A 140,480-nucleotide genomic window follows, 5' to 3' on the forward strand; every position below is an offset into this window, starting at 1 on the left:
CGATCGTTCAGCTTCGCAAATAGCTTATTTATGGCTCCTTCGTGAATAAGTCAATCTCTTGATGAGATATGGCATAAAAAGGCGTAAAAGAATATAATGACAGAAACGAGATTCTAAAAAAATATCTCATGACAAGGTTAATGGGCCCATAAATAAGTGCAACCAGTAGAGTGGATTTAATTGAGTTGCCCACACTTGCACTCATTGAAATTCTTCAAATTGAGTGACCATACCAAGAGAGAACTAGTTAAGTTCATTAAAAACTGGCATATATAGTACTAAAGCCACTTAATTTGATTCAAATAACGAAAAATAATACCACTTTATAATTTATATGATCTGATGGGACACTTTTTGTAAAGAAATAAATTGGACGCTTTTAATTTATTTGTTATAAAAAAGATTGAGACATGAATATTCAGGTGATTTATTAAGATATATATTAATTTGTTTCAAAGGTGCGGGAAAGCATATGAAGTAATTTAAAATTTTGAGAAATCTCAACAACTCATGTCGTTGAGATTGAAGATCGAAGAGCATGCATCATGTGGCACACTTTGATTTGCTCTCAATAAAATACTATTTTTATATTTAATTAGTCGCAGTAAATCAAACTTTAAATGAGGAAACATGAGGTATGTACCAAGTACCGATAGCTGTGGATGCAGATCATTTCCACCAAATTAACAAACCTGCATGCATATGGTATGTTGCGTAGCCATGCATGGTTGGTTAACTAAAATTGGCCGACGAATATTAATTAATGCATGTTGTGCTATAACAACATTTATTTATATTTTGCTGTTAATTTCTTATATACCATTTTTGTCGTGACAATGAACATGCATGCACGATCGGTACTCAAAAAAGTAATACAATTACCGGCCGTAGCAATGTGGACTGAAAGTAGTCTCTTTTTTCTTTAACGAACTAAAACTAGCACGGTAATTAAAGTTTCTGAATATATATTCTCACTCTAATGTAAACGAGGGAAGAGTAAAACACAGCACATTCCTTGATGTCATTCATAAACAGGAAAGGAGAGTGAGAAGGTCAGAGAGAAAGATTACCGATCGAGAAGAAGCTTTTAGTGGAGTTAAAGTCAATAAATTAATTAAATCATACTCCGAAGCAAGTAGTACAATAATAATATTGGACCCAGGCATGGCTAGCTTTGGACCTTTGGTATTAAAAGGGGGAGAAGCTACTATTGTTTAGAGAAACAATAAACCTAAGGACACATACATTTTTACACATATTTTGCACATATATTTTTATGGGGTTCATTTTGAGTCTCATCAATATGATCCGAATCGCTCGTTATTTTTAAAATAATGTTTTAAGACTTTCTGTAAAAAATCAACTCGATAGGATATCGGTAAAGACTTTTTCAGAAATCATAGGGTGAAACAATCTGATTCGCCCTGCGAGCTCTAAAAAAATCCTTACCGATATCCTATCGAGTTGATTTTTTACAGAAACTCTTAAAAAATTATTTTAAAAATAATGAGCGGTTCGGATTATATTGGTGGGATCCAAGGTGAGCCCCATAAAAATATATGTACAAGATATGTGTAAAAATATATGTGCAAGTAGCATGACTGTTTTCGCGGAGGATGTTGATGAATTCGAGAAAGAGGCCTCTCTTTCTCTAGAATTTTAATTCTGTCATTTTGCGGTGTTGGATTTGTTGATTTTCGGATTTGTTATCTCCATTTGATTTTTTTTGGGAGGGGGGGGGGAGCGCGTTGGGATTTCTTTTGGTGTTAGTTGTTGTTTGGGTTGTTTTCGGCTTTCGTTTTCGTTTGTGGAGTTTTGATTGGCATCTTGTCTTCATATGGTTTTGGGTTTTTTGTGGCGTATGCCAATGTGTCAGTGATCCATTTAAATCTTTTTAATCATTTCTAAAAATTACAATAAAATAATTTTTGGCCGGTCAAAAAAAGTTTTTGAATCTCAGATACTTAAACAATCACACTACCGAGAAACCAAGCTTGTCAAGTTGGTCTTCTTACCCTCCTTCTTCAATGGAGGCAAGAATTCGAGCTCTGCGAAGGACAAAGGTGGGGTTCAGGACTATAAATAACTTTTGAATCACCTCTGAACTAACCTACTAACCCACTAAACCGGATTGACCACGGCAATAAGGCCCCGTTCCGAAACTCAATATAAGTACTTATTTTTTAAGAAAGTAATTTCAAGCTCAAAAATAATATGTTTACGCAAATAATTTTTCTATCAATATGGATTTAGTTTGATAGATCTCATCGAGATCTTTTATACGATGCAAAAAAAAATTTAAAATTATTTTTCATGTACATTATTTTTAAATTTAAAAATATAAAATAAGTACTTATTTTTTAATAAAGTATTTTGAAATGGAGCCTAATTTAGAGATGGGTATTAAAAGACGATACAGTCATAGCCGGCTTGGTCTATGTATAGGAAGCTGACCCTAAAACCGTGAGAGACCGGTTCTATGCTTAAAAATGCCGCGTTAATGTTCACTGAATCCACTAGTCTATACATTCTCATCAGTACTAGACTAGTAGGAGTCCTGTTATCAGCCCCCCTGACACGGGTCCCTTCATTTTCCTCTTTTACCCCCGCCTCCATGTGCGCTCTCTCTCTCTCTCCCACCGCAGTCTCATTCTTTGATTTTATTTTTTGTTATAAAACTATAAATGTTAATTTTTTTTTCACGTATTTTTTTAATAAATTTTATATTTTTAAAATCTACTCAATGAAACCTATCAAACGAGTCCAATATTGATGGTGAAATAATGTAAAACAGAAAAATTATATTTTTGTAGTAATTTAAATTGTCTAAAGAAGTTGAAAAATTAAAGTTTCAAGTTTCAATCATTTTGAACCAGTGAAAAAATTTTAATTTTCTGATCATTTTATCCTAAATGGTCATAATTAAATTTTGACTCTAGAGCTCTCGTTAATTAACCTTAAGAAAGTCATAGAATCAAATACCTCTTAGAGTTAATCAACGATAGCCCTAGAGTCAAAATTTAATTATGAGCATTTAAGATAAAATGATCAAAAAAATAAAATCTTTTCATCTGTTCAAATGGATTGAAATTTAGAATACTGAATTTTTTAACCATATTTTTTAATATATAAACTGTTTAAAGCGAAACCTATCAAACAAGTTTAATTTTGATATGAAATAAGGTGTTTAAATTAAATGATTTTTTTGGGCCCAATATATTACTACCTCCGTCCCAATTTAGTTGTCACTTTTTGGAGTTCGTGCCACTTTTCAATTGATTATATCTTGTAATTTATAATGTTTTAGGTGATTTTGAAAACATTGTATTATAGAACAAATCGAGATCTATCAAACAAGATCCATATTGGATATAAAATTCATTACCAATTTAAAGATATAACTAGTTTTTTTTATCCGGTTAGAATAGAACTGAGACAAGTAAATTGGGACGGAAGGAGTATCTCTTTGAGCCTATTTTTTTGTCCTTCGTTTTTTTTAAACTTCTATATTTGAGTTTTCAAGTAAATTATATATGTTGAATCCACTTAAATTTACTTTAGATTTCTCTGAACAGTTAATAATGCAAACTGAATTCAAATTTCATTTAATTATAATTGAGTATATAGAACCAATACATGAACATAAATAAATACACAAATTTAGTCAATATTTTCGTCAAATTGTAGTTGTCGTCCCGGCGGATCTATCTGCATTACTTTGTACCACAATTGGAGGCGTGCTTCATAAGGATGAGCCCATCTGCGTGCTTCATCTGAAGCATTTGGCCTCCACCATATGATGATGGGTGGTACAGGGTAATGAGGGTATAGGAAAACTTGCACAAAGTGATTGTCATTAACATAGTCAATAGCTATATGTTTGCGCGTTGCGAATGGACCTGGATGGGAGCTCAAAGGCAAATGAGTGAGACAACTCGAAGCAATCATATCGAATGTATGCAACACAACATTGTGCGTTGATGCGATGACAAGTCCCAATGGTATAGAATCCATCCAATGATCCTCTGGTGCCGATGGCTGGAAGCAACGAAGTCTTTGTAGCACCTGGTATACATAATCACGTTCTGGATAAAGCTGATCATACATGACCCAATTTTGTTCAATCTCTTGGATAAGATCTCGTCGTACTTGAGCTCATTCATTTTCAAAACCAAAGAGTTGCGCGGCTGTAGACACCCCAATTTGGCCTAACGATTATTTCAAGTCCCACCTTGGGGGGGACCATCCCAATGATGTATGGATACAATGATTGCTGATTGACTTCTCGTGAACCTTAGGACTTTTGGTGAGTACTTTTAGCCACTTAGAGGACCCAATTCAGAGCCAAATAGCCTTTCAGACAGAAATACATCCTAGGAAAATACATCTATCAGTCGTAAGATCGATTGATCGACCACCAGATCTATTCTTCGGCCACCAGATCCATTCCTCGGCCACCAGATCTATTCTTCGGCCACTTCGGCCACCAGATCCATTCCTCGAACACCAGATCCATTCCTCGGCCGCCAAATCCATTCCTCGACCGCCAGATCCATTCCTTGACCGCCAGATCTTCCTTTTCCAGAATTCTGGAATGTTTTGTCAGTCGTTTGATCAATGCACCAAAATCCTAGCAGCCTTTTTTCGATTCTTTACAGCTACGAAAGCAAATTCAATCAGAGATCTTGTTACCCTAAGCTATCTTATTGATTCACGCCATTTGATTGGCCGGAGTGAGTCACTAATTGCCTATATAAAGAGGCCTTAGGGTTTCGAAATTAACATTCAATTCCTCCATTTCATAGCTCCAAGCTCTGTAGAAATCATCTCTCATATCTCCTCTACAAAAGCCCTAAACCTTTGTGAGCAGCCTCATCCCGAGTGATCAAACCCCGAAGTACAAACCCTAATCTTAGGGTTTCGAGAAAAAGATCAGTCAATCACTCTCAATTCGAAGCAATCAAGCACTGAGGGATCAATGTGGTGAGGCCCAGAGGCCTATGGTTTGATCTTTTTCATGTTTTTTGTATAGTAGTCGTAGTATTTTGATTATCTGTTAAGTGTTTGTTCTAGTGTGAGGAAGAATATCGGCTGGGAAATCAATCCTTCGGCCGATACATCAACCCAGTGGGATTTTTCGGCCGTGACATCCATTCACCGGCCGAGGGATTTATTTCCTGCGACAGTTTATTTTTTCTGCTTATTTCTTATGCATGCTTCAATTATCATCTTAAGTTCACCATTAACTATTTAAAGGCTAATAAAATAAATTATTTGTTTAGAATTAAATAAAGCATATATTAATCATATGTTGAACAATTATGGGCCAGTCGTGAAGAAAGATACCTAACACCTTTCCCTTATTGTACTTTTGGCTCCCGTACCCGGAATCTCTATTTGTTTTTTCTAGTTTTTATAAGCTAGGTGGCGACTCTGTTTTGATGATAGCCGTTATCGTGTGGCGATGTTCCTAACCATTGAAATATCCACGATTTCGGTTCATGAAGTGGAAAGCAAACAAACAAACGATAATCAATCTGTATGGCGATACCCTGTTTGGAAGGTGTCTACAGCGGCTATCGCCATGAAGCCATAATGACCGTCGGATCGAACATCAACGTAGTGGGAAATATAACGCTAATACTGCTCAGAAAATTTCTGAACAAGGTGATCCCTCCCGTTGTTCCTTCACGATGTTGGAATATGTGAGGCCCGAGATTCTGAAGTGGATACTGTGAAACAAGGTATGCGACCTCTATTCTGCTCATTTCTGCCAATAGGTCGACCCCTGTGTTTTGTGTTATATGCTGAGGTCGAACTGTGCAACGAGATGGATCCGCCATATCGAGAAACCTGTCCATCATAGACTCTCGATCGTCGGAATCCATTTCATTTAATCTTTCAGTAAGCTGAATTGCCCTGTCGGATTGTGCTCCCTCATCAGTATACCTCTGGGCATGCATGGACAACGTACTCCAGTGATGGTGGATAGCGCTTAGTGAAATTGGTCTGTCCAGAGAACGGTAAAGTGCAATGTCGTGAAAGCATGGCAATTCGCGTGTCCTTTTAATCTTACAAAAGCAAAGGTCGGCTTCAATATCAGTGCGTTGTGCCTGCTTATGGATCTAAGTTCATTGTCTATAATGAAATGCAACCTCTAATTTCACTATAAATACCTTCACGTAGATGTATGTGTCGAGGAATGTTAAAAGATTTCTAAAACGACTCCTGAATATCCTCGAACTGACTGGTCAACATCTTTTCTATTTTCTGAAAAGATGTTTGAAGCGAGGGACATGGTATCTCCCAAGTATCGTTTGAGCCTCGCATGCGCAGACTCCGCCCTACAATTTCTCGTGGCGCGATGCTACTAGACATGTCACGAATTAATTGCTGCTGGATTGGGGTCAGCCTTGACGGATACTCATATCCCTCAAAACTTTGAGCTGGTTCATGGTTATGAAAACCTTTAACAACCTTCAAACTCCACATGACACCGTCTGGAGGTTGTGCTACACCTCGCAGCTTAAATGGGCAATCACATTTTTTAGTTCAAGTAATCATTTGCATTGAATGCCCTTCCGGTGGCGGTTTGTACAATCCTCCCCTTTCACAAATTTGAATGCACTTCGGCATCTTGTTGCCATTTATATTAGCAAATTTATTTATGACAATCACAAAACCATTTTCCTTACCAACTCTCCGCGCCCAATCTAACATGACAGCTCTAGTTTCAAATATTTATAACAAAAAATAAATAAATACGTATAAGCACAACATTATGTAGTCTATTTTCAAAATAAGTAACAAATATGTATAATAACAACAGTAATAACTAACCAAGTCAGTTGTAAATTCGGCTGTGTAATCACGCCCAACGTAGGAGTTGCGCTCCCCACAAGGAATATCATTCGCAACATCATTCCTAACTGACCAACTATCCGAAAAGGAAAAATTGTACCGATCCATAATATTTTTCTATGAATTACGAAAATGAAATGAAAGTTGAGAAAAATTGTGAGGATGTAATTACTCAAAAATTGCTCTCAATCTCAATATATACAATCCCCGAATTACACAAATCCAGGCAAGCCCACTAATTCAAGAGTACATCATCAGATTATATAGCCAAGGGAAATTAATGTTGAGAAACAGGCAATTGTTGATAAGGTGCTCAACCATAGGCATATTCAATGCTCTGCAAGGTGCTGCATCTTTAAATTTGCAGCTGCTGGCTCTTGGCTCTGGTTCTCAACAGCTTATAGAAGGCCACAAATTGGTCCAAATTGTGAGCCAATATGTCACTACCTATCCCAAAAGTTGTTAAAATGATAATCCCAAAAGTTATTAAAATGATAAGATTATCGTGACCGGCTAGTGGATCTAACCTCTACCCTAAGCCTCATTACTCAGTCCAAGAGATACAAACACTGTAAAAATTTATTAGTGTGGAAGCATAATTGACATAAAAATACTGTCAAAACCTAAAGATTTAAAAAGTTTTACAATATAAAATGATCTTACCCCAAACAGGGAGTAGTCAATTTTTTATTTTTTTTATTTTCTCTTACCAGCGTACATATGTATTAGATATTGTTAGAGGTGAAATACCTCTTAGTCATTCTTACCTCATGGGACATGTGGACACATGTGGCAACCAAAAACTTCCTACCTTTGATACGTGTAACACTAAGGAAATTGGAATACAAAATCTCAATTTTGCTTTGTAGATAATATATATTAAAAACTATAGTTACAAAATTAAGTGTTTCAAATTTCAATCCGTTTGAATCGGTGGAAAGATTTAAGTTTTTTGATTATTTTATTCGAAATGGTCATAATTAAATTTTAACTGTACGGCTCTCATTGATTAACCCTAAGAGATATTTAATTCTATGACTTTCTTAGGGTCAATCAACGAGAGCCCTAGAGTCAAAATTTAATTAAGACCATTTAGGATAAAATGATCAGAAAACTAAAATCTTTCCACCGATTTAAACGAATTGAAATTTGAAACACTTAATTTTTCAACCCCATTAGACAGTTTAGATTACAGAAAAAATATAATTTTTCTGTTTTACTTTATTTTACCATCAATATTAGGCTCGTTTGATAAATTTTGTTGAGTAGATTTCAAAAATATAAAATTTATTAAAAAAATACGTGAAAAAAAAGTTATTAACATTTAAAATTTTATAATAAAAAAAATAAAGAAAGAGAAACTGCGATGAGAGAGAGAGAGAGAGAGAGAGAGAGAGAGAGAGCTCACGTGGGGTGGGGGTAAAAGGGAGAAGGAGGGGCCGTGTCAGGAGGGCCTGACAGGAGAAAAGCCCCCTTAGACAAAGCACATTAATTTAATTGGTCAATTGTCTTGGTCAAAAACCGACCGACCCAAGAAGAAATTCAAAATCTATTTTTTTGAACAGGAAATTCAAAATCTTGAAAGCAATTCTACACGGCCTCATCCCATCCCCGTTGAGTTGATTGTTGCTAACAACCATGTAATAAATATAATAGGGAGTTAGAGCATCTCATTGTAATAAGCAAATGGATGTGGATAAGTAAATTTAATAATAATACTCAAAAAACACCCCTCATTGAAATAAGTAAAGTTACAAGTCTTCTAGCAATAATCAAATTTCATTCATTTCATAACCAAACTTAATAACTTTTTTCAATAACCAAAACTCAATAACCAAACGCAATAATCAAATTCAAAATTCAATAACTCAAAAATACCCCATATTGAAATTATCTTATCGATACGAATAATTTAGTGTGGTCGAATGCGTAATTGGAACTCGTTTACGATTGGACATATGTGTATTGTGGAGATTTTTTTGGTTAGAGATGCAAAAATAAACAATGTGAAAGTAGATATTGTTAACTTTAATTATGAACTAAATGGATAATCAAATGCTGATGTGGCACATTTTGATTATTGGTTTTGATTATTCCCACTGCGGATGTTCTTAGAAATTTGCTTCTTTGGGTACTATATAGTAGTATGAAACTTCTTAGGTGTTATACACTATCAGTTTTGTGAGGTTAGTCTATGTGGGTCTTTGCCCTGATCACTTTACGGTCTCTAATGAAGGATGTGAATTATCCTTCAAAATTAATAGGGATCAATGCATATAAGTTTGTTCTAACGTGTTGAGTTATAAAATACCAAACCAAGCCTTAAGTCCCAATCAATTGGGATCGGCTACATAAATCCGTAATTTTCATTTAGCTTTGTTAAAGGCTTCGTGTTCCGTAATATCAAGTGAACCTAGATCTTTGCACACTATCGCTTCTAATGTTAATTTCGGTCGACCTCTCCCCTTAGTGTTATCACCTACAGAAAGCATATCACTCATCTTAACTACTGCGTCAACGGGTCTACGGTAAACATAACCAAATCACCTTGTCTAAAACGCACTAGGTAAAGCCTGACTTATTAGTTTCCACCAAAATGTGAGATGAATATTATGTCTCAATAATCAGAATTTCATTTTATGCGCACAATAAAAGGAAATGAAACAACGTTAACAATCATTCCTCTCTCCAAAAAGTTCTGACACGAGCAAAAGCTTAATACAGTAGTACTCTCTCTCTCTCTCTCTCTCTCTCTCTCTCTCTCCTAGGCATGCAGGAGTGTCAAAGATTCTGTTCCCAGCTGCTTGTGTTACTACTTACTAGTGTACTCTTCATTATAAGCTTTTATGTGGTGCCAATATCCGGTAAAAATGATAGTGGCTTAATAGAAGTTGATGTCGGGGTGATTCTTGATGCCCATAATATGGTTGGAAAGGTTAGCCAGACTTGCATATCTATGGCCCTTGAAGATTTTTAGTTCCAGCTGTGGAGCCCGTGGCCGAAGATCGGGTACTCTCGACAGGAATAATGCTCGTCAGCCGAGGTCGTGAAGCCCCTTGGTCAAGGCGCTCAAAAACAGTTCGTCGCTCGGGAACAGCGAGTTCGGCCATTTGGGCTGGGCGAGACGATCTACCTCGTTTGCGGGATTTCTTCGGTCGGCTGGGCTCGGCTGGATATTCGTGCGCTGGGGTTGCAGTCACCCCTCCGTCTCGCTCCTCCAGCCGTTGTTGCAGCATGGCAATAACCGTCGCCTAACGTTTCTGTTCGGCTAAAGCTATGTCCAACTCGGTAGGTGGAAAAGAAAGTTGGCGGGCCACTGGTGGAACCGTCCTAGCCGCTTGACGGGGTTCGAGGCTATTAGATCCATAGCCCTCGAGCCCCAAAGTGAAATTCTCCGAACCCGGAGGTGAGAGGCGTTGCGCCATTTGTTCAACTCAAACACGTGGAGCAGACTGAATTTGAGATGAAGATCTTATCAGGACCTCAACTAGTTAAGAACACGAAGAACACAAAGAACACCCCAAGAGTGATTAAAGTTATCCCCAGCGGAGTCGCCAATTGTGGGGGTGGGTTTTCTTCGCGATCCCTTCTAGTGTAGTTGCCGTGAAAAATGACGCCGGTCTTGATATACCTGCAGAACCGGAGGGGGTTGTTCCTTATTGATTCGTCTTGATCCAAAACTAACAAATGTGTTTTTTTTTTTGAATAAAGACAAAAATTAAGTTATTAATTGACTTTTAAAGTCAAATCGAACCTTAATCTTGTTTATGAGTATAATATTGTATTTTGCCAAAATGAGCCTTAATCTTGTTTTGCCAATATTCGTACCAAAATGCACATTTTCAGCATTTCCGTCTGTTTTGGATGGAAAGTTAACGGCAAGTCGAAAATTGATGGGTTTTTAAATAGGTCAGGTGTTTTTTTGATAATTTTAAAAGGTCAGGCGCCTGTGTGTGATTTGTGTAAAAGATCAGGTGCTATTTTGAAATTTTTTCTCAGTAATATAACCAAATTTATTATGACAATACCATAAATTGACGTTTTCATACCCACAACGTGTCATATAAAAAAATTCAATCAGAATGTTTAGTTAATGATAGTTATAATCGGCAAAATACCATACCATAACTAAATGTCATTAGCGAGTATATTTTTAGAATGATAGATCATAACTGTTAGAATATCAAGTCATACGATATTCAGCACTGTCACCAAAATTAGATATCATCAGATATCGACAACTGCGTAATCGAAAAATATTTAATGTATCCAGATACATTAAAGTCTAACAATGCACCACCCAAGCCGCATCTAAGACTTTTTTTTTCTGATCAGAACCGTCTATCTTTTACATAATATGAATAGATCACATGTACCAAGAATGAAGTTGATTGTTTATCATTAGACCCTTAATCAGACAAAAAAAAAATTTACTATTGAATTCGGGTGCCGATGAAAGGGTTTTCTAAACCCTATCGAGCCAAAAAATTATGTGGATTATTTAATCAATAAATATAACGAAATCAATGATTTTGATCGTCATTATTGTGTCACGGTTACAAGTCAACCGTACATTTAGTTACAACAGAGAAATTGGTTTCATATCAAGTATATTGAATGTACAATTCTAAATGTTCTTTTGGTACGATACATTGTGGTAAAAAAAAATGCCAATTTTTTATGTTGTCATAACAATTTGGGTTATGTTATATAATTTGCAGTATTTTTTTATAAATGAGGGAGAGAGAGTCAAGGAGGAGAAAACAACCTATCTGCGAAAATCTTTTTTCATTTTATTAATTGATTTAATAAATGGGTGGTCTAGATTATTCACTTTTAAATTCAAGGGTTTAAAATCATAGTGCATACAGTACACCCCCTAATAAGAAGTGTGTACCATAGGACTACCCATTTCTTACCATTTTTGTCGTGACAATGAACATGCATGCACGATCGGTACTCAAAAAAGTAATATAATTACCGGCCGTAGCGATGTAGACTGAAAGTCTAATATAATTACCGGCCGTAGCGATGTAGACTGAAAGTCTTTCTTTTTTTTTTAGAGTATTGCTATTTGCACCGACGGTATCCTACCGACGGTCGCGCACGGTCGTCTCCGGCCACCGGACGGCCGATCCGAGCCATCTAAAAAAATTTTTTAAAAAAAACGAGGGGCCCAACTCGGGAATCAACGGCATCCGATGTGTGTAGGGTGCTTGATCTAAACACCCTATTTTTCGTGTATATATGAATCTCACTCTAATGTAAACGAGGGAAGAGTAAAACACAGCACATCCCTTGATGTCATTCATAAACCAGAAAGGAGAGTGAGAAGATTGAAGAGGAAGATCACCGAGAAGAAGCTTCAAGTGGAGATTGGGGTTAAAGCCGATAAATTAAATTATAGAAACAAGTATACCCCCGCTTCTTCCTTATCTTCCGATGACAGTCGTAAGATTTGGGATATAGGACCCAGGCTGGGCTTTTGTATTAAAGGGGGAGAAGCTATTGTTTAAAGAAATTTGTTGAAATGAAGAAGGAAGGATTTGCAGAAAGGATTAAGGCTCTTGATGACTTGGAAGAAGTTATTTTTGCGGAGGATGTTGATGAATTCGAGGATGAGGCCTCTCTTTCTCTAGAATTTTAATTCCGTCATTTTCCGGTCTTGGTTTTGTTCTCTTGATTTTCGGATTTGTTCTCTCCACTTGGTTTTTTTTGGGGTTTGGGGTTTCTTTTGGCATTAGTTTCTTTTGGTGTTGGCTAGTTGCAGTTTGGGTTGTTTTCGGCTTTCGTTTTCATTTGTGTTGTATTGGTTGGCATCTTGTCTTCATAAAGTTTTGGTTCTCTGGTAGCATATGCCGATGTGCCAGTGATCCTTTTAATCTTTGTAATCATTTCTAAAAATTAATCAAAAAAAGTTTCTGAATCTCAGGTACTTAAACAGTCACACTACCAAGAAATCAAGTTTGTCAAGTTGGTCTTCTCACTCTCCTCCCTCGGTGGAGGCAAGACTAGTTCGAGCCCTGCGAGGGGCGAGAGTGATGTTTAAGGTTATGAATAGCCTCTAAACCCCCTTTGAACTAATCTACTACTGTAACTCACTAAACCGGATTGACAAGGGCAATGGAGTAATAATTTAGATATGGGTATTGAAAGCCGGCTTGGTTATACTCCGTATATAGATATATAGCTGACCCTAAAACCGTGGGAGACCGGTCGTCCCATGCCCAAAAATGCCGCGTCATATTAATGTTCACTGAATCCACTATACATTCTCATCTACAATTAGTACTAGCAGCTAGCTATTGACTGCTACCCGGCCACGAGAAAAGTCGGTCTCTCTAGACAAAGCACATTAATTGGTCAAATTGGACTAATGCCAATATATTCAAGGCCACAACGTTGTCACCACTCCAGGATTTTGGAATCTTGGGGCCGGATCATTTAATTCAACGTACGTACTCAATCGAAGTTCAAAGTTCAAACAAACCTCGGTGGGGATCTTTCATCCTTGGGAATCAATTAAGCTAGCTAGAATTCATTAAGATTGTCGTTATATGTATATGTCGACAACATGATGCATGATATATACAGAGATATTCGTTGTCGATGTACAAACTGATATTTACACCCATGCCAACCCATCAATTGTCTTGGTCAAAAACCGACCCAAGAAGAAATTCAAATTCTTGAAAGTGATTCTACACGGCATCATCCCATCCCCGTTGAGTTGATTGCTGCCAAGGTCAATGATTTAATACTATTCCTTACTAACAAGTAACAACTATATAAATATTATCGGGACTTAGAGATTTGCTCTTTTTTAGTTACTATATGGTATGAAACTTCTTAAGTGCTATACATTATCAGCTTTGTGAGGTTAGTCTACGTGGGTCTTTGTCCTGATCACTTTACGGTCTCTAAAGAAGGATGTGAATTATCCTTCAAAATTAATAGGGATCAATGCAAATAAGTTTGTTCTAACATGTTGAGTTATAAAATACCAAACCAAGCCTTAAGTCCCAATCAATTAGAGTCGGCTACATGAATCCATATTTTTCATTTAGCTCTGTCGAGGGCTTTGTGTTCCGTAATATCAAGTGAACCTAAATCCTTGAGCACTACCACTTCTAATATCAATTTCGGTCGACCTCTCCCCATAGTGTTATCACCTATGAAAAGCATATCACTCCTAATTACTGCATCAACGGGTCAATGTTAGACATGGCCATACAACCTTGACTAAAATGCACTAGGTAAAGCCTGACGAAGTCCACCAAAATGTGAAATGAACATTATGTCTCTATAATCAAATTTTCATTTTATGCACACATTAAAAGGACATGAAACAACGTTAACAATCATTCCACTCTCCAAAAAGTTCTGACACGAGCAAAAACTTAATAGTATTGTAATCTCTCTCTCTCTTCTCTCTCTCTCTCTCTCTCTCTCTCTCTCTCTCTCGTAGGCATGCAGGAGCATCGAAAATATTGTTCCCAGCTGCTTGTGTTACTAGTACTCTTCATTATAAGCCTTTATGTTGTGCCAATAATGGGTAAAAATGGCAATGGCTTAATAGAAGTTGATGTCGGGGTGATTCTTCATGCGGATGATCATATGGTTGGAAAGGTTAGCCAGACTTGCATATCTATGGCCCTTGAAGATTTCTATGCATTAAATCAAAATCACAGTACAACGAGGATTGTACTTCACAAAAGGGATTCCAAGGGTGACGTTGTGGAGGCAGCATCTGCTGGTACGTTAATTAATTAGGAGTATTTACTTTGTCCCGATACTTCTGCCCTTAAACATCTTGTTTAGTAAACTGGAAATCAAAACTTAGACTAAGTGGATATCAGTTTGAAAAGTTTAAGGCCACGATAGGTTTTAATCAATGGATTAATGCAAAATAGAAATAAATTGAATAATAAGTTGGATTGCATCAGGCTTTCATTGACTGCACATATATATAGCTTCCTTCTTCTCATTGTTAAATGTTTAGCTTTTATGCAATTGTTGGCCATCGTCGATCATGCAAACAAAAATCCAATTTGCATTGGAGCTTGGGATTGTAAAATTAAAACCTTGCCTTGAGGATTCAAGAATAAATATTAAACCTGTAGATCATGAGGTAATAAGGAAGAATTACTCTCCACTGATCTGAAAGTTGTGAATATTGTGGTTGGCTTTATATCTTCTTGTTCTTTTTTATGCTCCTTTGCGTGTGACTATTTATCATAGATAGATGTTCTACATCCAAATATACTTATATGCAATTTCTCTGTCTTTTTTTGAGAATTTCGTAAACCTCGTGTTGAGATTAGCCATCTAACAGTCACTTTGGTTTAATCTTTTTTCGTACTTTTCCCCTGGTTGTGGTTGTGGTCAAAATTTAGCGTATTCATCATAGGCCACTTCTACTGTCTTACGCTTACCTGATCTGCCTAACAATAACACATGCGGCATATATAGTATTAATTCACATTCATCTACTTTAATATTTTTAAGCAGTTGAGAAAAAAAAAAATTAGACAAGAATAATGACTGGTTGAGTCAGGTTTCTCTTTCTCATCCAGGTGAACATGGTTCCTTTCCTCTTATCAGGGAAATCACAAGGTCAAAAACGATTTACCATTTTCTTTATGCTAGTCGTCGGCTACTTGCCTGATATGGTTTATAGGAGTTTAATTAACTATAGGGATCTCACCTCTATTGAACTTCCATTTGCAGCCATAGACTTGCTGAAAAATGTCCAAGTACAGGCAATACTAGGTCCACAAAGATCCTCTCAAGCAGAATTTGTGATTGACATTGGGAGCAAAACGCAAGTTCCTATCATTTCTCAAGCGACGAGTCCTTCTCTCTCACCTGCGGACAACCCGTACTTCATTCGAGGGGCACAAAATGGCTTTTCTCAGGTTGAATCCCTTACCGCTATAGTTCAGGCCTTCGGTTGGAGGGAGGTAGTGTTGATTTATGAAGACACCGACTATGGGAGGGGTGTAGTGCGCTTTTTAACTGATTCTTTCCAAGGGATCAATACACAAATCAAACATCGGAGTGTTTTGTCTCTTTCAGCCTCAGATGATCATATCCTTCAAGAACTCTACAAGCTCAAGACAATGCAAACCAGGGTTTTTGTGGTGCATATGTTACCATTTCTCGCTTCTCGCTTTTTCACAAAAGTGAAACAAGCTAAAATGATGAACAAGGGATATGTCTGGATTATTACAGATGGGCTTACATCTCTCTTGGATAATATGGATCCTACAATTATAAATTTTATGCAAGGGGTGATAGGTGTGAAACCTTATGTTCCAAAAACCAGTCAGCTTGAAAACTTCAAAGTGAGATGGAGAAAGAGATTTCGTCAGGAGAATCCAGACGTGGATATATTTGAAATGAATGTGTTCGGGCTATGGGCATATGATAGTGCCACAGCTTTAGCAATGGCAGTAGGGAGATCTGGTATTGGTGTATCAAAGTTCAAGAAACCAGTTGCTAAAGAGAACTTGACAGATTTAGCAGCAATTGGAATCTCAGAGATGGGACCAAGGCTCCTTCAATCACTCAAGAACATTGAATTCAATGGCTTGAGTGGTAAATTCCATCTACTTAATGGACAGTTACAACCCTCATCCTTTCAAATAGTCAATGTAATTGGGAAAGGGGACAGGAAAATTGGATTTTGGACTAAAAAATACGGCATATCAAAACATCTGAGCTTGCGCAGGAGTAAGAGTTACTCGACCAACAAAGATGATCTTGGAGCTATCATATGGCCTGGTGAATCAAATGTTGTGCCTAAAGGTTGGGAGATGCCGACAGGTGAAGCAAAGTTGAGGGTTGGGGTTCCTGTCGATGGTGTATTTAAGGAATTTGTCTCGGTGAGAAGGGATCCTCAGACTAATGCTGTGATTGCCTCTGGTCTCTGCATAGATGTATTCGAAGAAGTCATGGACCATTATTTGCCATATGCTGTCCCCTACGAGTTTATTCCCTTCGAAACTCCTGATGGCAAGAAAGCTGGAAGTTATGATGATCTGGTGTATCAGATCTTTCTTGGGGTAATCAAATTTGCAACTTGAATTTGAAATGTTCTAATTTTTGTTCTCTCTTTTTTAAGTAGCTAAAGTTTTGTGTCCATCTCCAGAAGTACGATGCTATTGCGGGTGATGTAACCATTATATCAAACAGAACTAGGTTTGTTGATTTTACAATGCCATACACAGAGTCTGGTGTGGCAATGATCGTTCCATTCGATGATGATGACAGGAAGAATGCATGGATTTTCATGAAACCCCTAAAAATGGATTTGTGGTGCACAACGGGGTTTTTCTTCGTCTTCACTGGATTTGTGGTTTGGGTTGTTGAGCATCGTGTAAACGAAGAATTCCGTGGCCCACCAGGCAAGCAAGTGGGAATGATTTTTTGGTTCTCCTTCTCTACGCTTGTTTTTGCCCACAGTAAGTCCATCATCACCATCTTGAGCCATATTAAAAGTACATAAACATCCAGAATATCAAATTTATGAGTCCCAAGATACCTATTGGCCCTACATATAAAACCCCGCTCAACCGGTCCGATTCACAATTCGTATCGATAAAGATTTATGTCCTGATACCACAATTTAAAACATGCTCCATTGCGAACAGATAATCAGAAGAATGTTTAGTTTCATATGTCTTCCCTCTTTTCAGTTCTCTTTCTAAAGTCTGAATCTTCTCAAAGTTTGATGAAAACAACATTCTTATTCTCATTTTACATGCTTAATGCATTATTGAATAGCACTGCAAACATCATCATAGTATTTGTTGACAAAATTTCCGCACATAACAAGGAACTTGGTTTTTTGTTTGATTCGCAGAGGAGAAGTTGATCAGCAACTTATCTAGATTTGTTGTAATCGTGTGGGTTTTCGTGGTTCTAGTACTCACATCGAGTTATACTGCGAGTTTAACATCAATATTGACAGTGCAAAAGCTAAAGCCTTCTATCACAGATATAAGAGACCTCATACAGCGTAAGGAGTATGTTGGCTACCCAAACGGTTCTTTTGTCGAGGGGCTACTGAAGAATGCATTTGATACCTCCAAGTTGAAGAATTATAGCACGTTGGAACAATATGATGAAGCCCTTTTCAAAGGAAGTAAGAATGGAGGAGTTGCTGCGATTTTCGAGGAGCTCCCTTATATAAAGCTCTTCCTTTCCAATCCCAAACACTGCGCTAAGTACACCATGGTAGGACCTATCTACAATTCTGCAGGCTTGGGATTTGTGAGTCTCTCTCTCTCTCTCTCTCTCTCTCTCTCTCTCTCTCTCTCTCTCTCTCTCTCTCTCTCTCTCTCTCTCTCTCTCTCTCTCCGTGCTAGTTGACTAGGCAGCATCAAATATACCCTGCAGAGTTTTCAAAACAATTCAAAACACAGAATAAAAGCCTTTTTCTAGATTGTTAACAATGGTGGATGTTATAGTTTGAAATGAAAGCAGCATGGAAGTCCCCCCCTCCCCCCCATTGGAATTTAAACATCAACGTTCTATTTAAATAGCGTTATGCATGCAATATCATATTGTCAGGCCGCCAGCTCTATATTACCACTAAAACATGTAATGTGTGGATCCACTTGCAGGCATTCACAAAGGGATCTCCCCTAGTACTTGACGTATCAAGAGCAGTCTTAAATGTAACAGGGCAAGATGTAATGACAAGAATCAGAAAAAAATGGTTGGGGGAAGGAGCTACTTGTGCAGAGCAAGATGGTGCCAAGGTCATCTCCGACAGTCTCACGCTCGATAGTTTCAAGGGTCTTTTCATAGTGGCCGCCGTAGCTTCATTTTCTGCTCTCATCTTATTCTTGTCAATCTTCATATACGAGAATTGGGACACCTTAGCCTCTCATGACTCGTCAATAAGGGAAAAGCTTATAGCAATAGCTAAAACTTTCAATGAAGAAAAAGACAATTCATCTTATGCATCCAAGAGAAACCCCGCCACAGGCGAAGGTATAGCAATGCCTGCAACAGCAACAGCAACAGCTAATTGTCCACAAAGTCCAGCAACAAGTGATTCTCAGCTTGCTGAATGGATTTTCTCACACGATGAAGGGCTTTCTACAACAGAAACCAATACCCAAATTCATGAAACTATAGAAATTGTAGAAAGTAGTGAAGAAAGATGATCATATGAATTGCTAGAAACGTGACCATCCTAATTTGTTTTCTTGTACAACTCGAGCAAGATGTATAGACTGTAGGTATCCAGTTAGTTGGGAGTATTTACACGTCTAATCTCATGATATGGTGCACCACCAAATCCTTTCTTTTATATATATACCTTCATGTCGAACAATTCCTTATAACTCTTTCGAGCGAGTTGACAAATGTAACGACCCTGATTTTTGGTAAGTAAAAATTTCGTTAAATATTTGAATTTTTAAAATTCTTGGCTAGGAATACCACCTTTCCTCGGATAATTTGATTCCAACCAATTAGTTAGCCAAACACGTTGGATTCTAAGCCTAGTTAAACCTCCCTAACCATTTTTGAACCTTCCAAACCTTTTTAAACTCTAGTGTTTCCTAGAAAGGCTACTTTGAAGCCTTATTCATTCTTTTGCATTGATAAGTCATTTTCAAAAGCCAAAGCCAACCCTTTAATCATTTCACTTTCCATTGACTTGTCATTTTCCCCACTCATGACACTCAAGCCCATCATTATGTTTTTTTAATCAAATCACTTTCCTAGAAAGTGCATTGTTCTTTCTCTCCATTAAAAGGTCACTTTCAAAGAGATATTCCTTCCAAACCATCCTTGAACCACATGAACCATTCCTAACCCTGGATGAACCTTTTCACCCACCCTTGATCCTTATGAACCTTTCTACACCCTAGTTGAACCTTTTCAACCTTAGACTAGAAAATCATTATACCTTCATAACTAGCCATTTCAAGACTTTACTACTCATCATTTCTACTTCCAAGAATATCTTTTCTCATCATTACCTCTTTACCCATTGGATAATAGTTCGTAGGATAATTTTTATCCTTTAAGTAATAGAAATAAGACTTGCCATAATTCAATGAGTACATAGATTTGACCAGACAAATCAATAGAACCCTTCATCATGACCTAGACTTGTCATGCATGCAAGCCTAGAAATATTAGACTTGAACCTAATTACTTTTCAAGGATAACTTTCCTAGACTTTTTTTTGTAGATGTTCATGCATGCAAGCCTAAGAACAATAGCCTTGAACCTAATTACCCTCCAAGATCACTTTCCTAGATTTTCCTAGATGTACAAATATATATAAGCCTACCATAATCATACCTATATACATATATATAGACTTTCTAGGAAAGTCTTAACCATTGACTTAGAATGTCTACTTAGACCCATATATACATAGTTATATATATACATGTATATACTTATAAGTACTAGAGAGAGAGAGAGAGAGATTGTGTGAGTGTGTGCATGTGTTTTGGCATACTCTACAAGCTACCTCACTTACACAATCTTGCACTCAAGCCTAGCATCACTTTACAACCCTTCATTAGGCCACTTTAAACATAAAATCTAGCCCTTAATCATCCTAGATTATACACACAATCTAGACCTAGGATTGACTAAACATGGAAGACTACTTATTTTAGCATCTTTAGACTTGTAAGACTTGCAACCTAGGTTATAATCACCTAGGATTTACTTAAAAGCCTTAGGAAATCTCCATGATCACATAGTCTTACACCTAGGATGGATTGATAAGGTTTTGGCATGCTTGACAGGCTTGATTGGACAATACAATGGAACAAAAAAATGAGAGAAGGGAGAGAGGGAGATGGACGGCCATGAGGAGAGAGAGGAAGCCAAGTTTTTGCTATAAATAGCAAACACAGACCTCAAACCCTTCAACTTCTCTCTCTAGAATTCTTGAGTTTGTTCTTTGTTCTTGGTGTTCTTGAGTTCTTCAAGAGACTCATCCAAGGCCGCCACTAAACCACCACTCGATCCAAAAAGTTTAGTAGATTAGTCAAGAATTAGTTACGAGAGAAGAAGAAAGTTCTATCATTTCTCTTTTGAAGCTACTGTAAGCTTTCCGCAGGAGGCCACTCCACTTGATAGCCGACGCACTTACTTTTTTCATAGCCGTACCCACCACCAAGAAGAACAGTAGAATACCTCTACTCACTATATCTAAGAAAATTATAATTATATTTTTTGTAATTGGAAATGCATGTTAAGCTAAAGTAGAAGTTTGATTGGTAGTATAATTACTTTGAGTTTTGGAATGGTTATGAACATGTATATATGATTGTTAAGATTGCTTGTCTTGATGTATGATAAAGCATAAGTGGTTTCTCACTCCAAAGGTGTCCGTCCATGTGACACTATGTTTTATGTTGTGTGATACGTGATTGCATATGATTCGTGAACTTAGAATAGTATATGCATGACAAGGTGATATAGAGTTGGATGATCTTGCGTGTTTAGTTTCAAGATTTTGATTAAATGATGCACGTTTACAAGACACCATATATAATGTATTTACGTGAAAGTCTTGCCGCAGGGTCTTTGCATGAAAATGAGACACAAAAATTGAGAAAGTAGAAACATGACACCTAGGGTGTGGTTAATGAAAATGTGTGTTTTGAAAAAGAAAATGCTTTGCGAAAACCGCAATGTGGCCGGACTTGGTAGCCCATTGTGTAGATTGTCAATGGGGCCGGACGTGGTAGTCTCATTGGTAATATGGCTTGGTTATCTGCGGAAAGTAGCCAATGCAAATTTTTGTGTGCCAATGGGAGCCCGGAACAGCGGAACCATTGTAAGGATATTTGGGAGCCCGGGACAGCGGAACCGAGGTTGGGTGTGTAAAAATGATTTTGCAAATATTTTTGAAAACCGCAATGTGGCCGAACTTGCTAGCCCATTGTGTGTATGGATTTTTAAAATTGCAATGTAGCCGGACTTGGTAGCCCATTGTATGTAAAGATTTTGAAAACCGCAATGTAGCAGGATTTGGTAGCCCATTGTCTGCATGGATTTTGAAAACCGCCAGACTTGGTAGCCCATTGTGTGTAAAAATTTTGAAAATTGTAATGTGGCCGGACTTGGTAGCCCATTATGTGTATGAATTTTGAAAATCGCAATGTGGCCGGACTTAATAGCCCATTGTGTATAAAGATTTTGAAAACCGCAAAATGGATGGACTTGGTAGCCCATTGTGTGTATGGATTTTGAAAACTGCAATGTGGCCGGACTTGATAGCCCATTGTGTGTATGAATTTTGAAAACCGCCAGACTTGGTAGCTCATTGGGTGTAAGGATTTTGAAAACCGCAATGTGGCCGGACTTGGTAGCTCATTGTGTGTATGGATTTTGAAAATCGTAATGTGACCGGACTTAGTAGCCCATTGTGTGTAAGGATTTTGAAAACTGCAATATGGATGGATTTGGTAGCCCATTGTGTGTATGGATTTTGAAAACCTGGATTTTGAAAACCGCAATGTGGCCAGACTTGGTAGCCCATTGTGTGTATAGATTTTGAAAATCGCAATGTGGCCGGACGTGGTAACCCATTGTGTGATGTGTGACTTGGTTATCCGTTGAGAGGAGCCAATACTAAATTTTGTGTGTCAATGAGAGCCCAAAATTGCGAAACCATTATGAGGATACTCGGGAGCCCGGGACAACGGAACCGAGGTTGGGTGTGTAAAAAAATACTTTTTGGTAAAAGTGAAAATAAGACACCGTCTACGATGAGTCACGTAGGAGAAACACAAATAACACAGACACCAACGTTAGTTAGGGAATGTGGATGTGTCATTGCTTGTCGATTATGCATGTGCTATTTGAAGATCATGAGCTAGTACTACTACTATGACCTGTTATTTGTAATTTATGGGTTAGCGGGTATTGGATTACTCTGCTAAGCTCTCGTAGCTCATGGTGTTACCTTTGGTGACCCTGACATATTATACTGGTGGCGACGCTGGTATAATGTGTCAGACTTTGTAGATGACCAGGGTGAGCTGTACAACTTGGAGGCTTTCGGAGCCGAGGAGCTGGCTAGGATGGAGAAGTAGACGGAGCTGTAGATAGGAACCCTAGTTTTCCCTCCCTTGTCTTATAAATGTACTCTTGAGGGAGTTATGCAGCAATAATGAGCCAGAATCTATCTAGATTTCCAATAAGATTGTCTATTTAACGTTCTCAAAATTCAGGATGTTACAACAAACCATCCATTGACATTCAATGTAACGAAATGCAAGACTTTCTCATACGCAATACATCCATTTTAAGCGTAGGAAAAGACTTTCCCATACGCGATGCTTTTTACTTGTGTTTCCTTCATGGTGACTTAAATGCAATATGTGATGTTGGATGAAGAGAACAAACTTGGAATTGGGAGCAACGGATTAAATGAATGTATTCAACACTGCACACGGTCAAACGCTCTTGCAACAGGAGTCGTCAAAGAATATAACCAATTTTGATTCAAGGCCTAGAGATGATCAATCAACATTACACAAAGTAAAATGTTCTCACAACAGGAATATCAAAAAGAATTCCTAATCTTATGACAGCACATCACTTTTAAGAGTTAGTTTCCTCCTACTGCGTTTGACAAAAGTAGGGACTTCCTTGAGATTTCTGAAATGAATCAAACTGATAGCAAAACAATCACAGCAATATTCAGGCAACATTTGCACCACAAACAACAACATAGAACACAAGAATCAGCTGAAATTGCATGAAAACTGAAAGCCCAACAATATCATGAAGCCCTTCTAGTTTTCACAAAACAATGAACCACCCAGATCATTGTCACATAAAATTCAGCAACGAGAAAATCAAAACTTGAGTAATGTGAAGCAAACCAACTCCCACTAAACCCACAGCCCAATATTTCAGATCACGCTACAACCTCCAGAACCCAATACATGCACTAATGAGAGAGGTCAAATTCTGGAGACAATTCAAGCTAATAGCACAGCAATCAGGCAACATTTCCACCACAAACACCACCAGAGCTCACAAAAATCAGTTGAGATTGCTGGAAAAATGAAACCCTGCCAAAAGTACACTAATAGATGAGACTAGGCTGTCAACACCTCACATTTCAAACTCAAGATGTTACGATCGACAACTACAGGAAATTAATCCAGCGACAAGAATGACTGACAAGAATTGAATAGAGAAACTTCCGACCATTTGGCTCTCAACTGCGAGCATTTACCTAGCAATTTCTCTTCTTTCTAAAGACAAGCTAGCACTTTATACTTTTCTATTATAGATGAGAAGTACTCTCTTGTATATTTCTGTATTGAATTTCCTCGTTATGCATGGGGGTACTTCTTAATTTGTAGCTTCCAACGTTCCTCTCCAATTTTCCTAGCTAAGTTGGACAAAATACACAATTAGTAATCCTTTTACAAATTGAGATTCTCACATCTTCTCTGATATTCCTTTTCTCATGTTTTTATATGTTGACCACCTTTGAAACTTGACAATAATATCTTATCTTACCAACCAAAAAAAAGAAGATTAGTTGTAGACTAAAATGCACTAGGTACAGTAATCAGAATTTCATTTTATGCACACATTAAAAGGAGATGAAACAACGTTAACAATCATTCCTCTCTCCAAAAAGTTCTGACAAGAGCAAAAACTTAATAATAGGGAACTGATTTTCGCGCTCTAAGATTTGCTGCAGGCGCTCCACATTTTTGTTTTTATACTGTGATGTTGCTGGCAACATCAGTGTATATTTTGTTTTTACACTGTGATGTTGCTGGCAACATCACAGTGTAAAAACAAAAAGGTGGAGCGCCTGCAGTAAATCTTGGAGCGCGAATATCAATTCCCTAATAATATTGTACTCTCTCTCTCTCTCTCTCTCCCTCCTAGGCATGCAGGAGTGTCGAAGACACTGTTCCCAGCTGCTTGTGTTACTAGTACTCTTCATTATAAGCTTTTATGTTGTGCCAATATCTGGTAAAAATGACTGTGGCTTAATAGAAGTTGATGTCGGGGTGATTCTTGATGCCCATAATATGGTTGGAAAGGTTAGCCAAACTTGCATATCTATGGCCAATGAAGATTACTATGCATTAAATCAAAATCACAGTACAACGAGGATTGTACTTCACAAAAGGGATTCCAAGGATGATGTTCGGGAGGAAACATATGCTAGTATGTTAATTAATTATTTACTTTGTCCCGATATTCTGCACTTAAACATATTTTTGGTCATAATTCTGCACTTACAATTGATTTCACATTTTTGTCGAAATTTGTTTCCCAATTATTTGATAATGGCACAAAATGGCATCACATATCAAGGATTAATGACATTTATTTACTAGCTACTAGCTTGAGTTGTAGAATATATATGATGGAATAGGCAGGCATCCTGTGTATCCTGATGCACCAAAGTTTATGGAGATTTTAAGTTCGTACGAGATATTAAACCCCTTGAAGAAAGAGTTTAATTAGGCCGCGTTTGGTATGAGAGAATAACATGAGTTGGAATGGAATGAAAATGTCAAAACCCTCAAGGGCCTTAAAAATGTTCATACTTTATTACTTTTAGTTTTAGTGCGGATCACTAGAACATGTTGCCAAAATAAAATGATTTAACCGAGATATTCAATCTCGACTCGTTGGTTGGAAATCAAGTTTGAATACACGTAATATGAGATCAGCGCGATAAGCTACGTTAGGAGTTCGACTGGAGTTGAACTCGAGTGAAATTGAAGGAAAATATTTCGAGACCAACTCAGATAGATACCCAAATTGAAGTAGATAAGCTCCTTAAGTTTTTAAACCAAGTATATTTCAGATTAAAAAAGGCTTGAAAGGGGGGAAAACTAACAAGTTATATTTTGGTATGGATGTGAATTTCAGAAGATTTCACAAGATAGTAAATGATCCAGGTTAAATTCATTCTAATCCCCTCAACTTTTATCTAATTTGTTCTCAGTCTTATCAATTAAACTATTGAGTCCTTAAACTTCCAAATTGATAATTTGATATATCCACTCAGTCTAATTTCGCATTTTCCCTCTATCTACTACTAGTAGATAAAAGCCACTGTTCTTTTTAAAATATACTCCATAAAAGAAATTGTTGTGCCCAATAATAAACAAATATTGTCTATTGATTAGAAATTCATAATTTTTATTAATATGGAGGCAATATTCTTTGGGTAGGTTGTTTTTTTCTTTAAGTTAAGGAACACTGGAACAATATTCTTGCCTGACAAATATTTTTGAAGTCCCATTATTACCACCACCAGATCAAATGACGAAGGTGAGCCGCAATTTTAACTCCAGTAACCGAACAGTCGCAGTCGTTTAGTAAAGTGGAAATACTAGTAAAAAATTAGAATAAGTGGATATTGATGGGTATAGAGAGAATTAAATTTATTCCAGACACAACTCAAACACTACTCATTTTAATAGCCAAAACTCAAGGGTAAAATATGTAGTTGTCCCTTAAACTATTCCGAAAATTTTTACTTTCCCTTTCAACTATCAATTGAACACTCTTGCCCCTTTAATTACCAAACTATTACATGCGAAGAACAATCCGACCCTCCTATCCAAACCATGTACGGAAAAATTAACACCTCTCTCTAGTTGGGTTAGTTGAAGGCTATTAATGTCTTTAACCTTCTATCATCATCTTCTTCTATCTCACAATTCATCAGCAGCTGGAATCAGCCTACGCAGGCATGGTCAAGGCCAGTGCAAACTAAGACAACTTCTTGTCCAACCAATTCATCAGCAGCTCATGTTCCACATTTCGTTAGTCTTGGCCATTACCCAGATGGAAAACCCAAATGGGTTTGTGCACAATGCCATGATCAGAGGTTTTGTTCATTGCTCTTCGTACCCATTTCGAGGTCTATTACTGTACTGATTAGAGAGCAAATATGTCCCACGAGTTATACATTTGGGTCGATATATAGTCAAAGGTTGTACTTTGATTTATGATTTAAAACTCGGCGAGGCTGTTCATGGGCATGTTTGGAAATTTGGGTTTCCGTCGAATTTATTTGTTCAGACTGCTTTGTGACTGAGTCAGAGAGAGAGAGAGATCGACGAACATAGTAGACCAGATTGTGAGATAAAAGAAGAAGATGATACATAGTATACGTATATGGCAAGTTAAAAGACATTAATAGCCTACGACTAACTTAGTTAGAGAGAGATGTTAACTTTTCCACCATGATTTGGATGGGAGGGACGGATTGTCCTTAGTATGAAACGGTATGATAGTTGAATGGGCAAGGATGTTGTAAAAAAATTTGGAATAATTTAAGGGCAAGTACATATTTTACCTAAAACTCAACACAAAATTCTAAGGGGAGTGATTTTGTTATTCTCCAAATTGTTAATTGGGAAGTGTCAAAATCAGTTGATTTTGCCACTCTCCAAATTGTTAACTTTTGGGGATTGACAAAATCAATATAAATTGATTTTGGCTTTAACAATTTGGTGAGTGAGAGGCAAACTCACTCTCCAATTTCAAAATACAACTCATGTCTCACACTTCAAACTCTCACACGCATAAACTGGTGGGAGAAAACCAACCCCCCCGGGAGGGTTCCCGTACCTGCAATGCAGATCATTAGGTGATAAGGAAGAATTACTTCACACTGATCCGAAAGTAGTTGTGAATACTGTGGTTGGCTATATCTCTTCTTGTTCTTTTTTTTATGCTCCCTTGCGTGTGAGTACTATTTATCATAGATAGATGTCATACATCCTTATTCGAACTGGTGATGATCACATACATATATGTATACTTATATAGGGTTTCTATTTTGAAAATTTCGTAAATCTCATCTTGAGATTAGCCATCTGACAATCACTTTGGTTAAATCTATTTTCCTACTTATTCCCCTGCTTGTGGTTGCGGTCATAATTTAGCGTATTCATAGCCCACTTCTACTGTCTTAGATACTCTTACCTGATGATCGATCTTCCTAACAATAAAACATTCGGCATAGTATGAATATTGAATTCACATTCATCTACTTCAATATTTTTAAGCTGTTGAGAAAAACAATTTAGACAAGAATAATGAATGGTTGAGTGAGGTTTCTCTTTCTCATCCAGGTGCCCATGGTTCCTTAATTTCCTCTTATCATGGAAATCTCATGTTCAAAAACAATTAACTCCCATTCTCTTTCTCCTAGTCGTCGGTTACTTATGCTGTGAAATGCTGCCTGCCTGATATGGTTTATAGGAGTTCAATCAACTATAGGGATCTCACCTCTATTGAACTTCTATTTGCAGCCATAGACTTGCTGGAAAATGTCCAAGTACATACAATAATAGGTCCACAAAGATCCTCGAAAGCAGAATTTGTGATTGACATTGGGAACAAAACGCAAGTTCCATTCATTTCTCAAGCGATGAGTCCTTCTCTCTCACCCACAGACAACCCATACTTCATTTGAGGGGCACAGAATGGCTCTTCTCAAGTTGAATCCCTACCACTATAGTTCAGGCCTTCGGTTGGAGGGAAGTAGTGTTGATTTATGAAGACACCAACTATGAGAGGGGCATAGTGCCTTTTTTAACTAATTCTTTCCTAGGGATCAGTACTCAAGTTAGGTATCAGAGTGTTTTGTCTCTTTTGTCTCTTTCAGCCTCAGATGATCATATCCTTCAAGAACTCTACAAGCTCATGACAATGCAAACTAGGGTTTTCGTGGTGCATATGTCACCATTTCTCGCTTTTTCACAAAAATGAAACAAGCTGAAATGATGAACGAGGGATATGCCTGGATTATTACGGTTGGGCTTACATCTCTCTTGGATTATATGGATCCTATAGTTATAAATTCTATGCAATGGGTGATAGGTGTGAAACCTTATGTTCCAAAAACAAATCAGCTTGAAAACTTCAAAGTGAGATGGAGAAAGAGATATCGTCAAGAGAATCCAGACGTGGATATATTTGAAATGAATGTGTTTGGGCTATGGGCATATGATAGCGCCACAGCGTTAGCAATGGCAGTAGGAAGATCTCGTATTGGTGCATCAAAGTTCAAAAAACCAGTTGCTAAAGAGAACTTGACATATTTAGCAGCTATTGGAATCTCAGAAATGGGACCAAGGCTCCTTCAATCACTCCAGAACATTGAATTCAATGGCTTGAGTGGTAAATTCCATCTACTTAATGGACAGTTACAACCATCATCAAATAGTCAATGTAATTGGAAAAGGGGACAGGGAAATTGGATTTTGGACACGAAAATATGGCATATCAAAAAATCTGAGCTTGCCCAGTAGTAAGAATTACTCGACCAACAAAGATGATCTTAGAGCTATCATATGGCCTGGTGAAAGAAGTCATGGACCATTATTTGCCATATGTTGTCCCCTACGAGTTTCTTCCCTTCGAAACTCATGATGGCAAGAGCGCTGGAAGTAACAATGATCTTGTGTATGAGATCTTTCTTGGGGTAATCAAATTTGCAACTTGAATTTGAAATGTTTTAAATTTTGTTATCTCTTTTTTAAGTAGCTAAATTTTCGTGTCCATCCCCAAAATTACGATGCTGTTGTGGGTGATGTAACCATTCTATCAAACAGATCTAGGTTTGTTGATTTTACATTGCCATACACGGAGTCCGGTGTGGCAATGATCATTCCATTCGAAGATGATGACAGGAAGAATGCATGGATTTTCATGAAACCCCTAAAAATGGATTTATGGTTAACAACGGGGTTTTTCTTCGTCTTCACTAGATTCGTGGTTTGGGTTGCTGAGCATCGTGTAAACGAAGAATTCCATGGCCCTCCAGGCAAGCAAGTTGGAATGATATTTTGGTTCTCCTTCTCCACACTTGTTTTTGCCCACAGTAAGTCCATCATCACCATCTCCCGCCATATTAAAAGTACATCAACAGCCAGAATATCAAATTTGTGAGTCCCAAGATGCCTTTATGGCCCTGCATATAAAACCCCTTTCGACCGGCCCGTTTCACTATTCGTATCGATAAAGATTTGTGTCTTGATACCGCTATTTAAAACATGCTCCATTGCAAACAGATAATCAGGAGGATGTTTAGTTTCATATGTCTTCTCTCTTTTGAGTTCTCTTTCTGAAGTCTGAATCTTCTCAAAGTTTGATGAAAACAACATGCTTATTCTCATTTAATGCATTAATTAGTAACACTGCAAACATCATCATCGTATTTGTTGACAAAATTTCCTCACTCAAAAAGGAACTTGGTTTTTTGTTTGATTCGTAGAGGAGAAGTTGATCAGCAACTTATCTAGATTTGTTGTAATCGTGTGGGTTTTCGTGGTGTTGGTACACACATCGAGTTATACTGCGAGCTTAACATCAATGTTGACAGTGCAAAAGCTAAAGCCTTCTGTTACAGATATAAGAGACCTTATACAGAGTAAAGAGTATGTTGGCTACCAGCAGGGTTCTTTTGTCGAGGGGCTACTGAAGAATAAGGCATTTGATACCTCCAAGTTGAAGAATTATAGCACGTTGGAACAGTATGATGAAGCCCTTTCCAAAGGAAGTAAGAATGGAGGAGTTGCTGCGATTTTCGAGGAGCTCTCTTATATAAAGCTCTTCCTTTCCAATCCAAAATACTGTGCTAAGTACACCATGGTAGGACCTATCTACAATACTGCAGGCTTGGGATTTGTGACTCTCTCTCTCTCTCTCTCTCTGCCAGTCAACTAGGGCAGCATCAAATATACCCTGCGGAGTTTTGAAAACGATTTTTTTTTTTTGAGATCTTTTTTTGAAAATGATTCAAAACACAAAATTAAAGCCGTTTCTATATTGTTAACAATGGTGGATGTTATATTTTGGCATGAAAGCAGCTCAGAAGTCCATACCATTCGGATTTGTACATCAAAGTTCTAGTATTTAAAAAGCGTTATGCATGCAATATCATATTGCCAGGCCGCCAGCTCTATATTATCCTCTAAAACATGTTATGTGTGAATCTACTTGCAGGCATTCCCAAAGGGATTTCCCCTAGTACCTGAAGTATCAAAAGCAATCTTAAATGTAACAGGGCAAGATGTAATGACAAGAATCGAAGAAAAATGGTTGGGGGAAGGAGCTACTTGTGCGGAGCAAGATGGTGCCATAGTCACCTCCGACAGCCTCACGCTCACTAAATTTAAGGGTCTTTTCATAGTGGCCAGCGCAGCTTCCCTTTCTGCTCTCATCTTCTTCGTGTTACTCTTCCTATACGAGAACTGGAACACCTTAGCCTCTAATGACTCGTCAATCAGGCAAAAGCTAAAATCAATGGCTAAAACTTTCGATGAAGAAAAAGACAATTCACCTGATGCATCCAAGAGAAAACCCCCCCACAAACGAAGGTATGGCAGTGCCTGCAGTAGCAACAACTGATTGTCCACAAAGTCCAGCAACAAGTGATTCTCAGCTTGTTGAAAGGATTTTCTCGCATGATGAAAGGCTTTCTTCAACAGAAACCAGTACCCTAATCCTTGAAACTACAAAAATTGTAGAAGGTAATGAAGAAAGATGATCATATGAATTGCTAGAAACGTTACCATCCTAATTTTTCGTCTTGTACAACTTGGGCAAGATGTGGACTGTAGGTATCCAGTTAGTTGGGAGGTATTTACTCGTCTAATTTCATGATATGGTGCACCACCAAATCCTTTCTTTTATATATACACCTTCATGTCGAACAATTCCTTATAATTCTTTCGAGCGAGTTGACAAACCATCCATTTTAAGCTTCAAATCGGTAGAAGCATAGGAAAAGACATTCAATGTAACGAAATGCAAGACTTTCCCACACGCAATACATCCATTTTAAGCGTAGAAAAAGACTTTCCCATACGCGATGCTTTTTACATGTGTTTCCTTCGTGGTGACCTAAATGCAATATGTGATGCTGGATGAAGAGAACAAAGTTGGAGTCGGGAGCAAAGGATTAAATGAATGTATTCAACACTGCACACGCTCAACACTCTTGCAACAGGAGTCGTCAAAGAATATAACCAATTTGGATTCAAGGCCAAGAGATGCTCAATCTACATTACACAGTAAAATGCTCTCACAACAGGAATATCAAAAAGAATTCCTAATCTTATGACAATACAAACACCAAGAGATAGAATGGTAGAATCATGTATTAAATGAAATCACGGAAAATTAAAAGGAATAAGGGAAAAAAAAGAAGCAAAAAAGGAAGCCTATGAATACAAGGACTGCTGGTGAATCCATGAGGGACAGTTGATGTTGTCTATTTTACACGGGGAAACACTTGTGCATTACGAACTCCCATGAGATCTGTTGGAAGAAATTGATTGTGCTGAGACAGAAGCCGTTGGACTGCTAAGGTCCCGATCCCCATTGGCAACTTTAGATTTTCCACTCAATCTCTCCATTGCATCTTGGCAAACATCAGTAAACCAGTCATCTTCCGGAAGTACACTGCAAAGTACAATATCATTAGCTATTAGCCTCAGGAGCGCTCATGTCATGCATAATGGGCACCTACAAGAAGAGGTACCTATACAAACACGTAAGAAACAATGGTTCTGTACCTGTTTGGATCCATCCCTGTTGCAGAAAATGCTGCCATTGCTTTAGATATGATATCATTGACAACTCGGTGCAAATTCCGAGATAAGTAACGCCCTTGGGAAGCAAAGCAGACAACAAACTTCATATCCAAATAGAACTGCACAAGAATCAATGGGTAAACAAAAACTGAGATCCACAATTCATGTAACATAGAGCACCTGTGAATATTTAGGTTATCAATTTTCCAAACCTGTTGAAGACCAAGAGGACCTAAAGGCCTTGGTCCTTCCTCAATATCTTCCCAAAAAGTTTGATCTTCAGAAAGCCATAAGATGACAGTTTCTGTAAGTCTCATCAATAACAATGTTGCGAATCTTTCCCTACCGACAAACATTTCTGATGCTATGCTAGCAACTCTGTTAAGTTTAGTATAAAGGTCCTGAATAAAGATACACATTGGCAAGGAAAAAAAAAGGGTAAGAACTTTAAACCAAAAAGACTACCAAGTAAAAAAAGAAGTGACCAGGAAGTTATTTTAAATCACCAAAAAATTAAAGAAAATGGTTCACGATAAATGTCACATCAATCATTATTCATAAAGAAACTTAATCAATTTGAATTCACAAGCCTTCGTCCCAGCTACTTAAGATTGTCACAGAGGGTTCTGTATCGAGTCTTCTAACGCAAGACTCTAGGAATTGAACAAATAAAAGGTCACAGGGACAAGCATGAGATGATGTATCAGCTACTATATATGGTAGCCAACTACCAACCCGCAAAAAGTGAACCAACCTTTACCATAGGGAGATGCTGAGATCTCAAGCTACTATCACGCCTAACAGCGACCTATAGAAATAGAAGGTAAGAGTATTGACACATGCAAGCAAGAGAGACATGCAAATGCAAAAAGTGCATAAAACATTCTATAATGAGATCCAGTGCGCAAATAACTGAAAACTTGTGCAAGTAAGACATGGTACATGAATCAAAAGATAAAAAAATTCCAGTGAAAGCCATTATAACAAAACATACAAACTTGTAAATACCTGGAATATTGGAGAAGGCAACCATTCCATTTCATCAGCATTTCCATCCATATTTATGTACATGTCTGCACTAAGATAACTATCACCATCCTCGGTGAAAATAAGATCGAGAGCATGTTGTCTGCAAAAGCTATCCTTCAATCTATCAACCGAGCTCACAAGACGTCTCTTCCATTCCCTTTGCTCAGGATAACGGTTTTGCCTATCTGCAGGCCTTCTGCGAAGGTCATCGTTGTAATTAGACTGATTAACTGGGGCGAGCTTCATGGCTGCACGTGGTAAAAGATCATCTGCCAATAAGGAGGCATTTGCAAGCAATGCAATTTGTTGGGACTCGGTCTCAGCCATTCGAACAATTTTGTTTCCAGAACCTTCATAGTTTGCTTCTTCTTCCATGGAGCCAGGTAATGCTTTTATGAGCATGTTAACGTATGAACTAAATATCTGGAACAAACCTTCCAAAGATTTACCTCCCAATTGCATACTAAGAAGTGGTCCCACATCCTCAAAGAAATCCTAAGAACGCAGTTGAAGTATCAGCAAACTGAATAAGGGGTGTAGATCAGAACGTCACAAGAGCTAACATCATACAAGCAGACTCCATCAAAATTCAAGTACTTTGCTTTTCTTAAAACAAAAGCCATCAGTAAAACATTATCAGATAGTCCAAAAACTCAAATAGGACACCATATCGACGACCCGTCAACCACAAACACTCAAAGCACAAAAATAGATAACCACTTCCCAGGGGAACAAGTGCCAGTGAAGACCAACTAAACAGCATACTGAAGTAACAAGAACAGGTGGGGAATCCAAATTCCATCTAAAAGATCATCTAGAGGAAATAGAACATCAAAACTTAAACGAAGAAACCAAAAGAAACTATTATCATGTATCCGGGTAGAACCCACAGTAGAAGTGAAGGGAACAACAAAGTTTGTGGTGTTAATCAACACACTGTTTAGCACAACAAAGTTTAGCACAACATTTTGGAAATGTGGGCTGTGACCACACTGTTTGTGGTGTTCATCAACACCTTTTCAAGAGCGTTGGTGGCTTGACACTCTAAATCAAATTCGTTTAAGTTTTCGATACTACTAAGGAAAATCTAACGCTCAAAACTAAAATTAAAAAAAAACAAAAGAATCTACTTTCACGTGTCTAGGTAGAACCAATAGAAGAAGTGCTGATAAAACCAATTAATAATGTATTTCGGAAACTACATGACCTGTCCCACACTGTTTGTGGTCTTAATTGCACCTTGTCAAGTGTGTTGGAGGCTTGACCGATCTGAATAAAAAACTGGCTCCATACTGCAAGTGGCTATGCTACTTGGAGATCCTCCTAAGTTTTCACCAAACAATGCACTAGGAGTATTTGGTTCACATGGATATGGTATGATAGGCTGCCAGCACCCGTTTGCGTAAGGAAAACCTTAGTTACATAAAAGGAAGGAATTGCTAATTATAGCACAACCTAATTATTCACCTGAACCATCAGGTTGAACCGATGAGCACTACTAGAAAGTTTGTGCTGATATGTAGTGGTAGAAGCAAGAGATGTAGTTGAAGATCTGCCAGATTGACGCGTAACAGCTGGAGAATATGCAAGTTCCCAATCATCAGCGGCAGCCAGGGCAGCAGTACTCTCTTCAATGCGCTTTAAATTGGCATCTAATGCTTGTTCAACACTAGGTCTAAAGAGCTTCAGCAGCACAGGACAAAGTGCCAAGCCACGAGCTTCCAGCAAGGAACAATGACCTAAAGCTATTTGCACACACTCTGCTGCAGCCCTTAAACCTCCAGCGGCTGCAGAAGAAGCTAATGCATGTCTTTTCACAAGGAGTGCAAAAGCCTCGGTTTGCTTTGTAGCCCACATTACAAGCTCAGAAGTGTAAGCTCGCTCCTTACCAAAGATAGCCAAAGAATCACTAGCAGCTTGAGAAATGGCAGAGAACACTAGCTGTGAGAGAGCTGCGGTATACGCCCCTCCATATGAGGTGCTTGATGGACGAAGACTCTGCATGTTATATTGATATCTTTGGTAATGTGCATTGAGAAGCAGACTATGCGCACGGGGGCCATCCCCAAGCTTTTTAAGAGCTGAAATAGCTGCACGAAGCTCATTGCCACGGGTAGAAGGTTGACAAGCAGCTTCAGCAAGCTGATCAGCTAATTTTTGCCTACGTTCAGTAATAGCAGTCTGTAGTGACAAAAGTACAGTTGGAATTAATGTCTTCTTTTCTTTTGCTTCAGAAACTACACATTCTCCTTCATCGAAAGTTTCCAAAGCTTCCTCCACCCTCCTCTCAGCTAACAAAACGTCAAGGAGATCAGGGAACTCTGTTAACCGTTTCTCAAGGTCTGAAGGTTCTTTGTCTTCATAAGTAGATAATCCATTTCCAGTAGACCCATCAGGAATGGTAAGGGATAATGAATCAATTTGAACTCCCTCAGCTAGACCATGAATTAAAGTGGCCTGAGTAGATAGCAGATTTCTGATTGACGAAAGCTCCCCCTCTAAATCTGATATCTCTTTTGATGTGCTGTTGAAAAAAGAAAAGGTTTAAAATCCAAGCTTGCATTGGATACCCAGTCAATATCAATGTAAGATCATAAAAACACTGGTATAGCAGTAAAAACATACCGCAAGAAAACTGGTCAAAATACAGAGAAAACCTATGGCATAAGGAGTCTCGTAAAAAATTTACTTTTCACACCAAAAGAAGTTGAAAAGGCGGATTTTTAACGACAGAAACCCACTTTCACAAGGAAAGGAGGACAAATTTTGTCTTTTAGATCCCTCTCAGCTTTATAAAGATGTGGATGATTGTAATGATAAATGTGGAGACAATTACAATAATTGCACCCTCCAGCTATGTTACAGGAATCCGAACACAAAAGTTGGATGCAAGAACGTATCTTGAGGTTAGACCCTTCAAACCTTTAATCAAAGGCTAATCCGACACGGCATAAACAGATACACTTGTACATTTCTAACTTTAAGTGTAAAATGTTGTTTTTTCAAGGGCAACAATGCAAATGAGGAATGACAATAATACATGTTTTAAGTGTATGACACGGGTACTTCAGTACTTGTTTTATTTTGACAAGTCCACCAAGCAAAACCTAGATGACATTTCCCATGCATTCCTTTACCCTTATAAATATATAGACACACAAATATGGCATATCTAACTCTGTTGCGTTTTGTCAGTTGTAAGTTCGAATTTTATGAGACTGAGTTGAGTTGTTGTTGTTTTGGAGGTTCTTCGCCTGTTATGGTGGATAAACCAAGGAGTTCTTTCTCTTCATGGACGGCTTATCAGAAGCAAAACCGAGTTTTGAAATTACAGCTCCTTGGTGTACGCTTTTTTGCTGTTGTCATAATCGGTTTTGTATGCAGGTTATAAAAATGCAATCTTTTTAGTTGTTGTCTGTGTGCATAAACTGGCTGTTTATCCAACTGCAGAATTCAAACGTTTCACTTTGCATAACAAACTTCACAGTTGGAGCAAGCAGACTCACGAATGTTGTACTGAAAGACCAAACCAATAGTGCAATTTTATGTGTGATCACTGATCAAGAACACGCTGGTACTTCTTGTTGTCAAGATTTGTTGGTGGACATATTGCTTAAGTATATATTGATGCCGAGCTTTGCTGATTCAATTTTGGTTGGCACTGAACAAGAACGCAAAAGTGTATTGTGTTTTTTGTTCTACTTTTTAAGGTTTTTGGTTGAAGCATAATGATAGGCTTTTCAAGGATAAGACAAACGATGTTGGCTCTTTATGGAACAGAATCTGTTATTTGTCTTCTTTTTGGGTCGTGGTTACGTTATTCTAAGCATACGCATTCATGGTTCTAAGGATTGGAGGGTGGTGTGTGACATGCAATTGGAGGTACTATTTGCCTTTGTATTTCCATTTCGAGGACTTGTTGCCCACCAACCATCTTGTACTATTCTTCTTTCACGGTAATATTTATTTTCCTGATCACAAAAGTGAAAATAAAAAATTACAACAGCTTCTTTCAATTTTGATACTAACCTATAAACACTATACAAAGCTGAATAACCATGGAAGGGCGGGCATAAATTACCCATACATGAATAAGTAATATACATGGTTCAATTAATAATTTTGGGAGATAAGGAGTACCGAGTAGCATAACCTTTGGACAAGGGTCATAAATTATAGTTTTAGGAATTATTGCCATACTCTTCCTCGTTTGGGCATAACTATTTGTTGTTCGCTGGTAACGTGAAAAAGCCAAGTTGGAAAAGTAAGGAAACCAGCTACACAAGTGAAAAGCAGCCTTTATCAAATCGAACTACCACATTCTCCAATCCCATGAAATGGTAGGGCATCGAGATTGCGAGAGACATAGCACCAGATACTGACACGTAGAGTTGGTAGGTGCCTTCTTTGGAATTTTCATCATATACCTTTGTGTCCTCTTTCTTAACTTTTCTTTTTCTTTTTTCTCTTGTTTTGAGGGAAGAAGTGTATGATGTGACCACCTAAAAGACCCTGACACACCGTGCGGTGCGGATGGTCACCTTGGAGATTATCTTCAGTCAGTATAAAGCTCCAGACCAAAGAAATCATTATAAAATGGGAGATTTATCTTTTTATTATATAAAGTGGATGTGAAGAATGTAAATACTTAATGTTACCAATAACGTTCCATCCACCGCTTTTGCTTTGTTAAAGACAGTTACGTGCTGACAAGAACGATTAGGTCTTGTGCGAACTCCAAAGTAAATTCTGGAAGCTATAGGTGATAAGCCTTTGCAATGAGTGGTTGAAAGTAAATCCACAAGCCAATAATAACATTAAAATGTGTCAGCATGATGTCATGAAAAAGCCTCAGAGCAGATGCTTTGGGTACACTGATGAGTTGTACATTACCCTTGCAGAAGACTCACCGTATGAAGGCTGTATAGTTAGCATAGACACTTCTACGCATTTCCTCAGCTGAAGCTTTCTTCAAATCCAGAAGATTTGAGCATAATTGCCTTATCTCCTGTAAGTCAATGACAGTAATAATACTGCAATCAAACAACACTTCCTCCCAATACGTTAAGATGGTAGAGATAATTTATGCATTGTCTATATTCCCAAGTATCTTTGTTTCTCCCATTAGCCAACACAAAGTTGTGATTCAAATAGTAGATATTGCATTTGCTTCATTTGCATGGTGAAGTTTGCACTTCATTTTGGAGGATATGTACTCATACAACATAGGGTGGGTTGACAAAGGTGAATAACCTTTAACAGCCACTTTTGTTGTCAGGTGGAACCACCATTTTTTTGGAATTCATATCACTAACATCATGTGCATTATCAACAAGGGCACTATGCTCTTGTGCAATGGTACATGCAACGATTTTTTTTTTTTTTTTGTCAAACCAGTGGCTTCAACTCTTGACCAAAAGATAAGACTACCACATTTTATTAACTGCTAAAAATAATTTTGTGAAAAATAGCACTTCTAAATGGAAACAGCAACAATTATTACGAATATGTTATTTATAGTCTGAAAAATGGAATGCACATGGGATAACAATCTTTTCCAGCCCTATGTGTCACGAATATATGGTGCCTCACACGACTCCAACTTTCACATCAGAGTAACGCTATGTTGACTATATTTAAGGTACCATCTCATGTGGTGTCCTACATGGAACCAATCATATTACCCAATGTCCCCCTCAAATGTGGTGTATAATTATGGTCACCGTGCCATCATTCTTCAAATTATCTGCCTCTTAGGCCATGAATTACATTATACAATCAAGTAAGGTCTGCTTATAAATATTTTAATTTCAATAACACGATTCAAAGGTTATAGCGTTCACTAATTAATTAAACTAGTGAAAAATAATCAGTCGAGCTTAGAACAATTGCTATCATAATCAGGGGGGAAATAACATGACAAATCCACGAATTCTTTTAGCAAAAGATAAAACTCAACAAATTCGCACGGCGAAAAAAAAGGGGAAAAGGTAAAGAGAAATCACGACCTTCTCGTTCAAGGAGTTGCACTTGGACTGGACATAGCCATCGGCGTCGAAATTATCGGACTTGAAAACGTTGAGATTGTCCTCGAGCTTGGCGCCGGAGTCCTTGGGATTGACCTTAGCTGGCGTGCCAGTCAGTCCCCTTGACCGAGTCGACTTCGCCGTAGCCATCCAACTGTGTGCACGGTTAGTTTTCCTCAGCTCAGATCAGATCACAAAAAATCGACCGAAATTTAGGGCTTGATTTGGCAAAACCGAATCGCAAGGAGAGGAATCGGTTTAGAAGCGCGTGAAGAGAGAGAGAGAGAGAGAGAGAGAGAGAGAGAGAAACAGATCGAATCTAAGGGTGAGTAAAGGAGCGCGATAATTTGGTGATCGATGATTGGCGCTCCGCCATGGCTGGCGGAAGTAACACCTGCGATCCCTACGCTACCGTAGTTTTGTTGGCGACAAAGAAAGAGGTCACAGTTTGGTGGCTCGCCAACTCGACACCACCTCGTCTCGTCTCTATCTGCTTTTCTCAGAGTTGACACAAATGTTTTTGACACTAACCTTTAGGAAAGTAGTACTCCTTCCGTCCATTTTTTTTCAGTATTTTATTTTGGACTGTTTCTTAATAAGTGTCCATTTTGTAAAGTTAGGAAGATAAAAGTTGGTATATTATATATTTTGTCCTTAAAAGTATATTTTATTTTGAAAAGTTAGTGAGTAAAAGTGTAATGATGATGGATAAATAGGGAAAGTGGAGGAAAAAGTTGATGTGAAATGTATAATAATGATGTCTTTTTAATAAGTTGGAGTTACGAAGCAGGACATTTAAAAAGGAACGAAGGGAGTAGTATTTTATTTAGACACGAATAACGCACGCAATAGTAATTATATTAAGTTAATGCTCTCAATCTCCTCAAATATCAAAGTAGGCCTAAAAATCATTTGACAATCCACAGTTATTTTGAATAATTAATTTAATTTAATATGCACACATTCTTGCCAAATATTAGCACAGACTTAAAATTCTTGCAATGAGAATACCTTTGTTTTAAGATGTACTATTGTTAATGAATGTTATCTCCCTTCATTTTATTTTATTTTTTTACTTCGCTAGACTTGGATTTAAATCGGGTTAAATACCCTCGTGATGTAAACTCTTAGATTTCAATTTTTGCACTTTGTTTTACCCAGAGAGAGAGATTGCCACTCTTTAAATTTGGAAACTAATAAAAATCTTCACAATGCCTTGTACTGTAGTTTGCAGCGAAGATGTAATATTGAGATAAGTATTGAGGGGGTGAAGGGATCAAGAAAGCATTGAGGTGAGCTGTCATTGGCCAATTGCTACCCCCAACACCACAGTATATATATATATATAGACACACACACACAAACACTCCTACTATATAAGTTTAGTGATTATGCATCTTCATTGTGCATTTCTGAATCATCATCATCATCATCATCATCTTCCCTTTTGGAAGATCCAAGCGACATATCCACTCACAACCCCATAAGTTTGGTGGTTATGATTTTTTTTTTTGGTACATAGCGGTTATGGTTTATTCTCTCTCTCTCTCTCTCTCTCTCTCTCTCTCTCAAACACCACAAAGCGTTGGCCAAGTGAGGGTTGGTTTATGTTTATCTTCCTATTTCTTTCCTTCTTTTCTCATTCGTAGCATACAATCAAATGAAAGGGACCAGAATAATAGTTAGGGACACACCTCATTCTTGCCTAACAATATTTGATCAGCCGTATCTCTTCTGAAGTTTAAATATGGACATAGCCTCAAGTGCAGAAAACATTCTGCAACAACAGATTCGCAAACCACAACGATGGCAATTCAATCAACCACTCTCTCGCCAGATTAGAAAACCCCCAAGCATAGGAGACCACTTCAACAACAGCAATTAAACGGAAATAGCAAAAAATCCCTCTGAGGGCTGGCATTGATAATTCTGAACAAGATGGAAACCCCATTACCACCAAACATGCTAACAGTATCAGATATACAGCATCAGGAGCCGCTTTATTACATGTTTAATAGTTTCATGCAAAACCTGGTATATTAGCATTGTCTTAAGTGCGTAGGCACTATAGAACCAAACAAATCATAACCCCACTGAACTTGATGAAACAGAACAACCCTCACATGCAAAAAAAATTTCCCAACCAGAGAACTGGCAACCACCAACTTCCAGCCTTAATCATTCAGGAGTGTCCGAACGAAGCGCTGACAAACAAAACAAGTGCAAGAGTTCATCAGAAAACATAAAGTTGTACCAAGGCAATCAAATTCAAGGAACATCAATGCTGAAATGTGAATGCTATACTTCTACAAAGACGACAGAAAATGGTATAATACATTCTATTATAAATGCACTGCAGCCTAAAATAACTTGAAATCCCACATTTCGTTGCCTTATTGCCAATGCATCTTCTCTCTGAAGTTTCATTTCTTAAAGCCATGTATAAGAGATTTTCTCTCCCACAAACCTCAGGTCAGCTAACAAGCCTTGCTGAAGCAATAAGTGCAAATGAAATAACGATGTTGAGATGGACAATGGCTATTAAGAGACAGGAGAAAGTAGGCGAAACACAATTGGAGATAAAACGAGGAAAATCTCATGCGATGACACGGGCTGTATGGCTATGTGCACTGAAGACCAATTAATGCACTTGTAAGAAGCAGTGATTTTTCCAGCGGACCACACATGTGTAATAGAATTAAAAGAGGATCGAGGAGTACAGAGGTTAAAGTGATAAACGAGAACATGATGACCTTACACATAATTAAGGATATGCTTCGAAACATTCATAGAAAATGAATCCATGTAGCTGACATTGAAAAATTGGAACATTAAATTGAGTTGCGTACAGACTCTCCTTCTTTAACACAATAGAAGAGCTGCATCTCCTAAAAATATCCTACACACGTCCTCAACTATAGAATCCCAAACTGCTGGTTCAAAGATCCAGCAAATTACAACCTCACAATCCCAGACAACAGTCAACTAATGTGGCCCAATTGTCCACCCAAACCAAATAAACTACTTAATGTAAAATGGTACATACAGTGATGCCAAACAGCCTACAAGGATCAACGTCTGCACCATCTTATTTGTATAGTAACAATGTCTCCAAAGGAATAAATAATTGAGGTGCTCTAACATTACCCTCAAAAATCTAACAAACTGAAATTATGGCAGCAATGAAAGGTAACTATCACCTGCAGAAAACTCCCAAGGAAAGTTTTCGAACTATGGAGAGAAGGAAAAGTGCTCAATGGGCCAATGTCCAATGGGCTATGCATCATTCTAATCAACTTTCAAGCAAGAAAATACGTATAAACGACAAATAGAGACCCTATAAGGCCACAAAAGGTACCAGAAAAAGCCTCTTCCCTAAGCTGCCTCATTTGCTTAGCTTCCAACCTCGCAAAGGGAAAACCTTTTAGGCACCCTAGTTCTTGCTGCCTAAAAAACTCATTTCCTCCATATTCGGTCATTCCCAGTTCTATCGGAGCACTAAGATTAATGAGGAACAAGGTTTAAGTAGGTAGCAATAATTTACTGTTACAACATAGTAAAAGTAACCCACTTATCAAGTGGATGGCAACCAATCATCGTTATTGCACACTCAAGGTAACCCACCTACACAATTCAGTCCTGGGAGTAACACAAATCATTTCTACTGTAGCTAGACAAGAACCTTGCTTAAGCATAATATATGTTCTTGGTAATCTTGATCTCCCGTTCGTACTTGAGGAGAACTAAGAAGCACGTGTACGGGTACGGGTATGTCCATATGAAAAAACCTAAAAATGGCAGGGTACGGGTACGGGTACGGTTGAGGTACCTCTATAACAAATATATTTTTAAAACTTAGAGCAATTTACTACACGTAATACTTACTTTTCAACTAAAGCAAATAGCCTAAATGACATGGTCACATGGGCAATTCGGAATGTAACATCAAATACTAGTTTAACACCAAAGTTAAGGCACTAATCAAAGTTTAATGCCATTATACCAAAGAACCTTTTGACCAAAAATCGTTATTGTACAATCATGCTAAGCATAGAAAAAGTACGTGTTATCAACTTAGTTTCATCTTTGTGTAGGGTATGGGCTGTACGGCTTGATATATATTGCGGTACTTCTGGGGTACTGCAAAAGTCGAGGAGAAAAGTTTTGGTGCGTGTTTCATGTACCCTGTACGTTACGGGTACGAGTACGCCGGGTTTTTAGAGGTACCTGTGCTTCATAGGAGGGGAGAGCACATAGGAGGAGAATAAAGAGGAAAGGGGAAATGCCATGGTGCTAACATATTCAGTTCTTTTATTTGTTCTTTTCAGGCCTTTTGACTCTTTTTCCATAACAGAATGTTAGGCAAATTGAGGCGCTTCATATGTTCAAGGGCCTCTATTATAAAAGTTGGTCTAGGCAGCCGACTAGTAGGTGCTAGGCGGGTTCCAATGCCTAGATAAAAACTGGCCTAGGTGCTAACTAGTCGGCCGCCTAGGGTTCTAAAAGTCGCTAGCACCTAGCGACTTTTGGAACACTGTCAAGGGCCCAGAAAACCTCAAAACTGCCATAGAACTTTTCTAATATTTCGAGGCCACTGAGAACCATAACAAATACTTAGTCAGTCGACCCAGTCTATAACACCCTTTACTTATGAGGTGCTTTAATGTTATACTTAAGTAACTTAAAGGGCCAAAGTGCATTTCTTTTAAGTGTTGTGCATGTGTGCCGTGTGAGTGTATCTCATTAAAAAGAGAGAGAGAGAGAGAGAGAGAGAGACCAGCGGTGGAAGAGAAGAAGAAGAGGAAGGGGAATTAAGGTTAGCTTGAGTTGAAGACTTTTTTGTGGTAATACATGCTTTTCTATACTTGAATCTATGATTTTATTGTTCAATTCCATACTTGGCATATAGCTAGCACTGAATTGGGTACGTGAGAGAGGGTTTTAGAGGTTGGAGTTGGGTTTTATTCCAGAAAATTCGTATATCTTATGAATATGCTAAACTGTGTTTTGAGCAAGTTGAATCTGTCCTGTGTTTGATGAATTTTTCTCATCGACACGCCGACCATGTTATTTTCTGATATTTTTACTGAAGATGCCTCTATGTGTTTAGCATATACTGTAAAAATTTCAGAATTCTATATGAAATGTGGAAAAAGATAAAAATCACGCACCAAACTTCTGTCAGATTCGTGTATGTCCAGACAGCACTGACACGTCTTGAGAAAACGGTTATATCTCCTAGCTCGGGTATCAGTTTTACGCACCGCTTCTTGATTCTGAAACTAGACTCATATATCTTTCTGATTTTGTAAGGATTGTGCCTTAATTCTTTCTAGGCAAAATCAGTTTTTGTTCCGAAGTTAATGGTTTGGTAATTCTGGAAATCCTGGGCAGCTTTTAAAGTTGTGTTCTTCATCAATTTTATCATAGGTGAGTGTGCTTACTGACTATGGGTTCTCATGGGTCTTAAACATTGATTAGTTGGTGATGTTGTGGCTTAGGAATCATTGAAAATTATTGAGTAAGTGATTTTTAATGAGCTTTCGAACACAGACTGTTCTGCTGAAAATTATAAGTTCTGCTTTAGATGTGTAACTTCAGTTGAGCGTATCTTGGTCATTCGGACTCCGATTAGGACAAATTTTATATCGAGATTGATGTTCTAAGAGTCTACTTTCTAACGGTTGTAGTCTCAGAATCTAACTCTGAACCTATAGAATGCTACAGTCAGAATTCGCCGGTGGTTCTGCTAGATGGTGTGCGCTTTTGTGAGATTCTTGGTTTTGGGGTGTGAATTGGTGAATTTACTTATGTTCGGCATTTGTTATGCAGCTGAGTTGAGGCAAGATATTGCTAATGCTCTTGTTAAGCCTTTCAAATATTTATATACTAAAATGTTTGGCTTGTGGATAGGTGACGAGTCGGTGAATCAAGGAGTACCGAAACTATAGTTGTACTTTCTTTTGGAGTACGAGGTGAGTGTTGATTCATAGATGTTGTTCTATACTGAATTGAACTTAAATGTTGGCTTATTGCCTGGTGATTGGCTTTATACCAAAAGGCTATTATGCCTTAAATTATTGGTTGTGTGCTCTGTGTTGCTTTTAATTTTCTCGATAACTGTTTAGCAAGTTGAGATCATCTTTAGCTGTACATTTAATGTGGAATTGTATCCATGTCTCATAAACACTTTCGGATTCCATTTTGGAATCCAGCTTTGCAGGCGTTGTAGATATCTACTGCTGATCGTCGTGAGGTTGTACCCTCGCTTAGGGTAGCGTGTCGGGGAGGCTTGACGAGTTTTGGAGAGATATTGTAGATAGGGATGTAGTTGCAGCTTATGTAAATATTTAGTCCTTTATATAGTTTAACCGCTTTCTTGAGATTTCCGTTGTGTTTGTAAGAACGATATGTTTTTGCGTTATCAATAAAGTAACTGTTGAATAACTTAATTGTTAGAACTTTAATTATAGGAGTGGGTTGGTGGTTGATGTTGCACCCTCGCGTCGGATTTGGCTCATTAGAGTGCTAGCCCGGTGTGGGGTGTGACACGGTCCCTTTTCCCAAAGACTAGATCAAAATCGCAAATACAAAACGTTTCATTAACGACCAAATATCAACAATGCATTATGCATAATTGACTAGCTCAACAAGGTACAGAGCTAGTCGAAATTACCATCAGAATCATCAGAGCAGAGAAGAAAATCACTCCAAAAATGTCACTCCAAACCTTTAGAACCGAAATCTCGTCACTCAACATCAATGGGAGGCTCACTAAGACCAGAAAACTCATCCACACTTTACAATACCATCACACAAATTAAAGAAGGCAAGAAAGAAAAGAAAAAAAAAAGTGAAAAACTGGGACAGATATTATAGTATCAAAATTGAAAGAAGCCTTAGATCTGAGGCAGCAACTGAAATCAGACAACAGATGAAGAATTCCAAGTAAAATAACAAGAGAAAAAGATATAAGGGAATTACTGGGTTTCTGGGGCTTTCCGTCGGCCCATTTGGCGACGGAGAAATGGACCTTCTCTCGGTTGAGGGCTTCGGATTTGTAAGGATCTTTGAGGCAATTCCTCACCAGGTTCGCACATATGTTCGAGTACGTTATGTATGTCATCCCCGCAGCTCTCCAAAACGGCACCGCCGCGTTCGACGCCATCTCTCTCTCTCTCTCTCTCTCTCTCTCTCTCTCTCTCTCTCTCTTCGATCACTATCGTTCCCGTTGAAACCTGCTCTGTGCAACCTGGGTTGTGTGTATCTCTCTTCGATCACTATCGTTCCCGTTGAAACCTGCTCTGTGCAACCTGGGTTGTGTGTATCCAATCTCGATGTGTATCAGTGTATATACAAACAAAACTGATTTCCAGAATCGGGCCGGGCTTTGATGAATAAAGAAAAATGGGCTTGGACTCTAGCACCATAAGTGTCTAATCCAGCCCAAAACTTTTGAGAAGGCCATTGTTGTGGGATAGAAATCCAAATCAAATTGGGAAGAAAGACAAAACAAATGGTGACCCATTGGACGACGGTAGACCGGGACACTTAGCCAACCGGGACGCTTGGCTAAACGATTGTGTGAGTACTCTTTGGTAGAATAAGATTACACTTTAAAGTGTTCAATTCCTATGGAGAAAGTTGATACCCTTTTTGATAGATTGAGAAAGGGTTTTTCGGATACTAGAACATTATTTCAAGCGTGAGAGTTGAGACCGAAAAAAGTTGAACCAGGTAAAATCCCATTGTTAGAAAGTGACTCTCATTCAATTAGTTAAACATAACTCGTTTGAGATCAATTTAGGAGAATTTTTAGGCCAGCCCCAAAAAGTAGGTTCGGAGTTTATTTCGTCCTGACAAAAATATTCCTTCTTTATTTCAGTCTTTTTTCTTGACTTTTCATGTATTTTTACTATTTTGCCCATTCTTAACTTTTTGTGTATATATCTATTTTTAGTAAAATTTATATTTTTAGAATTAACTTATGACCTATATTATTTCGGATAAAAATACTCTTGACTATGTGAACTGTCAATTCTCATAGCCAGTTAATATAATATTTTGGACAAAAATATCCCCGCTAGTTCACATAGCCCGAGTTAACATATTATTTTGGACAAAAATACCCCTGAACTATGACTATGAGAATTGAGGTTATGAGAGCTATAGTTTTAGAATCAATTCCTGAATCATATTATTTCAGACAAAAATACCCTTGGCTATGTGAACTGGCTATGAGAACTGCCAAGTCTCATAGTCAGTTTTATGAGAACTGCTAATTCTCATAAAGAACTGAGTTATGAGAATTGGCTATATAAACTGCCAATTCTCATAGTCAATACTATGAGAATTGGCTATGAGAAGTAACTGTTCTCATAGAGAACTAGCTTTGTGAATTGGTTATGAGAACTCGACTATGTGAGCTGATTATGTGAACTAAAAAATATACAGTTCACATAGTCTTACCACACACTAAAATACACAGTTCTCATAAAAAAACATATATTTCACATAGAAAAACACACAATTTTCATAGAAAAAACAAAGTGAAATAGTCCAATACACAGTTCTTATAAAAAAATACACAGTTCTCATAGACAATTCTCATAGAAAAATTTTCAGTTCTATGAGAACTACGCAGTTCTCATAAAGAACTGATTATGTGAACTGTCAATTCTCATACTCAGTTCTATGAGAACTGTCAGTTTTCATAATCAGTTATATGAGAATTGCTATGAGAAATGACTGTTCTCATAGAGAACTAATTTTGTGAACTGGTTATGAGAACTGGATTATGTGAACCGGCTAACTATATGAACTGAAAAATACACGATTCACATAGTCTTACCATAAACTAAAATACACAGTTCTCATAAAAAATATATAGTTCACATAAAAAAACACACAATTCTCATAGAAAAAATAAAGTGAAATAGTCCAATACACAATTCTCATAAAAAAATATAAGAGGTTGAAATACATAAATCTGACATTTAACAAAAACAAATCCACAAAAGATTGACTGCCACTGGTGGATGGTCTGGCATTCAAAAAAAATTGACTGACATTCAACAAAATATCTAATCAAATACTAAAATACATAGTTCTCATAAAAAAATACATAGTTCTTATAGAAAATACACGGTTCTAATAGACAGTTCTCATGGACACTACACAGTTCTCATAGAAAAATACACAATTATCATAGAAAAAATACTATTTTTATAGACAGTTCTCATGGACAATACACAGTTCTCATAGAAAATATGCAGTTCTTATATAAAGTACGCAGTTCTCATAAACAGCTCTCACAGAAAATACACTGTTCTCATAAAAAATACACAATTCTCATAGAAAAATATACGGTTCTCACAACTCTCAAATATAACAGATTCATTGACTTGTAGTCAAACACCACCTTAGAATTCAAAAATCAACAAATTAACTTAGAAAACTTAAAGATACCAGAAGAAAACAACATCATCTGAATTATCCCACGTGTCTTGCATACAATCACTGAATCACTTAATCACAGCACCTCAATCGGCAATCAATACGACTTCCAAAACTTCTGCTACATCACCAACAACTCCAAGGATCCCTCCGACGATTTCAACGATGATCTTGAGTAGACAATCAAAACTTACCAACTCAACTTCAACCTAGAAACCACCGGAACCCTCGATGATCCGACGCTTAAGTAGTTGGAGTGGCCTCGATGCGGTGTTGCGCACTTAATCAACGGCTCAACTTCCATGAACGCCAGAAAAGGAAGAACTTCGCCGCCACCGTAGAAGCACTGATCTCACCTACGTGTTTTTTTCAACTAGAATCTTAGATTTCCCCAACTCGGCTGACGGCGATGGTCCATTAGGGGAGAGAGAGAGAGAGAGAGAGAGAGAGAGAGAGAGAGAGAATTTCTTAAGATGGGTTTAGGTCGGTCGTCTTAAGAGACAGAGAGGAGGAATGGCGGGATGGAATTGACGATGTGGAATAAAAAGGGCAAACAAGTCAAGAGATAATATATCCGAGCCTATACAGGTTTGGAAATAATATTCAGGGTTGGGATCAAACCGAGCCTAAAAATCAGGACCGGCCTCTAATTTTCTAATCAATTTAATACCTGGCTGCGCGGGTTTGAACGCATTTTTAAAACTTGTTATAACCTTAGCAGTGACTCCCATGTCGTAACCATTTCATACTGGTATTCATTAATTGTCTGTAATACTTGCTGTCAATGTGGACTTCAATCTCCAATGTCTAATGGAAACCGTATCCACAAGTACAATATCCACACTGTTTTTGGACTTTCCTGCTGTTGTGCAAATAAGGTCATATATGATCAATGAGAATAAGGACAATCAAACGTTGGCACCAAAATTTTTGTCATTCGCCCAAAATTTCACATCATGTTACAACCATTACTTAACTCGAACCAAGGACATAAGAAAATTGCTACAGAGAGAGAGAGAGAGAGAGAGAGAGAGAGAGAGACAGAGTCATTCTTGAAGAAAAAAAACATAATCAACAGGGAGAGCAACTCGATAGAAGAAAAGAGGGACTGAAAGCAATGGGTGGGGTGACCCATATTCTGTTTTCACCTCTTAGACAAGGAGAACTGCATTTATACAACCATCATTCTCAGGATTATTCGTCACTTGGGCATACTTCCCTGCACCCAGAATTTACAAATGAATGAGAAACTCAAATAAGCACAGAGGCAGGGAAAACCCATCCATAGTTGAATGGAAATGAAGAGGAAATCTTACCCCATACAACTTTTCCTGCTGGTGTGACCAGACCTAGTTCACTGACATTCACCTGAAAATAATGCAATATCACCAATTATTGACTTCATTGAATTCCTACCGCAACCCAACCAATGTGCTAAAAGCAACATTTGACAACCACAGTACTGAGGTACAACACGAGACTGCTACCATAAGCAACATAAATAGAGAAAGAATTTACCTCAATAATGGTTCCTTTAGTTACAACACCAAGGGACGTGTACATTGGACCATTAGGATTCTTCTTTATTCCAATCATCTCAAGATTGAAAGTGCATTTGAGTTCAGGGTGTGTTACATGGGCTTTATTGAATCGCAAACCCGTAGGACGGATAAACCGCTCATACTTGGGAGGTTTTCTCGTAAAACCTGGTCCCACAAATGTAACTTTGGTGACCATCCTCTTCCACTGCTTGGCTGCAAAAAGAGAATCAGACATGGATCAGGACATTAACTTTCTGTTTTTGAGAAATTGGATCACCATAACTTTGTTACAGATGTCATCCTCCTACTAGTATAAGAAGACAATAACTAGACCTTGATAAAGATATCATATTTTCATTGGTAAGCTTTTATTCACTGGTTGAGATACAATCGCGAACAAGTGATTGGTAGTTGGTACACATCTTAAAACCGTTTGTAAGTCATTCTAAAATCATTCTGGTAAGATACGATCCGCATGCTTAGCAAAAAAAGATACGATCCGAACTCCAACAAAATACACATTCTGATTTCATAAGCAAAAATGGGGTAACCCAAAAATATTTCAATCATAAATAAACATGACCAACTTGCAGTTAGCGACATACTGTATAACAGTGATCAAATATCTGGCAACAGCAGAACTCATAAGCAAAGAGGAGAAACTTTAGCAGCAGAGTCCAAAAATATATATATATAGAAAGCAAAGTCAATAGACAGGATACATACTTTTCCTTTTACCGGATCTGATCACTTTAAACATCTCATCTTCAGCCACAGGCCTGACCTGAAGAATTAAAAATATTGCCTTTGTGATATTGAGAATAAACTGCAAACTTAATCAAGTAACCCATACATTTAAACACCCAACATCCACTATGGTAGCAAAAGAAAGCCAATAATAACGAAGATGTGCAGTAAAATCCAGATAAAAATGCAAGGATGATATTATGTTCCATAGTAAAGTTTGAATCTACCTTGGGTAGAGACTTATCAAAAAAAAAAAAGAATCTACCTTGGGTAGAGGAACCTCCCATTTACCAGCTTTCTCTTTCCTCTTTTGCTTTATAGTGTTGCTAAGAACCTACAGACAACATAAAGCGATGATGTGATCCATGGCCAACCTAGTAGTATTACAATATTCAATTTGCATAAAATGGGTAACTTAGTATGAAGTGGTACAACTAAATAGCATACCTTTGCCCGTGCTGTCGTTTCACGATCAAGTAGATAAGCAGGAATAGCTCCTTCATGAACATTATCATCCACCTTTCGCCTAGTTGATGATTCTTCATGCATAGCCAACCTGTAGAAAATTAGAAATGGTACCAAATGAGCTAGGACAGTCTTGCAAAGCCACAATGCAATAAGTAGGGCAAAGGTGATTCATAGATGATAAGACACAGAGGGGGGAAAAAATTGAAGCAAAGGAAGGATTTAAAGAAAATCACAACATTATTGACTTTTGGCAAGGGGTAATAGGGAGAAAATGGGATTTTCTCAATTCCTGTTGAAAAATGGAATCAAAGCCCTCCATTTCTCATGATCTATCTTCACATCCTAAATGACCATATTACTAGGGGAGGAACAGGCATATGTGCTTTTGGTTTTTGTTTATTAGAATCAATGTTCTAAAAGTCGCTTGGCGCTAGTCAGGCAGTCGGCCACCTTGAGCGATTAATCAGTGCATATTAATTAGTAATCAGCAATTAATCGTTAGTCGGACCTAATGGGATAGGCCCCGCCAACGATTAATTCCTTTGTTTTAAAACACTGATTAGAATTCCATAGTACGAACAAGTCTTCGCGAAAAAATGCATATCACAGTAAGTCGATGACGACTCAACCCACGAGTAGATCACATAAGGTGAACAATAATGCACCAAAGTATAAGTCAAAGACCAAAACTTGCCAATTTCTTTCTGTAATACAATCAGGGGGTACAATTTCCAAAATGTTGAAGGATAAATATGAAACTTTTGGTCGTCTCCCTTATCAATTGTTTAAAAAAAGCTCAAAACTAGAGATGCCATCAACATTACATAAAAAAAAGTTAGTCTTATGACCAAGCAATGAGCTCAGCTGACATTGATTGAACACATGTATCCTTTGCTAGCCACAACCCCACTAACAAATAGTAAGCAACTAAATAGGAATGGTCTTGCCCGCCCAACTTCCCCTATGCAGCAGATGATTAAGAACATCATTTCACAACAATCCCGGCTCAGTTACAACTTTAATAACAGCGAGACAAGATTTCCTCGCTCTATATCCCTCCATTGGGAAAATATGCAACCTGCTCTTCGAGCTCCAAACAGAAGCCGCTGCATAAAATACCATCCCACTGATGGAATAGACGCCCTAACCAAAAAGTATACTTCTTACTTGTAAATTATTAGCTTGGGCATAAGCCTTGCTCATATAGACCAAATGTTTATAAGGTGGTTATCCATCTCTGAATCAAAACAAATGCTCACCCTTACCCTTACACAAACGTGTGTGGACTCGGTGCCTCATTAATCAATTTGAGGATTCGGAAACTCAAACAAAATATCATGACAGCATCTTCCTCTAATTTAAACGAAAGCCATGTAAGAGTAAGAAAGGACACTCACGTTTTCTTCATTTGGGCCTTCTCAGCATAACGCTTCTTAGCGAACATCTTACCCTTGATACCCAGAGCCTGATCAATTCAAAAGTGAATCGGTAAGATGAGAAATTAACAAAATCTAATAACGTAAAAGGAAAAAGGGTAGGAAAAAGATTGAACCTTCTGAGCAATTTGAGACCGCTTGTGAACTTCCCGAGCATCTTTCTTGCGTTTGCGCTCGAAGTGATCATGGCGATAGCCATGTCTCTTCCTGTGAAGATCTATGTAATCACCTTGAGGCTACACAAATATAAATCAGAAACAGAGAGACAGTCGTCAATCAATAAGTGTTGGAAGTTCGAACGAGATCGATAACAGGACGCAGGTAAGTTGAGGAAAACCAGTTGAGTTGAGAAACGTACCATGGCGGAAGAGGATTATCTTACGCTTCCAGATTGAGAAGATGGACAGCAGGAGCCCCGACTTTAGACGGTGCTAGGGTTTAAGAGAGAGAAGTAGAGAAAGAAGAGAAAGACGGGTTATCAGTGTGGTAAACCGATAATCTACCAGACCCGACATATCGTGGGCCATTTGGTTTGGTTTTCACTTGGTTTTTGGCCCAACTGAGAGATCACGTTTGTACGAATAGGGGGGGGGGGGGGGGGGGGAGATCTGCTGTAGTCCAACTCTTCGTAAGTTTTTTTTGATGTAATGAGTGGAAAGAGATAGAGAAATGAGAGTAAAAATTTATTGAAAACATTTGGATCTAGAGACTTATGTTTTGGAACTCTCTTCCTTACAAAAAGAGTCATTATAGAACTGTGTACTCCTTCTAATTAGTACTCCATCGTTGAGATGGCAATTTCTTGATGAGGTAGATGTGATGGGGATGGATTTGTGGGGTTTATGAAACCTGCTTGATCAGTTCAATTCACACTTGGATTATTATTTGGGGTTTGACATGTTCGATTGGTCGAGTCATAAGGGACCAGGGATCGACAGTATTCACGGCGAAAGAGCCCTCCCGAAACTTCTCTTTCAATCTTGCCACAGAAAGAGAAGGAAACAATAAAAATGTTGCCAACTTGTGGTGGTCTTTTACGGTACTTACCCAGTGGAATAGCGAATGGGATTGCTTAACACTTGTGTGTAGTTGTTTGCATTGATATCACAATGCTGTTGCTGGTCACATTGGACAAAAGTAATATATGCTTCTACGTTTTGGTTTGAATACGATTTCTTCTTTGAAAGAATCGTTAATTAAAAGGCTGTTGTTTGTACTCCATCCATTCTAAAGCTCCGGCACAAAAGTGATTGCTACTATTACTCCTTGAATTCACGTGCATAACAATTAACTGTATCAAACTACGCAAAGACCAGTTGCCATCAAGGCTGCCATCGTCGTCGTCTTTTCTATTAATTCCATGGCACAAGCACTACTTTACTATATATATGTCTACCCTTCCACTACCAATTTTCGTTTGTCAGAAGATTAAACTATTAGTACTACTTTATTGATTATTATTATTCCTCTTCCTTCTTAATTAATTACTCCAATGGCGTAGTTTACCTATACAGACACGGGACAAAATCCCAGCGTGGCACGCCTCATCTACAAGTTGCTGCACATTTTCCTTTAGCAAGGTATGTCAATGAGTTACCTATACGGGCACGGGACAAAATTCCAATGTGGCACGCCTCATCTACAAGTTGTACATTTTATTTTAGCAAGGTATTCCAATGAGTCAAATCACGCAATTTCTTTCCAATTGGTGAATTTTGTTCTTTCCCTGGATTTTCCCAAGGAAAACAAAAAAAAAAAACCCTTGTGATTTAGAACTCATCAAGAATTCCTTAATGTCCCCACGACTTTTGTATGAAGAATAGCATTTTAGTTCTATCTACTAATTTTTTGACTTCCTCCTGCAAATTACCACAATTGATCGAGGAACATTAATTTATAATACGGAAGATGGACATGGTTTTCACCCTTTTCCTTCTTCCTTTGTTGAGGCAGGCCGTCACTTCTTGTAATTTCCTCTCCACTTATTATTGGCTTTTATTTTTGTAGGAGAAAATTAAATTGCTTACACTGCATGTTAGAAAATTTAGTTTAGTCAATTGCCTTCAAATTAGAGAGTTTTGTTATATCCCTTGATTTTTCCTAAGAAAAAAGCATTATAGTTAAGCAATCATGAATTAAAGCAACTAGAGGCCGGGTTCAAGTTGAATTTTGACAAATTGGATCAAATTATTCGACTTGCACACGCATCGCGTGTAGTACCCCAGCCTCTGGGCTAATTAATAATAATCAACCGAGGGAATGTTTATGTAGGGAAAATCTCTCAACTTGTGTATTGTTTGCATCTAGCTAATAATAACTATTGTCAATTGATTATCTAATACTAATAATCAAGTGACGGTAGTACTGAATTATTGACAAAGAAACATGTACATCGATCATGAGACGTGAAAAAATAGCTAAAGAAACAGAATCTTGAGCCTTGGGGTTCATGCATATCAAAAGGAAATTAACACTACTGCATGTAAGTTCCTCAACTATTTTGAAGCGTAAGAGGACCCCAACTTGACAAGGTTGATTGATTCTAGGGAGCTACATAGAGTCTTGAGAGATGTTATTTTGCACTCTCAGTAGCTATGAAAGATTAATGGAAGATTGTGCATAAAATGAGTGTTTCGTCAAGAAGTAGCTAGCCATCTGATCTGAAGCTAGCTACTTGGACAATCTATGGGACAGTATAAACTCCCAAATGTGTTGTCTTTTATCAGTATCTAGTAATCAGTTAGGAAACAATGAGCAAGTCGATGGAGAGAACAATCATCATCTCTTCCTTAATTTTGTCCGACCGAAAGGATCGATGTGAGACATCGATCGATCGATCTCCTAAACAATGAGAGCAAATTGGTGGAGAGAACATAATTTTGGTTATAAAAATAAACGCCTAGGAGAATGTACATAATGTATTATTATACGCATACACAAAATAGATGTAGACATCAACTATTAACAAATCAAATGCATGTACAGATTCTCAGACTCGATCTGAGGAGATATATGGACTTTAATTTACACATGCAGTTGTACAAGAAGAATATGTATTTATAGACCATCAATCCCATAGAAAATTTGTCCATAACTCCAAACAAGTTTCTTAAGAGAGAAGTTTTAGAACTCTAAAAGGAAGAAGAAAAGGAAAACCTCCAATGGATTCGGCTATTCCACCCCATGTTTTGATCTTTCCAATGATGGCCCATGGCCACACCATGCCATTACTAGACCTCTCCAAGGCTCTGTGCTGCCGCGGCCTCACAGTAACCATCATCACCACCCCACTCAACGTTCCTGACATCACTTCCAAAGTCTCAAAACACCCACAAATCTCCCTACGCGTCTTGCCCTTTCCTCGGGTCCCTGATTTACCTGAGGGATGCGAGAACACGGCTCACCTCCCTTCACCTGATCTTATCTTTCCCTTTTTCAGAGCCACCAAAATGTTACAACAGCCCTTCGAGGGTGTCCTGAGAGAGATGTTCGAAAATGGATGTCTCCCCATATGTGTTATTTCGGATTTCTTCCTCGAATGGACACTTGATTCCTGTCGTTTATTCGGCATCCCTCGTTTTGCTAGCCATGGTATGGGGGTGTTACCTATGGCTGTCCTCAAAGCCATGCATATGCAAGGCCTGTCATCCATTATGGCTATATCAAACTCTGATCACGTAAAGTTCCCTCAACTAAACCTTCCGTTCGCCTTTGTGAAAGGCGACGTTCCAGACACGATCCAAAAAGGCGATGATGAGGACCCGTGGAACCGGTTCATTACAGAGGTAGATAAAGCCGATGTTAGTAGCGCCGGCTTGATAGTCAATAGCTTTGAAGAGCTTGAAGGGGAGTACTTAGCCACTCTGGAATCTTTCTTGGAGAACAAGGCAAATGCATGGTGTGTGGGCCCACTCCTTCTTGTGAACAATCGGGTTGAAACCGGTGGTATTGATCTTAAGAACCAATCATGTCCGTACATCGATTGGCTTGACAAACAACCGGTCCAGAATGCTGTCATATACGTGTCGTTCGGTACACAATTTCACGTGTCAGATGCCCAAATGGATGAAATTGCAATGGGATTGGAGATGGCAGGCCAACCGTTCGTTTGGGTGGTCCGATCAACGAAATGGAGCCCACCGGAAGGATGGGAGGAGAGGGTGAATGAGAGGGGACTTGTAGCAAGAGACTGGGTGGATCAGAGGAGTATATTAGCACACCCCTCAACGGGTGGGTTTTTGACCCACTGTGGTTGGAATTCGGTGTTAGAGAGTTTGTCAAGCGGGGTCCCATTACTGGCTTGGCCCATGGGAGCTGAGCAAGGGTTGAATGCCAAGTACGTAGTGGAGGGAATGGGGGCGGGGATATTGATCCCACAAGAAAGGAAGAGAATGGAGACGAAGGAAATCAAGGTCATCGGACATGATGTGATCTGTGATGGGGTTAAGGAGTTGATGGCGGGCGAGCGAGGGAGGAGAGCTAGGGAGAGGGCACGAGAATTGGGGGTCATGGCGAGGCAAGCTGTTGAGAAAGGCGGGTCATCTGATAGGAAGTTGGACGAGTTGATTGAGAGCCTAACCGGCCGTGACAAAAAGGGTGTCTAGCTAACCTACACTTCTTTTTACCCCTTATCGCATCAACATATGTGTTTGGTGTTTGTACAAAACCAATCAGAGTTTACAAAAGAAAATAGTGTCTAAAAAGCTCAGAGAGCGCAAAGTTATTTTTCCCAGTTTCTTAATTTTTCAAGATGTCTTGCTTTTTTTAACTACTGTTAATGATTTTTATCATACGATTAATAGTGTAAGACAATTTTTTCTCCAACAAACTCTTGCCCGGCCATATTTCCTGCCTTGTTTTATGCTCTAGAAACCATATTACAAGCAAATTGCTCCACGCAAATAAATAAAATAAAATAACTATATTTTACTTTATTTTCCTCTCTTTAGCATCCTCCCCGAGAATTCTTTTCGCAAAGAGGTTCGTGGCAAGGAATCCGGCCACACTCACCTTCAAGTGCCGACCTGGTTTACCAATCAGAAAAAATGAGTGATGATATTTAATTTTGGAAAACAAAGAACAAAAAACAATGAAAATGATGGGAAAGAGAGAGAGTTTTGAACGACTTTTACAGTGGAGTAAGGTACTTCACCGTACTTGGTATTTATTGACTTGATGATATAGCTATGAAATCCCATTTCTTCTTGAATAACATGCAGTGTTCACGGCTACCTACCTGAAACAATGCTATGCCAATGGTAACAGCTTAATTACTTTAATTAGTTTTCTACATGGCATACGAAAAGATACTACTCCATGTATCAGGCTAGCTTCTTGAATCATGTTAATTACGTTTTTTCTTTTCTTTTCTTTTCTTTTCTTTTCTCAATCGCATACCTCAAGTTTTCGATCTATTCCCCGAAAGAGAAAAGAGGCAAAGCAACTGTCCTTGAATGTCAGGTTGTTGACACATTATGTACTGCTCAAAAATTACGTCCAAAATACAAACCCCACTAACGGGCCGGTGTTGGGGAAGATGTTTACCATAGTTCTTGGAAAATCCTATGATGTAAGTAGATTAACACATATGTAGTTGTCAAATTGGCCGACTGAAGTTGTCTTTTTTACCGATTAAAAAAAGAGAGAGAGAGAGTCGTATTTTTAGAAAATTTCTAATTTTCCAAAACATCAATGCCATGCCACCTATGTTCTTACTGGACTTTCTTAACAGCATTGTTAAATATAGTATAGAAGTAATGGATAAATTGACCGACTTAAGTTGTCTTTTTCACCGATAAAAAAAAAAAGAGTTGTATTTTTAGAAAATTTCCAATTTAATTTCCAAAACATAAATGCCATGCCACTTACGTTCTTACAAGACTTTCTTAACAGTGTTGTTATATATAGTATAGAAGTAATGGATATAAATATAGACATAAATATCAACTTGTTAATAAATCCAATATTGAAATTCGCAGAATCTGAAGAGATTAATGGACATTAATTTGCACATTTGTGCTTGAATCACTATTTAGGTACCAAAAATCCCATAGGAAATTTGTCTATAACTCCAACAAGCACTTTTCCCTGTGTAGAGAAGTTACAAAATTCTGAAGGAGGAAGAGAAAAAAAAGCCCTCCAATGGATTCTGCTCAGCCACACCATGTAGTGATCTTCCCAACTATGGCCCATGGCCACACTCTGCCATTACTAGACCTCTCAAAGGCTCTGTGCCGCCGCGGCCTCAAAGTAACCATCATAACCACCCCACTCAACGTTCCCAACATCATTTCCAAAGTCTCAAAACACCCACAAATCTCCCTCCGAGTCTTACCCTTCCCTCGGGTCCCTGATTTACCTGAGGGATGCGAGAACACGGCCCACCTTCCTTCGCCTAATCTTATCTTTCCCTTTTTCAGAGCCACCAAAATGTTAAAACAGCCCTTCGAGGATGTCTTGAGAGAGATGTTCGAAACCGGATGTCTCCCCATTTGTGTTATTTCGGATTTCCTCCTCGAATGGACACTTGATTCCTGTCGTTTATTTGGCATCCCTCGGTTTGCTAGCCATGGCATGGGGGTGTTACCTATGGCTGTCCTCAAAGCCATGCATATGCAAGGCCTGTCATCCATGGGGGCTATGTCAAACTCCGATCACGTAAAGTTCCCCCAACTAAACCTTCCGTTCGCCTTTCTGAAAGGCGACTTTCCAGACACGATCCCAAAAGGTGATGATGAGGACCTGTGGAATCGGTTCATTACAGAGGTATATAACGCCGATGTTAGTAGCGCCGGCTTCATAGTCAATAGCTTTGAAGAGCTTGAAGGGGAGTACTTAGCCACTCTGGAATCTTTCTTCGAGAACAAGGCAAATGCATGGTGTGTAGGCCCACTCCTTCTTGTGAACAATCAGGTCGAAACCAGTGGTATTGATCTTAAGAACCAATCATGTCCGTACATCGATTGGCTTGACAAACAATCGGTTCGGAATGCTGTGATATATGTGTCGTTCGGTACGCAATCGCACGTGTCAGATGTCCAAATGGATGAAATTGCAATGGGATTGGAGATGGCAGGCCAACCGTTTGTTTGGGTCGTTCGGTCAACGAAATGGAGCCCACCAGAAGAATGGGAGGAGAGGGTGAATGAGAGGGGACTGGTAGCAAGAGACTGGGTGGATCAGAGGAGTATATTAGCGCACCCCTCGACGGGTGGGTTTTTGAGTCACTGTGGTTGGAACTCAGTGTTGGAGAGTTTGTCCGGTGGGGTCCCATTACTGGCTTGGCCCATGGGGGCAGAGCAGGGGTTGAATGCCAGGTATGTAGCAGAGGGAATGGGGGCGGGGATATTGGTCCAACGACAAGAAAGAGGGAGAGTACTGGGGATGGAGGGAATTGAGGAGGCCGTTGGACGGGATGTGATTTGTGATGGAGTTAAGGAGTTGATGGGTGGAGGGAGAGGAAGAAGAGCGAGAGAGAGGGCTCAAGAATTGGGGGTTATGGCGAGGCAAGCAGTTGAGAAGGGTGGGTCGTCGGATAGGAAGTTGGACGAGTTGATTGCCAGCCTAACAATTAAGAAAAAGAATGCCCCTAAAATCCATATATAGGAATATATATGGATTCTTTTACTGCTTATGACTGAGAAATCTTTTTGAAGGCAGGGTAAACCTAGGATATACACATTTGTTTTGCCCCTTGTTAGGTCCACACTTGTTTCGGTAAAACAAGGAGAGAGTACTACTGCATGTGTCTAAAAAAGCTAGATATCACAAAGTTGGTTTTCCGTTAATGATCGATCTCTTGGTCGAGATCACTTTCTTTTGCAAACATACTATGGCGAACTATATATGGCATGTTTCTATCTGCTTAATTCATTTGTACTGAACCAATTTCGACATGTTCTAAAAATATTTTAGCGCGTACTGTTCAGAAATATACAAATCCACTTTGGGTAATTAGTGATTTAGCTTTGAAAAGAAAATGGTGCATGCATGCATCACAAGGTTACTAAGAAAGGAAGTGAGAGCAATCAAGTTTACTCCCATCCCTTGTGCGTGATTTTTTGATTTTTTTTTATTTTTTATTTTTAGATTTTAACATCCCGTAGTCAAAAGAGAGGGAAAGAATCTATGGATGAAAAAGACAATTAAGCATGAGCGAGCTAGGGAGAATCAAAGCTAAATACACATGACAAAGTGATTGACCCAATTAAGTGATCAGATATATCTTGAGGAAGTGGAAGAAGTAGGAAAAACTGATCGATAACCCAAGTTTGAGTACCATTTTGAGGGAGGTACGTTGTTGACAAGGATGTTCAACAAAAAGAATGAGGTGATCGAAATGATGAAACAGACCGGCCGCACGTTGTCACTTTTGAAAATTTGCCAGCCAAGAGTACTACTAGCACAAATCTGAAACGTTCCAATTTCTTAATAACGTACCGATCCAATAGGCCAATTTAGCGCCATTATGATGCATTCTAGTGATTGGAGAAAGCTCATATATAGTATATATGCATGACACAAACTTCCCATTCAATAATGCTAGCTTGATTGAGATTTTGGCATCACTTCGGAATATGTAGCAAAAGATTTACTCCCTCCGTTCCATTTTCATCGTCCAATCTCAAAATACTACTCCTACAAATTTAAGGAAACATCATGATTATCTTTTCAAAACTTCACATTTTCAATAATACCCTTGAGTGATTTTTTGGAGTTCATGGGAACCAATTTCTGGCGCCAATATGGGAGAAAAGTCTGCCCCAATTTGAATTTGCTGGTCATGCTATTAATTGGAGTCAGAAACTTGAGATTGATATCCCGAAAATTGTGGAGGTAAAAAAAGGCATACCAGATTTAAAATTCAAACTTCCCTCTTCCAAAGGCCAATTTGAGAGAAGGATAAAATGGGAAAAATAAAGAATTTTGTACCTTTGTCTTTTCATATGGACAATCTTTTTGGACACAAAAAAGGAGAATTTTGGACAAAGAAAATGGGACTTAGGGAGCAATATCTAAGATTTTCATATCTCAAATTACACTTAACACTTACTTATTAGTTAGACTTTTTACAAAATATTGATAAGATCGATGGTAGATATGGATTGCATTGCACCTGTGTATCTTCAACTTATACATCAATCTAAATATATAGAGTGATATCATGACGATTTTCTTTCACTAAAGAATAATAAGGAGTCTGATTTTGTTATGAACAATTCAAACTTTTTTTGAGTACGATATATAGTTCTTTAATTTAATTTGACCGAGAGGGCCGGGTGTGAGATACTATATCCTAACAATGCGCAAGTCCGTGGAGAGAACATATATAATTTCGGGAAAGAATTAATAAACCCTAACAGCTTTGTAGACACTGACATAGACATCAACTATTAACAAATCCATTGTTCAGATATCAGACTCTGAAGATCGAGATTATGGACAGTTGTGCAAGAATAAGTATTTATAGACCGGACCATCAATCCCATAGAAAATTTGTACATAAATCCAAACAAGTTTCCTAATACAAAAGCTTGAAAACTCCAAGAAGAACAAGAAAAAGAAGAAAAAAAAACCTCCAATGGATTCAGCTAGGCCACCCCATGTTGTGATCTTTCCAATGATGGCCCATGGCCACACCATGCCATTACTAGACCTCTCCATGGCTCTGTGCTGCCGCGGCCTCAGAGTAACCATCATCACCACCCCACTCAATGTTCCTGACATCACTTCCAAAGTCTCAAAACACCCTCAAATCTCCCTCCGCATCTTATCCTTTCCTCGGGTCCCTGATTTACCGGAGGGATGCGAGAACACGGCTCACCTCCCTTCACCTAGTCTTATACTGTCCTTTTTCAAAGCCACCAAAATCTTAAAAAAACCCTTTGAAGGTGTCCTAAGAGAGATGTTCGAAACAGGATGTCTCCCCATATGTGTTATTTCGGATTTCTTCCTCGAATGGACACTTGATTCCTGTCGTTTATTCGGCATCCCAAGGCTTGCTAACCATGGCATGGGGGCGTTACCTATGGCTGTCCTCAAAGTCGTGAATATGCAAGGCCGGTCATCCATTAGGGCTATGTCGAACTCCGATCACGTGAAGTTCCCCCAACTAGACTTCCATTTGCCTTTATGAAAGGCGACTTACCGTACTCGCTCCAAATAGGTGATGATGAGGACCCATGGATCCGGTTCATGATAGAGGTCCATAAAGCCGATATTAGTAGCGCGGGCTTCATAGTCAATAGCTTTGAAGAGCTTGAAGGGGAGTACCTAGCCACTCTGGAATCTTTCTTGGAGAACAAGGCAAATGCATGGTGTGTGGGCCCACTCCTTCTTGTGAACAATCAGGTTGAAACCGGTGGTGATGATCTTAAGAACCAATCATGTCCGCACATCGATTGGCTTGACAAACAACCGGTCCGGAATGTTGTGATATATGTGTCGTTCGGTACACAATCGCACGTGTCAGGTGCCCAAATGGATGAAATTGCAATGGGGTTGGAGATGGCAGACCAACCATTCATTTGGGTCGTCCGATCAATGAAATGGCGCCCACCGGAAGGATGGGAGGAGAGGGTGAATGAGAGGGGACTGGTAGCAAGAGACTGGGTGGATCAGAGGAGTATATTAGCACACCCGTCAACAGGTGGGTTTTTGACTCACTGTGGTTGGAACTCGGTGTTGGAGAGTTTGTCAGTTGGGGTCCCATTACTGGCTTGGCCCATGGGGGCTGAGCAAGGGTTGAATGCCAAGTACGTAGCGGAGGGAATGGGGGCGGGGATTTTGGTCCCACAAGAAAGGAAGAGAATGGAGACAAAGGAAATCAAGGTAATTGGACGTGATGTGATCTGTGATGGGGTTAAGGAGTTGATGGTTGGAAAGCAAGGGAGGAGAGCTAGGGAGAGAGCTCAAGAATTGGCGGTCATGGCAAGGCAAGCTGTTGAGAAAGGCGGGTCATCTGATAGGAAGTTGGATGAGTTGATTGAGAGCCTAACCCGTAACAAAAATGGTGTCTAACCTACAATTCTTTTGCCCGGCCCTTACTGTATCAACATATATGTGTTTTGTACTAAATCAATGAGATTGTGTAAAAGAAAAGAGTGCATGTGTCTAAAGAAGCTCAGAGAGCACAAAGTTGTTTTCCCCTTTACTTGGTGAAGATCACTTGTTTTCGCAAACTACTGCTTACTAACTTAACCTAGGGCATGTTTTTTAGGATTCTGTGGTACATATGGGCTTTACATCCCCATGGTTAATTTTTCAGCCCAATCTGCCTAGCTAGCTAGGAAGCTGTTAGATGCGTTCATTGGTAGAAGGTACGTAGTATGGTGTAAAATATTTTATGTTCCTAGCTAGATGGGCTATCATCCTGTGGCTTGCTGTCAAAGGGAGACTTTCAACTGAAGATATATAGGCTGTTAATTAGCAAGGATGGGATTTGATTACAGAAGATAGACGTGTGCTCGATCTGTAATGCTGCTACTGAGGTCTATTCTCTCATCTTTTCTTTTTATGTCCCTTCCATCTCCTCTTTCATCTTAGGTTAGGGGCTAAATTTGTTCAGGAAATGTGCATGGTTTCTCTAGAGGGGCTAGCTAGCTGAAAATCTGAACCAATTAAGAAGTCATTTGGGCAAGTCGACATGTAAATGGGCATGGGTTGCTGGCATGCTGCCGCATTCTCTGTATAAGCTAGCTGGTCTTGGCCGCTACTTTATATACTACTCCCTCCGTCCTTTTTTAAGTGTCCTGCTTCATAACTCCAACTTATTAAAAAGACATCATCATTACACCTTTCACATCAACTTTTTCCTCCACTTTCCCTACTTACCCATCATCATTACACTTTTACTCATTAACTTTTCAAAATAAAATCTACTTTTAGGGACAAAATAAACAATACACCAACTTTTACCTCCCAAACTTTACAAAATGGACACTTATTAAGGGACAGTCCAAAATAGAATACTGGACACAAAAAAAGGGATGGAGGGAGTACCATGTTTGGCTGGAAATTAAAGGAACTCAAGAGTTTTCAGGAGCATTAATTCAAAGGGATGTGCTAACAGTCCTCTCTGTAGTTGCAACTGATTTGAGAAGCTAGCAAGCTATGTGAGCCAACGGAGAAGAGTTAAGCCTACTGCTAATTAAGAACAAGTTCCAGCAGTGTCGGGTGCGGAGCATATCCCCCGCTATTTTTTCCCCTTCCAAGTAGGCCTTTTCCTGCTAGTTATATAGTTTGTGTTTTGATATATTCTTCTTAATTATTCTCTTTCTTTTAGAGGTTTCTTAGCCTGTTGTAGCTTTTCTCATTTATGTTTGTTGTATCGGTTGCTCCTTTGAGGACTTGATGTAAGGGTTGTGTGTGTTTTTGTGGCTATAAAATTTTCCTTAACCCCCCCCCCCAAAAAAAAAAAAACGGACGTGCATTTTAAGTTGAACAATCCTGACACACATTGAAAATTGAGATTTTGAAATCATGGTTTCCCTTCTTTTTTTCACAAAAGAACAAGAAAATCCATAGGAATATGGATTTCTATGGATTAGGGGTCATGGCGAGGCAAACAGTTGAGAGGGTGGGTCGTCGGATTGGAAGTTGGACGAGTTGATTGCCAGCCTAACAATTTAGAAAAAGAAAAGAATGCCTAAAATCCATAGGAATATGGATTCTTACTGCTTATGACTAGAAATCTTTTCAAGGCAGGGTAAACCTAGGATATATACACATTTGTTTTGCCCCTTATTAGATCCACGCGCCTTTGTTTTCTGTACTAAAACAAGGAAACAATGACGGCTCCAGAAATTTTTAACGGGGTGTTCAAGAATTACCCTAAGTTTTACCTCTACTATACACAAAAATTCATATGGTATTACGGTATTATCATTGTTAACGAGCCTCTATTAATGAGTGTAATATATATAGAATTTCATATAGCTAGTAATATGTATAATGTGATTAGAAAACACAAAAATACATTAGATTTTGCAAATTTTCATGACGATTTTTTCATTTTGAGTCAACCAAGATTAAAGCATGCGCATAAATCTACTAATATTCTTCTACGGAAAATTGTGGCGAATATGTTAGCATGGATCTTTTGGAGATGTAGAGTCAAGTGTAGTTAAAAAAAAAAGAAAAAGAAAGTCAGAGCACGATACCAATACGAATGTCATCTTTTTCTAACTCTCCCAATTTTCTAAAGTTTTGGCTCAGGACTATGTACCTTGTTTGGGCTACATGTATTAAGTGTTCAATTATGAATTTCTTGAATTAATAGGTGTTCATAATATAGATCCGAGTGTTCAAATAAAGCCTAAAATAAAATTACTATGCATAAAATTCACCAAAATAAAATTTGAGCTTGCGCAAATTCCTTTTTTTCTAAAGAATCAATCTTACGAAAGAGATCATTGTTCCGAAAATTCTTTATCAAATCATTCTGTAGCAAATGGAAAAGTCTAGGAACACTGATTTTTTATTTTTTTATTTTGATCGGCACTAGGAACACAGATTTAAAATACAGATCTGCACACAACTGTTTTTGGAACCATTTGATACACACATGCATTGGACAGTTCCAAACACAAATTTGTTTTTATCTGTATTATTTTCATGTGCCTATCTATGCTCTTAGAAAATACGTACCCAATCACAAATTTTATCGTCAAATCTTGCTGCCACTAGCCATATCAAATTATTTCTTACAAAAAATTTAATTTGTTTAAGCTTTTATTTGCTGAATTAAAATACTACGTACGATGATGAAGGTCTAAGACTCTAAATAAGATTTGATTAAGGTCTTGTATTGTCTAGGTTGTCAAATTGGCCGATCGATCGAACTTCAATAATCTATTCCAAAAGACCAATTGAAGGGCAAAATATTGCAATACGTCCATATTCCAATTGGAAATCTCAACAACATGGAGGCTCACAAGTACAAATTTGTCTAGATAACCTTATAGATATAATCTGGATTTCTTCCATTTCCAAGCCCACTTCCACTGTTTCCCAACTGGAAAGAAGATGTTACGGAAACCAAATAACAGAACCCAATAACATCAGCTTCAGCAACAGTAACTTAAATAAGGACGAGAAGGGAAGAAGAAATATTTCAATATATGAAGGGCAAAATATTGCAATTTGAACAACAAAAGTTAAAGTAGCATCCCATTCCCATTTGTCCAAAAGCAAAAATGTAAACAAAAGACAGTAACAATATGGTGTTCGCAAATGGTACACAAAACATACAAAAAATGTCAAAATGAGCTTCGCGAGAAGATAGAATTAACTCCCAAAATGTACGTATATAGCCAATTCAAGCAGCTCCTTTCTGTTTAAGAGTAATCTTGTCCCCAAGGCTAAGGGCAATACCTTGGGTCTTGCTCCTTATTCTGATGTACCCACTCAGTTTTCCATCCACTTGCTTCTCAATACTCACATTCACCAAAGCATCCTCTCCAAAAATACTTTTCGCATAGAGGTTAGCAGCTAGGAATCCACACTCACCTTCAAGTGCCGACCTGGTTTACCAATCAGCAAAAACAAATTGATGATTTTTGTTGAAAATGATTGGGGAAAGAAAGGGACAAGAGAGAGTTTTTGAAGGACTTACGGTGGAGTAAGGCACTTCATATTTGTTGACTTGATGATATGGCTAAGAAATCCCTTCTCGTCTTGAATAACAGTGTTCACAGCAACCTGAAAAAATGGTAACAGCTTACTCTTTTAGCATCAACAGATTCAAAACCACAGCATGTCAGAAGCAGAAAACTACTAAGATCTAGCTTAATCTTATCACTATGTATACCAATAGGGAAAAAGAGCAGCCGATCAAAAAATTAAAGGGAAGAAGAGCAGTTACTAGAAACATGGAAAGCAGACCCATCACTGACTTACAATCAATCACCACATTAAAATAGAAATGATATGGCATATAGAAGCCCTCCAACTTTTGAATATAACAGCATATATTACCCAGTGCCTTTAATGTATGCTCATTTAACTTGCAACTAAATAGAAACCAAGCAGAAAAGCTTAACAAGCTGCATTTTCTGCATGCATGTTCATGAATTTATTAAACATGAAGAGTAGAGTAGTGGAACTCCCTGCCAAGTATTCAAAGAGCACTAAAGCCCATGTATCACAGACGTCAACAACCATCCAAAAATAAGTCAGCAAAAAAAAAAAACACACCAACTTGAGAGAGAGAGAGAGTACATATATCGCGTCCACATAATCATTGCCAATATTAGCACCCCAGCCAATCATACTTCTCCAACACTACTTACAAGATATAAAAGAACTGGACTTCTTTCCGATCTTGTTTGACATTTAGAAGGATGCTGGATAAAAGAACTGTACTTCTTTCAATCTTGTTTGACATTTTCAGTATGTAGTAAGGGAGTGATTTATAGATATCATCTTAGACAAGAAGCAAATCTTCTGAAGTTGTAACATATAAAATCATGATCTATCCATTGTCTGGTAACTTCAATTCTTGAAACACAATAAACAACATACCTGTCGAATGCTCGAGTACTAAAACATGTATGAGACGCATTATTAACATGATTTTCAGGCAATAAATGTGTTTGTTGTAAAAATAATTTAGAAAAATCTGCAAAAGTATCAACTTTAGTAGATAAAATACAGAACTCTGATAGGCAAGAAAAGGAAGGTATACCTTGTTTTCCCATTCGAATTCAGCCCACATTGTTCTAAATGCCACATCAGCACAAGTTGCAGGGGAAATGTAATCCATGATATCAATGTGAATGTCGTTGAGGACTATGACATTTCGCTCAAAAACATTTGAAGTCTCATAGACAATATTCCCAAATATAACTCCTGTTTCAGTTGAAGAAACTTTGATATTGGCCCTTATCTGCTTGCTCGATTCTGGTGCTAGTGTGTAGTTTTGCGGGCGTTCCACAAGTTTGAGGTCGCCCATGGTTGCCAACTCCAAGCACAGATTTTGGAGGGTCTCCTTGGTGCGGTTGATGACAGTAACATCGAGGACAATGTCGTAATGATGAACTGTCACATATGCTTCAGCGTAAACAGGATCACTGAATCCTGTGAGTTGAAGAATGCGATTAAGTTTATTTGCATCATCACCGTCTTTCACAAACTCTCCAGTAGCACGCTTTAAGTCATCGTGCACCTCGTCTTCCAACTCAAGCTGGCTCATACCCTGACAATTATGTGGTTCAAAAAATAAATAGAAGTGAGATCGATGCAAGAACTAAATAGGGGTGGGATGAGAAAATATTATCCACTGATTAATGGACATTGTGGACAAGTATCACAAAACTGTACGCAGATGGATGAAATTTTCATGATAGCTTCTTATCATATTCAACATGATAAAAAGATCTAAGAAACAAGCACATGGTCGGGGGCAGTGGAAAAGCAGTCGACCCCTAGGGGTCAGCCAGCCCACCAACTCGGGTCAAGCCCTAGGAGCCCCTTCCCCATCTCCATCCCCCCTGCCCTGGACCAGGAAAAAATGTAAGACAAAGAACAAAAGATCTAAGCAACCATACATTCAAATTGTTTATAATAAATGACGGAGTGATTTTTGGGGGAAGGAGAAATTAATTGTAAAGAACAAGAATTGTGTTGAATGAGGGCCAGAAGTACAGAGATCTAGTAGGAAAAGAAACAGAATCGGGAGATGGGAGTCATGGGAGTCATGGGACAAGGAAACGAAAGTGAGAAAAGCTGGTGAAAACACATATGAGAAAGTATTTGTTGGCTCAATACGGACAAAAAAAAAAAAAAACAAGATGATATGACTGGAAATGGTGTCTCCATACAAGATAAATAAGTAACAGGATATTTGGTGACTCAATATGTCATCTCCAGATAATGACAGCACAGAATCGACAAAGCCTAAAAATTAAATCAGAATCAAATGCTCGTCCTTTATGGCATCAAATTGAAAACACATCAAACCTCGGGTTAATATGGTAAATTGTCGATAATATTTTCCACTCAAAAAAAAGAAAAGTGAATTGAATGATAAAAAGGCCAGGTTATTAAGTACGGTGAGAAAGAAAATAAAGGCAATCTTTTTATTACCTTCCTGCTCTTCAAGTGGTAGAAGTCAATAAGGTCATCAGGCTGGGCATGAGTTATCTGAGCCTTTGCTTTAATCTCCTCTGCTTCACGGAACTGCTTATCAGCAAGCATTTTTACAAAACTCTGTCGGCAAGATTGCAACCATATCTTCCTTGCATCATCACCAGTATTGCAAAGCAGCCTAATGCATAGGACAATCCTATCATAAGAATCATTGTCAATTGGGTGTGGAAGAAATGAAGATTGTCCCAGCTGTAGCATAGAGGTCATAATCAACAAGGCCTGGGAACTGGCTTTGTTCACTTCAACTTTAGAAGGCTGAACCTCTTCCAATCTCAGAACAAGTTTTGCCAGTGTACATGCCACAACTGCACCAAGGAAAAAATCACCAGCAACAATCAATGATCTCAAGTTTCCAACAGATGCCAATGATCCTTGTGCAAGCATTGGAGGTGACATGGCAGTTTCCGAGGCAGCACTCTGGGTAGCATAAGTCCCATCCGCAAGAATTGCAGGCCTTCTAGACGATACTGTCATGGAGTTTGCTTGCTGGGAAGTCTTTGAAGTATCTTGACTCTCCCCTTCCTCTGTAGGGGTGTAAAAGGGGAGCTCCCCGAGGCACTGCTTAATGGTTGCAATTCCACTCTCAACTTCAGCAAGAGAAAGACAGTACTCACCAATGATCCAAAGAGCACAAGAACACACACGTGCAGCCCGGATTTGATAGAAAGTGTCCAAAAGCCTAGTTACAATAGATATTCTCAACTTCGGATTTGTTTCAATTATCTCCCGCACAAAGACAACCACATCAATGGCCGAAGCAACATTGCTGTCTCCCAGGAAATCCATCAGAAGATGCACAACAGTGCTCGCCACCTCCGGAAATTTGATTGCACAGGAATGAATGGCTTGAACAAGCATTTGCCTATACTCCCCATTTTTCTCAAGCTCTCCACCCTGAGTCTTCATGACTTCCTTCTTGAGCAGAAGAACAACTTCATCGATGTTTCTTGGAGTTATCAACTCCAGAGCAATGTCAATAGTTTTCCTACGAATGTCAAGATTTGGGCTTGAAAGTGCCCTAAGAACATCCATTATCATCTCAACCATAATTTCCCTATGTGAAGATTTAAGCTCATTCAGCCGGTCAAGCACAATAAGTTTAACGTTGTTGTCGCTTTGTGAGAGCAGGAGCTGGCAGTAAGTATTCGCAGCAGCTCTGATTGCAGTAGGAGCCGAGGAGAGCGAAACAAGGGTCCCAGCACATTCATAAACTACAGCAGCTGATGGGGCAGTGAGTAATGATATGATGATCTTTATGTACTTCCCCTTCTCACCCTTGTTCGCTCTACAAACCTTGCGGATCAACTCCAACACCACCATCTGAAGTTGTTCACCCCAATCGTTGATTCTGTCAATGTGGGTGAATAGGTAATTGACTGCCCTTTCTTGGGCAGAAGTGAAGAGCATAAGGAACGCATTCCGTTTGGCTGATGGATCTTGTTCCGTTGAGATCAACTTCTCAATCAAATCGGGGGCATTATCCAGTAACTGTTCCCCTTGGGGAAGCTTATAAATTGACATCACTGCAAGAACTGCATTCCTCCGAACAAAGGGGTGCCTATGCTCTAAATTCAACAAAACCGCAGGGATCAAGGGCTCAATAACTTCGGTTTCTTTCAACCGACAAAGAAACCGGAGCGTGACGCCCCTGATGTACTCATTTGGGTGATTCAGATTGTTCAACAAGTTTTGGCAAATCAAGATCATTTCCCGTAGCACCGTCCCTTTCGAGTCGGTTTTTTCGATGATCTCGAAATACAGAAGCAAAAGCCTCTGAATCGTGTGATCTTCGGAGGGAACAACATACCGGACAATGGTGATGAACAATTGGGGGATGGTTTCGCCGTTGAGTAAAAGCATAATAGCTTTCTTCAGGGCGTCGATCTTAGCGGGGACGTCGTTGCCTTCTAAAGCCTCCTTGATCTCATTGGCGATTGCTGGTGTCCCCTTGTCAAAATGGACAAGCAGCGTGCAAGACTTCTCCATTTTCGACTCTTTCTTATCTTCCTAACTCCAGATCTGGCAATAGAAGAACACTAATTATAACCGACTCAGATACCAACAATAGTTTCTCTCTACAAAGAAAAACAGACATGATGCGTTTAACTTCTAACAAATCAGATCTGGAATGTTGAATAACAAATCAACACCTGAACGATCACCAAACGATTCGGAACTAAACTGTGGATTGTTAAGGGCAGAAGCCTGGAAAGCAATTGCTTCAGGCCCCCAAAAGAAATGCTAAAAAGAGCCCTAAATGATTTGCATCTGCTAAAAGTTGATTCACTCCTCGTGTGTAGATCGGACATCCCAATACTCCAGGAGTGTCGTTCATTTACTAGATCTCATACATAATTGTGTTTAAGCATCTAAATTACCCATAAAATACAGAAAACAGAGAGATTGACGAGAGAGAGAGAGGGAGAGGGGAGAGGGGGGGAGAGAGAGACGGAGGTTACCTGTTGGATCTTGTTGGATCTAGCAAGACTCAGGGGTGCTTCTTCTCATTCTCAGATGCGAGGACTGGTTGCTTCTGATTCAGATCGCATGGCAACTGGGTAGTACTTATATAGTGCGACGATTACAAAGAATCCCCTGGAGACTTGAAGAATCACAAATTACTCCCTTGAATCATTACATTTTTTAAGTTCAACTCCTAGGACTTGTAATTGCTTTTTGTTAATTATGTCTTTGTATAAGGAAAAAAAAATTTGCATTGTTTAGTTTTGTACCAACCTTTGTGAATTACTAGTGATATGGGAAAAGTAAAAAATTATTGTCAAAACCCATACTTTTTCAAAAAAAAATGTATTCAAGAAAAAACTTAGTAAGTCATTGCCAATAATCCAAATAAGTTTGACGCAAAATTAACAAATTCAGACTTTTTTAATAAAGACAGAGCAAAAGGTTGGCTTTTTATGAAAACTCAGGCTAAAATAGCAGTTAGGAATCATCTACATCCTCTGCCATAGTAGTAGGAGAGGAAAGAAATTATTCACGGCCCCTAAAGAAATATTCAAAAAATAAATGTTCTTGGTGACGGTTTTTTTTTTTTTTTTTTTTGAACGTCTTGGTGAGTATGTTTCATTTACTTTTTTTTTCATGAAATTTTATTGTAAATTGGCTCCAAATCTCTCCTGTTTTCTTTTTCACTTATATATTATATATATAATACACATGGACTTGAGAGATTGCAGTAGTCCGAGAGGGTTTGCCTTGAAATTGGGCTTGAAGGCCCGCTGTTTTTCCACCATTCCTCTTTTGGGCCGTTTGTTTGTTTTGGTTAACTTCACTTCTTCGCCCTTCCCAGTTCCCTACGCAAATGGACTGGAATTATATGGACAAGGACTTGAGATTGGGTTTGTTTGCCTTGTGGACTTGAGATTGGGCTTCAAGAGCCTTCCTTCCTTCCTTGATTGTACTACTACTAGAATATTATTGCAACTTCATTTTGCATGTGAAATTGTGAACTACTACTACTACTACTACATCCTGGAGTAATTCAAGCTTCTCTTTTCTCTTTTCTTTTTGGGCAAATTTCTGTTTGACGCCTCATGGTTTGGGCCGGGTGCGGATACACCCCTCCCCCTTTGAATATCATCACATAACACCCTGTGGTTTATGGACTGATGTGCACATCTAACTCTGTTAACAGAACTTGTAAAATGATTATAATGCCCTTGTCTTCTTCCTCATCCCACTAGTACCCCAGCTCTCTCTCTCTCTCTCTCTCTCCTCAACTCAGTCTGCTCCTCCGATCCACACCACTGTCTCAATTTCTTGAATTCAACAGATCACTCTCTTCATCACCATCATCATCTCCTGACCCAACCCTTCAACGGGCAGCCATGGATTCCACCATTTTTTTTGTATTTTTCTAACCCAAATTGTCAGTAGAAGGTACCAATCTTCAAACTTTAACCCAAACAAATACCATTCATTCAAAAGCCCTCTTCTCGGATCAAAAATTTAACAGTAGAAGCCATAATAACAACGAGACGCAGAATTCTTACACATCCTGTCCTGCCTTTCCACAACTTTCTTGAGCTTCATCTCTAGAGTGATTATATATTCCATTTAGTCAGAAAAGAAAGGACTAACCAAACCAAAAAAGGTGAAGAGGGTTCTCGAGTTGTTTTCTTTGAGCTTGAATCACTTCTCACGAAAGTGACAGTAAACAGAGACGGTGAAGAACAGGATAGCGGAGCGGAATGTTGGTTTGATTTGATGGTGGATTAAGGGGTTATGTGACTGTTTGATAGTAGATGAAGGGATTGTGAGTAAAGGCGCTGGCAAAGGGTTTCAATCGGTCAAATATAGGGGTTGGGGTTTAATAATTAGCAGGGTCAATGGTCGAGTGGGTCGGCTTCAAGTCGACGACGAGAGAAATTATCTTTTTACCCATAGAGAGGTTGCTGAGGGTTTCACAAATTAAGATTTGATTCCTGGTGGATGTTGGTCCATGGGGGCAAGGGTTTGGGTTTACACCGGTTTAGATGAAGAAGATGGAGGTGGGTAGGATGGCACTTGTGTAATTTTGGGGATAGGTTAGGGTGTTTTGTTTTAAAATTATTGTCATACTTACAATCACTCTCAAAATAGGCGAGTGAATCACACCTCCCGTTAAATTAGATGGGAACTCTAACTGTGCATATCAGTCCACAAACCACAGGGTGTTATGTGGTGATATTCAAAGGGGGAGGGGTGTATCTGCATCCGGCCCAAACCACGAGGGGTCAAACTGAAATTTACCCTTTCTTTTTTTACATATTAATCCACTCTTGACTTGTTTTATGATTTACTAATTGGGCGTTTTATTTATATTCAACATCATTAATTTATTTGTTCCCTGGATTTCCCTACCTAATATGATTTGATAAAGAAGATAAAATACTACTCCCTCCGTCCCTTTTTTTGTGTCCAGTATTCCATTTTGGGCTGTCCCTTAATAAGTGTCCATTTTGTAAAGTTAGAGGGGTAAAAGTTGATGTATTGTCTATTTTGTCCCTAAAAGTAGATTTTATTTTGAAAAGTTAGTGAGTAAAAGTGTAATGATGATGGGTAAGTAGGGAAAGTGGAGGAAAAAGTTGATGTAAAAGGTGTAATGATGATGTCTTTTTAATAAGTTGGAGTTACGAAGCAAGACACTTAAAAAGGGACGGAGGGAGTACTTTTAATATACTTATTTCCACATACCTTAGCTTCAAGTTAAAAATTCAAAGTACAGTAGATTTTATATTCTCACTCAAATTTTTAAATACTCCACAATCCAAATAATTTTAGGAATGATAAAAAGGGAAAGAAAAAAAATACAGTAAAAATGGTTTGATGTATGTACGTGGTGCATGTGAACTTAAAAAATTCAACTAAAAAAACTAGTATTAAAACTCGATAGATGACTTTCTGTTTGTGTGCGTGAAACGTCAATCATTCCGATGATGACGTTAAATGGTAAGTATTGTAAATGTAAAATCAGCTTTAAATGCATTTTTTTTTAAGAAAATGATAATGCCAAAACCGTTTTTGTTGGTGCCAAAAATTTAGTGATTAAAAGACTTGTACCATTTGCAATGTACAAGACTTTTATGCACTGAAATTTTAACACCAACAAAAACAATTTTAACATTATCATTTCTCTTCTTTCTCTAATAATAGTAATGAGGAGTGCTAGGGACAAAAAAAATAAGCAAAAAATTGACCCTTAAAGTGTACATGAACGGCTCAGATTCAGTATGCAGTGCATCTGAACCATTCATGTACGCTTTAAGGGTCAATTCTTTATCCATTTTTTTTTACTTAGCATTTCACAATAGTAATACAGTAGTCTGTATTTCCCGGGACAATCAGAATCCAAAAGTCAAAATTAAACCGACTTGGACTTGGAGTGGTGATACAGAAAGGAATCCTTAATTCACTCCGGCTTTTACGGTACCATAGCACAAGTAGGCGCCCGGTCGTTCTCTACCACACCACAGTGTCGGTCGGACTCCCTCCCCATGTGGAGGAATTATGCTCTCTCTCTCTCTCTCTCTCTCTCTCTCATAAAAACTACTCCTACGCATATAAAACACAAAAATGATATTCCCATAACAATCTAAACACAACACTAAACACAATTTCTTACATACATATGGACTCTACGCATACTATTATGCGTGGACCTTATTTGTATATAAAAAATTGTACAAATTATTGTGTTTGAATCGTTCTGGAAATAGCATTATTATATAAAACAAGAGAATCTCAACTACCTGTAATTTCTTGAACCTTTGTTTTACTTTCAACTGCAATTAACTCCATTTCTGCTCCGCCTAAGGTGTGCAAAAAGTAGTTTAATTGAAGCATAACTTTCCACACACAAAATTGTCCCCTCTTCCTCTCTTTCTGTGGCCATCATCTTTCTTTCTTTAGATAGATATATATATATATATATAGAGAGAGAGAGAGAGAGAGAGAGAATGAGTTCATAATTAGAGAGAGTGAGAGTGTGTGAGAGAGAGTGAGGATCTGTGGAAATGGCGGTGGATCCAAGGCAGGTGTTGGCTGGTTTCTTAACGGTGACAATGTTTGTAATGCTTGGGAACATGGTCAAGCGAGACCATTTTGATTCACTTGAAGTAACTCTCTCTCTCTCTCTCTCTCTCTCTCTCTCTCTCTCTCTCTCTCTCTCTCTCTCTCACATTATGTACTCCAGTACTTGAGTGTTTAGTGCTCATTTCCGATGGAGTATTGCTCTTTATCTTGTTTAGTTTTCACCAACTTAATTTCCTTATAGTTCTCCTAGATATGCTAGTTAGCCAACTTTAAACTCCCTTTAGATAGAAGATGTGAATTTCAAGGAATTCGACTTTATTATTCTCTGAAAATACTAGCTCTGTAATCTATGTATGGATTTTGATATTGTGACAAATGGATTTGAAATGACCATAATTTGAAATCGTAATCCCACTATGCAAGATCATTACTATTATAGTACTCCAGTAGATTTCCTTGATACTCTAATTCATCTTTCACTAGTAACATGTGGCTAGAATTCTTGAAATTCAACAACAAATCCCTTCTTTTTTTGAATTCCACATCTACCCAAATGGAGCCCTATCTTCTTTCTTCTTTGCCCCAATATGGTTTTTGGGCAACCAGTGGCCACTGGCCAGGAATACTTGTATATGCCACGTTTGTAATTTGATCTACCAAGGGGAGAAAGATATTCCTTTTTTTATTTGATAATAACTAGTTGTTCAGGTCAGCTTACGCCTTACGCGCACCTCGACTAATCCTAGGGGAGCATAAATCCATTGTCTGCGGGCACCCCACTTGGAGCCAAAGCAAATGCTAAGCGTGGATGTCCCCAAAGAAAGGAATTGATAGCACCTGAGAGGTTTCAAACCTGAGACCCTTAGAAGAAGCAAACCCCTAAGTCTCACACCTTAACCGCTAGGCCAACCCCTTGGGGTTGTATTCCTTTTACTATTGGTGGGCTTCATGTGCCTTTCATAGAGTTCACTTTTTTAAATTTGCAATTTGCAAGAAATTATCAGTACAAGTGTGTGTAGTGACAATTTTTACTTGATTACTAACTTCCTTTTTCAAAATTTGCTATTGGTTTTTCCCTTCCCAAAGGCAAACCATTCAGGAGCACCAAGTGGTTACGATTTTGATAATGTGAAGACTACGCAGCAAAACATTGAAACACTTCCTAGCATGAGCAATGGGCCTTGGAAAGTGAATGCTGGCCCTGATCTAAAACCTTGTTGGACAAAACCAGCTTCAGGTTAGTGGGGGTTCTCTCAAATCCCAGAGAGACTCAAGTTTTCTTGTACTTCTCCAGTTTTATATTGACTTTGGTTAGTTCCACCCCTCATACTTCCTCATTTATATGGCTAACAGAAGAGGCAAAAAAATCAGAGGGTTTCGTCACCTTCTCATTAACCAACGGCCCTGAATATCATGTCTCACAGGTATCCTAATTAAATATGAATCAATCTGTCTGTCACTTGGTATTGAACTACCAACAAGTTTTATCTGGAAAAGGCCAAATCATTGTAAAATACCCATGTATCTGCAGTTTATACTTAATTCGCCATTCATTTGTTATCATTTGTCTTATACTTCGTCATCAGATTGCTGATGCGGTCGTAGTGGCAAGATATCTAGGAGCGACTCTTGTACTACCGGACATAAGGGGAAGCAAACCAGGGGATAAGAGGTTAGTGCTCACCGTTGAACCACACTTTTTCTGTGATTATCGAAATTGGACCCTGAAGCTCAAACATCAACAGCATCCGACAATTCAATTCCAGAATCTTTCCAGCAGTTAGGAATTAAAACCTTAGACTGCTGCCTGAACACTCCTACAAAAGATTGCATGGACCTCCTTGTTAACGAATGGATTCCGCATCAGTTTAAATCCAATTAGATATATGGGTTAGAGGTGGCGTGCTTACAGAGATTTAGGGGATTCTGGGTAAAATCTGCTCCTCCACTAGGCCTAGTATATGTATGTACACTGTCTCATTAAGATGTAAGAAATGCTAAGAATGCGGTCAAAAAATCAGTGAAGAAGTCAATAATATGTACATATCCAGTATTCATCTTCAGAAAACCTGCACCAGCACCTTTATATGTCACCCAGTACCTCAATATGTTTTCTCTTTCATACAGGTAGTCTGTTATGCATATACGGAGTATAAAATTACGCATTTGTTACAACTTTGAATTTCAAAAGTCCATGGGCTAATTAATTTTCTTAATAGATATGACTAAGCCATGTAACACAACTATTAATTACTTGGTAAAATCTTACAGGAACTTTGGAGACATTTATGACGTTGATAAATTTGTCAAAAGCCTGTATGGGGTGGTGAGAGTCACTAAATATAAGCCTCCTGATGTATCAGCCCAGAATTTAGCAGTTGTGAGAGTCCCTAACCGAGTTTCTGAAAACCACATTGCTGAACAAATTAACCCGATTTTCAGAACAAAGGGTAACATAAGGCTGGCAACATACTTCCCGTCGGTGAATATGAGAAAGACTGAAGAAATCAGTAATCTTAATTCTTTGGCATGTTTGGCAATGTTTGGAACTATAGAGCTACAACCAGAGGTTCATGAAGTGGTTGACTCAATAATTGAGCGGCTAAGAACTTTAAGTCGGAAGTCGGATGGTCAGTTCATAGCAGTGGATTTGAGGGTTGAGATGTTGGAGAAAAAGGGTTGCCAAAGAAGTGGTGCTAAGAGCTGCTACAGTCCAGAGGAGATTGCACTTTTTTTGAGGAAGATTGGTTTTGCCAAGGACACCACTATTTACTTGACCCAATCAAGGTGGGATAGCAGCCTTGATGCTCTGAAGGATTTCTTTCCTAGAACTTACACAAAGGTAATGGATTTCTTCCTTTGTTTTCTTGCTTGCCGTGCTAATCATCTCTCTTGTAGGTTTAGTATTGTGAAGGTTTCTTTTCTAAATCAGTTCTTAGAACATTCAATCAGGATTTTTTACAGTGCCAAATTCCCCTTCAGCTATTTTTGGCTCTTTGATTTTAACTATACTGCTTCCATACTTCTGATGTTGTCTTAAAACTTTGCTTTTGATACAACATAGAATTGATTACATTCTGAGTACCTCTTTGTGTCGGACAATGCTATAGGAAGGTATTATGCCGGTGGATAAAAAGGAAAAATACCTAAACTCCGAACCTACGGAATTTGAGAAGGTTATTGACTACTACATTTGCAGCCAAAGTGACATTTTTGTACCAGCCATCTCAGGCCTGTTCTATGCCAATGTCGCCGGTAAGAGAATTGCTTCTGGCAGGACTCAGATCCTGGTTCCTGCAAATGTTCCCGGTTCTGCATCTGCACCAGATTTCATATCACCATATGTCTCAAAGAAGAACCACTTGGCCTATTCTTGTTTCTGCTAGATCTTCATCTGAAGGGACCTGAAGATAGCAATTTGAGCAATATTTTGATACTCATATTTCCTAGTTGCCTCCATTTTTTTTAGTAAAGCAAGAAGTAGTTGGTTATGGCGTTCATACTTCCAGGCAGAACTCATGTAAAGACTATTTTCTAGAGTCTCTTCAAGTGAGCAACTGTTGCCAGAGGCATTATGATCAAAAGTAGTTTAAGTATTTTCAAATCATTGTTTACATTTCGGAACTTGTAGATCGATTCCAACCAGAGTTCTATTCTGGGCAGTAAGGGGAACATGCCATCTGCCTGTTTTGTGAATTCTCAACAAATGCGCATAGAGACATGCTCATATAGTGTGCAACTTGTGGATTCAGAAAGGTAAACTATACTTGCTCATTTGTATATCAACAATCCAGTGAGAGCATAAACTAGTAGAAGCAATGTAACTATATAATACGTTTCATTTACTTCTAATAATAATAGTATAAGGTCTCAGTGCTAAATACAGCTGTATAAGTCACCCGACTAAATTTCAAAAGAAAAAAGAAATGAACCAACTATATGATGTACAAATCACGAATTGACATGAAGGGCCGCGATGTGAAGTCAGTGCAGAGACTTTGCCTGTTGGTGTATACAACAGCAAAAGCTCAAGACTAATGAAGCGCTCCTTAGTAACCGGATGAAACCGGTAGCGAAATTTAAGCACTCCGAGCAGCTATGCATCGCTGGTATGGCTTAATGAAGATCTTGGCAAATGGAGTCTTTGGAACTGGAATCAATTTTCCAACCATAGCGAGCGGCCAGCTGTAAGAAGAAAATGACAATAAATGCAAAGATGAGAATGCTAAGATTATAGAATGACACGGTTGAGTGTCTTTAAATTAAAGCATTGGCTCTCAAGCACTTGAACTTGACATGATATCAAGTGGTCTGACTATTTTTTTTTCTCCTGTTCTTTATGTGCTCATCTAAATTACCACCACATAAGTAATTTCATCATACCATTTTTAGTTTTCACACATCGCTCAAACTTCATGACAGAAACATGCGGGTGAAACAGTTTTCCCTCGCTTTGTCTGACTGCTAGGGAAAGCTGCATATTGAAGTCCTTCACCAGAACCTTCCTTTCCCTTTTATCTAGTTAACTAGACTAGCAGTTTCATTACCCATGTCATCACAGAGCTAGGAATTACTCTTCATACCCCTTACCCTTATGATAAAATAACAATCGAGGGATAATGCTAGTACCAGTTAAGGAACCTACCCGATAATTCCAATAACGAGGGAAATAAGCCAGAGACTCCAGTTGAGTCTAACCGTTGAGAAGAAGTGGCCAAGGAACTCAATGATAAGTATCTGTTGTACAAGGAGCAGTGTTGTTAATATCCAGAAAAAAGCATGATGAAAACAGTGTAAAGACACAAGGCCTCTCACCTGTAGTACAAATGTAGCTCCCACAATCCCCACAAAAAGACGGTTTTTTGTAATTCCACTGAAGACATTCATTTGGTCTGGCTTTCGAGCATTGAACTCATTGAATATCTGTAATTGAATTAGTAAGCAGAATTCAGAAGTCTTTAAAGATGGCAGCTGGACTTAAAAATTCAAGACTGCAAAGAATTGGTCGGCTGATGGCATCTATTTGTTTTGTGTCAACCCAACAACCGAGGAACTATTCCTCAAACAAAGAAATTCAATTCCTTTCTTTTTTTTTTGATCCGCAAATTCAATTCCTCAAACAAAGAAATTCAGTGCCATGTTCCCCCAGAGATGGCAGCTGGACTTACTTGACAGAAGACAAATGCATTGAAAACCAGGGTATTCTTTAACTTATTAGCATGCTCCTGACTGTCATGATCTAAGTTCAGAATACCCTTTCCAAAAAAGTTCAGAACAAGGAGGACAGTGACTTGATACAAAGCCTGCAAAAGTTCCAAAACTGTCAGTACCAACAATGTTTCTGATATATTCCGTGTTCTCAAGTCATCAAAGAGAGGCGTCCCAGAAAAAAAAGGCAATGAGAATATCAATAACCTGGACAATTAAGTTCCTCCACATGATATTTGTTATCAGAGGCTCCCTGAATTTTAGGCAAAAAAGAAAACAATTCTAATTAGCAGAAATATTCAACCCAGCAAACCCATTCATCAATGTGAAAGTCTACTATGTTTCTTCCACCAAACAGACAAACCAAGAAAAAACCTGTTTAGTAATCCTACAGATAGTAAAGCTAGCTGAAATGGGTGATGATATTTAAGGTTATGTTGTTAATTTGGCTGAGCAAGTTGTTTCACTCAGAAAGTGTGTAAGTATGGCCCTTGTTGGTGATTTTAAAGTAATGGTTGGCAAATTTTAAATTGACTAATTTTCTAAAAATTGCGCTTCAACTGAGTAAAAGGGATGGATCAGCAAAGCAAGTCATCACTGCAGTTACAAGCTCAAAATTCAGGTATTATCAAAATCAAGTTGAAGCTCTTTAAAAAAAAAAAAATCAAGTTGAAGCACTCAAATTTGCGTACACGAGGCTCGAACTATTTATTAAGATAATACGTCCACAAGCAAGAACCATCTGATCGTTAACTTTCCCATTTAAACAACAATATTTTCCCTGCCAAGATGATCATAACCTACCAAGCCAGGAGTTCAAGGAAATTAGTAAAAGAGCCCATTTAGAAGGAAGGTGTATAACAGAAATCACCTACACTGCATACCAGGCCAGGCAGCCTTCCGGTATCTGGCTTGGTATCAGACCTACTAATTATAAAAACATTCAAAATTGTGCATCAACTGTATTCCTTGAGAACCTTAGTGTGGAAATCAGTAACACTACCTCCTCCCACGTTCCTTGGAAGTCCAGAAAAGCCAGTCATGCACATAGCACATGGAACTTTTGATAAATATAGATAGAAAGCTTGAAGATCAACTCAAATCGACCATCAAGTTTATGGCCATTCACCATATCAAACAACATGAAATAAGGATGTTGTATATCTGACGCATCTCCTATGACAAGTGACAACCTAATCAACTTCACATCTGACTGTAAATGGATAAGACTTCTAAGATTTGTAGGTACTTAGTACTGCATAAAAAGTAAGCCCACAAATTCTAACCTCCGACCAACTGGAGATCTTTTCATAAGATGATCAGTGGGTGGTTCAGTTGCCAGTGCCAATGCTCCAAGAGTATCCATGATAAGATTCACCCATAGAAGCTGCAACAACAAGAATTATTTTATAGAGGAGAACTGAGAGATCAACCTATGGAATACTAAAATTCACGAGAATCACTTCAGATACCATATGTTTACTTCACTCTGGTTATGTGAACTAAAACAGCCAGATTGACAATTTCCTCTTCCAAACAATTGATTTCATATTTTCATGAAATCTATATTTTTTTACAGGCCCAGCCAGTTATTAAGAAGTTTAACCACTTTTATGCAGGATTCCATGAAATGTCATCCATGTCCAACATATGAAACATGTTAATATCTGAGGCAGCAAAATGAAAAAGATTTAGATCCATGAAGTTAGCAAGAGAGCTTCAACCTGCACTGCATTCAATGGCACATCACCAGCTGAAATAGCTGCCACAACATTGATTATAAGAGCTGCAACATTGACAGTAAGCTGGAACTGGATAAATTTCTGAATATTTGCATATACAGAACGGCCCCAGCGGACAACCTACAAGGAGACGTATCAAATCATTGCTGGCACCAGGTAATGAAGTTTCAAATACCTCAGGAATGATCAAATTAAATAGCTGAAATCTAATAGCAAAAAGGAGTGACTAATGAATGTATAAAGTACTGTAAGATCATAGAAATAAAATGGATTTAAATGTCAGCATATGATACTAGTACACGGAAATTCATCTCTTCAGAGATCAGATTTCAATTAATACTGTGATAAAAAAAAAAAAAATTACGCATCATGTCAGGCCATTAGTGCAGAAAACGTTACATTGTGCTGTAAACAAAGTAGAAGTGGCAGAATCAAAAAGTTCCGACATAAAGGTTCCTAGTCACCCGATTCCTCACGAATGATTACACACTATCACTAACCTTTACAACTGATGCAAAATTATCATCCAATATAATGATATCGGAGCTTTCTTTAGCAACTTCAGTTCCTGAGATCCCCATGGAAAGACCTATATCTGCCTGGAACACAGGAAGATAGGATTTTGATCAGGTACATAAAGAAACATTGTATTTCCAAATTCCCCTATAAACACCAGAAACATTGCTATGCAGGCATGCATGGTACAAGAGAGAGAGAGAGTCAACCTCATGGAGAGCAGGAGCATCATTAGTTCCATCTCCAGTTACAGCAACGACTTCCCCTCCTTTACGTAATGCTTGCACCAGTAAAAGCTTGTCATTAGGAGAAGACCTTCCCATCACCTATGCACCATGACGCAACAAATTAACACACCCATGTACTATATTCCCTTTCTCTTTAGGTAAACAAAATTTAGAGTACTCGAACTACCGAAATTTTTGGTGCAACTAGTTCCCTTTCTTTCTCCGATAATTCACGGAATGTCTTCCCTTCAATTACATCATGTTCACCAACATCCGCGTCTGAAGCAAGTATTCCACACTCCATAGCAATTGCTTTTGCTGTTTGAATATTATCTCCAGTTACCATGCGAACCTATAAGTTGACAGAATTTTATTCCCACCATCATTCTCCCAATTAAGGAAATTAATTTCATCAGCAACTTAAAACTTCACAATAAGAAAGTAAAAGAAAGAGAAAACACACTCATTTCCATCAACAAAACAGACACATGCTTTCCAATAAAAAGTTACCAATTACCTTGACACCAGCATTTGTGCATACTCTCACTGCATCCTTTACACCCGGGCGACAAGGATCCTAGATTGGGATATAATAGCTAACATCAGAACCTAGCAACACAACTTGGAGAAACTTTTTTTTTTTTTGAAAGGCAACTTGGAGAAACTTTAATCTACAAACAACAAAACAATACTCTAAACTTCGTGGTTAACGCAAGCTTCTTACAAGAAACTACAAAACCATTCCCTAGATAGCAGAAAAAGGAAGGGGTATAAAAATATAGAATCTAAATCCTTCTTTTCCTTTTCTTTTTTTTTTTGGTTCTGCCTTCGTAAAAAATGAGAAGCTTGAGCAATAAGGCAATTATGTTCACTTGTAATGGAATCCTATAAAATGTGTAATCATCAAAATGGGTGTTATTTATAAAATGTTCACCTTTATCCCAACAATAGCCAGCAAAACAAGGTCATCATCAGGCACATTCCATTGTGATAGTTGCTCTTCATCAGTAGGAACTTTGTCCATTTGATGTGATCTATACGCAATCGCAACACAGCGCAAGCTTCTTGCAGCCATATCATCAATAGCTTCCTTAAAAAACATCTGTGGAAAGAGTTGAGATATCATTACCCTGATTTGACAAATTTAGAGCACTTTGAAGGTTCTCCTCAGCACATCATTTATGTACTCTCAGTTTGTTTGTTTTTTTCCTTTTTTTATCTGCAAAAGTCAGTTTTGGTTAGTTGTAGTTAGTGAGGTTTGAACCCCACTCAAATGCATAGGATGATGGGAGTATATGGTGCCTAACACTGGGCTACCACTCCACTTGCTACTCTCAGTTCACATTCTCCTTAAGTTTATAAGTATTAAACTCAAACATGTAATCCTTCTGCTCTCTAAAGACGAAACAGTAATCATAAACAACTTTTTTTTTTCAGGCGAATAACGTAAGCTTATTATTGACCTTATCATTCTCAATGGATTGCCGTGAGCCATTAGAGTCAAGGTATCCTGCACATGAGGCTAGAACAAGCTCAGCTGCTCCCTTCCAATGAACAAGAACTTCAGAATTGGGCTGCCATTAAAACAGGAAAAGAATATTGCATTTAGATTAACCAATAGAACTGGGAGTTGACTTGCACATCAGTGCATAAAGAAGTGTTACTGACAATGAAGAAATCCGCACAAAAGTGAGCACACAACTACATCAATCACAAACAAGTATGTGATGAAAAAGGTGCCTATGGTTGACCTCTTGCTCATTCTTCCAAGATTTACTTAATAAGAATTGACTGCAGTTCAAGTTATTTATTTCAACAAGATCAATCTGACTTGTTCCAAAAATGTAAGCTAAAGAAAAGCAACATCGATTGTTACATTATTGGGACTGCTTCTACAGACAACCTATAAATGATACTTGTAATTGTGGTTCATCGATTTCCGCAATGGAGAATAACTCTCTTGTCGTACAGAAAATGATTGGCCGAACATCTGTGGTCGTCTGTATCATTTTGATAGGTTCAAGTTAAACCTGGAAATCATATTAAATTGTGGAGCACCAAGCATGCTGCCTCAAACATTAAAAGCTATTTTGAGCAAACAAAAATTTTGCTTTTTCCACATACTAAATATCAGGCGTTTAAGGTATATTCTATCACTGTAGGGACTAACTTTACAGTGATTAGCACATAAAATAGGATTACAAATGTACTTCCCATGTTGGATCCAAAATGAATGACCATTCTAGGTAGTCAGATCTCTTTTGGCTAAAAAATTTGAAGCTAAACCAGACTCATTGGTGTTCCCCTACTGAATCATGACACATGTAGTTCTCTTATCCTCACCATACTATGCAAAACTCACTGTCGGAGAGAGAGAGAGAGAGAGAGAGAGAGAGAGAGAGAGAGAGAGAGAACAACTTCTCGACAAACTGCAAGACAAAATCCCGCCAAGGAGAATACTTTGACCTAAAACTCAACAATGTTAACAATCTCAAAAAGGGTGATTGTATTGACTAGAAATCAGAAGCCTAATGGTTGTTTAGAAGGCCATCTAATATACTGAATAAGTTTGTAGAAGGCACAATAAAATCTTATAATGCAGGTTGGATACAAATTAAGTGAATCCAATAGTTTGTGCCAAGACCCAAAGAAAATAGGATCAGTCATGTGTACATTACCCTTTTTAGTGCAAGACCCCCTCGCTTTTTCTCCGAATTGAAAGGAGAAACTTTTAGAACTGTAGATTCTGATCTGATAACATTAAAATTCATCCCCAACTACAACAAAAAAAAGTACAAAAACAGCAATAAATCTCAAATGGAAGAATGAATCAGAAATAGTAAGTTTTTTTGTTTAAAAAGTGTATACCTTGATGCCCCAGTGAAGGATAGCCTTTTCTGTAGGAGATCCAGAAACCTCCATATCTCCACCACCCTATCAAACAATCAAAGATGGATTTTAACCTTTATTGTTAGTTAAATGGACTTTAAATGATTCACACCTCTTTGTCTGTCACTAACTCACTATACAAGAATCCATCAGCCAATAAGAACAGGAACAAAGGGTTAGCCCCCACGGAAGTATAGGAGGGCAATGAACCGTTTCTGGAGAAAACAGTGCTGGATGTCCACATCCAGTCATTTTTAAGCAACATCAGAAAAAGATAATCACATGTTCTTCTCAGGCTACACAATAAAAAATCAAAAAAGTTGACGTGCATGGTAATACAATCCAGTAAGATGCTGTTACATTGGCTCAAATTTAAATTAAACTGAAATTATGGCCCTTGATCATTTAGAATACTGAAAAAGGTTCCATGCAGCCAACCCAAGTAGTTAGGGAAAGGCTTACTGGAGTTTTGAGCTACAGACGGAGAAAAAGGAGAAGGAAGAAGCAGAGAGAAAAAGAGAGAGTACCTTGCTGGGGAAAACACTGCCCGAAGTATTCTGAGCAATGCCCTCATGTAGCAGAGACGAAACAACAACGCTGAACTGAGAACTGTCTTCAGGTGACGTAATCTTCTTTCTCCCAACATAAGCCTCAACTACAGTCATCTGTCATATTCAGTTGAAATGTTATAAATAAAAAGGCTTTGGTAATCAATCATTCTAACACCCCATCCCACATCGGAAGTCTACATAGATGATCTTGGGTACATAAAAAACCATGTTGGCTACTACTAGTACCTTGGGCTTAAGCTTCTTGGGCCATGTGGTGTGGCTTGTGGATTTGTAATCAAGGTACTGAGTCAGTGTCTGATTGGGGCGTTACAGGTGGTATCAGAGCAATTCGTGTACACAACCATGTGGGCCCTGGACTTTGGACTTGGTTTGGTGATTTTAGTGCTCAACCCCTTGCGAGGCTATAAAGGTGGGGACATTGTAACACCCCGTCCCACGTCAGAAGTCTACATGGATGATCTTGGGTATATATAAAAGCATGTTGGCTACTACTAGTACCTTGGGCTTAAGCATCTTGGGCCATGTGGTGTGGCTTGTAGATTTACAGGGTCAGTGGTCTCCTTGGGGCGTTCCAATCATAAACACAATTCAACCGCTCGTGGAAAGTCTTTAGACAATGGACACAATAAAACTACTACTTTTATGGAAGAAAAGAAATGTCCTAGGATTCCCACCCCAACCTCCTAAACAACGTGAAGGAAGGGCAGCCCAGAAGTAGAATCATATATGCAGCAAGAAATTTCCATGTATGTTTGCAAAACAAAATTGCAGAAAACACAGTGTTCTAAAACAAGGAATTAATCGGCAATTAATCACCGATTAATAGCTGGTGGGGCCTATCCGATTAGGTCCAAGTAACGATTAATCGCCAATTACTAATTAATATGCACCGATTAATTGCCCGATTAATGGCTCAAAGGTGGCCGACCGCCCGACTAGCGCCGAGCGACTTTTAATACATTGAGAAAACATAGCTCCACCCACCTGATTTAAGGTCAAAGTCCCAGTTTTGTCACTGCAAATAGTTGTTGCAGAACCCATAGTTTCACAAGCTGAAAGCCTACGCACCTGCACAATAGGGACAAATACCAAGTGGTCTTCAGAGCTACAATTTACTTACAAACACTACAGAGGGGAACCAATGATCAAGATACGTGCCAAGGCCTTGTCTGCCATCATTTTCCTCATTGAGTATGCCAGGCTGTCACATAAATCAAGTACTAATGAATCAAAGAGTAGCCAGTAACCTATAGAGGGGAAAAAAAGGAAAACAGAAAGAGATAGAAAGCTTCAGCGTAAAAGAATCAAACCACACTTACGTCAAGGTAACAGCCAGAGGAAGCCCTTCAGGGACAGCAACCACAACAATGGTGACCTAAAGAGTTCTGTAATTAGTGGAGAAGTCACAGTGTTACAGGTACAAAAAAAAATTAAAAGAAAACACACTTACTGCGATGGTAATAATTTTTATGGCTCCATCAACTGCATCACCAAGACTGGTCTTCCCCCGGACAAACTGAACTGTTCCGTCTGCATTTTTCGAGTGTCCAGAAAAATATCTAGAAGTTTTATCAAGTGATAAGATATTAGATGACTGTGGATACACAATAAGACATGACTGATTAAAGAGATTAAGTTTACCTGGCAAAAAGGACAGTGAGCACAAAGAGAGCTACTGAAAGCCCAACTATGCCGATAAACGTTGCAACCCCATTCAACCGTACCTATGATAGGTCATCCACATTTACACTTGTTATCTAATCCAATCTTTTCATTATTGAATAAGGATCATGGAAAGCAGAGCACTAGTTCAGTGATGGAAGAAAAACCTGCAGGGGTGTTTCTTCACCATTATCTTCTGAGATACTTGCCATCAACAATCCCCATTCAGTGTTGATTCCAACACCAGTTACCTTAAAATAGCAAAATATTGATTATACTCGTGATTAACTAAGGGCCAAAATTAAATATGTGTCTTCAAATAATTTATAAGAATTTAAGAATTTATTCCAATACATGAATCTGTCAGAATTTTTATTTACAGTCTCTTCCCATATCTATACACGTATGTATATAAACACACACACACACACACAGAAGGAGGAGGGGAAAGAGGGGAAAACTACGGAATTACGAAGGGGGTTTCAATGTAATAAGTAGGCAAAGGCCAACTGATAATTAATGACACCAACCGATAATCATAGACGTTCAATTTGCCAGCCCTACTAACCCAAAAGCAGGGAGGATTTTGGAATGAAAAGGAACTGTTAAAACCAATTTCGATTAGTTCGAAAGGCAGATACATGCATGGAAATTACAATGGGGCTTCGTTACATGTTTCCAAGGAATTGTTTGTTAGGAATAACAACTCAGAGTATCTAGGTAATAAGCTAATAACGGAACTATCAACAGGAACATAAATGATCCTACAAATGACAAATACCAAATATGGCATGTACTATCAAGTAGTAGAATAGTCAGTACTTTACCAGCATAGTTGCAGAGCCATCAGCAACCTTGCAACCAGACATCAAAAATGGTCCCTTTGGATCTTTCCGAACCTACAAAATGAACAGCTCTTGAGAAAAATAAGGTAAGTAATATTAACTATATCTCACAATAAGACCTAACCAGCTTACAATCTTGCTTTCCCCAGTCATACTGGATTCATCGATGGCAAGAGAATGTCCAGAAATTAAGATTCCATCTGCTGGGACCTGGGACCATGCAAAAGTAACAATGTAATATTTGTTGTTCCCATTCACAGGTGGTAATGTAATCAATTGCATAGCAAAAAAGCAAATTTCGTATGCCCGACTAATCAAACCAACTAATTAGACTGCACTCACCTGATCACCTATCTTAAGAGGTATAACATCACCAACAACAATATCATATATAGAAATCTTCTCTCTTCTACCACCTCGAACAACCTGCACGAAGATGCTTAACAATTTAGCAACCTAAGGGCAACAGCCAACAAGTAATAAATACTGAAATGCTCCAGGCTGTAACGGCACACACCTCTAAATGGATATTTCGCTTTTCTTCATTCAAATTTTGAAACTGGAGTGACTGCCTATAGTCGCTTGTCGCTGATACAATTTGAAAAACAAAAAAAGAAAGGTCATTAGAAGGGAAAACAGAATGTTGAGCTATAATCAGCAAGCCACTAAATGCCGAAAATCATAAAGCGTGGTCAAACAAGATGCATTCCTTGCTTGAGGACAAAGGTAAGCACAGATAACTGTATGTGCGATCGCACAATGAGGTCAGTGAAGTATCCAGAGCTATCAGAAACCACTCATAAAGAATGGAATACAATAGTAGATCAGAGCGTCCTCCTTGTGAGATCAATATCTGATAGTTTTACATAACAACTACCTCTTTAAATATTTCCTAGACAAATTGCAGTTGAATGAGAGATCAAACTAGTACTAGGAGAAGTAAAGGATAATGTTCTTAACACAAGTACATCATACAATAAATCCGACATCCTCATGATCAATTGCAACAATACGTTTGCAAGTCCTGAAGCTAATATCCTACCATAAACAACATAAAAAAAAAAAAGAGGACATGTAAACACACAAAATACAAAAATAGTCTAAAACTTTGAAATGATCCTTGCATTTTACATCAGGAAAAAACCCCGCACCAATCAAATGGACTTTGAAAAATGGAACGGAAACAAGGAACGATAGATACCTGTAACAACTATTACAAGAAGAACAGCAAAGGCAATGCTACCCCCATCATACCAACCTTCTTCAAGGCCCTATGGAATGCAAAAATGCAAAAGTGGAGTTTTCATGTAAAGCAGAAGACAACACTGAAAAATCCAAGTGCACGTGATCATTTTAGAACATTATCTAGGCATTTCTAATGAATCAGCACATAGTGGAGCCCACCTCTGTCTTTATTCCAAGTGACAATGATGCTATAGCAGCTATCATCAAGATAATTAGGGTTAAATCTTGCCAAGCTTCCCAAAGGAACCTCTGTAGGAAAAAGCAGACAAATGAATTACACCAAAGTAAAATAGTCCCAAGTCAAAGCAACTGCTACAAATAAAACAATGCCTGAAAGGCAAATGTTATACCAAGAAAGTCCGCCCTTTTTTGACAGGATAGGTATTTGATCCAAAAGCATTTCTTCGGTTAGCTAGTTCACTATCATCACCAGTGATTCCTGTATCCAGATTTGTTTTTAATAGATCCGCTACCCCTTTGGCCTGATGCATATGGTGATTACACTGTGAAAATTGTAAATGGGATCTGATAAAACAACATAAGGAGAAACTTTGAAATCGATTGACTAACCCCTCCATACTCTTGTAGGGCCGAGTTATTCTGATCCCTAGTCATTGAAGCAAGCTCTTCTAGTGCAATTTCATAATCACCGCATGGAGTTGGAGGCGCTACTGTGGAACCTAGCACTAAATAAATGAATCAAAGATAAATCAAGCACAATTCAGAAAACATAATGACTTCACATATAATGATGGAAATAACAATTAACGTAGCTATTATTTATGCAAGGTCCATTGTTATGCATTTGATTAGCACATTATGCAGTAACAAATACTATAACTCATCATGTGAAAGCACTATGATCATGAGGAGAAATACATGAAATTAATTCCGTAAAGCATCTTAGGTGATTAAGGCATCTAAGCAGTAATGCATGGAAAAATTTCGAAGGAGCCATTGCTAAATCTTGTAAGTATTTGTCTCTAATTGATTTATTCAGTTATTCTTTTGAATCCGTTAACACATGAACTGGCATTGTATTCTGAAACCCCCGAAAGACTACGACTGCATGTCGCCATCAGACAATTGACTTTGTTATGTGGCCTTTGGAATTAGTACGAACTACCAAATGACAACATCAGGCGGATTTAAGGACGATCATCTCTAAAGTCTACGATGCTAAAAAACGAAGGAAAGCCAATGATTACCGCATATAGTTTCGTAATAAAAACAACCCTCTCAAGTACTCAAATTGAAAGCATCAAGAAAATTTGAACATGGCCATCTGAATAAGATATGTACGTCAACGTCGCATATATCTTATTCCCACATTACCGACGCTTACTTGAAAGAATGGAAAGAGAAATCAACTACATGCTTTACTCATACCCCAGGAATCCCTAGACAGAGGGGTACGAGCTAATCTTTTACTCGAGGGAAAGCTGGATAAATACCTTAGTTTGCATTCATCACTGGCATTTTCTATTGGTTGGCAAATATACAATAAAGTATATACTTTTTTCTATTTCTTTCCCTTTTTGTTTTGATTGGCAGCATTCTACTCTTACCTCCAAGAGAGAATTACATGACAAATCGCTGTCAGAATGATTTACATACCTACCTACCTTCCATACAGACAGGCACGAGTGCTTCACGGTATAATGTGAAGTCAGGCACATGGCAAACAAAAAACAATAGTAATTTCATGATTCTCGTCTACTAATTGGATTTCAAATCTGGAAAATGCAGTAGCAAGTAGGAAAAGGAAGGATGCTCATGGAGCACAAATGAGAAAGTCAAAAATAGAAGTATACAGCAATGGCAGGAGAATCATCTACATATCATTTTTTACCAACTTCCATGCCCTATCTATCCTCCACTTGTATTGTTTTCCCCAAAAAAATCATATTTATAAACGACCATAGTAAATTATACCTTGGTCATGAATCATGATTCACCAAGTACTCTGCTGGTTTGTCTTAAATCAGAAGCATCAGTGAAGGTCATATGACATGAGAAATAACACTTCCCTATTTCTATTCAAGCAAGTGATAATATGCTGAACACTAACACAAATAAATTGCCGAAAGCTATTCTAGAGAGTAAATACCAATTGCTCGTTGCCCAGCCAATTTGAAAAGCAGCGCTGCCTAGTAAGCCAAGTAATAGAGAGAGTTAGAAACTGATAGAACAATCTAAACACATTCGGAAAAACATTCTTCAGCAATTAAACATTACCCTTATAACTTGTGCATGTGCTCTGATCATCCTTCTTCGTTGTTCGGTCTCTTCTTCCTTTCCCAGGTCTAAAGTGTACCGAAATCGGCGAGAAGCATTAAGCACAAGTGCCGCTTGCTGTAACGGACAAAAAGATCTTACGTTCAGGTGCTAACAGAAGACCTACCATTTATCACCCAAGCACAGTATGTACAATAACAGTAAATCCAATAATAGTTGCATAAAAGAATATAAATAAACCAAATCAAACTAAGCTTTGTGTCCCAAATAATGGGATCAGCTACGTACTCAAAATGCCCTTACTCAAAATGCTCTGCTAAGGATTATATTCATCCTTAAATTACAATTCATATCCTCTTTTATTCAAATAGCATCCCGTGTCAATTTAGGCCTTCCTGTCCCCTAACACTTCAAGTACTTATATCACTCTTTCTTGCCATTGCATCTAACAATCTTTGAGGTACATGACTGGGCCATCTTAATTTGTTCTCTCTCAACTTATTTTCAATGGGTATTAGTCCTACCATTATTTCACTATATTTATTTTAAAATCTGTATTTTGTGGTCTCAACTCTTACGACACACCTATCTTAGCATTCTCATCAAAGCTACGTTCATTTTATGAATGTGTTGTTCCTTGGTTGTCCGAGTCCCATAAACCATAGATGACCTTACAATTTTCTATCAAATTCTTCTTTTAAATTGGTTGGTATCCGACCCTTGCATGCCCACACAGTATTGTCTAGGTCGTTAAATAAGGATGGGACACAATGTCGAAACTTGGTATGCCTGTGGAGCTGGAGATTGACTTGTTTCTTTCTCCTATAGTACTGCTTAGGTTTCAGTGCCATCTGTGAGGGCTTTTGTCAATTATTTGTTTGGATCCTTTTCCCTCCAAAAAAATCACATCATAATTGTTGAATCAAAGTTGTATTGGACATTTCTAGATCAAGGCAACGAGTTGTTGGTGCATGCTTGTCGTACAATATGCTCAATGCTAACTGTGTACAACAATTTGCTTGATGAAAATTCAATAAGGTGACATTGTATGATCATTCCAACCAAGTATGATCATTCCAACCAAGTTAAATGAATGATCAAACATAATCCACAACAGGGAGAGACGTGCATTGGGTGATACACAACACAAGCAAATTATGCGCATCAATCCTTATACATACAAGAAACAACGAATGAGGGATAGACATTAGAGGCGGCATTGTACGGAAACCTTACCCTCCATCTCTTAAGGGACTCAATGGACGCATTCTTTGTGTTGGCAATGTCGAAAGGATCAACAAACTCCACCTCCTGTGGGGCCAAGCCGGCCACTCCCCCGGCCTCCACGTCATGCTCGTGGTCATTGCCGGCCGCAGCAGGAGCCGCGACGGGCGATGCATTCAGGAAGGCATTGCCACTAGTCATCTGTACGGATACAAATCAATGTTGCAGATAGAGAGGGAGAGATGGCACCGCCGCTTAAACGGAGCCACCGCCTCGTCGAAGAATAAAGAAAATGAAAGAAGGAAACAAGGTGCGTCTCGAATCAGGGCATTCGAAAGGGCACAATAAAAACCGCAAAAACAGAGGGAGGAAATGGTTCTTCTGCTTCTCCTATTGTTAGAAAACCGCAACGAACCAACAGATCTTGTCGCCATGGAAAATAACTACTGGATTAGCGGGGAAATCGGGCTGGGTTTTTTTTTTTTTTTTTTTTTTGAGAGAGAGCGAATGGCTTAAATTAGGAAAAAAAAAATTTTAAAAAGGCGTGAATTTATATCTACCTATGATTACGAGCTGCAGGAGACAGATTGACTATTCAAGGGTGAAAAAAGGGAAAGCCGTGGTTTTGGATGATGATGATGATGATCATGATGATGTGGGTATCGGCAGCTTCGGAGAGATACGGATGGATGGTTGAAACCTTCTCGCCTCCTTCGCCCGCTTTTTTCTTTCTCCCATTGGCAAGACGACCCGTGATTGATTGATGAGAGTCAACATTGGTCCAACCAAGAAGACAAGACGAGATTGAGACAGAGAACTGCGAAATTTCCGCGAAATTTCCCGCCTTGATAGGTTGGTTAGTTAGCTTCAAACCACTACTACCCATAATAAACTACTAGTACTCAATAACCCCCTTGCATTTACATGGCCCGTTTGGATGCGGGATAAAAATTAGGCTATTAGTTATAAAAGGGATAAGATTGTATGGAGTATTATGCAAGAAAATTGGGCTTATATTGATGTGATGGAAAATTAAATAGTACTAATATTTGATTTGGATAAGGGATAAAATGAGGGAATAAACTTGTTTTGTAGTTGAAATAGAAAAGAGAATAGATATTATGTAATAACACCCGAGAACCTCTCCATAAATAATTCCCTCACCGGAAGTATAAGAGAATTCAGTACTTAACTAATACCCGATAAAATGCGTTCTCAAACCATGACTTAACTATGGTCCAAGTAGGGTAATTACTAGTAATACCCGTTCGGGCCCATCCAAACAGGCGGGGTATATATACTACATACAGAAGTACTTTACTTTACGGAGTACCAGTTAACTTTTTAAAAGAAATGCTTCTCCTTTTCCGTCCATGGCTGCCTAGGAGGCTCCGCCTCCAATTCCACCCCACCCTAGCTCTGAAAAAATACCTTATTTCTTCACAATTGAATTTAAGAACCGAAACAAACCATGGAATTACCAAAGCCCCCCTCCTCCCCCCTCAGATTCTCTGCACCCATACACACACACAAGTCTAGATGTACATCAATACAAAGAACAAAGCATCAACATCAAATTCTGGCCAGTAACGTCATCATCAAAGATTTCTCTTCAGTTCGGCGGCCTCCCCGCTCCCGATTGATCAACACCCAATAAGCCGAACCGCCGCTGCCTCCCCTCTAACCGCCACGGATAGTGTGAATATTTCTATAGGAGAAACTAGAAAGAAATCGGGTCATATAAATTGTTTCCTATGCTCCCCCATATTTTTCTGACAAATTTTTAGTCCATCGAAGAAGGGCTGTTTGTTTTTGGATTTGAATATTTGCCAAAAGAGAGAAAAGTTTTTTTTTATTTGCTGCAATTTTGTCATGGCACTCTATTATATTATATATATATATGCGCATAGATTGTGGGTAAGGATGATTGGTCGGTAGGATTTTTTGGACTGATAAAAGGGAAATAGTGTTCACCTTACTGGGGGGAGGGGGGGTGGCCTTAGGTAAAATCGACCTACAAACAGTTTTGTTTTGTTGTGGCATTGTATAAAAATTGATCGTGGCATTAGCGCCACCCATATTGAAATTCTCAAAAGAGAAAAGGACGGATGGATTAAGATTGGGTTTTCTTGATTGTCCAAACGGACTAAAGCCTATCATGTCATAACACAAATTTTGAGAATGTTATTCTCTTAACATACGTCAATTGAAATTTTATTTAGCATAAATGACTTGTATAAGAGCATCTTTACCGGGCTTTTTAAAACTCACTTTTGGTTAAACTAGAAAGCAAAGCTTCAAAAACCCTCTCACATCAGTCTCGCTACATCAACCTAATATTTTGATTTTGCTATAGTCCTTCGTTACTTCAAGCAAGTGATTGTTCACCGGGTAAAACTTATTTTATTCTTTTCTTACCTTTTTCAGCGTCTTATTCACCGGGTAAAACCCACCATGCGACGTTTTTCTAATAAACTGTAATATTTTATTACTCATGCACATGAATTGTAATTTTTAAGTATGAATATTTAATTGATCTAGAAGAGAATGAGAGTAAAAAGCCTGATGCAGTAAACATTTAAAAAATGAATAGCTAAAGTAATAAAGTAATTTTTTTAATGTGTAAATTGATCCAAAATATAAAGAGTACTCTAATGTGAATGCTCTTAAGTCCTTATATTACAGAGACAAACTTTTTAAAGAAACCCCAACCCAAGTCACAAGGGTGACACACATACACTTAACTAAAATTAAACTAAACTCTCAATCAGTATTTTTTTGGTTGAAGAGTAATAAAGCAATGTCGTTTTGCATGTTTGTCATGGAATAACAACCAATAATTCCAAACAAGTGGGGGTTAGGTTAGTACTATTCTTTAGGGGAAGAGATTCTCTTCTTTAGCCGTTTTGGGGAAGACTACACACCCCGTGTAGTCTGGTCAGTCCCCCTTTCAATTTCACATTTATTTTAATAATCGGCTTTGTTCTTATTGCAACGCTTCTTGAGTTCATCGGTCATTAATAAGTCAAGTCAATTGAGAATCATATAATATCAACTCGGAACACATTTATTTATAAAAATAATAATATAGACTCTTCAAATTGTAATGTAATGCGCCCAACTCATTGTGTTCCATATAAACATGTTCAGATGAATTATCATTTGGTATCCAATTGACTTTAGTTTTTACGTCGCTAGAATTTTAATATATGGGCTTTGGTGAAACAACTCAATAAAATGAAAAGGGGAGATCGAGTATTTTCAATGCATTCTCTTCCCTGTATATCGATCTCAGATTTTCGAGTAATTATTATGCTACGATTGGCCTAAGCCCTATGCTTCGGGCAGAACAGCTAGCACTCGCATCATGCGGACCAACATCCGTTCACGGTCGAATATGGTTGGGTAAGCAGTTTATCTCTGCAATCATATTAATGTTGAATTGTTAGATACTGGAGTATATAGTATTGACTTGTGAGTAAGGGTTGGTTAATGGTTGGTAACTTGGGTTAGGTTTGCCTAACAATTAGAAGAAAGAAAAAAAAAAAAAGAAAAAAAAGGAAGAGAATAAGATAAAAGAAAAGGAAATTGGGGTGCTCCTCTTCTCTCCCGAATTGCTCTTTGAACTCCCCTCTCCCTATCTCTACTTAATAAGGGAAATGATTTCTACATTCTTTTTTTATTATTATTATGACGAAACTTTTTTTTTTTTTTTGTCTTTTAGTAAGAAAAATACACACAAAATTTTCACTAAAAATAAGAAATAGAGTGTCATAATAAAAAAAGAGAGTGTAGAAATCATTCTTATTTAATAATGTACTCCATAGGAAAAGAGTGGTTTGGTTTTGAGAGTGAAATGGAGTGTGGAGTTGGTTGAGTGCATGAGAGTAATAATGGTAGGGTGTGGGAGTGTATTGAGTGTATATTATCAGTGTATAGTAATTGCCCGTGCCTCAACACCTTCTAAGCACAACTAAATGGAATTACCCTCTTTTCTGACCAACCAAAAAAAAAATTCCAGATTTCGATCACGATCTTATTGTTATTTTAAATAAGCTTCAAACAATATCCATCTAATTAGATTCAATTAAGCAGATATATGAAGAAAAAAATCAATCTACAACAACGAATAAAAAGAAACCTGTCTAAATTTCAGGACAAAGTATAGTCACAACTTAGGCGAATTAAACCATTGCATAATGACATGCTCTTTCCAACCGCCCTAACTTCCGCCAAAACATATATGCAAAGGGTCAGGACAATGACTACCTACTATTTTTTTGTTTTTTTGCTTCAACATACAATGCCACAAAATCAGTTCATCACCGATTTGAAAACCAAGAAAAATTAAAAGAAAGATGAATATGGGAAATAGAGTCGAAACTAATATGATTACAATAGCTCGTATGTTTGGGCGCGGATATCAATTCTCTTCCTTGAGGGTCTTCTTAATGGTGATCATAGACATAGAGGCACGATTTCCAATTTGAAGGAGGCACCTCCCTCGAAGCCCCAAGCTATCTAAAGATGACATGGCATAACACAACCGAGCAATAAAAGCAAAATACGTTGAGCACATTATGAGAGTTCAAAAGGCTGAACACTTACAACTCCATCTCAATTTTCCTCTATCTATAAAACTTTCTAGACCAATTAAAATTTTCAGCATACATTCAAAGTACCTACCTGTGTTCGATCCAAATACTTCCGACTTCAAACTTTCTACTTACACTTTTTCAATGCACATACTTCCGACATCAAACTTCGTACTTAACGTATTTACTTAACAAATGATCTAATTGAAATCATCCAAAAAACAAATAGAATTTTACATGTAAAATATGAACCAACAGCTCTAAGCTACAACTTATGATCACTAAGGAATATTTCAACAACCTTGAAATGCTACCTTTGAACATTGCCTTCTATGCCTTCAATTTCAATCCTGGCTCATTTGCATTCCTTTTAATATTGCATATCTGACCATGAATAAAGAATTACCTCAAGTATTCTGTTTAAACTTTAAAATTTTGAGAGAGAAATATTTCTCTTCACCAAGGTTATAAACAAATCTAATTTGATTGAACTATACATAAGCAAGAGAAGGAGATACATTAATTATGCTTGAAAAATGAGATGTAAAATTGGTTGTTTTTTTCCTACAAAAATTTGTGTTTTAAAATAAGATTTAGATATCCAAATGGTCAATTCAATGCAAAGAATATGAGTAGCAATATATTGGAGATGAATCCAATGCTACCCATTTTGCTCTCTTTTTAATCACATGCAAAAGTCAATCAATGATTCAAATTTTCTTTCCATTAGTCGGATTTCTTCAACATTGATATCAAAACTTTAATAGACACATACAACAATTTTTTTTAATCCTAAAATAGACGTCAATTGAATTGATCAGAACTCAAGAACAAAAACTAATGAAGAACTCGTAAAATAGTTGTTCTTAACGTTAATGATGGATTAGTGAAGCTGATTGCTATTGTGTGAAGTTCTTGATTCAAGCTTCATTTTGCTAGTTAAATCCCAGGGCTACAATAAAAATGAAAGTCTGGGCCTTATCAAAGACATTGAATGTAATGAAAAAGTTAGATTGATTTTTTAAATAACTTAAAGTGTCATTCCCATCAGATTAAACGTCATCATGGGAACCTGCAAAGTAGGAAATAACATTCATTCAGTATTAAAGCAATTATCACATATTGTGTAAATGCACAAAGATTCTCATTACTAAATGGTGTTTCAATGTAGTATACTACGACTAAAGGAAAAATAATAATTGGACACGGAAAAAATGGCCATAATCGATTTGCAAAGAAAAAGAGAAATTATAAAGTCAACTTTGATAATGGACTTTAATGTTAATATACGAATATGTTAATTCTAATCGTGGTAAGATTTGGCCTGATTGGTAGTTTTTTTTTTTTGAAATGTATTTTCGTGGTGATATATTTTTCATTGAAAATGCATAAATAATGGTTGCGATACATTAATTTTCCAAAACATTTCCAAATTATAAGCATGATTTAAGAAAGGGGAGACGTATACCAAATGTGTGCCCTAACACCTTTGACCTGAAAATCCATTCAATGCATGCATAGGTATAATACACACAGATATTTTCTAACAAATTCCAGAACTGATTGTTCTACTTCCATAATAAATAAAATCACTCAAAAAATCATTCTTTTTGCAAAAAATGGAAGGGGAAACGTGTAAGACTTAAAAGGAATGTTGAATTAATGGTCTAGATTTATGCAGAAGAAAAGGATAAATCTTGAGCGTTGGTTATCTATTGGATTCAAAAGCAGTTCCATTTTATTATATAGACTAGCGAATGCCCGTGCCTGAAGGCACGGCGCAACATATTTGGAATACAACTAAAGATATTTGTGGAACAATGAGCAAAAGGAGGGCATGTTAAAAAAAAATGGGTAGGAACAAATTAAACTTTGGAATATGTACAGGACAATTCGAGATGCAAATAATATTCAAGTTTTACACAAATTTTCAAAATCAATAAATCACCCAACACACGTAATAAAAATTAACTACGTCAAACCAAATATATTCTTGTAAAACTTAACCTAACAAATAAAATGTCATTATCAAATTTTCAATGTCTTAAAAAAGCTCTTATCACGATGAATCCAATGTCTCTTTGCCAGTTCTCGATTTCCCTACATAAATAAGATTAAGAATTATTAAATTCATCGCAAATAAATATGAACTGGAAATTAAATGAAAATGACAACTTATCACACCTACAATAATTTAAATCGTTTTATTACCTTTGAAAATATGCCAACACTCTTCTGACCAATCATGGACAATTTTGACTATTGGGTTGTCTCCTCACCCCTTATTTAGAAATGTGGACAACTCCTCCAGATTCATGGACAATTTTGACACTGGAGTTCACACCCCAATAACACCAAATGGGTTTGAGACTCATCCGATGGTCACAGAGGCTTTGGATGCATTGAGGCGTTCGTTAGTGTTCTTTCGCGGTCGACCAGTTGGGACAATTGCAGCATTGGACAGCTCTGATGAAAACCTTAACTATGATCAGGTGAATCCCCAAGCACCCTGGCACAATATGTTGTGCAAAAGTCTTTTTTAAGGAATTGGTTATTCCAAGCTACTACATGCAGCATATTTGGATTTGTTGCATAATTTCAAGCATCTGGTTAAGTTTATCACAGGGGGAGAAACTTCACAGTTCTTTCTTCTGGGTTTTTTTTTATCGATTGTTTTTGTCCAAGAAGAACATAGACAGACAATTGATCATACATGCTTACATTTTGTACCGCATAGATCATTTTTTCTCCATGTATTTAACATAAAAATTATGGAATACATATTTGCTTACAGCAAGATGTACTCTGAACTACCTATAGGATTCATAGCAAAACAATGTTTATCTAGATGCCGAGGTCACAATTCTTTAACGTCTCGTGACCTAACTTTCCTCTACTCGCCTAATTCAACATCTGAAACTCAGGCGTCCAAAGTTTGGCCTACCAATAACTTCTTGTACCCTAAAAACGTAACCTATAGAGGCCTTTTCCAGGTCATAGTAGCAGTACAATCACTTGCTGCCTCAAACACTTCTACTTTGTCATGGTAGCATCTTCTTTTCCCAAGGAAAAAGGGATGTCGTTAAGAAACTCATCAGAATTTAAGACAAACTAAAAACAAATGCAAGAAATACATAAATTGCATTACGGGTACTAATTAGGTTTGCAAGAAACTCCACAATTATATGGAGACTTGCCTCGGGAACATGTACGGCATGGTGGTCTCGCCCATCGGCTCTAATATTCCGGTCTCGGAGAGGTTGAATCTTTACGTACAAAGTCAACAATTGAGAAAGAATTACATTAAAAAAAACATGGGTAGAAAATGTAGATAATCAAACACGATTTTGAATAATAAGAGTCTTACACTTGTATTTATCGGCGAGTGTTGTTCCGATCGCCTTTCAGTGGTTTGCTTAAAAATACGTTCTCGTTCTCGTCGGGCACATTGTGCTAGTATTCCTTTTGATATATCTTTACCGGATTGTTCCTGAAATACGTGTATAAACAAATTTGAGAAATTAGAATGTCGTTTAGCTAATTGACTATAAAGATAGAAGATAAAAGATACATCAAAGGGTGATACCCGTGAATCTTTTTCTCCATTGCTAACACGTGTTGGCTTTCCTTTGCTGTTCATTGCCTAATGCAAAAAAGAAAAAAAAAATCACAAACCAAGATTGGAAAGAAAATATTGAAATAGTGGCTCTTTATACTATTGATATGGGGCAGACCACCGCCTTGAAACGGAAAAAATAGAGTCGCTTATGGCTCTTTATACTCTGCTTGTGTGAACCAATGGAATAGAAAAGCTTCAATTGGCTTGGCATAGACGAATGACAACAACTTAATTGGTCTCGTAATGTACTGAAACATTATTTCTTTGAATATTGAGGAGCTCAAGGAACACTATGCCATTCAACTGACCCACGTTGCAGAAGGCATAGTAGTTAAAGCTAATGAATTATAACAGAGCAATTCTACAGTTGCAATTTGAGGTTTTGGGAACAAATGTAGGAAGCTTCGTGGAACTACCCCATAGTCCTACCCATCGCGGATTCCTCGATCGCATGGCAATGGCATTTAATTTTTTCACTTGTCTTTTCTCTGGTTATTTGTCTTTTTGTCCCTTTTCCCTTTCTTTCTTTTCGCTTTTGTATTTTGGGTGCCCGGCGGATATTGTAGTTTTCGTTGGCATGAGAATTGTTTCCCTGGTCTTTTATGAGGTATCATTCCTCTTTTGCATGTTTATTCCATCTTTTGCTGCAGACTTGCAGTTGCTCATTTATAATGCAAAGATGGGAAGTGTGTTCCATTAATATAATGCAAAGATGGGAAGTGTGTTCCATTAACATTTGCCTACTGTTAATAGGCGAGGACTGGAAATTGAGTGATACCACACATTGACTTCACTTAAGATTCTTCTAAAAGCCTCGCTGTTCATTTTGTTTTTATTGTCCAATTATTTAATAAAGGAAGTTCATTATTGTATGAGGCATTTTTACAAACACCTTGGATGCATTAAAATAAGGAACTTCCGGTTTGACCGAAGACGTACTACCGCCTGAACATACCGATTACAAATTGGATACACGCAATGCATGTGCAAGTTGGTTCTATTCCAAATTGGATACACGCAATGCATGTGCAAGTTGGTCCTATTCTATACTGCAACTAAACATGTGAATAGGGCATGAATCAAAGAACTGGAAAAATCTATATTATACAACGTACAGGGCACGAAAACAATACAATCAGATTATATAATGTACAGGGCATGAATCAACATTGCCCCAAAAAAGAAGAAGGTATAATCAACATTGCACAAAAGAAGAAGAAGGTATAATAACCCGTAACACTTCGTTTCCAAATAGCAGTCAGATTAAAGCATAATTGATGTTGGGTCGTTCAGAGAGAGGGTCTGGAAATCTGGAAATCAAATCGTTCCAGAGAGAGAGAGAGAGAGATAGCGTGAGAGGGAGAGGGGTCTTGGCTAACCTGCACGATGAGAGGAGGCGGAGGAAGACCGTATTCGGAGAGAGAGAGGGTCTGGAAATCTGGAAAACAAATCGTCCCAGAGAGAGAGAGAGAGCGAGATAGCGTGAGAGGAGAGGGGTCTAGAAATGGAAATCGGATTTCCAAAATAGAAGGGGAATGTGTGATTAGAAAATGGTCAAAAAAAGTTATCAATTTACGGACATGCCATTATGTAGAATGGATGGTAGAGATTTATGCAGGAGGAAGAGATAAATCTGGAGCGTTGGTTGTCTTTTGGATTCAAACACAGCTCTGTTTTATTATATAGATAAAATGACTAGAAATACTAACCCTAGTTAGTCACTTTAGTCACATTAGGTTAAGTTAAATCTAGCTAGGTTAATCACATTAAAAAAATATATGAAAATTTGAAGATTTGATTTTTGTAAAGTCAATTGAAAGTTTATCACATTGACAAATCTTTATTAGTCTAATACACTAATTAAAACAAGAATAGCAATTGAAAAAAAGTTTTATTTTGTTCGAAAAATCTAGGATAAAAATTTGGGTTCTTACATATACTGAATGCCTCTCACATTGAGATGTTTTAAATTCCATTTATTATATCCTTTTGAGCGATATAAGTAGGACTCACAGTTAAAATTAGGGAAGACATTTCTCGCCGAACCAATTTCTTTATCACGAGTATGGGTATGGTGGTGTTTGAGAGAGAACCGATTTCTTTGGAAGTAACTAAATATAAGATTTTCCCTAATTGTTCTAAGTTTTCGCTAAAAATCAAAAAGTGATTTTTTGTAATTCATCGCATTTTAGTATATCAATTGATGTGACACAATTTAATTCCAAAAATCACTTCCAAAAATGGTTCACGAGTTTTATTTTTTTAAAATTTAAATATTTCAATCTACAAAATGTGTTAGGGCATATAGAAAATCTTTTTACAGAGGGTTCCAAGAACTGAGAGTTACGGAGCTCAATCGCGCACGTTCAAAGTATTTTTGGATGGTCCAAATTGGAAACTAATTCTTACCTGTAGGAATTACTAAATATGAATCTCAACCATTAATTGTGCGAATAAACAGCTGTGATTACGCTGCTCCATAAACAACCTATTCACGTAACCATCTCTCTTCTCTCCTCCCGACTCTCTTTATTGTAGTAGAAGATACGGAGTAGTAAAAAATCGGACACCAGAAAGCAGGATACCTGTCGAATCTAATTAATTACTATCGATTCCCACAGCAACCAATCAGAAGAAGAAAGAAGGAGAAACTAAAGATGATGATGATACCTCTTTGGCTTTAGGTAGTGCACTGTACACTGATGATGAGGAGGACGACGACGACAACATTAGAAGTGGCTTACAACGTCCTCGCGTAGACGAGGACGAAAACATTAAGAGTGCCTTACGTCGTCGTGGAGGCTTTTGCAAAGAAATTGCGCGTGACCACCCAATGGCTCCTCCTATGGCGGCGGAAGGAGAAGGAGCCGATCCCCATAAAAGTTACTTTATTCCTAATTCCTTCCCCCTCTCTCTCTTCGTGTTTGACTAGTGATTGTTAGTTTTGATTGATTGATTGATTAGGGAGATGAATTGGTGTCTCCTCTTGGGCAACTCATTTCCTTTGTCAATTACTACTAAAACAATCTCCAATCAGAATGATCCCAAAGCCCATTCACTCAAACCGAATACTATAACAATTGAAACAGCTTTACCTGCAATGCAAACAAGTCAAATAGTTACTATACCCTTCTTCTTTTTCCCATTTAAACAGATTATTATTATTCATGCTCCGAGCTTTTATATATTTTTTCGTTTGCAAGGAGGAGGAGGAGGATCAATCGTTTGCAAGGAGGAGGAGTAGGACGAGAACGAGAACGAGGAGGAGGAGGAGGTTTCATTGCTGGAGTTTTCTTCCTGAAGAACTTTTGTTTGAAATCCTCTCGAGATTGCCTGTCAAATCTCTAATGCAATTAAAGTGTGTCTGTAAAACATGGCGTGCTATTCCCACAAACCCTAGTTTTATTGCCTCTCATCTCGAAAAGGATGCTCCTACTAGGCTGGTCATTTGGAACGCTAACCATAACGGTCTCTTGGTTGGGCATGATGGCTTTCACACCTTCGTAAAATGCTCCAGATATGACTTTCAACCTGTGAATCTTACTTTCGGGTTTCACAGGAAAGCAGATTTAATTTTAGGTTCGTGTGACGACGTCTGGAGTATCGGTAAGGATGGAATCTATGGAAGTACCAAAGAGGTACCAACTATTGCGCTATGGAACCTTGCAACAAGGGCATTTAGCATTCTCCCCATGTCCATTTGTGACTTACCACCATATGGCCAGTTACATAGATGTTTGGTAGGGTTTGGTCTTGATCTCAAAACCAAAAGTTACAAGGTGGTTAAGTTTTCATATTTTGGGGATGATGATTTTGGTGTTTACAATAATTCTGTTGAAGTTTACGATTTCAGTTCCGGTCCTTGGAGAGTTCTCCACGCTGATCATTTTTCCCCAAAGGTACTTATTCATGATGGTCCACAAATCAACACATACAACAAAAACGATGGTGTTTTTCATTGGTTCGCGCTTCACAATTACGATTTACGCAGTGTCAGTTGTTATGAGGGGCAGGTTCTTTCGTGACATGAGTAAGGAATTGTTCCACATGACACGTCTTCCAGAGAAATTCAACACCTTCACGCAGGAGCTAACCCTCTTCCCCAATGTAGACTACATCAAACGGAAGGAGTGTAGCCTTGGCTTGATAAGGGATTCTCTTGCGGTTATTTTTTCTTTCCTCGAGGAAGGCCGCACATCAATTGAAGTATGGGTGATGAAGAAGGACTTCGACTGCATGGTTGAGGTTGAGAAATCCTCATACATGTGGTTTGATGAATTAACTGTGGAAGTGCCAATTCCTGGTTCATGGGCCCCTCTGGGTTTCTGAAATAAGAATGAGCTTCTAATCCGAAAATGGAGATCTGAACTTGACACACTAATCTTGTATGACATTGTTACCAAACAGGCTAGGAATGTGAAGATTTCTGGCGAGTGGAATTTTATGTACAAAGAAAGCCTAATTTCAGTTAAGGGAGGATTTGGAAATTAGTTACTCTAGTTTGCATTATCGTTATTGATTAAATGAGACCATGTTTGGTTTTCATTCATTTGACAGAGCATGACTGTGGTTGTAATGATTGTTAGTAATGTTTTTATTCGCTTGTGGTTTGGATGATGATGTATGTATCAACAGCTTCAGAGAGATACGGATGGTTGAAACCTTCTCTCTTGCCTCCTTTGCCTGTTTCTTTTTTTTTTTTGTGGCTCCCATTGACGACCTGTGATTGACTGAGAGTCAGACATTGGTCCAACCAAAAAACGAGAGAGAGAGAACTAAAGCCTGCGAACTTTCCGCGAAATTTCCCGCCTTGATAGGTTAGTTAAGTTAGCTTCAAACCACCCGTGTGTAAACAATACAACCCATAAACTACTACTCAATAACCCCTTTCCACTAGTAACTTCGTGGAAGTTCTTGACTGGTTTTGTGTACAGGTGAAGAGTACCAGTTTGAAATCTATTTTTGTCTTAAAAGTTCTCTGGCAGCAACAGCGTATGGACTATGGAGAGAGAGAAATTGTCGAATTTTTCAGGGAAAAGTAATGGGGCATAATTAGGTTATGAAATTAATTGCAGCTGATATTAGAGATTTCCTTAGCTCTAGGAGAAATGCGAAGCCTTCTATGAAGAACCAACCTCTGTGCAGAAATTGGGGTTTATCTAGCAGAATTTTGTCTTCTATATAGTTTTCATTTGGTTCTTTTGTTGGTTGATGATAGGTTATCTTTTGGTGCTGGTGTAAAGGGTTGCCATCCCTAAACTTCGGTTTTTGTGGTGGAGCTTAATAAAGATCTCGCACTTTATTAAAAAAAGAAGACTACCAGTTACCATAGGGAATTAAATTCAATGCACTCTACAATTCAACTATTCTTTTCATTTCCATTTGTTGGTCTCTTTGGCAATGTCCCAAAAAGATTGCCTCAGTTTTAAAACCATAGGCAAAAAATTGATTAGTTTACTCTCTTACCTTTTTAAAAAACAAAATTATTTGCTAGTAACAAGAAAAAATAATGACGATGTTTCTAAAAAAGTTGAAGAATAAAAGAGAAATGAAATATGACAAAAATGAATAATGTTTTCTTATAATATTGAAATCCTCAAAAGAGACAAGGATGGAGCGACTATGGTTGAGTTGTCTCCATTGTCTAAACGGGCTAAAACCTACAATATAATGAATTTTGAGAATGCCATTCTCTTAACATGCATCAACTAAAATTTAATTTAGCATAAACGACTTGTATAAAGTCCTTGTATTCCAGGCAATCTTTTTAAGGAAATCCCAACCCAAGTCACAAGGGTGACACACACACATATATATAGTAGTAGTAGTAGTACATCCTAAAGGCCATGTGTTAGCATGCTGTTGGGAAATCGTGAACCGGATAAGACATGAGTAAAACAAGGTCTCTTTTTAGGTTGAAGAGTAATAAAGCAATATTGTCGTTTGGCGTGTTTGTCATGGAATAACCACCGATAATTTCAAACAAGTGGGTTAGTACTCTACTATTCTTCTGGGGAAGGGATTCTATTCTTTAGCCTTTGTGTTTTTTTTGGAAGACTGCACCCCGTGTAGTCTGGTCAGTTCCCTTTCAGTTTCACACTGTATTTTAATCATCGGCTTCCTTCTCATTGCAAAGTTTCTTGAGATAAAGTTGTCCATCTCTCTAACAGTTTAAAGTTTTAGATGAATTAATGATCAACAATCTTATAATATACTTTTAGACCGCATATCAAAGAAAAATGATTTCTGTGCTTCCTTTTTATTATTAATATGGCATTCAATCACTTGTCTTTTAATGAAATTTTTGTGTATATTTTTCTTACTAAAAGACAAAAAGTGTGTCGTAATCAAAAAAGAGAGTGTGAAAATCATTTTCCCATGTCAAATACTTTAATTACATTATCCTTCCACAAGTTTGTACTAATACATTGCTCCATTCTCCTTAACTTTTTTTTTGTCTATTTTGTTACGTGTTTTGTTCGTTTTTTCTGAATTTTTGTTTGATTCGTGTCATATTTTTGTTCTTTGGTCTAAAGCGTCGTCTCATATGAACCTTTTTCAACATCGGCCCACAATTTTATATTTTTCTAATTTCAACAGTTTAAAGTTTTATTAATCCTAAAAATTACAACAAAAAGCTAAAAAAAATTACTACCAAAAACGTTAAGGCAAAAAGTAAAACCTGTTAAAAAATCAAATCAATTGAGAATTATATTATAGACTATGTTCGTTTTGGATTTTGAGAATTGAAAAAGGTTTGGATCTAGAGTCTAAAAACGAACATGGCCTAGTATCTGTTTAAAACACATTTAAGTTGTAATGTTGACTCTTCAAGTTGTAATGTAGTGCGCACAACTATCTGGGCTTGGGTGAAACCAACTCAATGAAATGAAAAGAAAAGAAAAGGGGAGAGGCTGGGCTTGGGCTTGGGCTTGGGCTTGGGCTTAGAAGAGCACCTTAATTAAGTTGACTCGGCTCTTTCACGTAAAAGCCCAATGTCGCATTTGCCAAGGATCAAAGATTCAAACCCGCACCTAACACATATCCAAGCCCTTGGATTTACTGAAGCCCAAAAACCAAACGACCCATTCAAAACCCTAATTCACACTCTGAGAGAGAGGGAGAGGAAGAGGGCTGCAGAGAGAACACAAACACACTCCCCTGCAGCCGCGGTTGTTCTTCAGGATTGAGTGAGTAGATGCGGATTTTCATTTCATTTTTGCTTCAATCTATCCGCGATAGCAAAAATGAAATGAAATTTTTCTCTCTCACTACTTGGCGTGAAATATTGAATAGACTATACTGTTTTTTAGCAACACTTCAAAGTTCATGTACAACTGTTTCGATTGCAATGTAGTGGAAATGGGTTTGCCACGGGTCTCAACCTGTGTTAAGATATATGACATGAGGATTGGCTGTGGTGGCCGCATTTCGTAAAAGTTGTTACTTGGTTGTTGATCTGATTATGTTGATTGCAGAGAGATGTCTGAAGCACAAACCAAACCAGGGCCTGTGGTTCCAGAGTCAGTGTTGAAGAAAGAGAGGAGGAATGAGGAGTGGGCTTTGAAGAAGAAGGAAGAACTTGCAGTTTTGAAAAAGAAGAATGTTGAGAACCGGAAGCTGATTTTTATCAGAGCTAAGAAATATACCAAGGAGTATGAGGAGCAGGTAACTGCACTTGTACTTCTATTTCATAATTTCTTATAACTATTACCATCTGTTAATACTCTTAAGACAACAGTTTGCGTGACTGGTGAAATGGTAAATTATTTGTTTTTGATGCAGCAAAAGGAGCTCATTCAGTTGAAGCGCGAGGCAAGACTGAAAGGAGGGTTTTATGTGAAGCCTGAAGCAAAGCTTTTGTTCATTGTTCGCATTCGAGGGTAGGTTGCTTTTATTTGAAGTTAAATTTGGATAGTGTCCTTGGTGGAAGTACTGCTCATCTCATATGCATTGACGTCTGGAACTGTTCAGTATCAATGCTATGGATCCAAAGACAAGGAAGATATTGCAGCTCCTGCGTTTGAGACAGGTAACTTGACACTACCTTTAGCCTGAAACCTCAACGAGGGCTTGTCATGAAAAATGGAATCTACCCCTCTGGGATTTGCTTTGTACTGACTGCCCTGAATAAAAGGCTTCAAGTCTTAGATATCCTGGATACATATTAGTATCCGGTAACCATTCTGTTGAGACAAAAGGCATTCTTTACGAATTAATAGAATTGAGTTACAGTATTAGGTTTTGTTCTTTGGGCTGATATCTTTAGTCATGCTGGGTAATTGGAAAAATTACATAGAAGGACAAATCCCAGCGCGACTGTCAACTGCTTGGGTTTGTAGAATTTTTTATTTTTATTTTGTTAAGCCTGCATTGGGTCCAATATCCAGCTTTTACTGGCAAAGAATAAGCCCTCTGTGATGAAAAGCATGTTAGTGCTCCATCATATGGGTTTTAAAGCTGGAATGGTACAACTTTAACCTCTCTCCTTCTCTCCCCACCTAAAGTATGTAAATTCTTGCAACAGATTTTCAACGGTGTCTTCCTCAAAGTAAACAAAGCAACAGTGAATATGCTGCATAGGGTTGAGCCTTACGTGACTTATGGGTATGCATCTCCCTTGTTATACTTTTAGTTCGTGAGAATCTGTTTTATGAATTATTGGCCAAAGTATCATTTGGTGACCATGTGCTTGTTCCAGATATCCTAATTTGAAGAGCGTAAGGGAACTTATTTACAAGAGGGGCTATGGCAAGCTAAATAAGCACCGGATTGCTTTGACAGACAATTCAGTTATTGAGCAGGTTCGTGTGTCTGCATTTTGTTAGTCCTATGTGTCTGTAGCTTTACGTTTTATCTCATTCAAAATGCTATTGATATGATGGTAGGGTTTGGGAAAGTATGGTATCATTTGCATTGAAGATCTTATTCACGAGATCATGACTGTTGGGCCTCATTTCAAGGAGGCTAATAACTTTCTCTGGCCATTCAAACTCAAGGCACCCTTGGGTGGTCTGAAGAAGAAGAGGAACCACTATGTTGAAGGAGGAGACGCTGGAAATCGTGAAGACTATGTTAATGAGCTCATCAGGAGGATGAACTAGATTTTGGTAGAGGTTCTGTCTATGTGTTAGTGCAAGTTGAAAGCTTTTTAATTCTGTTTCTATTCTCATTGTCATTCTCATTTGAAGTTTGAGAGTGTTGGATTTTTAAATCACGAAGTTTTGTATTGGTGTTGGCACATTAATCTCTTCTTCTTTTTTGTAAGGGAAGCTATATCTATTAATTTATTTTGAGTTTTTGTTGGCTGTTATAGTGCTAAAAGTCAGACTTTATTGGCCATTCCAAATTTGCTTTCATGGGCAGCCCCTCATTTTGCATATTTTCCAGAGAACTCCCAACTGCCTTCCTAAGAACATTTTTGGTACTTGATGGAGTTGTTGGAATTTGGAAGTGTGATGTTTGAGTTAACCTTTTGTCGCTCACATTCACACATGGGTTCATCTTGAGCAACCGAGGAGGCACAAGGAGAGTTCCAAAAAGAACTACTCTCTTGCCGAAGAGTGGGCGATGATTGGATGATGCAGCATTGCGATATGGTGCTTAATGTGCGCTGAATTAATTCTCTCTTCTGCTTTCCATGCTAGTTCATGGTTGTTCTTAGCTTCTCAAGCTATACATATCCTTCAACTTGTACTGGTCTTTACATGAACAACATTAGGGTACACCCGCATAACAAGGCATTTTCAAAGTAGCGGAATGATTTAGATGCCGATGTTGGTCATCTTTATTATTTTTTTCGTAAAATGCGGTCATCTTCTTGGCGATCTCCTGTGTTCTATCTGCTTGGCAATCATTCAATACATGTCTCGTTCCCGATCCAGGTAGTTCATCCTGGACCAGATACCAACCAGATAGTCCATCTTGGACCAGATACCACCTCACCAACTTCCTTGTACTCTGAAGAGAATCAGATGTAGTCACAAAGTAGAATAGCAGCATTATAACTACTGAGTGTTACACAAACAGGTAAAAACTTGAATACAGATGATCAATTCTGTAAGATTAAGCACTGCCATAGGCTTTAGTGTTGACCTTTCTTTCGTTAGGGTACATACTATGTGGAATTCCCCAATAGATAACAATATGTAAAGTTCTCATACTCTATGCTACATACATAGCCATCACTTTCAAAATGTGGGCCAACAATATAAGTTACCATAAAATACAAAACAACACTGTCTAGCGCAAGTTGAATCAGTTGAGCTGCATAATATATTCAGCAAAACAGCCAACCTTGTGATTGTTGCACCGATTTCAAGCACTGGAAAGTGGATGCTTTCCGATACACTCAAATGCAAGACCTTCATCTCTCCAAGTAAAAAAGGCCGAATCTTCAAGCAACAGTGGTAATTAATGATCAGAGAATTGCCAATAAAAATCTTAATAATCAACAAATCGGCCCTCTTTTCTTCCACGTGACCTATCAACTGGTTTATTCTGCTTATCTAAGCCTCCATAATTCTGTACTTGGTCATGCCTTGTGACAATTTTCAGAGGATGAGCTTCCGTGTTGAAAACCCACTCATCCAGGGAGATGACTGAAGAGGGTGAATAAAGAAGATAGAGGTACTTGAGTGTCTCAGCTAGAAAGAAGCTTTGCATCATATTGTCTTTGACACCAGAATTAACCTGGGAACACCAATAGTCAGTAGCTGAAAAGTAAAATATACAGTGCTGAAGACAACATATGAGTTTTCTTTCAGAGCATATAGCTCTTGGTATCAGAAAGGGTGTGAACTGGGATGGCATTTCAAGTATCAGTAACCCACACAAAAACCATTCGTCCAAAATAATAATCGTGGTTCTTTTGGGATAAACCGATAAAGGCAAAGATACACTCATAATTTCTTCCAACTCTTCTAGAGGAAATATCAAATCACCAATCGACACATACTAGGAATTCATTCCATGAGACTTGGTTCAATAAACTACAAGAAAATCAACTACAGTGCGAACCTTGAACTTCACAGAAAAGGTTTGGAGTACTTAATTGCATCTCCCCACAGATACATTGCCAGTTTAGTGATAAAGATCATTCTAGCAGGCAATTTCATTTACTTTATGCAACGTAAATCATCTCAAATACTTCTTGAAATTGAGCTGGGTCAGCGATGAAACAGTTTAGAGCGAGACTGAGTCTTGAAATTGAAAAACAATCTGAAATCATGGGTTTGAGAAGTGCTTACATCCTTCAATCCAACATATCCCGCCTCAACACGAGAGTTTTTTTCAAATGCTTCAAATATGTTCCAGCCCCACTCTTGATATGTCTTGTTGCCAGTCAATCGCCAGAGGTAAAAGAGCGATTCCACTGTCTCTGGTCGCAATATATTCCATGATGTACCCACGCTCATGTCCTGAAAAATTGTATTGAAGCATCAAAAAACGACCAAAGGTAACCACTAAATCCTAAAAGAGCTCAAACTAACCTGCCCAGGATGAAAGAAATAGTTCTCTCCAGCCAATTTTGTTGGCGTTGACTGATAGAAATTATAGCACGTCCAAGCAAGCTGCATAAAGAAACAAGAAGTCAACGATAAGCCTAGAGCATAAGTGTTGTATGTGACATATACCTCTGAAGCAATGAATGCACAATATAAATCCCTACACTGAAAATGAACACCTCTCAAAAGCTGAAATACATCCCCAACATAAAGTTGTGCATCCAAATAAAAGCACAGAAGTGTAAAAGAAGTCTTAGTCCAAAGCACAGGAAAGACATTAAGATAACTTGAAATATGTTTGCTTTTTCACCAAATAAACAACGTAAAATTGGGTGGTAGGGGAGGTTTCGTGAAAGCTGGAAAAGCATACCAAAGGAACTGGAGAATGAGAGGGAATTTAGGTGAGCGATGAAGCAACCCAGCTGGGAGCAGAGAGGCAGTGGTGGGCCTAAAGGCATCGCCTAACAAACTCCTAAATTTCATGGCATGTATGTGCATACGCTTCTGTAAGAAGGAACCTTGCTTAGAGGCAGAGGAATCAGGCCTGCAGAAGATACCGAGGAGATACTAGTGTAAATTGACTGGTGAGATCACTTCCTTTCAATTGGAGATGCCTAAGGTAGCTTAACCTCTCCAAAAGGTTTTTTCTTTAGTTATTAACCCAAGGCCCAGGATTCCCGTGACTTGTACTGAGCCATTTGACATACCTAGGCCCTATCTATTATTCCTGTGGGGGGACAAAAGACTCTCATTATGCTAAGAAGATGTCCCTAACATCTGTAAAGGTAAGATCAATTAACACATCAAGTAAGGTTAGATTGCTAGATATGAAGCACCAACACTCGTAACTGCTTGGTGTTGGCAATGTAGACACATTTTTTTCGCCTGTGTCCACTGCCATGTACAACCATTTATTTAGAATTGCCGTGTCCCATGTCCGAGTCAGTGTCCGTATCCGTATCCCTACTCAGATTGTTAGTCTTCCGGAAAGGTAAGATCAATTAACACATCAAGTAAGGTTAGATTGCTAGATATGAAGCACCAACACTCGTAACTGCTTGGTGTTGGCAATGTAGACACATTTTTTTCGCTTGTGTCCACTGCCAAGTCTGCCATGTACAACCATTTATTTAGAATTGCCGTGTCTGTGTCCGTATCCCTACTTAGATTGCTAGTCTTCAGGTTCCATCAGGAGTTCTTACGGGACTGGACACATATCTCATGCGAGCTGACAAGTGATCTGCTAACGTTCAAGCTACCATTTCTAGGATGTTGGTAGGCGTTTAGGTGCCTAATGCCTATATTTACCCTGCATTGCGTACCCATCATAAAAGTGTGGAGGCAAATGCAAACATGCAGAAATGTGTCTTAAGTGTAACCATCTAATTTAAGCATCCAATGAAATGTGAACACGCCAAACAATCATATATTCTACTATACTTATTTTATTTTAGGGGGTAAATGGTGTTTACGAAGATTTGCTAGACAATTCAAGCATATTTACAACAATAATTTCTTTAACGACTTAAACTATAATATGACGTTTAGAATCCAATAGTTCTTCCAAGTTTGTCAAACATATAGTCTCAATGGGCACAAAATGGAAGTGCACAAAATAGCTTCCAAAATATATAAAGACAAACTAATTCTGTTAAACAGATATTTGGGTGAAAGCTAGGAAGAGGTCATCTGGAAACTGAATGAAATTCAAAATCTTAAAAAGTTCCCCCTCAAAAGTTGATATCTAAGAAGCACGTGTAGGGGTACAATTATGTCAATGTGGCGAAAAAAATGGAGGGTACGGGTACGACTAGGTCATGACTATAACATGTGTAGTTTTATAGTCTAGAGTAATGTATTACACACATTAATTGCACATTTGCACTGCACTTCAAATAAAGAAATAGCTAAATGACATAGGCAATCAAGAATCCAACATTAAATAATATTTTAACACCATATGAAGGTTCAAATCAGAGTTTGATGCTATTAGTAATTTAGCAAGAACCTGTAGGCCAAAATCTTTCTTGTACTATCATGATAAGCATAAAAAGAGGAAGTCTTATCAACTTAGCTTCATCTATGTGTTGGGTAAGACGGGGTTTTAGAAGCACCTGTGCTTCATAGGTTGATATAATGCTCGTGCCCCTACAGACTAAATTGTTTGCATGGAAAATGGCTCACAAGAAAAGTATGGGTCGTTTATTTTATGGCCACAGATTACATATTGACCACAGCACATAGAAAATATCAGACAGAAATGAAAAATACCTCTTCTGCAAGTGAGAGAAATTTCTGAGAATCATCAGGACCAGATCCGGATGCCCCCAAGGCAATCATCCCTGGAGCAAAGCATGCTAACTCATCCATCTGCAAATATTCATGCAAGAATGCAACCATCACGAGTGAATCAGAAGCATCTGTATCTAACTACTAACTTGTTCTATTCTATCACCTTGTCTTTAATTGCATCCCCCGTCTTCTCACAGAGGTATGTAAAAGATGACGGTGTACTTCTCCGAACCAAGCTTTGCAGACCTTTCATTGATGTCTCCCACATTTCTCTGTTTCCGGAGTTCAAATAAAGTGTTCTCATAAGGAGAGTCAAGAAAGGCATACATATTTTACAGATCTCAGTTTCCTTTACAAAAATTGGCAAGCAATAGCATGCATCAAATTTAAATCAACATAAACCAAAGAGAGTAAAATTCTACAATCCAAGAAATCTAAAAACAGCTTTTCCATATTTGACAAAGGATGATCTTCTAATGAACTATTGACTTCTCTTCTCGATTTTAACCTCTCAAATTTGTATTAATTGGACCTATGAAATTCTCAGTAAGTATCAACTTCCACTCTTCTCCCCCAGAAACAAGGATAGGTGTAGGGAAGGACATGTTCCATGAGTAACAAACATGTTCATCATGACAAACTCGTCATATTTACCTTGAATTGCAGTTAATTTCTCGATCACTACAGCTACATGTCAACGACTAACAGGTCCTAAGAGAAGCGTAATTTATACATTCCAAGTAGTACAAGATTAACAGCAGCTAATGAATAATTCAAGGAATGAGTTCTCACCTATAATGCTTCACAGCAGCAGTTTTATTTCCTTGTATCCATGCTTTGAGCAAATATTCGTAAAAACTGCAAAACAAATATTGCATTCAAGACCTTAAACTTACAGAAGCAGATTGACAGTATGTATTTTGGTAGGATCAATACAATGGGAGGCTGCTTTCAAAATTAACAACTAATGATGTCAAAAAGATCAGCCAAATTCACATGAAACAGGCCAAAGTACTGGACAGCTGATACCTGTCCCCCATGGCCCCAAAAGTTATTGTTGAGTATGATGTTGTCCCTCTATTGGGATCAAGATAGATGCCAAGCAAGCCATCAGCAGGAAAGGTTTTATTTAACTGTAAGATAACATTCTCCACCTGAAACATTGATGTATCTATTTCAGGTCCCTGAGAAAATAAATAACCTCCAACATATGTGACGTAAGATAGAAACCAATCATCTATTCCACGCAACACCAACTCATTTTAGTTACTGATGACATCGAAGCTCCATATAAGAAAAAAGGTTAAATAAGACTTCCTTCCATATGACACAGAAGTGAATTTACCATTTACCTTTTGCTGATACTTGGGGTCTCCTGTCCTTTGAGAAAGAGCAATAAATTCCAGCTGCTCGGTGGCAGAATCTGCCAAGATAGACTCGCCCTAAGAACAGGTAACAAAGTAAATTTATATAGCCAAACAAAGGGAACTGTATTGACACAAACAAAACACAACAAAGAAACCATTATGAACAAGTTGTAACTTGTTTAGACTGTTGTTGATAGAACGATGAATACATAAATAGATGCTAAGTATTAAAGTTGTCGCGCCAAGAGTGGTTTCATGGTAGTGGTATGCCATATTCCCTCTGAGAAAATGCAAAAAATGGAGCAAAGATCTACTTCATGGTTACTGTTGCAGATAAAATTATTTTCTTGATCTGCACAAATATTTCAGAGCAAAATGAAGAAAAAGGATTCATGCAAATGATTCCGAATTGAGTGGGACATAAGGCTTATTTCGGTATCTGCGCACATAATCCAACCGCAAACAATGCTGTCGTAAATTCTAGATACTGACCAAAACCCCTTCTGGGAACAATTCCAAACTAGATCAACTAATGTGGATGGTAGAGGTGGAAGTGGTTGTGTCTCCTGGGAATATGGCTGGAACTACAACGGCTCATGACCGTTCGAGGTGGTCGTAAGGATTCATACAACTGGGGAGAACAAGCGAGCGAGAGAGGGGAGGGGGGCAGGGATGAACCAGAGAGTAATGTACACTTGTCTCAGGCCTATCGGACATGGGCTAGTTGCTCCGAGACAAGGCACTTCGAGTAGAGCAACCGAGCTCGGATCTGCAAGAGTTCCCTTGGAGGGGAGGTGGCTGGCACACAAGGTAATGGTATGGAGCTACTATGATAGAGACTTAGAGAGCTTCCAAGTACCGACAACTAAATACAAGAGATAGGTCCAAATAAAGTTTCCTACAGATATCTTATAGGAAGGCAGTGAAATAAATTCAAATTCATGCGGATGAGCTACAATTTGTTCCGCATTCCCCCCAAACTAGTATATGAGCATGAAGTTCTCTCCACTCATTGCCAATTAATGTTGAGCCGGTGCTTCAACAAGAAATCAGAGCTAGGCATTCAGACACATTTGAACAAGGCCCCTTTGTTTGTGCCTTGGTGCACATTGTTTCGCGGTGGTCCACTATAGTGGACCATTTCTTTACCTATACACAAAGTGCTATAATCTGAATCGTATAATTATCTCCTCCAAAACAAGTGTATGAGTCTTAAAAGGCCTCTCCTCTTATTCCTAATGGTTTTGAGTTTGATGCTTTAACAAGCTGAAACAAATGTCTCTATAGATAACGCAAGAGGAGAGAAATCAAGTAACGTGGAGCTCCATAGCCAACTTAATGCTACCATTTAAAAATAAACAAAGATCACAGCTTACCCCAGTCCATGAAGGATTATGTGCATTTCCGTGTGCCAGGTTAATGATGTTTCTGGGAATGCCAGAAGGTGTATCCCATGCAGGGAGCAGTCTATCAGCAATATCTTTAGCTTTTTCAAGGAAAACTTTGTCCCCTGAGAGATCATATGCACTAAGAAGTCCGCCCACAACTCTGGAGTACAAGAAAAGAAGAAAATTAATGGATCAGGAAGATAACTAATACGCCACTCAGGCTATGTCACTATGGAACAGTAGCACAATACATTTCTTCTGAAATGAATGAACTAATTTAACAAAACAAAAAAAGTTAAACCTTATAAAGTAACCTTATGGTTGTCTCAAAGACACTGGCATCATAGTTCTTGTTGAAATCCAATGAGCTCGCCACCCACCTGCAATGATTTTGTTATTACTACCAAAGATGATACCAAGCAATAAAACAAACAGCAGTAAAAGAAACAAGAACTGCGTTCATACAATTGATTGCTCTATTTGTATGTCTACATACATATAGAAGAGGAGATCAGCAACAGAAAGAGTAGAAGAAGATAAGAGTACAAGGATCATAAGCAAGTGAACTAGGATGTTAAAAAAAGAGAAGTCATGCAATGAAGAACAAATTGGGGCAGACAAAGAGGAGAGATAGTAAAAACACCAAGAGAGCCTGAAATGAACAAGTAAAACTTAATTTGAACCACTGAAAAGAGAGCATGTATGAGTAATGAGCATGTTTGACTAGATAAGCACTAGGAGTCAAATGCAGATAGCTTCTCCCATTTGATCCATTTAACTGAATTCATAGCTATAGCTGTTCCCACCACGTGGAGGCAATTAAAGCATAGACTAAAGACTTTAGTTGAGTAATCAATCAATAGTTTCATGAATCAGCTTATTCCCACAAAGAGAAATAACTATTTGGAGAAATAAATGCAAACGGGCTTAAGTCCTCTGCACCAACCACAATCATGGAACCAGATTTCAAGAGGAAGAAGTCCCACGAAAAAGAACAGGTTGGTCTAGTGCTATGAGTAAAGTGGATATCAAGGTATTCGAAGGCAGAAAATCTGAGTCAAAATGGATAAAAACATGATGAAGCTGAGTCATGGAAACAAGCAAAGGTAAGAAATAATGTCCAAGCTGCCATGGATTAACATGTAGAGCTTGGTAACCTGAACACCCATCAAATTCTCAAAGAAAGTTGGCAGTAATTTTTAGCATGGTCATTGGCCGAGGACCTGCTTAAATGAGACCTTGATGCCTTCTAGAAACCGGATGATGTTCAGGATACAGAAATTTAAGGATATATGAACCTGCTGTTGGAACATATAGAAGTGCATTTACCAAAAACTTCAACTGAAGATTACCCAATTCCAAATGATGTAGAAATAAGGCTCTTAATATGAAAAACCAAATCTAAGGCCCTCCCCAACTGGATTTCGTATCAATCATAGCACAAAAGATAGTCTCAAGATCTATTAGTCCAAGTAAAAGGAAATCAAATGGGGTAAAACTGTCAAACAAGTGAGCGCGCGCGCGCGCACATGAGAGAGAGAGAGAGAGAGAGAGAGAGAGAGAGAGAGAGAGAGAGAGAGAGAGAGGTGGTTAGCTGTCATCTAAATTGCAAGAAGTCCCCGACTTTAAGTCCTATGCAAAACGGAATCTTCCAAAACAATGTACTAATTGATAGGTGGTTCCATTGAAGATCAAGAATGATGTAATAATATCCAAATAGATAAAAACATTAATCTACAACATCACAGATGGAAAAAGGAGTGAAACTCACTCTCTAGCTCTCTGGAACTGCTCATCGAGACCCATTATATATAATGTATCCAGTGAGTCTATCAGAGTTGCTCCAAGACCGCCAAAGCTATCAACACCATTCTTCGTCTGTGGCTGTCAGCAAAGAAATGCAAAATTTGGCATACATTGTGTATGAGTATTACAACCAAACCTCAGAAAGCCGAAAAAATACAGGATAAAACACTACCAATCTAGAACTTCAGGGCAAAAAGAAAGCCACCAATCTGGGACTCAAATTTTGAATTTCTTTTATCAGAGGATTACTTGTCCACCTTTCTTTTCCTTGTACTTGTTCCCCTCTTTTCTGTTAATGACATTTTTTCCCCTGTAAAGGATAAATGAAACAACTATTTCAAGAACATGGCCTTCTCTTCACTGCTCCATGGGAAGCTTTGACAACCAGGAATATGAGTTACCAATAACTTATCTAAACTAATCATCGTCAGCTATCACCAGGCTCTACTTCTCCATAGCAACAAAGAAAAACCCATCAACCACCTTTAAGTTCTTTTGAAGGTCAGTGAATTTTTTGGAGGACTCGCTGTCTCTACATCCACAAGTTGTTTGGTTTCTGTCCCTCCCCACAACTCCACATCAAGCACATAGGGCACACCCTTCACGCCTTGAACTATCTCTTGCAATAGAACCCATGGATACTCTTGTAAAATCAACCACTCAAGCTGATATCACCTAATGGACACCAAAAATAAGGGAACAACGTGCTCCTTAAGTCTCTAACAACATCACAATGCCAGAGGAAATGACTCGCTGACTCGTTCACCCTCCTAACAAGCAACACTAATCAGAAAGCAACCAGCCTCTCCTATCAAACTTATCGATAGTATGGATAGATCTGCTCACCCATGGTATTTAGTTCTGCTCATAATGTATCAGCAGATTAAAAAATAAGTCCTAAAAGCTTAATTTAAGTGCAAGTAAAGGGGGCAAAAATGCAAATACGAAAAATAGAATCATGAAGTATAAGTGGCAGGCATTTAAGCCATAAATATTAAAAAGCTCAAAGAAGGTATGAATACGGATAGAGTCTCATATAATATTTTAATTCCAATTTCTTCACTTGAGACTATCCACTTTAGTTTCCTCAACTTAAAGCCTATCCTAGATGTGACTCATATGCTCCCAACCAACACAAGTAAGCGTGCTAAACATATCTTTAGTGTCTCAAGCAATAGAAAAACAAGTAAAGAACACATGTGGACATGTGCCAAATTGCTGAACAAAGTAGGGAACCAACAAAAATATCAGTCAAAGCTACAACGCACCTGAAGCTCATCATTGCCCCATGCATATTTTTCATACGAACTCCATGCATGGATCATAGCGTCTTTTACTTTCTCTCTTCGCTGAATATTGATAGGGTCATCTATAACATCTTTTTTGCCCATCTTTCCACCAGAAACTCCTTTGTTAATGTTTAGCTCTTCTAGCTGCAAGTACCAATCCAATATTTGGTTCAAAAGAGTTCAACCATTTGCAAACTGAAACAACATAAGTAAGATACTGACATATGTTGCATATGAAAATATAGCTCAAGTTGGTTGTCATTTGGAAGAGTTGAGACAAAGTTGGAGAAGAGTCAAAATGAAGATACTAAAAGAAATTTGTTGCTGTCAACGGACTTTCTTAAGTTAACTTGCTTTCAACAATCAGTTGGCAAAAAGTGCTTGCCCTGAGGGGATGGACCAAATGATGTATATAAACCTCAAACTCTTCGACATGGGTTTATAAAACCGGCAGAGTCAAAATGAATGAATCAGTTCGAAGCGGATTTTTGATCCAATGATTTAAAGACACACCACTATCACTACAAACAAGCTGAGTCATCATGACTCGTTCTGAACTGGAATAAAAGAGGATTTTATCCCCAATCGGTCTGGTTCAAATTGATTTTAGGACTTTAAGACATAACTATTACAATGGTTAACACACTGTTAGCAAGAGTGAGCAGCAGCTTAAATAAAGTTGGTGGGGTTCTTGCACAAAGAGGGTACACTATTACAAACTAGCCATAAAAGTATAGAGCAAGCTCTGACAAATATCAACTTTGTCCTCTTTATTTACGCTGTCTTTTAGTTTCAGCAGATTTTCCGATTGCATTGTTCACGTCTTCCAGAGGAAGAGGATAAAATTTGCATGGAACATCAAATCGAAGTATAATACAAGGAGAATGATGCTGTAAAACTAGAGAAAAACGAAAAGATTGCTTACACCACCATGCAAATTGAAACGTAAGGGCATATCTATAGGTAACCAGGAAAGGAGACAGCAGAATTTCCAAGGTGAAATTTAAGTACACAAAGCTAAAATACAGGCCAGGAATAAGAATTTTCATCCCTTACCATATTTTTCAACCGGATTAATTCTTCATTCAACTTAGAAAGCTCCTCCTGTAAAACCAAACGTGGTTTGTTAAACATGGGAAATTAGACATGATTCTCCCCACCCTAGAAATGTAATCACAAAAGGTACTACTATCGCACTGTTTCTCGGAACATTTACAAGATGAGAGTCTTCTTTTTCTATATCTTGCAACAACAGAAGTACAAATACATTCCAAAAGACACTACTCCCGGGAAGGAACTTCATCACTCACACTAGCATAGTTATCAAAATCGCAACATAGATACAAATCCAGGATTGAATCCATCGTCAGTTCCATATACTAATTGAAGAATATTCTTAACCTGTATAAAATGCAAATAGTAGTCTACCTCGTCATAGGGCGTCTTGAAATTGAGTCTAATTTTGTTAAAGGCACGAAATTTTAAGACGCAAAATTCTAACTAAAAAGGTGCCTTTAACTCCACTGGGTGGATTGAATAAAATCATGCGCGAATTCCACACTGAAACAACTGAGTCATAAATTGTGGGAGAAACATCAACGGATCTAATTACTACAAAACTAATTTCAAACAAACAAAAAACGAAAATAAAGAAATACCTCGTGGTCTGCGACAAGAGTATGTCGATCCCAAAAGAAGAGCGAGGCGCTGACGAAGAGGATGAATAGCAGTGCGAGACGTTTCGGTCGCTTCAAATAATAGGCAGGATTTATATATCTCCATCGGTTCGACGCCGATCTGGTCCTGGCCATCTCACGTAAGGAGAAATGCAGTACTAAAAAATGGCAGAACAAAACCCTAGACTGCGATCATGAAGTCAGGAAAGTAATCGGAATAACGATTAGTATTGGTCCGTGGATCGGGTCAATTTTGTATCGGAGGAGGAAAGATGAGGGAGGGAGATCTCTGTGGTGTTCCGTTGATGAAGTTTTATTGCTCCGAGAGAGAAAGAAAAAGGAAGAAGACCGAGGACTCCGAAGCGAAGACTCTGACTAATAACCAAGTCCAGCAGAGGCCGGACGGATGGATGGACAGGCTTACCAAATCAAACTGAACGATCTATTAATACAGATTTATGAATAGAGAGAGAATAATACTACACCTACGTAGGAGTACTAGATACGGAGTAGTAGAATTTTGTACTCTACTCTACTATTCTTGTTGAAAGTTCAAACATTCATTAGATAGAATATTAGTAGTAGTAACTAACTAATGACGTAGGATATATTCTCCATTTCTTTAGAAAATACTAATAAGTAGTAATTTTTTTGTCTTTTTTATTAGGATGAAGCTATGATGTCCCCGGTTATTTTGGGAACACCGTCAATTTTGACATAACTTTACTATTACGAGCATAACTAAAATTCATTACAAGCATAACAAAACTAAAACAAAGCATAACTAAAGAATATCCTAAAAACCAACCAAAGCATAATCAAACTCAACCAAAGCATAACAAACAAGTTATCCCTTGTTATGATTTTGTTATACTTGTAATGAGTTTTGGTTATGCTCATAATGATTTTGTTATGCCAAAAGTCACGGTGTACCCAAAATGACTTGGGATACCGAAGTCATTCCCTTCTTATTATAGTACTCCCTTTGTCCCATAAACTAAGTCCTTTGTTCCCTCCAAAACCACGTGCAATTTTCAAACTTAGATAATGTATTTACTTAAAATATTTTTTTAATTTTTTTTACACTGTTCGAAAGATCTCATCGAGATCTATCGAGTAAGATTCATATTGGACAAAATATATACGTTATTTTAAGCTTGAAAATTACACGTAATTTCGTAGAGGACTAACTTTATGGTCTGGAAGGAGTATGTCATTGGGTCTGGCTAGAGCCAGCTACCGTGCAACTTGAATTTCCGAACGATCAATGGAATCAGGAGTTCTGTAGTGCACTTCTGCTAAAAATATCCTACAGGTAAGATCTGGACCATTGGTTTGTGCTCCTCATCATAAAAAAAAGATCTAGACAATTGGTTTGTATTTTGTTATTTGAAATCTTGACCATTAATTGTAAAAATGGATGGACCAGAGTACACACTAGACCACGTAGTGAGAGGGTGCACTACAGGGTCTGGATCCCTATGCAATCCTTAAAAATCTGCTTTTCTTTACAATTTTCCATGAAAACACAGGTATCCCTTCTTCCGTTCTCATGAAGATATGCAGATTAAAAAATTCCACAAGTACATTGCAATAAACCAGTTGTGCAAGGGGTGAGAAATGAAATGAGAATTCTAACTTTTGGTAATGACAGTGAAAGTAGTTCATTGGTTCATTCATGTCAAATTTCAGCAGAAAAACTGGCAATTATATGACATGCCAAGGGAAGAAGAAAAATCAAGAAAAGAAAAGAAAAAGGAGAGGCAAGGAAGGATGCATTGTTTCAATGAACAAGCAGAAACTTAAAGGTATGCCTATTGCACCAGCAGTTGCTCACACAAAAGATTTTTCTAGCATCTATCTTATCCACAGATGATATAAAACCACCATGCTAGTTTTACATATTGTTAACTTCTCCACAAATTAAGCAAAAAAATAAAATACAAAAGATGGACTGCGCTAACATACAATCTCTCCAAGGCAAGTAGTTACCACACCCGAATTATTTCAGTTTCAGGGATCTCATATCAGGTGAATTTTCATGACATTGCGAAGCTAGCAATCATCATACATAACGTATCTAGAAAGGGGGCGAATGAGCAACGCCGAGCTGTCTTCAGCCTTTCAGATCCTCCCTATGCAGCCTTTTCAGATTATCATGATGAATCGCTACTATTTCCAGCAATCTTAACAACCATTTGATCTGGTTCAATATTTCCATTCTGCAGAACCCAGAAGAAGCCAGAGGATTTAAAAACAACTAAAAAAGGGGACAAAGAAACAATAAACAACTAATAGAGATTATAAGCCCTTCATAGGCTTCCAACCTCATTCTGGCTCAATGAAGGATTCTGTCCAGACTGGGGTGCTGCCTTAGAGAGGTCCCTCAGAGTTCCCTGAATTCGCCAAAATCAGTTAAGAGGAATAAGCTCCAAAATTGGACCTAACTACGCGGCAACAAAATAAAATTTCCAGCCTAAAAGAAACATGATTTTGTTCCCATAACCAATAAGCATTATGATGTTTTCAACAAGAATCTACAATACTTTTTAAGAAATTACCAATGCAAACTATCCATGAGGTCACATGAGTAATGGACAACAATAGGAGATGGAACCAACATAGGAGGCACCAACAAGTACCCATATTCACCTTATTTGCCCACATAAGTCCACATGCATTGCAAAGGGTCCTTGGTCCCTCAGGCCCACGACGCATCATTGGTGTACTCTTCTCGCTGACACCACAATGCCGACAGCTGCCACAAAAATATCAAGAAAACATCACTGTCAAATTTCTGGACGAACCAAAACCAAATAAAAGCAACTGTGAGGTGACAAATCTTGATGCTACAAGATTAACTGCCCTTCTAGCACATCAGTAACAAAACAGATGAAGGTAACATTCGTAAGGAGGTAGCCATAAAGCTAAAGTACTACAGAGCATCTAATTATCTTTCCCAAGTAGGAATTGACCAATGGTTGGCCAGAATAGCTGTAACCTCTATGCATCAAGGACAAGGAAATGCAACATAAACACTTAACAAACTCCCAATTGTTGAAAAACCGTCTTCCAGTTTTTGTCAAAGGCATAGATCAAGATAAGATTCAACTGTACCTGTTCAGATGCTGCAGTGTGCAAAGCATGAACAAGTAAACTTAGCGGGGGCTTGTTTCAATGAGGAAGAGGGAACACAGAAGGTTATGCTGGAGATGTAAGCACAAAGAGACTATATGCCCATTCATACACGTGTGATTGATGAACCTAGACGCAGTAAGCAATGAATACATGATGCAACTCCAAACAAATCAAACAATTAACTCAAATTGCGTGGATAATAGGACTCCAAAAATGAAACATAAATAGAAAGAACCTATAACATCGCTGCCATGCCACTGACAGCAGCAAAGGCAAAGGAGCAATTATACCTTTTAAGGACAGACATTAAACCTAGCCCAATTACATTTTCAAGATAAAACCAAATCAATATACATAGTCTGTAACAGTGCAACCCCAAAGCTTTTTTGTTTTCCTGTTTTTTTTTTTTAATTAGTTCTAAAGTTTCCTTCTGATTGAGAGAGAGAGAGAGAGAGAGAGAGAGAGAGAGAGAGAGAGAGAAGTAAACAAGGGGTCTGGGGCAATCAGTTATTGTGCACAAAAATGAGAAAAATGAAAAGACGGAAACTCAAAAGAACTTTAAATTGGAAAGTGTTTTAATAGACCAGAAAAATTGTTAACTTACACAATATCTTGCTGCTGGGACCCACTACCGTCTGAGGCCCAGGTTTGGTTTGAGTCCCAACTTGTAACTGCTGATGCAGACTCATCATGATTGGGTTTTGAAGATGTAAATTGACCTTTATTCCTCTGCATCCTACATGAGTACCACCAGAAGTGATCAAGAATAAAGCATAAACAGATCCATGCTTTAAAAGACAAACCTTGTAAGTCCTATCTAGGTCTGGCCAAATATAAATCAGTACAAAATCGCATCAATTCAAAGCCAAAGCAAACAATGAAATGGAAAGAATGATCTTTGATAATGGCTCATCAAAGCTAGCAGCAATTCAAAGCCCAAAGAAACAGTGAAACAGAGAAAGTGATCTTTGCTAACAACCAAAGTTGCTAAAGCCATCCACAGCAGCCAAATCTCAGCTTGATATGGACCCACGCAGCTCATTAATGTTCTGCTAGATCAATAATACCCGAAGTTCATGGGAAATTCAGAGAAGAAAAGTCGCCATACCTTAGGGCAACCTCCTTACGGACTGTATAACGGATTTTCTTGTCAAAGTTCCTTTCTTTTCGCTTCTCACGGAATCTCATCAATGAAGCCAACCTCTGAGGGACGCTAGAAATTTGTGGAGTACTGGACATTCCCTGATTGAATGAGTCAATTATTAGGGGCTATGAAAGATGAATTTATGATGACATACAAAGCTTACTCAAAAAGGTCACACATACCCTAGTATTTTGATGACCGCTCAATGGAATAGCAGGTATGTTTGGAGGTACTTCACGGCCTCCCAATAATAGAAGTACTGCTTGAACCTGAAGGATCATCCAAAACAAATTCAACACGCACTTAATGTGACACCAAGAATATGAGAACAAAAGAGGGAAAACGCAGTAAAACGTGATAAAGGCAAGCCTGGCAGAAATAATGACAGAAACATGTCAATAGCCAATCTTCCAAGAAGACAAGCATATGTAAAAGAGCAACCTTTATGTTGCTCCATTGCATGTAAATTGCATCCATACTATCAATCACGTAAGAGTACCAAAATGAAAGCAAAGACACGAGCGTGCTTGAACAAGACAATTCATCCAGATTTTCTACGCAAAAGCACGAATAAATAGAACTCTATGCAAAAATAATGCTCACGGTCTACAATCGTAAGACACTTCTATGTACTTCGCATTAAATTGCCTTTTAACTTTTTTACGCCAATACACTTTCTGCCAATTTCAAGTTTTTTGGAGGTCAATAAGTAGGACTGCATTTCTGATTAAAGATGTTATGCTCAATTACATGTTCCTCATATCCCTAATCACATCGAGTTTCATATCCCACACTAGCTAAAGGTATGGTGAGGGACACTTCAAGTTCACAACTGGTACTTAACCATCAAGTCCAACTTCATTCTGCATTTAAATGCTAATTTAAGAAGATAGACAAAAATCATTTCTGATTAAAGATGTTAGAAGAAATCACCTTTTCAGGCGAGACGGAGTCAAACACATAAACCTGGCCCTGGAAAGAGAGAGTAAGCTGGTTGTTACTATCACTGCCGCCATGAGCCACCATCGCATTATGATTATCAGTGAGATTCCCATGATCAGGATGAATTTCACCTTCCATATCTTCACTTCCCCCACCATTATCATCATGCTCCATCCCATTCCCATTGCTCAAGTGGTGCAACACATGATGATCGTGTTCTTGTATGTAATGTCCAGGGTGGTGGATAGCCTGATGCTCGTCCGTCATGCGCATACGGGCCTGGCTCTCGTCTATGCCATCCATCTTGCCCCAAAAGATCTACCAAATTTTGTACGGCAAAAAAAAAAATTCTGTACAAATCCCAGTTCTTGAAGCTTATGGAATCCACCTTTTATATACTTTATCAACTCATAATAACCTTGTACAACGCCTCAGAAAGTAACCGTAATTCTGATCTCTGTCACTGATCCACATCCACAACACAATACAAGTAAACATACGGTTTTTAGAGTTTGAATCATATAAGTATGACTGCTGAACGCAAGAGGAAAAAAAACAAAAAATGAAATCAAGACTATCTACATAGTTTTATTCTAGGTGTTTTAAGGAAGATTCAACGTTTTAGTGGTCTTATGTTTTCCACAGTTTCCGTAAAATCATAACAATAGGGACCAAAACATAAGCGTATAGTGAGTTACTAATTATTACCATCCAAATTCAGGAGAAGTCTTGCCATAAATAATCAAACAAAAGAACCTTCCTCTTGGAGCTGAATAAGTGATTCCTCCAATTCCGTTTTGACGATCCGCAAAGCTAATCGAGACGATCGACGGTCAGATTTCGCCGGAAGAGAGAGAGATAGAGAGAGTGCGTTGAGCAAGGAAATGGGACACTCGTGCATTCCTAGGGTTTCGTTTGAACGCACTCCGTGATCTCTGAAGAAAAGCAAATTCTTTTTTCTCGTTTTGGTAAAACTTGTTTTTCTTTTTCAACTTCACGCGTGAAGAGAAGAATGCGTAAAAAATGTGAACAAATACTAGTAGTACTAGAAAGTTTTCTTTAAAAAGTAAAAAAATTGCCTTAAAATTTTCTCTCCTCTTAATAACGACTCCTACCACTTATAGAATGAATGAAATTACGTAGTAAGACTCGCTATTCGCTAATATTTTGATCAATAAGTAAGAGAATAACATATTACGTATTACGTCAATTTTTAGTGTTTTTTGACAATATTAAATGGAGTTCCTATGGCGGTGTCGATAGCAAGACTAGAACTCTCCTTTAGAGTTTTCGATATAGTCTAAATATAACGATAGCAGCTTATAATTTCTTTCCTTTTTTTTCGTAGGGAAAATTTTCTAACAAGTAATGTTATATGCTGATTGATGAGTGAGTGAGGGCTTTTTGACCCCCAACGTTTAGCAAATTTTCGTTGACATGAACTACTAACATGAAAATTAACCATTGTTGATATACACACCTAACGCCATGACTTCTCCCGTTCGGCTAAATAAGTCAACTGGCCTATTTTTTTGTTCTTATTCAAAATTTCCCGTATTTATTAGTTTTTTGTCAATTTTTTTGGGATTATTGCATCGTCATGATGAGAGGAATCTAAAAAGTAAAAAATTATGATCGAAATCCAATATTTTTTGAATAAAGACGAAAAAATTGGCTTATTAGCTTATTTTTGTCTTTATTCAAAAAAATTAGGTTTCAATCGTAATTTTTTATTTTTTAGATTCCTCTTGTCATGACGATACAATAATCTCCAAAAAATTGACGAAAAACTAACAAATATAAAAATAAAAATTGAATAAAAAAAAATCAGTGAACTTATTTAGCCGAACGGAGACTACCTTAATTAATCCGAACAAATACATTGGCTTCTTTAGAAAATTAAGACGACCCATCCCCTGGGAGCATTGTGTCACGTCATGTGTACTCTACCTAAACTGTATAAAAGAATAGCTTCATTTATTAGGGGGAAAAAGATACCCTTTATTTATAGGTTACCAACACATAACATAGGGCTACAAACAAACCCAGCTACTCACAAGCAACTCGAGGCTCAGCTCGGTTATGGGCTTGGGCTCCACTCAGTTGGTAATCAAACCGAGCTCGAGCTCGAGTTTTAGGCTCGTATGGCTCAACACTCTAAAGCTTGGCTCTTTTGCAAACAAGTCAAGCTTGAGTTCGAGTTTTAGGCTCGTTTAGTAAAGGAACCGAGCTCGAACACTAGGAAGCAAGGCTGAGCTCGTCTGCACTAGCAACACAACCACACATGGAGGTGTTTTCTTTCTGCTGAACCTCCCAAAGCACTATAAAGAAAGATAATCAGATAACATATTTGGTTTTCCTCGACACAAAATACAGATCGAGAAGTTTGCTTCATTCACCAAGTGAGCAAAACTAATGATAAATTAATTGCCTGGAATAGCCAGCCTGTTTACTTGTTCTTTCTCTAGCAAAAATCACAAACTGTTTTCATTTTAGAAGGGTCAGAACTCGATTGGAAGAAATAGATACTATAATGGCACCTAAAAGGATGTACAAATTGTGGTCTAAAATATCCCTCTTTCCTGCTACAGCAGGAAAAGGATAAAAGTTGGTTGAAGCGCTCTCTGTACTTTTGATACTGATCAAGCCATGTTTCAAAATGGCAACTCTGCTAGTATAAAGGCATGGATAAGGCTCTGAGCAGCATGTAGTTGATCCCGCATTCCTGATACTACCGCCACCCCTTCAGTAGCTCCAGGTCTTGGATCGTGGACAAATACCTCTGCACCCGAGATCTGGTTTGCAGAAGTAACCGTATTAAGTTTCAATCATCAACTGTTCACTTAAAAATGTTCATAGAAGAATAATGCCTGGATTTGAGCATACCTGCCTAATCTGATTCAGGTTACCGTTATTCTCCCCATAAACATGCCCCAGCAATGTCTGAGGAATTACAACCTCAACAGTCATGCTAGCAGAATTTGGGGCTAGATTTCGACTGCACAAAGTAATTTCTGAGCATCAAATAAGGACCATAAGTTGATTTCACAGAAGAAAAAATCTGACTTATTACAATCAAGAGAATTAGCTTCTAATCAACTTAGAATCGAAAGATTTTCTGCTACAATTTTCCGAGTCTCCTCACCAGTTGATAATCCCCAATGACTCCACAATACTGCCCAATAAAACGAAAGCAAGAGCAGACAAGCTAAAGACATCACTTAGTTGCTTCTTATGGAGGCCATGGCACCAAAAACCAGGTACTAGCATTTAAACTTGTGAGGTAGAAAAAGCTACTTATGCTAGCTTAACTCCAATGCATAGAGGAGTAATAAATTTCATTGCCCCCACAGTCTATTGACTTGAAAATATTTGGTCACTATGAGTTTGAAATGACCACCCAATGGACTATAAAATGGAGAGTAACATCACCTTCCTATAGGAACGCTGCTAAATGCAAAGCCTCCCCCAATTTCAGCAACTTCCCTTGGATTGCCACGGGAACCTGCCTGGAAAGCAAGAAGAAAAAGGGACTATCTAAGGAAAATGATGATCAAAAGACCCTCATAATTGCAGGCATAATGCCACTACCTGATATGTCCACTCTCTCGGGGAGGGTTGCCAATCAAATGATGGACCATGTCCTGGTCTCTCACTGCCATACGGATATGGCATACGGTCAAAATAGGTTGGACCAACATGATCTGTATCATGTGAAAAAGGACGGGGATCAAGGGGTTGGGGTGGAAAAGGAACACGGTCAACACCACGAGGGAGTATGGCGGGCGAAGGGTAATGAACTGGGGAACCAGGATCATGCCTTGACCTAAACATAGGTGGCGGCATTTCTGAATAAGGGGGCAAATACTGTGAGCCACTAACACCCGCATGATGTGGTTTGACTGCAAAGATGGTTTGCCGAAGCCTGCTTGTAATCCGAAATAAAGCATCCTGTACAGACTGCAAGCTGCCAATGACCTGCCAAAAGGCACCAATCACTAATCATCTCTCCAATTATTTTTAGGCATATAAGCGTGGACTTCTAACTTCAAATAAACAAAGGGAAATCAATCAAAAAGACTATTTAGTTCCAAAAAACCATCTTAATTTTCCTAGATTTCCATTAAACAAACTAGGAAACATGCTGAAAACAACTAGTTTTTAAGCTAGCTAATGATGGGGACCATACACAACCAGAACCTAACCGGCACCACAACAATCATTACCAAAAAACCAACCAAACTGACAAAATACAAGGAGAATAACAATACAATTCAGCATCTATACTTTGCAGAAGGAGATAAGTCAGGCCATCCACAATTACTCTTGAGTCTTGACAAAAACTTTATTGAAAAGCAAAAGCATAAGCAACTATAGTGCAAATATGCAAAACAAGATAACACCTTAGGCCTTACCCCCAAAATACAAAATGCATGGAATAAACCAACAATATAACTGTAAGAACACACAAAGTTCACCAAATGGTAATGTTAGCAGCATTCAAACACATTCCTACACCAATCAACTATCCAAAACCTTTTGATGCAATTTTCACAAATAATTTGAGAGTTTTATATAGTTCTGCTAGCCCATCATACAGAAGTGCCCATAGCACATCAATTAGGTAAAAGAACTATAGGTAGAAAAAATGCATTAGCATGAGGTCTTAATATAAGCCTAAAATCTGCCGATCAGAAAAATATACAAGCCTAAATTCTACGACTTGCCTGGACGACTTCATCATTCTCAGAACCAAATCTCAGAACTTGTTCCTCTTGAAAGACACGTATGCTAGCACCAGTTACTCTTCTTAATTCATTAATGATGCTACCCCCTTTACCCAATAGACAACCAATCTGCTGTGAATGAACAAGAAGCCTAGCAACAACTGCAGCACCACGCTCAAATCCTATCTCTGCAATTCTACAATGCACGCGAATAACAGCATCCTGTGCTGAAGAATGTCTTTGCTCTGAGTGCTGTTACAGGAGAAAGTAAGTAAATCCATCAGAAATTTCAACAAAGAAAGAACCATAAGAACATTTTACTAAAAGGAAACTAAGTCATTCCACTAATATCCAATGGTCTAACGGGTATGAAGGAGCTTAATTAATCATATAGATCGTTAGCTCACATGCCTCTCTTGCAGATATTACAACAAGAGTCTCATCTGAATCAGGAGCTGAATCAGCAATCTTGATAGATGCGCCAGTTTCACTCTGCAATACCCGCAATATAGAGCCACCTTTCCCTATCAAACTCCTGATTTTGTCAACTTGACACAACAACCTAAACACAACCTCTTCCTCAGTTACCACCAACCTGTGGTTGGGTCCAATATTCTCAGTACCTGTAAGAGAAGAATAATCCCTGAAAAGATAACCCAAATATCAAGACTCGAAAGCAAAAACCTGATACGGAAATCGGTCGACCTGGGCCATCATACCAGTTCCGTGTTGTGCCAGGCCTGATGATCTGGTAGCAGCAGAGTTGACAGCATTTGCCCCTGAGTTAACCTGAAGACAGCTTGAAACAGACAACAGTGCTTTCCTCACAGCTGAAAAATTCCCTGTTATCTGCATATGAAGCACCACATTACCCTATTAGAAGAGAGATAAAAGCACAGTATTATACAACAAAAAATGAAAAACTAAAAACAGCACAGATACAAACAAAGTTTAAATTACAACTACCTTGGAAACCAAAATGACAAAAAAAAAAAAAAAACTGAAACGAAAAATAAGAAATCAAAAGAACATGCTTTAGTCAGATGTGAGCACCAATGAAACATGCACAGGCTATTTCAGGAATTTGAGCAAGTAAAATAGTAAAACAGCAATATGAAAACATACTGAGTGGCTACAGAAGTGAATCTAAAAACATCTTACAAATGCCAAAAACGAGAAGCTAAAATTAATTTAGTAAAACCAACAAACATAAGTTTGAGTAAAATTTGCCCACCAGAACACCATGCATTCTCCCATGTTAACTAGCATCCCAGATGGCGGAGAATTTTAAAGTTATCAAAAGTTACACCCTATATTTATTCAACTTTTTTTAACTAGAAACCATCATGTCAAGTCCACCAGAAGGGTTAGACACTAAATGGTTTTCAACTTCGACTTTCCCCAAACCGAGCCTTGTGTCCCCATCAATTGGGGTCCCACTTCGCCTTTCCTGTATGCAGATAAATCCTCAAATCCATTTCCAACAGCCACTAGCATCATTGGTCGACGCAGGATTCAAATCTTTCCGCCATTTAGTGCTTGGATGGCTGCCCAGTGGCAGAAGAGAAAGGGCAGACTACACACATTGGACGGAGTGCCTATTTCTCCACACCACAAACCTTGTTGTGTCTATAATTAGAGTATTAGACTATACATGCAATATTTTGAGAATACAAATGAGATACGGAGGAAATCAAAGGTGTCGTACAATGGAACATGGTAACAACTACATTATTAGGGATGCGATCATGTTGTCAAGTTTGGAGATGGCAACAGGGTAGGTTTAGAACAGGATACCCCATTCCTGACCTTGCTCCACCAAGGAGGACATGTCAGCAACTCAAAAGCCAGTCACTTACAACTTTGACCCCAAGACCCAATGGCCTCTCCCCATTCCTGCCACAGCCTTAGAAAGTTGAAAAATTGACATGAAAGATCAAGTGAAATATTCTCTACTTCCCCCTTTCTAACCTTTCAAATTGACGAAATTACCAACTTTGGCAACTACAACAGAAGATTTTCACACTCTAAAAGAAAAACCATGAAGAGATTCAAGAAATTACTTCATAGATATGTATTTGTCATTAAATAGTATCCCAATCATGGTTTGAGATAAATTCACATACCTGGACTTGGAGAAGATGGTGTTAGGTTGTCTGCCTAACTGGAAGTCAGTGTATCCTCATGTGGCAACAAATAGAAGACCAGATAAGAGATGATGACTGATGAGAGCGAGGGACACAAAATGTTTCGAAACCCTATGCCTTACATGCATATCTAAAATATATAAGGTACTTTATATACTCCCTCCGTGCTAATTTACTTGTCCCAATTCTATTCTATCTGGATAAAAAAACTAGTTATATCTTTAAACTGGTAATGAATTTTATATCCAATATGGATCTTGTTTGATAGATCTTGATTTGTCCTATAATACAATGTTTTCGAAATCACATAAAACATTATAAATTACAAGATATAATCAATTGAAAAGTGGCACGAACTCGCAAAAAGGACAATTAAATTAGGACAGAGGGAGTAATAGATACGGGTGGTTATTGTGGACATGATTAGAGCTATGGATAGGAAAGTTGAACCCCCAGCCCTCTTCTTTTTGGGGCCAGAAAGATTATTTGGCAGTGAAATAGTTGGGGTACGCAGGTTTTTAGGGAAAGATTTAACTCAAAGTGAGTTTAGGGCCGACTGGGGTTTAGGCAGTTCCAAATTGATATGCATGTCAAATTCCAAATTACTCCCAATGGTTTTTGTCATGACAATTATACCTTCATGACAACTCGTTCCATCACCTCGTTCTCATTTCACGAATCTCCACCAATTTGCCATGGTCGATGCAGCACATTGATGATGTTCACAACATCAACCATTTTTACAACAGTATTCTGATTGTCCAAAAAAAAACCCCATCTTATCAACATAACCTACAACTACATTCTCCACATTCAATTTATTCTTGGGCTACTTTACCCTCAAATCATTTTTGACACTCCTAAGAAAGAAACGCCCCGTCCAAACATGACCACGCCACAGAAGCAATCATAATGAGTACACCATAAGCGGCATCTTGCGTTACCACCATAAATGCAAACCAAACTTGAAGTTTTCATGGGAACTTCAAAATCCCAAAATTTTCACATTTTTGGAAAGAACTATACCTAGTTCCTTTCAATTTTAGTTTCTGTCTGCATGAAAAATCTACAATCTACCAAACTTGTAAACAATACAAAACATTCTATTGTTTCGTTCTATAAAAGTCCCAATGTGATCCAAGTAGAGAATAAGACAATAGCTACACATTCTTTACCTAAATAGTGCTAAAAGCCTAAACCATACATATGCTAATAGGAAACGTAATTATATTTCTTCCAGTGTTGATAGATGGGCTGAAATGCAGTAGACAATGCTTGTTTTCCTTTAGTAGTTAGTTCCGTACTTCCGCCCATCTCCAAGATAACCCACAGATAATTGCTCTACACTTTCAAGAGGTAAACAATCACTCAGAGGATTTAGCATATTTTGGTTTGTATCACTGGTTTGCATTATAAGGAAACTCAAATTAGGAAAAGCCAAAAAAGAAACAAATTAATTTCAAAGATTCAAGCTCCAAAATTTCATTAGACCTGATCATTTTGCTTCCTTTCGCTTGAAAATCAATTTTATGTCCAAAATACTCTACCTACAAGCCTTGGTCATCAAAGAGAATCACTTCAAACTTTCCAAAGATGGCACCAAAAGAATACCTTCATAAGTTAGACGTGTATGGTAACATTCCCTCTTGAATTTGATTTTATACCCTAACAAACAAAAAATAACTTGATTTAGTAGAGAGAGAGATCAAACTCTCAATTTCTTGACAGCGAGTGGAAGAAAAAAAGTAAAATGTATAGGTCAGCCAATGATCTAAAGTCATAAAATGGATTGGGGAAGCCTGAATTGAAAAGGGTTGCTCTCATATATCGGCTTGGAAGTAATTGCATGAGCAACCTTGAAATTGTTAGTTCCATGATTTTTCTTTATTTGTCAGAGTAGAATTGTGTGCTTCACTTCCAATTCACTTTGCCAACCCAATTGGCAAAGCGAGGCGGTGGCGGTGAGCTGTTGACTGGCTGCTTAGTGGTAGTGGTTGGGATTTGAGGCAGAGAGGAGGCGCGGTGGCCGCTGGGGATCTTAGGGTTTGGGTGTCCCGGGCCCCCCCCCCCCCCCCCCCCCCCCTGCGGCGTATTTGGGCTTTTGGCCTCTTAGGTGTTTGGGCTGTGTCTGGTTGGCATCTTGCCATTTCGGTCTCGGATGGGCACTTGTTGCCTTTTTCCTTGCTCCCGTTAGTCTTTGTAATCTCTTTCAAAGATTATATATATATATATATATATATATATATATATATATATATATATATATATATATATATATATATATATATATATATATTTGCCGTTCAAAAAATTTAGTAAACCAAAAGATTTGAACTATCAATAAATGTCTAAAATGGGCCCAAAGCGTTCAAATTCTAAGATTTAGCACACATGGTTTTAGAATAATGTCCCATTAAAAGGAAAGTGAACAAATTTATTACGAGACTCAAAGTAAACAATGAAGGCCATGCATGAGCAATGAGGTGGAAGGCGAGATACACATTATGCCCTGTGAGCAAAGTTACACACAGATAGCATAATTACAGAAGGAAACCGAAGAGGAGGATGGAACTTGGGGATGGAAGGAGAAAAAGAAGGGAAAATAATGTGGAGGAAAATCAGAGGGAAAATCAAGAGGAAATAAGAGAGAGAGTTGAACTTGTTTTTAAAATTTTCCCTTCTCTTTCTCTAGAAATGATAAGTGCCGAAATATTGATATTTTGGCTCTCCAAATTATACTTGTTAGTCATTTATATTTGTTATCTGATATTTATTTTGCTTCTATTTTGTTTATAGATTGCTCGAGCTTGTTGTCCAAGATATTGGATAAAAAGAAGAGTTTAATGAAAGTTGGGCTCAAAGTGCAAAATGGTTGAATGAAGAATTGCTGATGTGTTATTTCATAAAGCCCAAGGGACCCACTATGCGATTACAATGGTAATACCCTAATATATGTACTATTCATCCCCCTGCCTTCGGTAGTCAGCTTGGGAACGGGGTTAAGAAATTGGACGGCCGAAGGACGCAGCGGCTTCGAGTGGGAAAACATCAACTGAGATGCTCATCCTCATGGCCGGCTAACTCCTTCTTCTAGGGTGTAGATGAAACTCGAACTCTGAGTAATTCTTTTATGTTTTGATTTAGGTTTTATTATTCGAATCACGGTTGTATGACTTTCAAGGATTTATTTATAATATTATTTCTTTCCAGCAAATCTTGTGTATGAAATCCTAGGTTTTATGCACGTTCGTACAACGGTTTTAATTGTTTTGTGATAACCGGTTAGATAGATTATACTATGTAAGACGAGTCGTGTCGATGAGACGATCCGTACTTGATTAGAGACGGTTCGTGCTAATAAGACGATTCGTGCTAGGCGGAGATAGTCCATACTGATTGGTGATTCATAAATTATCTTTAGGAGATATCGCTAGGGCTTGCAATCCTACGGTGTCCAAATTGATTCGAATAGTTAACCTGTAATCGAAACATATTTATGTTACGAGGGGGAAAAGTGGATTCGAAACCCTAGAGCTTTTTCCCATCAACTCTTTTCTACACTTTAATTACTGTTTAATAATTTTAGGAAACTATCAATCAATCATATTTTTCTCAGATTAAGATAGAA

The 140,480-nt window shown here is 38.1% G+C and overlaps 17 protein-coding genes across 22 annotated transcripts in view; 9 read left to right on the forward strand and 8 right to left on the reverse strand.

Annotated features, from left to right (window-relative positions):
• The first annotated feature begins 14,126 nt into the window (after positions 1-14,126).
• Positions 14,127-32,180, forward strand: LOC131335579 (glutamate receptor 2.7-like). Of its 4 annotated transcripts, none has more exons than XR_009202559.1 (6): positions 14,127-14,617; positions 15,592-16,928; positions 17,015-17,327; positions 17,729-18,138; positions 18,492-19,115; positions 31,488-32,180. XR_009202559.1 is itself a non-coding variant. In XM_058371007.1 (6 exons), the coding sequence occupies exons 1-6, from the start codon at positions 14,332-14,334 to the stop codon at positions 31,412-31,414; spliced, it is 2,889 nt and encodes a 962-aa protein (XP_058226990.1). In that variant the 5' UTR covers positions 14,127-14,331; the 3' UTR covers positions 31,415-31,429. The 4 variants fall into 4 exon arrangements, 3 of the variants coding, with proteins under 3 accessions (XP_058226990.1, XP_058226989.1, XP_058226992.1); XM_058371007.1 differs by lacking the exon at positions 31,488-32,180 and adding an exon at positions 31,245-31,429 and having other exon boundaries at positions 18,492-18,864; XM_058371009.1 differs by lacking the exon at positions 31,488-32,180 and adding an exon at positions 15,438-15,477 and having other exon boundaries at positions 14,510-14,617; positions 18,492-19,202.
• On the forward strand, positions 29,365-30,625 carry LOC131335582 (glutamate receptor 2.8-like). The gene is made up of 2 exons (XM_058371012.1): positions 29,365-29,746; positions 30,140-30,625. The coding sequence occupies exons 1-2, from the start codon at positions 29,527-29,529 to the stop codon at positions 30,589-30,591; spliced, it is 672 nt and encodes a 223-aa protein (XP_058226995.1). The 5' UTR covers positions 29,365-29,526; the 3' UTR covers positions 30,592-30,625.
• LOC131335581 (exocyst complex component EXO84B) lies at positions 31,883-40,029 on the reverse strand. Its single transcript, XM_058371011.1, has 7 exons — positions 39,500-40,029; positions 38,402-38,499; positions 34,959-36,015; positions 33,471-33,986; positions 32,675-32,863; positions 32,445-32,581; positions 31,883-32,331 (listed from the first exon to the last, which is right to left on the reverse strand). The coding sequence occupies exons 1-7, from the start codon at positions 39,665-39,667 to the stop codon at positions 32,169-32,171; spliced, it is 2,328 nt and encodes a 775-aa protein (XP_058226994.1). The 5' UTR covers positions 39,668-40,029; the 3' UTR covers positions 31,883-32,168.
• A 1,380-nt stretch (positions 40,030-41,409) lies between these two features.
• Positions 41,410-46,786, reverse strand: LOC131336094 (ATP synthase subunit epsilon, mitochondrial-like). Its single transcript, XM_058371755.1, has 3 exons — positions 46,727-46,786; positions 46,502-46,693; positions 41,410-41,721 (listed from the first exon to the last, which is right to left on the reverse strand). The coding sequence occupies exons 2-3, from the start codon at positions 46,683-46,685 to the stop codon at positions 41,696-41,698; spliced, it is 210 nt and encodes a 69-aa protein (XP_058227738.1). The 5' UTR covers positions 46,686-46,693; positions 46,727-46,786; the 3' UTR covers positions 41,410-41,695.
• A 3,102-nt stretch (positions 46,787-49,888) lies between these two features.
• LOC131336092 (uncharacterized) lies at positions 49,889-53,684 on the reverse strand. Its single transcript, XM_058371754.1, has 9 exons — positions 53,524-53,684; positions 53,282-53,401; positions 53,127-53,194; positions 51,709-51,817; positions 51,527-51,595; positions 51,241-51,298; positions 50,492-50,727; positions 50,290-50,341; positions 49,889-50,192 (listed from the first exon to the last, which is right to left on the reverse strand). Exons 1-9 carry the CDS (start codon positions 53,524-53,526, stop codon positions 50,125-50,127), a joined length of 783 nt encoding a protein of 260 aa, XP_058227737.1. The 5' UTR covers positions 53,527-53,684; the 3' UTR covers positions 49,889-50,124.
• Positions 53,685-56,368: 2,684 nt separating this feature from the next.
• LOC131298804 (probable UDP-glucosyl transferase 73B6) lies at positions 56,369-57,769 on the forward strand. Its single transcript, XM_058324271.1, has one exon. It carries the CDS (start codon positions 56,369-56,371, stop codon positions 57,767-57,769), a length of 1,401 nt encoding a protein of 466 aa, XP_058180254.1.
• A 1,537-nt stretch (positions 57,770-59,306) lies between these two features.
• Positions 59,307-60,770, forward strand: LOC131298805 (probable UDP-glucosyl transferase 73B6). Its single transcript, XM_058324272.1, has one exon. The coding sequence runs from the start codon at positions 59,307-59,309 to the stop codon at positions 60,768-60,770; it is 1,464 nt and encodes a 487-aa protein (XP_058180255.1).
• Positions 60,771-62,745: 1,975 nt separating this feature from the next.
• LOC131298806 (scopoletin glucosyltransferase-like) lies at positions 62,746-63,300 on the forward strand. Its single transcript, XM_058324273.1, has one exon. The coding sequence runs from the start codon at positions 62,746-62,748 to the stop codon at positions 63,298-63,300; it is 555 nt and encodes a 184-aa protein (XP_058180256.1).
• Positions 63,297-64,184, forward strand: LOC131298807 (UDP-glucosyl transferase 73B2-like). Its single transcript, XM_058324274.1, has one exon. The coding sequence runs from the start codon at positions 63,297-63,299 to the stop codon at positions 64,182-64,184; it is 888 nt and encodes a 295-aa protein (XP_058180257.1).
• A 3,079-nt stretch (positions 64,185-67,263) lies between these two features.
• Positions 67,264-72,923, reverse strand: LOC131297977 (coatomer subunit beta-1-like). Its single transcript, XM_058323219.1, has 5 exons — positions 72,773-72,923; positions 70,251-72,332; positions 68,851-69,360; positions 67,780-67,865; positions 67,264-67,687 (listed from the first exon to the last, which is right to left on the reverse strand). Exons 2-5 carry the CDS (start codon positions 72,297-72,299, stop codon positions 67,483-67,485), a joined length of 2,850 nt encoding a protein of 949 aa, XP_058179202.1. The 5' UTR covers positions 72,300-72,332; positions 72,773-72,923; the 3' UTR covers positions 67,264-67,482.
• Positions 72,746-112,742, forward strand: LOC131297981 (large ribosomal subunit protein uL30w-like). Of its 2 annotated transcripts, XM_058323222.1 has the most exons (8): positions 72,746-72,767; positions 110,544-110,619; positions 110,908-111,097; positions 111,215-111,312; positions 111,404-111,461; positions 111,957-112,036; positions 112,131-112,233; positions 112,318-112,742. In XM_058323222.1, exons 3-8 carry the CDS (start codon positions 110,912-110,914, stop codon positions 112,531-112,533), a joined length of 741 nt encoding a protein of 246 aa, XP_058179205.1. In that variant the 5' UTR covers positions 72,746-72,767; positions 110,544-110,619; positions 110,908-110,911; the 3' UTR covers positions 112,534-112,742. The 2 variants fall into 2 exon arrangements, with proteins under 2 accessions (XP_058179205.1, XP_058179206.1); XM_058323223.1 differs by lacking the exons at positions 72,746-72,767; positions 110,544-110,619 and adding an exon at positions 108,381-108,591.
• Positions 76,605-80,451, forward strand: LOC131297979 (protein MANNAN SYNTHESIS-RELATED 1-like). Its single transcript, XM_058323221.1, has 7 exons — positions 76,605-76,725; positions 76,805-76,930; positions 77,934-78,084; positions 78,201-78,271; positions 78,434-78,519; positions 79,119-79,689; positions 79,958-80,451. Exons 2-7 carry the CDS (start codon positions 76,829-76,831, stop codon positions 80,231-80,233), a joined length of 1,257 nt encoding a protein of 418 aa, XP_058179204.1. The 5' UTR covers positions 76,605-76,725; positions 76,805-76,828; the 3' UTR covers positions 80,234-80,451.
• On the reverse strand, positions 80,669-95,983 carry LOC131297976 (calcium-transporting ATPase 9, plasma membrane-type). 2 transcript variants are annotated; one of them, XM_058323217.1, is made up of 34 exons: positions 95,776-95,983; positions 95,228-95,416; positions 93,992-94,108; positions 93,864-93,903; positions 92,324-92,439; positions 92,104-92,235; positions 91,913-92,002; positions 91,710-91,779; positions 91,026-91,096; positions 90,851-90,934; positions 90,641-90,718; positions 90,491-90,562; positions 89,831-89,914; positions 89,643-89,725; positions 89,452-89,560; positions 89,321-89,376; positions 89,160-89,202; positions 88,986-89,069; positions 87,957-88,094; positions 87,409-87,474; positions 87,219-87,317; positions 86,004-86,114; positions 85,475-85,642; positions 85,058-85,117; positions 84,728-84,892; positions 84,523-84,639; positions 84,298-84,396; positions 83,780-83,917; positions 83,342-83,442; positions 82,263-82,308; positions 82,016-82,150; positions 81,663-81,770; positions 81,493-81,584; positions 80,669-81,032 (listed from the first exon to the last, which is right to left on the reverse strand). In XM_058323217.1, exons 2-34 carry the CDS (start codon positions 95,414-95,416, stop codon positions 80,927-80,929), a joined length of 3,267 nt encoding a protein of 1,088 aa, XP_058179200.1. In that variant the 5' UTR covers positions 95,776-95,983; the 3' UTR covers positions 80,669-80,926. The 2 variants fall into 2 exon arrangements, with proteins under 2 accessions (XP_058179200.1, XP_058179201.1); XM_058323218.1 differs by having other exon boundaries at positions 95,228-95,978.
• LOC131298808 (putative F-box protein At3g10430) lies at positions 106,597-107,454 on the forward strand. Its single transcript, XM_058324275.1, has one exon. The coding sequence runs from the start codon at positions 106,597-106,599 to the stop codon at positions 107,452-107,454; it is 858 nt and encodes a 285-aa protein (XP_058180258.1).
• A 717-nt stretch (positions 112,743-113,459) lies between the features above and the next one.
• Positions 113,460-125,199, reverse strand: LOC131297978 (mannosyl-oligosaccharide 1,2-alpha-mannosidase MNS1). The gene is made up of 14 exons (XM_058323220.1): positions 124,737-125,199; positions 124,135-124,182; positions 123,058-123,222; positions 121,755-121,867; positions 120,298-120,363; positions 119,972-120,143; positions 118,581-118,670; positions 118,258-118,382; positions 118,021-118,086; positions 117,392-117,500; positions 117,208-117,306; positions 114,922-115,002; positions 114,679-114,849; positions 113,460-114,121 (listed from the first exon to the last, which is right to left on the reverse strand). The coding sequence occupies exons 1-14, from the start codon at positions 124,887-124,889 to the stop codon at positions 113,873-113,875; spliced, it is 1,707 nt and encodes a 568-aa protein (XP_058179203.1). The 5' UTR covers positions 124,890-125,199; the 3' UTR covers positions 113,460-113,872.
• Positions 125,200-126,512: 1,313 nt separating this feature from the next.
• LOC131297994 (GATA transcription factor 28) lies at positions 126,513-131,085 on the reverse strand. The gene is made up of 8 exons (XM_058323242.1): positions 130,687-131,085; positions 129,970-130,441; positions 129,219-129,305; positions 129,001-129,134; positions 128,497-128,628; positions 127,407-127,512; positions 127,082-127,150; positions 126,513-126,976 (listed from the first exon to the last, which is right to left on the reverse strand). The coding sequence occupies exons 2-8, from the start codon at positions 130,279-130,281 to the stop codon at positions 126,911-126,913; spliced, it is 906 nt and encodes a 301-aa protein (XP_058179225.1). The 5' UTR covers positions 130,282-130,441; positions 130,687-131,085; the 3' UTR covers positions 126,513-126,910.
• Positions 131,086-132,381: 1,296 nt separating this feature from the next.
• LOC131336336 (KH domain-containing protein HEN4) overlaps positions 132,382-140,480 on the reverse strand; it is a 14,998-nt gene continuing 6,899 nt past the window's right edge. Inside the window, exons 2-8 of the mRNA XM_058372124.1 lie at positions 135,425-135,554; positions 135,117-135,328; positions 134,706-134,957; positions 133,570-133,956; positions 133,411-133,487; positions 132,865-132,976; positions 132,382-132,773 (exon numbers count right to left, since the gene is read on the reverse strand). Coding sequence (XP_058228107.1) covers positions 132,633-132,773; positions 132,865-132,976; positions 133,411-133,487; positions 133,570-133,956; positions 134,706-134,957; positions 135,117-135,328; positions 135,425-135,554 — 1,311 coding nt within the window. The 3' untranslated portion in view covers positions 132,382-132,632. The remainder of the gene's footprint in view (positions 132,774-132,864; positions 132,977-133,410; positions 133,488-133,569; positions 133,957-134,705; positions 134,958-135,116; positions 135,329-135,424; positions 135,555-140,480) is intronic.

Source organism: Rhododendron vialii, chromosome 8a, assembly GCF_030253575.1.
Source record: "Rhododendron vialii isolate Sample 1 chromosome 8a, ASM3025357v1".
In the NCBI taxonomy this organism is placed as follows: Eukaryota; Viridiplantae; Streptophyta; class Magnoliopsida; order Ericales; family Ericaceae; genus Rhododendron; species Rhododendron vialii.

Bases quoted from the DNA above. Each gene is read 5' to 3' on its own strand.
- LOC131298806 (XM_058324273.1), top strand. From the start codon at position 62,746: ATGGATTCAGCTAGGCCACCCCATGTTGTGATCTTTCCAATGATGGCC.
- LOC131297978 (XM_058323220.1), bottom strand. From the start codon at position 124,889: ATGGCCAGGACCAGATCGGCGTCGAACCGATGGAGATATATAAATCCT. The intron at 123,223-124,134 runs GTAAGGGATGAA...TGGTACTTGCAG, and splicing joins TAATCCGGTTGAAAAATATG to CTAGAAGAGCTAAACATTAA. The intron at 118,087-118,257 runs GTATCAGCTGTC...TTTGTTTTGCAG, and splicing joins TTTGGGGCCATGGGGGACAG to TTTTTACGAATATTTGCTCA.
- LOC131335579 (XM_058371006.1), top strand. From the start codon at position 14,332: ATGCAGGAGCATCGAAAATATTGTTCCCAGCTGCTTGTGTTACTAGTA. The intron at 14,618-15,591 runs GTACGTTAATTA...TTCCATTTGCAG, and splicing joins TGTGGAGGCAGCATCTGCTG to CCATAGACTTGCTGAAAAAT. The intron at 17,328-17,728 runs GTAAGTCCATCA...TTTGATTCGCAG, and splicing joins TACGCTTGTTTTTGCCCACA to AGGAGAAGTTGATCAGCAAC.
- LOC131298805 (XM_058324272.1), top strand. From the start codon at position 59,307: ATGGATTCTGCTCAGCCACACCATGTAGTGATCTTCCCAACTATGGCC.
- LOC131298808 (XM_058324275.1), top strand. From the start codon at position 106,597: ATGCTCCGAGCTTTTATATATTTTTTCGTTTGCAAGGAGGAGGAGGAG.
- LOC131298804 (XM_058324271.1), top strand. From the start codon at position 56,369: ATGGCCCATGGCCACACCATGCCATTACTAGACCTCTCCAAGGCTCTG.
- LOC131336092 (XM_058371754.1), bottom strand. The intron at 53,195-53,281 runs GTTCAATCTTTT...TGAATTGATCAG, and splicing joins GGTCTCAAATTGCTCAGAAG to GCTCTGGGTATCAAGGGTAA. The intron at 51,299-51,526 runs GTAGATTCTTTT...TTAATTCTTCAG, and splicing joins GGGAGGTTCCTCTACCCAAG to GTCAGGCCTGTGGCTGAAGA.
- LOC131336094 (XM_058371755.1), bottom strand. From the start codon at position 46,685: ATGGCGTCGAACGCGGCGGTGCCGTTTTGGAGAGCTGCGGGGATGACA. The intron at 41,722-46,501 runs GTAATTCCCTTA...TTTGTTTGTCAG, and splicing joins CGGAAAGCCCCAGAAACCCA to CGCTTCGTTCGGACACTCCT.
- LOC131297976 (XM_058323217.1), bottom strand. From the start codon at position 95,416: ATGACTAGTGGCAATGCCTTCCTGAATGCATCGCCCGTCGCGGCTCCT. The intron at 89,561-89,642 runs GTAAACTTAATC...TAAAACTTCTAG, and splicing joins CTCACTGTCCTTTTTGCCAG to ATATTTTTCTGGACACTCGA. The intron at 89,203-89,320 runs GTAAGTGTGGTT...TTTATGTGACAG, and splicing joins CCTCTGGCTGTTACCTTGAC to CCTGGCATACTCAATGAGGA.
- LOC131335582 (XM_058371012.1), top strand. From the start codon at position 29,527: ATGATCATTCCATTCGAAGATGATGACAGGAAGAATGCATGGATTTTC. The intron at 29,747-30,139 runs GTAAGTCCATCA...TTTGATTCGTAG, and splicing joins CACACTTGTTTTTGCCCACA to AGGAGAAGTTGATCAGCAAC.
- LOC131297994 (XM_058323242.1), bottom strand. From the start codon at position 130,281: ATGGATGGCATAGACGAGAGCCAGGCCCGTATGCGCATGACGGACGAG. The intron at 128,629-129,000 runs GTATGGCGACTT...GTACTCATGTAG, and splicing joins CGTAAGGAGGTTGCCCTAAG to GATGCAGAGGAATAAAGGTC. The intron at 127,513-128,496 runs GTAAGTTAACAA...TTTTTGTGGCAG, and splicing joins TCCCAGCAGCAAGATATTGT to CTGTCGGCATTGTGGTGTCA.
- LOC131297979 (XM_058323221.1), top strand. From the start codon at position 76,829: ATGGCGGTGGATCCAAGGCAGGTGTTGGCTGGTTTCTTAACGGTGACA. The intron at 78,085-78,200 runs GTTAGTGGGGGT...TATGGCTAACAG, and splicing joins TTGGACAAAACCAGCTTCAG to AAGAGGCAAAAAAATCAGAG. The intron at 78,520-79,118 runs GTTAGTGCTCAC...AAAATCTTACAG, and splicing joins AGCAAACCAGGGGATAAGAG to GAACTTTGGAGACATTTATG.
- LOC131298807 (XM_058324274.1), top strand. From the start codon at position 63,297: ATGAAAGGCGACTTACCGTACTCGCTCCAAATAGGTGATGATGAGGAC.
- LOC131335581 (XM_058371011.1), bottom strand. From the start codon at position 39,667: ATGGCTACGGCGAAGTCGACTCGGTCAAGGGGACTGACTGGCACGCCA. The intron at 33,987-34,958 runs GTGAATAATTAG...CTGCGTTCTTAG, and splicing joins GGTTCAACCTGATGGTTCAG to GATTTCTTTGAGGATGTGGG. The intron at 32,864-33,470 runs GTATTTACAAGT...ATCTTTATTCAG, and splicing joins TGCCTTCTCCAATATTCCAG to GACCTTTATACTAAACTTAA.
- LOC131297977 (XM_058323219.1), bottom strand. From the start codon at position 72,299: ATGGAGAAGTCTTGCACGCTGCTTGTCCATTTTGACAAGGGGACACCA. The intron at 69,361-70,250 runs GTAATAAAAAGA...CATAATTGTCAG, and splicing joins ACCACTTGAAGAGCAGGAAG to GGTATGAGCCAGCTTGAGTT. The intron at 67,866-68,850 runs GTATACCTTCCT...CCATTTTTTCAG, and splicing joins AATTCGAATGGGAAAACAAG to GTTGCTGTGAACACTGTTAT.
- LOC131297981 (XM_058323222.1), top strand. From the start codon at position 110,912: ATGTCTGAAGCACAAACCAAACCAGGGCCTGTGGTTCCAGAGTCAGTG. The intron at 111,098-111,214 runs GTAACTGCACTT...TTTTTGATGCAG, and splicing joins CCAAGGAGTATGAGGAGCAG to CAAAAGGAGCTCATTCAGTT. The intron at 111,462-111,956 runs GTAACTTGACAC...TTCTTGCAACAG, and splicing joins AGCTCCTGCGTTTGAGACAG to ATTTTCAACGGTGTCTTCCT.